Source organism: Micrasema longulum, unplaced genomic scaffold, assembly GCF_059751315.1.
Source record: "Micrasema longulum isolate JH-2025_06_02 unplaced genomic scaffold, ASM5975131v1 h1tg001716l, whole genome shotgun sequence".
NCBI lineage: Eukaryota > Metazoa > Arthropoda > Insecta > Trichoptera > Brachycentridae > Micrasema > Micrasema longulum.
The window spans coordinates 9579-111958 of NW_028278894.1; the positions used below are offsets into that span (position 1 = coordinate 9579).

Consider the following 102380-nt stretch of genomic DNA (forward strand, 5'->3'; position numbering starts at 1 on the left):
GGCTGGTTTAGATGGCCACTTTACACACTGTGTAACATTTACCAATTTGCCTATGTTTGAACATCCATGTTTCTTTAATTCTTCCATTTGTTGATTTTAGTGAAGTAAAAGAACTGAAACCTTTATTGTTGTGAAGAAATTCATCTGACTGAATTATTTTACACACTAGGCAACGCCTGAAAACAATTTTTAAATTTTTTAACTTCTTCTTGGACCAGTTGGTTTCATTACAATATTTGAGTTTGTCCAAATGTTTGTAGACAAAACACTGGATTTCACCCCCCTTGGGAGTCATTAAGATTAACAAACTACAACAGGGATGGAGAATACCTTAAATAAGGGAATATGGAAGTCTAGGCATTTACAGGGCTTATGACCTGTCATTGGCTGGTTTAAGTGGCCAATTTACACATTGTGTAACATTCTGACCATATTTGAACATTCATATTTTTAATTGATTTCAAAAATTTGTACAAACTCAAATATTGTTGATCTATATGTTTAATTGATTTTAAACATTTAATGCCATTGTGGGATGTTTTTGTATTATTTATGTGATAGTGTATTGGTAATATTTATTGCAAAAAACAAAAAAATATGTTATACTTATTAGTATTAAAATAACAACCTAAAAAATCTCTTTCACACGTGTTTTCACATTCGATTCCTACTTGATTTATTTGTTTGTAAAAAAAAATCACTCGGACCAAAGCATGGGTTGACGGATACAAAGTGGCGGGAACTGATTGTGCATAGGAGATATTTGGCAAGGTGCTAATCTCATTTGTAACAGTTTGTTCGGTAGACGGAAGCGGTGCGATGTCTGATTATAGAGATTCCTAGCGTGGTAGTCTGGGCTGCAAGGCTGGTGCTCGTGACTTCTGGCCGCGTGGTGTTTGGACACGCTCATTCTGAACACCACAGTTGAAATTGACATTTTGCAATGGGATTATATTGGGGGTTAACTGGAAATGATTCATTCGAATAAAAATAATCGAATGCATTCGATTACTAAATACGATATTGATTTGCGAGTGCGAATTATAATGATTGACAAGGATTAGATTCGAAATATTTATTACTAGACGTTACACACTATATCACCGTATAATTAGAACTCGTCAATCTGTACTCTTCGACATTCCTAACTCAATGACTAACTATATGCTGACATACACAAATATAACACCAGACAACAACAACACTATCATATTGAAAAACCAAAGACAAACACAGGACTGTCAAAAATACTACATAATGGACTTAAACACTACAACGACTTACCTTACTACTTGAAAACTTTTACTGGAGACAAATTTAAAATCAATCTGAAAAAGCACATGATGACTGAACCAACTAGACAGACGAGACATAAAATGACTTGACAATATTAAATTTCTAATGTAACGCTAACGAGTTTTTTAAAATTGTAAATAAATAATTTAAAAAAAAATGAAAAATAGCACTCTTCGAAGAATACAGATTATTTATAATGACAGTTTTAGTGACATCGACATAAAACAGTACAGGTAGAGAACAGCTCCCCAGGGAGTTGAATCCAGTTCTTGTCTACAAAAATTTTGGACAAACTCAAAATATTGTTGCTAAAGTGATTTAAAAACATTTTTGAAAAAAAAAGACCAGAGAACCCAAAATTCCAAGATTTTCATGGGGCCAAATCCTACACATTTTGAATTCAAGCCATTGCACAACTATGTATATTAATTTCCCGATCACATATGTGACCCTTGTTATTAGATTTAAATGTAGCATAATTTCTTCGTGCTTCAATGCATTTTTTTCACTGAACCCTAATCAGCGCCTGGTGGAGCATAGGGCACTCGGTTGGAAATGTATCTGCGGTGTATTTCGATCATGTTCTACAGGAAATATCCCATCCGTAATCACTGCACGTGTCCCATTCAAGGAAATGCTTCGTTGTTAGAAAAACACATGAACCAGTAGGGTTATATTTTAGTGAACTTTAAAATTCCATGACTGATTAAGGCTGTGAGTAACTCGATAAACTTGAACGACTTCAGAATACATGCATAAGGTACATTTTTGGTCTTAGGAAATATGACCACATTTCTGATTATCGTAGGCAACTGAAATGGCTCAAAATTAGACAGCGGAGAGACTATCACTCCCTCTCACTTCTGTTCAATGTACTTTATAGTCCTAACGCTCCTATATACCGGCGTGAAAAATTTCAACGCTTATCAGTTCATGGTTTACCTCTTCGTTCTAATTCTCAAGGCACTCTCTTAATACCCATCCACAATTCCTCTTTCTTCTCTAACTTATATAGTGTCCATGCGGCTCGACTGTGGAATCATCTCCCATCCACCATCAAAGATGTAACTACATTATCTCTGTTTAAATCACGTCTGAAGAAACATCTCCTTTCTCTTCCTTAATCTCTCCTCCTTTCCTTTTTCCTCTTTTTTCCTTTTTCCCATTGAGTAATAGTGTTGATTTAAGTTAATTTATAATCAAATACGTTTATTTCTATTTGTGTATATCTACGGCTTTTTAATCTTTTTTTTTCTATTAAATATGTTCTGTAACTTGAATTAAAAAAATTAAACTTTTATTTTATTGGTTGGCTGGAAGAAATTGCCATTTGGCAACAAGCCCGCCATTGTACAACTAACATTATGTACAAAAAGTTGAATAAATAAATAAATATTATTTTTTTCCCAAAAAACTTGAAACAAACAAACTCGCTTTACTTTCGGCAAAGAACTGCGGTTTATAAGTTAATCTGTTTTTTTGTCGTAGTGCCGATGTAGCACAACTTTTTTAGACAGTGGTTTTAGCAGTAGCTTTAGACACGATTGTCCTATGTCCCATTCATGGGCATTCTCCCCTAATGACGAAATCCTGAAAATCCCGACGAAACCGGTAGATAAAGAAAAGTCAGTAAACGGTCATATACAATTATTGATTAACATTTCATCAAATGTTTGACCACAAAGTTAATGCTTCAAATATGATGATATTATATGGTTATTTATACATTCAAAACCAGTTTGATGCATTTAAATTTTAAGCCTGGTAAATTTGTAATTTGCACCGGGATACGCGTATTTAATTAGGCATTTTGTCCGTTAAAAGTTATAAGTTAACATAAATATATCAGCAGTGGGCAATTAGATTCGGCACTTGTCCGCGGTTCGCGGTCCGATCGGCGACGGCTCTTAGCATTTCAGCGCTCATTACGTTCCCCTGATGAATGTAGCATATTTATATTATGTTATGATAAATACTTATACACTAGGTATATAATATAATGTCACGATATATTGCTGGTTAGCTTCACACGCCTACAGCAATTATGAAAACGGAAATCAGTAGTCCGCTTGCTTGAAGCTTAAAATTACGCATAACTTTCCGGCTAATTAATCCTGTAGTCTAGTACAAAGCACGAAAAGTAAGGAAATCATAGGATTTTGCCATTTCAAAGGGCTCTTTTTCGAAATCGTGTCATTTACTTTGCATTTACTCCGCACGTGACTTCTCAAGTTCTTGTCGAAGAGTTCTGCTGATTGATGAGTTGGCTTCTCGGAAACCGGAAATTCACCACAACACTTTACCACTGGTTTATTCGAAAGAACCTGTGACGTAGTTCAAGTTAGTTCATTTTTATTATTTTTGAGAAACTTCATCCTATAATAAAATGCTCTAATTTTTACCGCGTTTAAGAAAAGATTTTTCATTTACAATTTCCCGTAGCACTGAACTTCCGTATTCGCATTCTTACATAAATTATTTTAAGAAAGATGGCGGTTTTTTATTTTTTATATTTCGTATTTACATTATGTATTTTTATACTTTGTATATTAGTATACCTTTGTATTTTTTACACTTTAACAGACCGAGAGGTTCCATAATTTATTACAGGGTTGAATTTCAGCAAAGCACACCCAGCAGCTCAATCACAAATAACTATCGACGTGCTTAAAAACATGCTAAGCATTTGAGCGATAACAATGAACAATAAATGAACATGCTTAAGTTATCGCAGTCATAAGTCAACGCGTGTGTCGGTTTGTTTTTTGTTTTCCTTGTAAAAAAAACAGTTCATTGGCAAAAAATCGGCGTTTACTATAAAAATAATACAATATATTGCATTTGCAAAATAGTAAGGAGTATCTAATACAAAAAAGTTAAAATTAAATTACAATTACTATGGCGACTGCTTTTCTTGGCATTTGGCTTGCCAACCGTCGCGTCGGCTTAATGCAATAAATAGTATGATAAATAATAAATAAATAAAAATAGCAGTTTTGGAATATTTTCTATATTTACACCGGTGGATTTCAAATATGTGATTGCGCAGCAGGATTATACGTCGCGAAACGTAAATATTTTGATATTTAATATTAGGTGTTCGAATACGATAAATAACCATCGTAAGAAATTCTTATCAAGTCGCTTATTAGCACGTCGGTAGTTATTTGTGATTGAGCTACTGGCTTGTAAATGGTTTATTTTAGTCTTCATCGGGAATGGTGGAAATCGAAACCAGAACCTTCCATGTGTGAGTCAAACATTATAGCCATTACACCATGGCGGACGCCTTGATATTACATTAATTAAAAACAAACAATTTCAAATGAATTTTATCAAGTAGCGGCGGTAGCGGAAAATTAATAAAAAAAATTTGGAAAGCTGTCATCACATGACAGATGACTCTTCCGACGGTACCACCAAGCGGCAATATGTGGAACTATTTAGGTACAAGCTACCAACTTAATTACAAATTAGGTACATACATTCTTCGTTTCTCCTTTGCTGTAGACCAGAGGTTAGAAACCATTTTACTAAAAATAATTCAAAATGGGTTCACCCACAACCCACAACCACTAATACATTAAGCCTGATGAAAGGTGAGAAAGTGATACGATTTCACCGTTTAATTTCTTTTGGCTAAATTTTTAATTTTTAAATTTTGCCAAAAACATGCTTTATATTTTCTACCAAAATATTATTCTTAAAAAAAAAACATTGTTTCATAAAAAGGGGTTAACTAAAAATATTTTTAAAAATTTGAACTATAATGAGGAATATTATTAATATTTAAAGCATTAACTTTATTTATTTAGTTATTAACGGACATTGTCCATGAATACAATTTATAGGGTTTAAATATTACAATAAAATAATAGTTTAAAACATTGAAAAAATAAGAAAAACATTGACAAACATAAAGGACATCAAGACAAGATCTGTACAAGAACACAACAGGAAATAATAACAATATATTCCTCTAAAGTAAATTACTACGTACCAAAAAGTAAAACAACTTTGGCTAAGAGACATTTCTTTGTGGTAGGTCCAAGAATTTTTAATTTACGAGATCAGGTAACAAAGGAATCTGAGTCATTTAAAAAAATTCAAATCTGGTTTGAGTAACTGGTTTGCTCGAACGGGAATGGATTTCTGCGATCAAATGTGGACTAACTGGTAAATGATTAATATGTATTTATAAATGTAAAATGTAATAATGTATAAAGTATCAATGATGTGTATAAACTTAATATATATACATACATATATATATATGTATGTATATAATATAATATAAATATGTATGTGCGAATATATATGTATATATGTGTGTGAATGTATGGTTATGAATGCATTACAAGTGCCCCGACTCAACACGGATTTTCTAGCGAGTCGGAGCAAGTTCACAGACATGGGTTGTTCCTGATTGTGTCGCTATAAACTGTGTCTCTGTCCTTAACAAATGTATGTATAATGTAATTAGTAAATAAATAAATTTATTTAGTGGTCGTTTAAATCGTTGTAAACTTAAACCAAAAAAGTCCAAATTTTGCCTTGAGTTAACAATACGACAAAGACGGGTCATTGGAGAATTAAGGCCATAGTTTGTATTATGCTGATCGATGAACAGTACTTCATTGTTTCTCGACCTACGAATCGGAATATTGAATTTTACTTGTCCCAGTAATGATGGAACATCGATTATACCATTTAGTATGCCGAACACATACAGGTGTTCTTTAAAGCCTGTCACATCCGAAACCACGATGATCAGTATACATATTAGCACATTAAAATATTTTTTTAGAACTAATAAAATTTACAAAAATAAAATAACCGGTTGCTTACTTTGCTGGCCACGCCCCCCTCGCTTCTCATTTGTTGGACTGATTTAATGTGATTTATGCGATTGACATAGAATAGAAAACAGACTATACACGACACCTCGCCGTGCATACAGTTGAACTGTAGATAGGAGGTGGGTCTGGAGCTGCTATTTGACCGGCTATCAGGTGATAGCTTTCTTCAGGCTGAGGCTTCAGTTTTCTTCTTCAGAAGGGCAGGCGGTGACATCGAAGGCGGAGAGGGCGTAGATATAATAAAAACGCAGTCTTGGTTTATACACTATACACAATTTATTCATGAAAAAAGCAGAGATTCTATTAAGAAATTTGTACCGTTCCGCAGTCGGGCACGGTACGAGACAGCATACATAGGCCGCAAGGGAGAGCGAGAAGGGGTCGGACTTTCCCGGCTTACGCCGTAGCACGCTCTCCTATTGGCTGGACAATTTCATATATTATTTTTACACTTATGCTTATAAGATCTAATAACTCCCTCGAGATGAGTTTTACATATAAAAGGAGTATGTAGGCCTCTTCCCCGTATCTTATTTAATGTACAAATGATACAGGGAAAGGTCCTACATACTAAGAAAAAGGGTGACATGAGTTATAAGAGGATTTGACAGGGTCTGATTCCCCGCAATCTGATACAAATATGTGGCTAGGGTCTCGATATTCTAACTTCTGCCCCTGCGAGTGACATAATTAACCGTCTTTATTTAAGGGTCAGCTAGTTAGATTACAAATCGAGACTCCTAGCCGAAAATAAACAGGAAAACATGACATACAAATATTGACATAGAAACACTGGCACCGCACACTCTCGTCCGAGCGCCATTCGTCGCCCTAGCGGCCACTCGGGAAGCTTCAGTCGCGGCCGGAGGTTCGACCGCCTCTCCGTGGTCATTCCCACCATTTTCCCCGTGCAGCTACCATCTTCGCCTGGGCGCCCGCAAAAGGGCCGCTCGGCTTGGTGTCGGTGCCTAATGTTTGGCGCTCGTTCGCCGCGTCACAGGCCGCGTTGTACGTTCCCTCACCGCACGCGCGGCGATGTCCGATACACAGACCACGGAGGCATATTCAAGAAGAAGGCGAACAGTTAAGTAAATGTTATTAAATATTTGTATTTAACCAGTTACCGACTTTTCTATGTCTACCGGTTTTGAGACGTACCCGTCTCTTAGTCAGGACACCAATCAAACCAAGATGCGAAACCCACTATACACCTTTACGGTGCACTATACACCTTCACGGTGCACTATACACCTTTAAAATGCATGTCGTAATGGTTTTATATTTTTGTGCAAGAACTATGGTGAAGGTGTATCGTGTGTTTCGCATGTTGGTTTAATTGGTTTTAGACATAGAAAAGTCGGTAAGTAGTTATATACAAATATTTAATGACATTTAGTATAATGAGGAATCTCAGTGTTTTTTTTTATTTGTTAATAAACTATTAAACTAAGCCAAAAAAATTAAAATATTTTATGCTATGATTTTTTAAAGATTTGTGTTTCTGAAATAACTGTAACGTGTGACGTCAGAGGTTGTTCTTCGACAATTCTTCCGATTGGTTCATTTACGGTGACCAAACCGGATATCCTTCAAAGCTCTCATATCATTGGATGGTTCATATGAACCAATGACGTCTCTCAAAGTAGTGCATTTTTATTAAAATATTTTTTTTTTCGTACATTTTTAAGAAATTTTACAATACAATTTAATGCTGTAATTTTTACTGCGCGCAAAAAAACATTTTTCGTTTCTAATTTGCAGTAGGGCTGAAGTTCCCTATTAAAGGCATAATTGAGCCTAGAACAAAATTTGTTTGATTTTCAAAAGAAGTCGCGGGTATAAGCATAGGAAGAAAATTTGCTATGCTAGGGGGGGGTAGTCTGAATTTGAATATCTGAACAAATGCCCCCGCCTTAACCCTGATCTCCGGTGATGAGTAGCTATTACACATTGCGTCTAATAACTATATTATCCTTATAAATTTAATAAGCATTGGGTTAGGATTTTCAGTATTCCTTCATTACACATTTACGTATCGACTGAAATATTTTTTTATTAAGTAATAAGTACTTATTAGGCACAAAAAATCAATTTATCGGAAATCGGGGATAAATTATAAATATCATCAAAAGTATACTCACAGTATACCAATAACACCTGGCGTTACACGTCCACTACATGTCCAGTCACATAGTCCAGTACTAGCTACTTAGTAGCTCGCGGGAAGTCGGCGCGGGTGCACGTTTCGCCCGAGTCGTTAGCGATACCTGATAGTTTTTTCATGTTTTCAGCCGTTAGATTTGAAATATTATCATATTTGAATGAAAGTATGACTAATTAAAGCCATTCCTTATAAATATTCCATTTTACCCATTTTAAATTTCTTATTTTTTAATGTGTAGTGACTACACAGCACCGTAACGCGCGGGTGTTTTAGGACAGTAAGGGAAAGGTTAAACAAACAAAACCTCCCAAACGGAACAAAAATAGAGCAATCTTGGGAGGAGGGTAGCTACGATTTCGCCTACGCTGCTATATTTTTTTATTTATTTCTGGAAACAGTTTCACGAAGCAATTTAATTTATGAATAAATAATATCCTCACTAGTTATTATTTAGAGTTGTGTTAGTTTATCGATGTTATATATAAATGTGTAAAATATATTTATAATAACTTAAGTTTTTCACGAGTGGACCACCCCTGCCAAGACAGCACAAGGGATGCCGCCTCGTATCTCCCTTCCTTTCTTTTCCTCCCCACGCCTCTCCCTATCTCTCTCCCGACCGAAGCAAGGTTGGGACAAGACAGGGACTAAATTAGCCAAAGAAACGCGCACAGCGGATGTGCAAAATATTATTAGGTACGCCGAAAACTTGAGTGAGAATTCCAGTTAATTTTTAATGAATTTACAGGCATTTTCACGACGACATTCGAATGCAAAAACCATGAAGTTTTGTCTTTGTATTTTACCGATAGAAGAAGTAAAATGTTCGCTGTCCCCAATACGGAAATATCGCATACTACGAATACCGATAAAAATATATGAAATGGATTTAGAATAATTAATTGTATTTTCAAAATCAATATGGATATTGTGGAGAAATGTTTTCATACGTAATGTAAACAATAAATTTACTAGTATCGTTGCTAGAAAAATGCGACGTGTTTGGCCTTGGTTGTTGTGACGTCAAGAGTCGTGATATTGTTCTGATCAAATTTCAATAAATAGGCCAGGAATAAATAAACATGATTCGTCACGTAAATCAAAATTACAAATTCAAAAGTATTTTTTATGCTACTAATAATTGGCAATTTTTTTTTACTGAACGGTATTTCATAGACCTTTATTACTTTAAAAATGTTTTTAAAAAAGTGATATTTCCCTGTTGTATATTCCCTGTTACAAAAAAACGGAATAAGATTCACTGATGTTCGTCAATATAGTCAACTCGTTTTATATACAATGTTTTTAGTTTGTCCCAATGTTTGTAAACAAAATACTAGATTTCACCCCCTGGGGTGATATTCCAAACGCTCTCGCAGCCGTAAAGAACACTCTTATCTCGCGTACTTAAATACGGCCACGAGAGTGGTTCAGAATAGCACCGCTGGGTGGTATTTCAAACGCAATTGCAAATTGTATTATTGATTGATTTGGTGTTTATTTTGTAGAACTCTATATTTAAACTTGTAGTGTTTGATTTCTAATATTATAAGCTATTGCAAATACTTACAATGAGTTATCTTCACACGCTACAGCGTTTAGAATACCAGCCATAAAGAATTGTTAAGATTAACAAATAGCAACACAGTTAGAGAACATTTTCGAGGAGGAATATGGAAGTCTAGGCATTTACAGGACTTATGACCTATCATTGGCTGGTTCGGGTGGCCACGTGAGTGTTGCAGTGTGTAAAGTGGGCACTTAAACCAGCCAATGATAGGACTTTTTTTTACACTTAAATTTCTCCATCTCTGTAATTGTTTGTTAATATATTTTATAAATTTTTGTGTTCCATTTTTAAAGTCGATTATTTCAATTTTAAAATCGATAATTCAGTTATTTTAAATATTCACTCACTCTAAATAACAAGAGACAAAGCAAGCCAATTTGTATAATCTTAATACTATGTCTTATATTTCTTGGTTTATATTAAAACCTCGCTATTGTTCCCTTGAATTTATTTGTCAAAATTGTCAAAATGTATGTATTATTATTTATGTTATGATTTTTGGACTGCAAGTTTTATTTACTGATATAAATGTATTTAACAAAAGTTTTTTTTCTGATAGTACTTATTTTCATCTATGTCTAGTTTAATTGTGTGTTAATCATTACAAATATCTATAATTTTATGTTATTCTTGTATATTTTCATGTTTGTGTGCCTTTTGTTTTTCTTTGTCCTTTCTGTATAAAAAGCATAAGCTTAATAAAATATTTATTAATACGTGTAATTTTTCTTGGCCCATGCTTTTTTGTAAAAGACCCTAAAAAGGGGGAAAAAAATATCTTAATATTGCATATTTAAAAAAAAAAAAAAACTTACATTTGAACCAATTTTAGAAATACCTCAAAAGGTAATGCAGTAATTTCTGTGATAATTTTCGATTGCCTTCTTTGCGTTACGCACGTGATTTATCGTCATCACCATTCCCTTTCCGCACCTAATGGCGCATAGGGCACTGCATTGGTACACCAATCACAGCGTATCTTGATTATTTTTGCAACATGAAGGTATGATGATCAGTCTCATATGAAATAGCCTGGTGTGAAAACACCCCTTTAAATTAATATTTCATATCAACCATGTCGGGAACCGAACCAGATTTATAGGTTTGGTAAAAATACACGGAACCGAAAAATAATTTATCCTAGATACAGAGTAGGTACCCTATCAATGTATCTACATCTACCAATCACCAATCACATCATACGAACATAATTTATTTCATACAAAAATACTCAACTTTTTGTCTGAAAAATTCGACAAAATATATAGGGGAATTCTAATAAGAAGCTAACTTAGAAATCTCCACCAAAAACGGAAAATGAGTTGTTGATGCCAAAATAAACTATACATAAAAACCTTACTACCAAAATAATAGCGTAATTCAAAACAGTCTCTAAATCTTGCAAAAACAGATTTCAATTGTACTACTTGACACCGTAAACTTTTGGCATTCTCCATTGAGTTGGTGAAGCATAATTAGAAATCTCACAATTCCTTTTTCAAAGTTTTTCGCAAATATCTCAGTAAATCCTTTAATGGAGATTTCATACATCTTCGAACCTGAAGATAAATTTTATCAGACGTTATGTAAATTAATGTTAAAATTATAAGCTAACGCGTTTTTGTATAAAACGTTGTTTACGGTTTGCATAAATTACCTTACCTACCTGTTCATTACATGTATATTAGAGTGGGCTGATGATGTATGAAGTTTTTTTTTTTTTTGGACACCAAAGTGAAAGGGGTCTAAAAAGTTGCATTTTAAATCACATTGAAAGTAAAAATTATTTTGTACTTCTTTTGGCCCTCAACCGAGGTTTGAAGTTTATCAGGGTCTGAACATTTTGTAATTTATCTATATTGATATTTTTTTTTTTTTGTTAGTAAAGATATAACTTAATCTCATTACAAATTCGAACACGTTTTACAACTACCGAAATGCAAAAAGTTTACACTCAGTGGAACTGATTCCGTTTAGCGCCTGACTAATATTGATGAAAACAATGGCTCATTAAAACAATGCTACCAATTTATCACAAAACAAAATGAAACTTACGCCTTTAGATGCTTATTTAATAAGGTTTAATGCACATTATAAAATTTAATTGTACTGATTTTCTTACCTAAATACGAAATGACAGCCGGTTTAGCGCAAAAAATCGACTTTTTCGAAAACTTCAAGCTCTGGTTGAGGGCCAAAGGTAGTATCGAATATTTTTTTTGAAATTTTTTGCATTCCAAGTAATCCAAAAGGCAACTTTTCAGACCCCTTTCATTTCAAAATTCGGAAAAAATAGTATCGGCCCACCCTAATGTATATATTTGTTTGTGTGAAATTACAAACAGTAATTGACTTTTGTTATTTTATCAAACAAATATGACGTTATTTTTTTGAACGACAAACGCCGACGGGAAGCCAATGTAAATAAATAAATAGTTTTATCCATTAATTATTACAGATTAATTAAAAAACCTTCAACATTTCTAACACAAGAATTTTTTGAATGATTTATTTAACATATTACAACAAAGATAAAGAACATTTAAGAGAAGGTAATATAGAAGTCATCTACAGGGCTTATGACCTGTCAATGGCTGGTTTAAGTGGCCACTTTACGCACTGTGTAACATTCACCATTCTGCCCATATTTGAACATCTATATTACTTCAATTCTTTCATCTGTTGATGTTTGTGAAGTTAAAGAGCTGAAACCTTTATTTATGCGGGTGAGATTCATCTAATTGAACTATTTCACCTACATACTAGGCAACGCCTGAAAATATTATCTTTTCAATTTATATACTTCTTCATGGACCAGATAATTTATCAACAATATTTTGAGTTTGTCCAAATTTTCGTAAACAAGGACTGGATTCAACTCCCTGGGGAGCTGTTAGACTTCTATACTTCTAGACTTCTTGCTAGACTTCTATATTACCTTCTCTTAAATATTCTTTATCTTTGTTGTAATGTGTTAATATAAACAGCTCCCCAGGGATTTGAATCCAGTCCTTGTTTACAAAAATTTGGACAAACTCGAAATATTGTTGATTTATTTAAGATCCGAAAGAAATGTAAATCGACCAGGCATAATATTAATAAACGCTGTTTTATATTAAATATTTTATTTCACAATATATTTATGTAGAATTTATTGAGACACAAATCCCAACTCAATGGAACCGAAGTCCTGTGTTGAGTTGAGACATTAGATATTTTAATTTATCCCAATTTTTCGTATTTCATTATATTTTTCTTGTTTTGTAGTAGTAGGTACCTACTAAGACAGGTAGTCTAGAATATTCTCCGTCGGAGAATTGATTCGCCTGCCATGAGTCGACGTGAAGATCAATTTTATAATCCATCGATTTTCTCACTCAACGTGCACCTATTATAATGCTCTGGTATAATATTTATTACCTGCAGGACTTGTTAAACCCGCCCAAAACTTCCAACATGGCGACCCCGTTGGCGCGTCGGCGAGTGGGCGTGGCGTTACCTCTTCATATTTCGAAACGACCACTTAATCGGAAAGGAAAACGGATAATTTTAATTTGAAAGATATAAAATTTTCAGCAAAACATACTTTTTCGGATACCTAAGTTGCTTAATGTGCTTCCCTATAAAGTTAACTGATAACAAACAATAGTTTTAATAATAAATAAGAATCTGACCGAAACAAATGAGCAAATATGAAATTAAATAAAATATTTTTGTTACATGTCAAAATTCAAATAAAATTTTGTATCCTTGCAGTTCTTCTTAAAATAGCTTTCCCTAGTGAGGAGAAATCGAATAAATTAATTTTGTAGATATAAAACATATGCAGTACCTACCTAAGTATGAGTGATAATACAAATTAAAAAATACATATGGCTTCTTTGCAAGAGAAATATATTATTTCTACAGATGCAATTTTACAAGGAGTGACTTTTAAACACAAAAAAAAAAAAATCTAAACGAATGTTTTTTTTTTACCAAGGATCATTAATTAATTAATTTATCTTGAATCAATATAATCCCTTCCCAGCGATGTGTAGCTAGTTCACATTCCATCTAATAGCTTTAATATCTCTATAAACAGAACTTGTTCTTGGTTGAGATTTTCGGTATTTCTCAGTTATACATTTACGTATCGTTGAAAATATATTTTCATTAAATAATCAATACTTATTAGTAACAGAAAAAGTATTTTATCACAGATCAAGGATTGAATCACTAATACAATAGAAAGTTTAACATTGCGTCGCATGTTGCGGAGTACGTAGTAAAAGACTAATCCTAATATATAATTGTCTCACGCACTCTTTACGTTTCACTTTTGATAATTCAGGTATATTCGAAAGCGAGATAGACAATTTTATGCGTCACACGGGTGAACATCAAAATTGCCTGTACCTACTTCTGCCAGACGTCAGTTAGTAGCTCTTTAAATTTCGTTCAGGGTGGTTCTTTCGCCCGCGCTGCGAGCATCAGTTAATGATTTTGTCATGTTTTTAGCAATAAGATAAAAAATATTATCATTTTTAACTTCAACTTTAAATACTTTAAGCAATTGCCAATGAATATTACATTTTTCCGATTAAAAATCTTTATTTTTTTGGCACACAAGGGTGCAGTTAAGATCAATAGTAAAAAAGTAGGTTCCTCTAAATTTCATTTTTAGAGATAATAGGTTCGTTGTTCTTGCAAAGAAGCAATTCGTAGTAGGTAGGTATAATATATTTTTTTAAAGTGTGTTAAATGCAAGTAAATGTAAAAGGTCGGTAATTGTTGTTTGTAATTATTGTGAATTATAATTTGCCAACAGATTAATTTACTCGACGTTTGGAGATCGTTAAGTTGTGACAAATGAATCGAGCAGCTACCAGCAGGTTTCTAATTAATGGGGAGTAAACAGAGGTATCTTCGACGGTCTTAAAAAAACTATTTCTCTTTTCGAAAATGTGTATACCTACTTGTATAAAAATTGATGTTTTTGTGTCAGCTGCCTGCAATTAAAGATGTTACAATAAAAAAATGTTTCTGCGGTGTGGAAACCGGGATAACGAAACGTCGATTTTGTCGATTTAAGTTTGGCATAATAAATCCGACGTGCAGTTGTTTTTTTCGTACAGTATCGGGAAGCGTTTGTGAGAGAGTGACAGAAAAACTATATTTTAACACCCGTTCATCACACCGCTCTGCGCTGCATATGCTCGAATATTGCAAAAATGATCAGAAAGCACATAAACATCTACAAAATCTAAGTAAGTTGTAAAAACAAAATCTGAAATTGTGGATTTGTGTGCTCCCCTGGCGGATAGAATATAGTAGGTATATGGGGTAAAATTTTATTTTATTTGGGATTTTTACAGCTATTACATAAACAAAATAATTAGAAAAATCTTAACAATACTAAAGCCAATTAAAAAAATCCACTGTAAATATAATGACAATATATGAAAAGATGTTTAGTAATTGTATTTGTGTGACGTTTGTATTCATGTGTATGTGAATGTGTGTATGCGTGAATGAATGAGGGAGAGGATACATGTGCGTGTGGGAATGAATGAGGGAGAGGGTGCGTGTGTGTGGGTGCGTAAGTATGAAAAAAATAATTGTTTTAAACTTGTAAATTGTATTAAAAATGGTACAATAAAGAGCTTAATAAAAAGTTAGAAACCTTTTTGTTAAAATTCAAATGACGAAATGATATAAATTGTATTTTTTTTTTAGAGTATGTTAAATTTCAAAACCGTATTCTAAAAAAAAAAAAGCATTTTATTTCAAAATTTAACTGATATACATCGAATGAATAATGTGCGACGAGTCCTATACAATACAGTAGGTAACCACAAAATGCAGTAAATACGAAATAATGACAACAATAAAATAAGGTTTGACAATACGCGAACGTTGATTCAAAACGAACACACAAATGCATATTATATGCACCTACATAATATATAAATAAGAATAACATATAAGTTTAATAGAAATTATTCGAATTATAAAGAATAATATGATGGTAGGTATACCGCCGCGCTCCACAAAGAGCCATAAAGGTGCCGAGATGTATTTTGAAAACAGAAACTGAGATTTGTTTTCAAAATAAAATCGTAAACTATCGCGCATTCAAATAAAGAACATATTTGCTTTGTGATTTTATTCAAACCGTGAGTAGGTACCAGGGGCGAATCGTCTATATAAGCGATTATGCGCAGCTTACAATTATATTTGTCTGTCAATAATATAATGTTTTATAGTAGTTTTCACTATGGAAAAAAATATATGTGTTTATTATAAATTGACTGTTCCATTAACACCACTTGGGGACCCGGGGATCACCTCTTGGGGACATTCTTGTGAAACAAACATTAAATATGTACAAAATGTTCAAAATGCATTTGTCAAATTGATTGCACCCAATTATGTATACAATCAAAGAAACAATACTCCATACATGTATAATAAATTAAATGTTTTACCAGTTAAGGGTATTTTATGGAGCAAAATTATTATCCAACAGGTGTTCAGCTCGATATATAAAAATAAATTAGAACACAGCTATCTAACAAGATTTATATCTGTTGATGGCCTAGTTGTACCAAAATTTAAAAATAAATATGAACAACGTACGTTGGATTATATTGTTTCAAAAATATTTAATATGTTGCCACTTGACATGAAAACGTGTCATAATAAAAATAAAATTATGTTTTTATTACGTAAGTTGTTAGTAGACAGAACGTTCCTATATTGATTTATTATTTATGTAAAACATTTTTTATCTCTCATTGAATACATTTTTGTTATTTTCTTAGGTTAACCTTTTCTTTTATTTCTTTCTTATTTTATTAACATTGTTTAGATCTTAATTTTAATTGGTAGGAACTTTTAATTTTCTTATTACTTTTATTTTTTCTGTAGATATGAATTGAAATTTTCGATTGACTCTGTTTTATGTTTTATCTTGTTTTGATTACATTTATGAGCACACACTATTTATATACATATGTTTATATTTTTTTCCTATATTTGAAATATATTCAGGTAAATTGCTATTCTTTAATTTTAATTGTATTATTTTACTCTATTTTCTAACTTATAAAAAAAATATTCCTTTAAGCTATTTTTTTCTGGTTTTGTTGAGTTTTTTTCTTCTTAATAATATTTTTCAAAGCCTCAAAAACAAAATTATATATGTTCATTATTTTATACGTATACAGTATTATGTCTGTACTCTTTTTATTTAATTATTAATTAAAACTAATGTCTGAGCACCCGATGACAAACTATTATTGAATAATATATTGAGTTTTTTTTTCAGACTGACGATGTCGGTCACGACAAAACCCGGTCACTGGTAAAAAATTTATATTTTTTTAAAAAATAAAAGTGGAATAAAGCTATAAAGTATTTTTATTATTATATTATTGAATAGTTTATCGGGACAAAATATATTTTAATACTTCGTTTTCTTTATAATGTATTAATATTGTAATAATGTGTATATTTTATTGAATAAAGACTCCATGAAAAAAAAATTAACGTCTTCCTCAAAAAATAAACATAAACATCGATAAGCGCACCCAGCGCCCAGCTCGGCCCCCCCGGGGGGAAAGAAACTGACTGATTACTTCAGCTTATTTCTTCATACAAAATTAATATTGTATTTCAACATCTCAAAAGCCAGTTGTTGTTTTTTCCTCCTTAAATAAGCTGGCAAATTATAGATATTATTTGAAGCTTCTCTATTTGGAGAATAGCATTTGGATTTTAAGTAAATTACATTTTGAAACATATTTTTTTTTTCTTTCAACTTTTGCATAGGTATATTATGTATTGTAGTAAAATAATGGAGCATCGACCTATTTTACATATATCTCGAAGTTATTAATTGTTGTTTGAGTTTAATATGTAATAATTATTTTAATTCAAAATAAGTAGGTATTCCGTCTACTGTTGTCAGCAGCTGCTGAAGCGGAGAGATGATGTTGTATTCACACAAATTGTAGGTATATACCTACATGCAGTAACAAGTTATAAAAAAAATTAGCTTACCTATAAAAAGTCACCGTTAGCTACTGGTAGGTACCTACTTAAATATTCATTTTTAGTGTTGAGAAAAAATGCGGTCTGATTTTTGTTAATACAGACGTATTCCCGTATTATCTCCCTGGATTATGGCGCTAGAGTGGTGATTTTTTTACATGCTATAGATATTTATCATTGCCATTGACGGGTCCTTATGGTTTTATTATTTTTTTGATAAACTGTTTCTCATGGGAGCGAGGACCATCCGAATAAAGCTCCCAGTTTTATCTGTCGTCTTCGGACGCACGGTATAAAAACAATTCTAAAAAGCGGAAAAGTACTGACAGAAAAGTTCATCCTAATTTTAAACCAAAAATCGGTTTGGTTTTGAGGTGCGAAAAACTTCGATTTTGTCATTTTTAGTTAGGCATAATCAGTCCGACGTGCAGTTGTATTTTTTGTACAATTTTGGGGAGGCATCTACGAGAGAGTGACAGAAAAACTATGAACAAATACCGGTTTTCTGTTGCTTTTTTAATTATCTGGAATAAAAAAAATTGTCGAGATAATCAAGGTTTTGCGTACCTAGGTTCCTATGTATAAATATAATATTCTCATTACCCAAATGAGGCCAATCGAATAGACACCAAATTTTATGATCTTTTTTAAAAATTAATATTCGCGTTCTTATGATTTACGAGACTAACCAGTTGTAAATAATTATTAGAATATGGGATCAAGTTGGGGTAGAGTAGGATTCGAACCATGGACTTTTGATCCGAGAGTCCGAGACACTAGCCAAAGGACCACAACCCGATTCATATTGAGTAAGTGCCTTATGATCTTCTCTGTTCTGCCTAGTACCGGGAGTAGTAGTACTAGGTATTATGTACCAGTAGCATCAAAAGATAATTTTATCTCTATGGCTACGCTTTGGTAAAATTCCTGAAAAAGGAAATCAAGTGGAGATAAGTCAGTTTCATATTGTAGTGGTTGGTGGGTTCGCCTACCTTGCTTGGTTTTAGATTCCTAGCAATATTTAATTGTCCCTGCGGAACTATTCTAAACCGCTCTCGCAGCTAGCACTCGCGTATTTACATTTTATTTATTTTATTTTATTTATTTATATATACGCCCAATGGGCATTTTTATGGACACATTTATACCTAGAAAATTATTATAGCAAAATTAGAAAGACTCAATGGTTTATAGTAGACTTTGTGGAAGTGAAAGCGGGAGAGAGTGTTTATAATTGAATTTGATTCAGTGATCGTTTGAAAGAAGAACTTGTTATCAAAGAAATCAAGACTGGTATGTTTGTTGGCAGACCTAAGAATTCTGGGCATAGGGGAATGAAAACCATAGTTAGTTCTATGGTTATCGGTATGAAAGAGTAAGTTTTGTCTGAGGTTTCTAGTTGGGATTTTTAATTTTTAATTTTATTGAGCTCAGTAGTTCAGGCGCATCAAATAGTGAGTTGAGAATTTTAAATATGACTATAAGGTCGGATTTATTTTGACGGTCTTGAACAGAAGATATATTCAAGGTAGTTTCTAACTCATTATACGTATATATTTACTTACAAAATACGCGAGATAAAAGCTTTTTCTACGACCGCGAGAGCGTTTGGAATATAACCCCTGGACTGGTATCTGACGCGTTAGACTGATCGAACAGGTTATATGATCGAGGTACGCAGGATTTGGTGTTTCGATGTAGGTAATGCCCTATACACTATAGGATGCGGATGTGACCAACCTACTACCTGATCTATTGTAAACCTGTTGGGAATCGAACTCCGTATACTTACTATACCTCAAATACTATCATCATCATGGTATTTTCCGCACCTAGGGGTGCATAGGGCATTGCATTGGTAAACCAAATTCAGCGTATAGAAGGTGAGGTGATCAGTCTTGCCCTTTCGGCAACAGACCAGGGCCTCAATTACAAACGCTTCATCGGTACATACCGAGACGGTATACTTAACTTTCCTACTATCTTTATCTACCCCGGAATGCTCTACCCAACTGTCTATACGTGTTTTCGTTACGTCATCTCAGACATAATATGATAAAATGCAACCAATGAGTGTTGCCGAAACATTACTCCGCGCTTGATGATAAAGTATTTATCTTTTGTATTTCAAATAGGCTTCCGTGATAAAAAGCAGCCACTTAAACCTTGGAAAAGTCCTTGATTAAACATGATTTTTATACTACATTTGACTCTTCCTAAGACGGTACGGTTAACTTTCTGTACTTTCTATCTACCTACGAATAACAAAGCAGGCTTTATCGATGACTTTTAAAAAAAAAAATTTTTCATACTGGCAATATTTTTAGAAAGTCTCAAAGGTCACGAGGTCTTACGCATGCGCTCTAATTACGAGAAGTTTTCAAACCCAACGGCTAGATGCTGTTATATGTTAACGTAATAGCATCTAGCCTTTCGGTTTAAAAACTGACAGTTATGACAGAATTTAATACGACTTCAAAATTGAATTATTTCCCTTATACTACTTCTAGTTCTATAGTTATGTTACCTACCTAGATATCTATTTATGATAATTTCACTTTTAACATATTTCGGTATTAAATTATTGAACACTTATCATGTAGGTACCTATTTAGAGATATGTGTAGGTAATATGTATATTGATATACCTACATACATAGTACATAGATATATTATATTTAAATGTCTCATTAAAGTTAAAGCCATATAAATTCCTTCACCAGAGCATTCAAAATAACGAGTCTAGTAATCCTAAAAACATTAGTTCCTGTCATTCAAATCCACCATTTATGATATTCATTAATAATCATCAGAAAAAATAATTTATCTTTTAAGTAGGTAATATAAATAATGATCGTCGCATGCGGCGTCTGTTTTTGAATCAATGAAATGTCAACACATACTTTTTCTTTAAAACTTTTGACTTTTCATCACCGCTCGCCAAGCAAACGAAATCCCATCAGAATTAATCACTCATCTGAAAACTTTCTCCCTGTCTCTTTCTTTACGCAAACTCCGGCTTGAAGCTGCTCGGCCGCGAAGGAAAACGCGTGGAACTGGTTCGAAACAGCGACTCCTGATTGGTCTGGGGGCCGGCACTGAAAAGGACGGGTGGACGTCTCCGCTCCCTCGCTGGCGGTCATTCGGGTGTCTCGGCAACCAATGGGACAGAACGATTTTAAATGGAAATGGAAAAAAGCGGAACGTATTTGAAGCGTGGAGCGGCGCCGCAGTCGTCCCCTCGCCACGGCCGGGAGAATACAGATCGGGGGGGGTTGAACGCATTTCCTCCATTTAATTTGCATTTGTAAGATCGATCGACCGTTGCAATTTTAAGTGTCAATGGACTCGAGAACTAGATCACGCCAATAAACAACGCATATAATAATAATTATTAACAACAAAACATTTTACATTTACAGTTTTTTTTTTTAAATTTTGATAAAGCAGTGAATCGCATGCGCAGTTTTGTGATTATTAAAATAATGATACTATTTTTAGATAAAAATGTATACCTTCGCTGTTTTAAGAACTAAAATAAGAAAAAAGATTGTTGTGATGTGACAATTATTAGTATTTGTGTTATTGCAGTGTTTTTTGTTTTGTTTTTAGACAATTTTCCAAACTGGAGACTTATAATAGAATGGATACGGGTAACTATTTTTTTTAATGTTTTGGATAAATTATTGCTAAAGCTTAGATCAGCTACATCTACGGTGATAGGAAAAGTCATTATACCTGTACCTGAACGCAACCAGCGCACTAAACTACTAAGTTCGGAGAACACGCGTTTCAGGCCCTATTTATTTATTTATAAATTTATTGCATATGTAAGTATAGTTCACCAAAGAATTTTCAGGTTTTGACGAAAATATGTTGTTTCTACGCATGACTCAACCTATGCATTTGAGACATATTAATTACGCAGCGACGGTCAGTCACTTTCTAGTATTCGGTTGGACCGAGCTGCCTTTTTCCCTAATTTTCCAGCTATTTTACCCTTGAATTTCCAAATTAATTTAAATATTCACTCTAGAGGGGGTACGGGGCTTGCGCGGCCCACAGTACATTCTTAGAAGTCTTGAGAGCGTAATCGCAATATTTTGGATAATTCCATTTCGCCTGTTTTTCTGAGAGAGCTCTTCCAACCTCTATCATGACATGGACGATCTTTTCGTTCTAGTCATGAGAGAACCCCTTCAATACCCATTCACCGCTTTCATTTGTTTGCCTCCTCTTTCACAGAGTACCTAGCATCTGCTCGATTGTGGAATAATCTAGAGAGACGCCCCTTATTTATTTACATTTAAATCAAGTAAGAATTGTCTAAAATATCTATATATTTGAGATTTTCCTTTCTCCTTCCCTTTTTCCCATCTACGCTCCTCTCTTCATAGTATACTGTAGATTTTTAGTTTTTTTTGTTTCGAATTTTGGATAAAATTCTGGATGGAAAAAGATTCTGTATTATTATCTCTAGAATATGTCCATATACCTACTTCTTATTTTCTCACTGAATGGTTTTGGTAGGTAGGAATAAATTGCAATATAAAATGTTTATGTATATAAAGTGTTCAAATAAATAAATAAGTATACAGTAGCCGGCATTAAATGAAGTAGATGGGCTTAAAAAAGAGACTGCCGGCCTAATCGGCAAACTGCGACTTTGTAGAGCATCGTCTTTGTCATAAATAAGTGCAAACAGATACCGATCTTCTGCGACAGAGACGACGCTCAAGAAAATCGGCAGTTTCTTTCTTAAGCCCGAAGTTTTTTTTTTTCTGCCGGGTACTGTACATATATATTCTTCAGCAGGGAATTTATATAACACTAGAGCATTTGAACATGAATACGGAGTGTCCTCTGAGTGTAGTCTGCATCTAATATGGTATGGAATGCTCTCCCAGAAGAAGTGCGAAACTGTAAGAGTGAAGAGGTGGTTTGGAAAAAACTTAAAACCCACCTGTTCAAAAAATCATTTGAATTAATCCGCAATAAATTTTAAACAAAATTATTTAATCACTTTGTAAAGCGCCCTTGGGGTGTAATATTACGAAAATGGCGTTACATTAATTATCCATAACAATACCAAAATAAATTATAAATTGTATTTTTGTATGCTGCGTCGGCGTCCGATGTTTATCGAAAATATAAATATTACGTAGAAGAGAGATTATATATTTTGGAGATAACCTACCCATATAGAACAACGTCTCAAGAGAGACGGGGAAATTCTTTGAGAAGGGATAATGAACGTTTAGGCAAATTACTTTGCTTGTGATCCATCACCACGTTCTCGGGCACTTTTTCTTCATAGGAGCATAGTCATAGAGTAAAATAATTTAAAATGTATTGACACGAAAACTTACCCATACTTACTAAGTTTGTATATTTACCTGTGTACCAGGGCTACACTCAATGATCATATGCATATGCTACCAGAAATTGGAGGATACTCATTTTACCTATTTATAAATGGAATAATTTAAAAATAATTATTAATAAATCTCCCTTTGTTTATTTCATGGTGCCGTGCTATGTTGAAAGTTGGAATAAATCGGCGGATAGGAATTTGACCTTTATTCTTAAAGTAAATCAGACTCATTATCGTCTGATAAAATTTGTCGTTAAAAGCTCTTTCGGTATTTCATCATCTACACGCTGTGCATGAAGGAGAAAGCAGTTTAACTGTCTCGCTTATAACTCCAATGAAATTCATTGAAATGTCAAAAGTCATAACATTGGAATGTCAAAACATGTTGAAAAAATAACAAAAATTTTGTATTATACATTATTTTGCTCTAATTTGTAACTATACACCGCTTAAATGTCACATTGTACGATTTCAACCATTCAATTGAATAACGTCAAAATATGTTTCTCGATTTAATCAATTACGCCATAAACGAAAAGTAATGTGTGTCAATTTTGAGGGTGTAAAGATCTATCCGGCTATCAATTCTGCGCTCTCGAATATTTAGCCATATAAATATTTTAGGGGGTAAGTAGTTCCTTTTTTCGTTTTGTATATTTTCATTAATGAATTCTCTTGAATGTAATATTTACATTTTACATTTTCAATCAGTTTTTCTTTTTTTTATTTACACAAATATTTTTACTCTGGGGGACTCCTCGAACCTTTGATCTACGAATCCACGACAATAGCCGCGGGACCACAACCTGATTCAACGTTATGCATTTCGAAAAAAAGGAAATATCTTCAATAATGTTAACAGTAATATTATTTTTCACTATTCTGATTTTTATGGATAACTTACATAGAGCCATTTTTGTATTATAATTTACATTTTCAATTGGTTATTTATTCGTATACTAGGGTATCCTTAATAATGTTATATTATTCTATATATATTAAGTCTTTTGCAGCCTAATCACCGTGGCCAACATCCACAAAAATAACAGCGGAAAAATGCTGAATACTAGATACTACCATCACGCGATTTACCCGCAGGGGTAGACAGACGGGGTGAACCGCCACACACGTCTATCCTTACATACATTCTTAGCTTCTTCCACATCTTTGTCTTACATGCCCTTCAGGTGTATCTGCTTTTGGCATGACCAGACTTGAAATTTCGGTCAATCTGATCATGCCACGTCGTTTTTGGTCATCTTCGTCGTCTCCAGTCGTCTTCGTCCTACGTTACATTTACTGGAGTGGAAAATGTTAATGAACTTTATTTTTTGTCCTCCGGGATTTTACCAAAATATATTTTTTTCTTCTAAAAGATAGACACGTTTTTCAGACTTTACATAAAAACACTTAATATTGTCATTCCTTAAAAAAATGGTGCTATCTCTGGCGAGGAGCATTGTTCAAAGGATTACAGTGGAATATTTCGTTGGCCCTAGACTGGCACAAGAAGCGTGTGACTGATCACCTTACGTTTTTTTTCTTCTTCTTTGTTTCGATTGGTTGATCTGCTATCGGCTAGAGGGAGATTCCTGAGATGCTGAGTTCCTGCTGTTCTTCCATCTCTTTGATAGTCTTTAAGGCAGACGGCGACCAGCTAGGATTTCATGGGTTACAGTAAAGAGGATTCTGGCGCTGTTGATTCTATCGACGTGATCTCTCCAGAATCTTCTCCTTGTTCTGCTCCATCGTACTATGTCTTGGGTATCGCAAGTCCGTCTGATTTCTTGATTCCGGATTCTGACCCTTAAAGTTTTTCCTGCTATTACCCTAAGTACTTTCATCTCTGACGTTCTGAGCAGATTTTTTGTTCTCACCGTATCTGCTCTCGTCTCTACTGCATACGTCATGATTGGTCTGACAAAACGTTTTGTACACACGGACCTAGTTTTCTATCCGCATGTGTTTACGATATTTCTCAAGCATCCAGATATTATACCGCTCATTCATGTAACAAATTATCTAGATACGCTGTCGATCCAGTGTCTTTATAAGGATTGTTTTAGTTCTTTACATTCATCATAATGTTTCAAAGTGACGTTTTATAATCCAGCCTATATTATTGATATTATAAAATGCCACCAAGTAGGAATAATGCCATAAGCGAACGGCCGCAAACAAGTGATTGTTACTTGGTCACACCGCCGCGCCATCGCCACCAACACGTGATCGTAAACTTGAAATATGTACAGTATTAATAATTCCATAAAGCGTAACTTATTCATTCTTCTTTCAATCTACTCATGTTTGTTGTAGGTCTGCTACTCACAAATACTTTCATCGGTTCACAGCCTACCCCAGGCCCGGCCGAGACAAATGCAAAAATATTAAGAGTCCTATACAGGGTGTTCTTTAAATCCTGTCACATCCGAAACCACGATGATCAGTATGGGCAAGAAGACATATGTGCATATTGAAAAATATTTAAACAAAGAATTTTTTTTTAATAAAATATTTCAAAAACAAATGGTTGCTTACTTCTGCAGGGGAGAAGTGAGGGGAGCGCGGCGAAGTATCAGACTCCCCCCTCCCTCCTCCTCGTTTATCCCCTGCAGACCGTTTATAACATTTATCTTCAATTTTATCCACAAAGTAAAATTAAGCTTTCTGTATGAGATCAGAATATTTATACATTTTTTTCTTCTGAACATGTTCAATTGTAGGTTACCGACGAACATACTTTAAATATTCATGCAAATAAACTCATTTTCGTACACAAATATCGGTTTTTCTTTATATACAGTCGAAGATAACTCTGTTAGCTTCCCATTGAATCGGGGCCCAGTACCCTTTTCTTAATTTTGTCGATAATGCTTGTCTCGGCCTTACATAGTTCACGGATCTCCACATTTGTGCTCCTATCATACATCGTTTTACTACACATTCGCCTGAGAGATCACATTTCGACAGTATGCAACCTGCTTTCATAATTATTTTTCTAATTCCATACTTAGCTCCCATACATTAGGGTCGGCACCAGAAGTCCATTGTGAACTGCCAGTTTTGCCTCCTGCGACAAACATTTGTTTTCCTAGGTGGTTTCAGTGCACAGCTCTCCCTCTTCAAGTAACATTGCAACCAATAAATATTAAAAACGGGCTTAGTTCGACTGAGGTATACATATTTTAATAGAGATAATGCTTTATAGGACGATAGAATTCAAAGCTGTAATGTCGCGCCTTTTTACGCCACTTCACATTTACTGACTACAAGTTGAGTTCCGAACTTAAATTGAATTGAATAAAAGACGGGTGCTTAGTGCTGCATCTAATGTAAATACGAGTATATATATCAATGTGCGAGGAATACATTTTAAAATTTTAGTTGATTTTAACTGATTTATTTTTACACCAAAAATATATATTGAATCGTCTTGTTATATGTGTACAGTGTGTACACAATTTTTTTTATATACCTTTTTATTTTAAATTTTATTTTTTAACTCTAACGGATTATAACATTCATTTAACAAAAATAATACATACATTTTTTATTCTTTCTCTGTTGTTCAAAATAATATTTTGTACATCTTTTGAAATGTTTGTCTGAGTTTTTTGTTTTGTTTTGTCTGGTAGTTTATTGTATAATTTCAGTCCCTGGTTTATTAGTCTCTACTGTCTTTGTTTTGTTTTAGAAAGTTGTGTATAATATTTTTCTGATATGAAATTATTAACATATAAACAAAGAATATTTTACAATACAACGATATTTGTTCATAAAATTATAAACTCTAATAAAAAAACAGAATTTTGGAAAAAAAATGATCGGAACCAGCATGAACACGATCACAATACTAGAGAAAATAACAAAATTAGACTTCCATTTAGGAAAAAGGCAAAGTCACAAAATTAAATTTTATTTAAAGCAGTTAAAAAGTATTACGAAATGGAAAAAAATATTTATGAAGAAAAAAACATATCAAAATTTAAAATAATGGTCAAGACATATGTGATAAACAATTTATAAATTAAATATATTTGCAATGTTATTATTAGAACACACATAACAATATGTATGATTTGTGTGCCCTACTTTAAGATTTAAATAAATAAATATTCTCGTATTGTGTCCACGTTTACAACAGTTTTTACATGTTTTAGTTCTTTGTCTACAATAACATCAGTGGGTTATTTATGGATAAATTTAAATGATTCTTGTTGAAAGAGTTCAGTTATATTTAATTGCTTAGTTTGTTCAAAAAGTTCTCTAGTTGCTTTTAGATAGGGAAGGTCATATACTAACTTTAATATTTTATTTTGTTGTCTTTGTAGTCTGTTTATGTAATTTTGATATCCTGTTCCCCATAGTTGTTGCATCTAACATATTTTAGTTTTTACATAGGCTTCATACATTAGATTTTTTTCCGTTTTTGGAACAAAATTTTTGTTTTTTAAAAAAAGACTCGATGATGTCGCCACTTTGCTAATTAAATTGCTGATATGAATTTTCCATGTCAATTGTCTATTTATATAAATAATAAATTGGTTTCTAATTTAAATACATTTGTAAGAAATCTCAACTAAAAGAAGGTAGCTTTTTTAGTCGGGTAACCATAGTTTCAAGGTTTATTACATTTCCGTCTATTAATACCTATATATATATATATATAGTTTAATAATCGCTCCGTATTGCGTAAGAAAAAGAATAAATACCGTAATTTCAGATTTCTAATTCGATGTTCCTCTTGCATCTATAGTTAAAACTATAACATAAGTATTATAAATTTAATGTTCGCCGAAAATATAATTTCCACCGAAAATGTTTTAAATGACCACATCAAAGGGAAATAATTCTTTTGACACATCTTAGCGATCGCCAAACGGTACTATAAAATAATAAACGACCCTAACACATCATATTGAACATTTCAAAGTTAACGTGTTCACAGAGGAGCCTTCATGATTCCATTAAAACACTTAATTCCTTGAAATTGTTACGTACGCGCTTCGTATTTAGACAATCCTAAAATAATTCATTTAATTATTTATTATTACTCTATCGGCACTGGTGATACATAGGGCACTGCATTGAAATTCTAACCGCAACGTGTAGCGATCATTTGTAATAAGGTACATGTACATAACTTTTTTTCACAAGTGCTATTTCCCTATTTTTTATGGTGCACTCTCTTAGTACCTATCCACAATTCCTCTTTCTTCTCTAACTCATATAGTGCCCATGCGGTTCGACTGTGGAATCATCTCCCATCCACCATCAAAGATGTTACTACATTATATCCGTTTAAACCACGTCTGAAGAAACATCTCCTTTCTCTTCCTTAATCCCTCCTCCTTTCCTCTTTCCTCTTTTTTCCTTTTTCCTATGAAGTTATAATAAGAGTTCGTATTTTTAGTTTGAATCCAGGATAGTGCATGTTTTTTATAAGAAGGAAAATTTTGAAAGTTTGTAGTCACTAAAATATCAGTAAAAAAAGAATTTAAAAAAATTGGACCTATAAAATATGCATGTCTCTGTGCGAGCCTCAATTTACAATGTAGTATTTCTAACACACGATTCCTTCTTTGACTTGATCTATTTGAATTATTTGTAAATAAATTTTGGTTCTTAAATATATATTTTAAACATTGAAAACAATATACTTATTTGTCTTAGGTCTAAAAGTTTAGCTTCTTGGAACAATTGGAAAGAGGGATAAGTGTGATTTTTGTGAAGCATTATTTTTAATATAAATTTTTGAACAGTTTCTAATGGTTTAATATGATTGTTGTAAGTTCTCCCCCATCCAATTATTCCATAGGAAAGCGAGTAGCGCTTTATTTTCTAAGTGTTGTTACAGAGCATAAATTTAAATAAAAAACTGTCTCGGCAAGAGAGAGTATCACTTATCGAAAATTCTGTTAGGTACAATGAGTTTTGAGGATCTGTTTTTTCCTCATTGGTAATCGTAGTTTTTTATTTTTAGTTTCATTATGTGCACCTATCAAAGGTACACTTTTTCTTCTTTATGTTTCCACATCCGCTCCTAAGTTGACCACGTAGACATCCCTCGTCATTCCCGGCCCTTAGTTCCGCTGAATAATGCCGATAGATCGTCATCGACAGCCTTTAAGGACGACGGGAGTCCGCGGGTGTGAAGAAGAGGCAATTTGGGTTAAGGTTCTTCTGAGGCAAGAAGCAGCACGTGTCCAAGCCAGGTCCTCCACCTTACCTCAAAACCCCTGTTATAGGAAACTGCTGCGTCTGTTCTAGAAGTTATAGAATCACCATATGCCTAATATTCTCCTCAAGCACTACTCTGAAAACTCCGAAGATTGGTGTTTTGAGTTCTGATAAGCCACACATTGTATTAATTTTGTGTACCTGGGTAATGCAAAAATTGTCAAGCCCCCTAGGGCTTATAAACAAATTAATAAATAATTCAGAATACGGAAACATTTTGAGGAACAGTGTTCCCGTCCATTTCACTGTTTGCCCTTTAGTATTTGCTAACACTCAGTGCGCAGCTACCGTCAAAGCTGCTTCAAGAGTCCCTAGACCACACAGAATCAGCCGTTAGTCTCTCCATCTCCTCAAAAGATCAGCTTTCAACGCACCGCCATCGGAAACACAACTATTGATAATGGACTCTTTTGAAGATTATATTTGGGGATTTGTGGTTGCTTAGTGAGGATTAGGTAGGCAAATCGATTTAAATAAGGAACGTTTGCTAGGGTTTCCACAATCTCGACCTACGGTTACCTCCTTTCCGGTAAATCTTATTTTTGGAAAAACATCAAAGGATGTTCAGTATTTTAAAATCATGCCTTCAACGTGCTTCTCTATACGAGATCACTATCATTATACTTTATATATTTTTTTACTCAATGCAAAGCAATATCAAGCCTGCCTTTAATAGAAACATCCACCCACCGATAGAAGACCAGATCACGAAACAACATTTATGTCGGACCTGAAAAATCAACGAAGTTTGGAACCAGATCCTTGTATCCCATAGCACATAGCTTTCAACCAGTTTAATCAATTATAATTTTTTTATCATAAAAATGTCTGCCTTAAAACAGGTTGTACCTAGTTAGGCAGACTAAACATAATCCAGAGAAATCTATTTCCTAAGTATGTATGTAGTAGATAAAGAAATTGTATTTTTTTGTTAATAAACTATGATTATTATTATTATTAATTTCCACGAAGATTTAAAGTACATATTTAAGAAAAGGATGGGGGAATATAAAAAAGAATAAATATAAAAAAATAATAAATAATATTACTTTTGTTCATCCAGATAAAGTTAATTGTGTTAATTGTTTATATTACGTAATTTATGATACTTTTTTTACCTTATAAAAGTCAATTTATTTATTTACACTCTTTATCAAAATACAATTCCATATTCACTTTGCCCAGCTAACAAGGGTACATACCCACAATATACAATTGCATAGTTATTTTTGTTATTTCTCTAAAACACATATATCGTAAATTTTATTTTGTTTTACCTACCTGTATGCCTAGTGAGAATAGACAGTGCCCAATATGTTTGTTTATACTTTGATTTTACTTTAATTTGACTTGATTTTACTTTTTGCTTATTTGTCTATTTTTTACCTTCTTTACTGTTTTGCAAACATATTATAATAACACTATGCTTTACAATAAACGCCGATTTATTTGGCACTGAATTGAACTGAAATACCTCAAGATTAAGTCAATATTGTTAAATGTTTTTCCCTAAAATAGTTTTTCCCAAAATTCCTAGGGAATATTATAAAAAAATACGCTAAATTTGTTTCGTAAAAGTGAATAATTCCATTATTTAAATATTTTATTTTTCCTGAACTAGCGAAGTAAACAGGGTTATTGTTGACTGTCTATAAAATAAAATCAATATTGTGTTTATTAGTATGAAAATTTCAAGAATCTTCGTCGGTAACCTATAATTGAACATGTTTAGAAAAAAATATGCATACACATTCTATTTTTCAAACAGAAAACTTAATTTTACTTTGTAGATAAAATTTAAGATAAATGTTGACTTTCAGTTGTAATACGGGCTCCTCAGAGACTTTGTGAATATGTAAATATTTTTTTTAGCATGTTCAATTACAGGTTACCGACGAAGATGCTTTAAATTTTCATACGAATATGCACATTTTCGTACGTAAATACCGATTTTATTTTTTATCGTCTCGATATGTCCCGATGAAGATTTCATTTGTTATTGCGGCCCAGCGTAAATTTTAACCAACCTTCTATACAGATACACTGCAACCGGGATACAAATGCAGACATACGGATATTTTCTTATTTATTTATTTATTAATGAAATCATATAGTCTTTATATAAAACAAGGTACAAAAGAACAATTAAAAAAAGTAAGACCAATTACAGATTTCACACTAATTTATTATGAATGCAGGAGGAGAGGGGAAAAATAATTGAATTCTAAAAAAGTAAACATATAAATATTAAATAAAAAGTACATAAAAAGAAGAAGACATTGTATAGCTACTCTACTTTCCTCCCTCTCTCTCTGCTTCCGTGAACATTTAAATTTATTTGTAAAAATTCACAACCAACAACAATTTATTAGATGCAGGTAGTAGATGTAAGTAAGTATAAATTAAGAGTTGAAATTAAAAGTTAAAATTAAAATCAAAAGTAAAAGTAAAAATTAAAATGAAAAGTTCAAATTAAAATTAAGTTAAAACTTTAAATTAAAAGTTAAAATTAAGAATTAAAATTAAAAAGTTAAAATTGAAAGATAAAATTAAAAATCATATTAAAAGTTAAAAGTCAAGCAGGAGATAAATTTAAAATGTCTTTAACAGATCAGATAAAAATATGGTATTTACAATGTAATATGTCGATGTCACTAAAACTGTCATTATATGTAGTCTGTATTCTTCGTAGAGTGCTTTTTTTTTAATAATTAGTCATTGAGTTAGGAATGTCGAAGAGTACAGATTGACGAGTTCTACGGACAGGGACTTGATATGAAATACCTCTAACAATTTCTGGGCTATCAATTACGTTATAAACAATTTTGTATAGAAAGCTCGTAGAGAAAATATAGAGATGATGATATTAAATAAAAAGCACTGGTTGAAATGTTTATTTTATTTTAATATTTTTTCCGGTTTAAACTGAAGTGGCAACCCTAGCGGAAGGTCTTTCTCGAACTCTCCACCGGCAAAGGTAGGGCCAATGTTTAAACAACATTTGTTTTAGGAATTCGAACAAACAGTAGTCTCGGGCTGGTACTCCAGCGTGGCCGTTCCTGCGACAATATTTGCTGCTAATGACCATTTGCTTATACACAATACACATGTCAACCAGGCCTCTGGCTTCTGACTTCGTGTCGCCTTTCATCGTCCGAACGGCTGGAGGCATTTTATTGGTGTTGACGCTTCAATCATCACGTCTGCGTCTGCGTGATTGATGCTTACAAATGAGCGTAATGTTTTTTTACATTAGCTAGGTTACCTAGATATTCCGATTATTGCTCTTCAGTATCACAATCTACAATTTTAGCAAAAATTATGTTTTCATATGGGGAAATTTTTAACTCTTATAAGATGTTCCCTAATCATACGATACGCGTGGTACCAATAGTAGGAGAGCTTTCTGAAGAAGAACATTACCGCGGATAATGTTTTAGATTTGATTTTTAAAATAATTTTTGCTGTCTTCTGGAAAAGGTTAAATTAAATGGTCTGGCGGTAATACACGCCGACCGACAAAATATTTATAAATAAATTCTTAATCAATAAAACTTAGAAAGAATTAGACTACCTCATTCAATTTTTAATTTCAGAACTTATAAAATTAAATTATCAAATTATTAATTTAAAAAATATTGTACTGTCAGCGACACGATATTCCAATATCCTTATTGTACAAATCTATTAATGTTTTATCCGATAGAGCTTTATCATAGGTTTTTATACTAGTTTCTCAGCATGCGTCTCTATCTGAATATAGAAATAAATTGGAGCATGTATATAATACTCGGTTCACTAGTGTAGATGGACTAGCTCTCCCTAAATTCAATAATAAATACGGGAAAAGAACACTAGAGTACAATATACCAAAAATATAAAATATGCTCCCATTAAATATAAAAACATAAAAAAACTTATCAGGCTCAAGAGAAAGACGTATGCCGAAAATCTGGCTTTTAGAACGTGGGTTTTTATATTGATTTTTTTTGTGTTTTTCTTTTTTATTTGGACAAATTTTAATTTTTTTACGTGTAACATATTTTTGGTGCACATAGGAATAGATATTTTATTTTATTTTTTCCACAGTAATAAGAGTTTTCAAATATAGAATTTAAGAGATAAGATTATGTAAATATATAAGAACTTAACTATTAGCACCTGCTGACGAACTGCATTTTATGCACTTTAGTAGGACTTGATAATTTGTATTTTAATTTGTATTTTAATTTTTGTATGTTTTTGATAAATAAATCAAATAAATTACTAGACTACATGACTGTTAAAAATAATAATAATAAACATATGTACTATTTATTCTTAAATTCATACGATAAAAACCTAAGACTTTTATCGGAGAAATGTCAATTGAGTTCCACACTGAATAGTTATTAAAAGAGACTTCGGCACTTTAACTTCAAAACATTAAAAACCAGGAAAAAGGTAAATGGCTAGTTGTATTTAAATAAGATTGTTAATGGTAAATTGGAAAGTTCAAGCTCAGTTGTTTGAGTAATATAAAAATTTGTGTTCCTAATGGTCATCATACCTTACGGAATTAAAAAACATTATTCGTAGATTCGCGTAAGAATAGTGTGTCCTTCAATCCAATGTCAAGGATGTGCAAATTGTACAACAGCATTGAAAACGAAGACATTGACATTTTTTACACTAGATTTTTTAGGTTTAAGAAGTATATACAAGATGCGTTTTGATATTAATATATTTATTTCTACAATAATTTTTTTTTATATCTTACATTGCTAGTTTTATTTCGATGCTTATTTTATTGGTATTTTTTTATTGTATTTATTGGTTTTAATACAATAAGTACTTTTTAATACCAGGGAATCTATATAAAAGTAGTGAATAACAAAGTGAATACGGAGCATCCTTTGGTTAGGATAGTTTCCATCTAACATGGCTTAGCCTGTTCTAAGATGGAGTTTTTTTAATATTAAAACATGTTTATTATATATTACAAAAATGAACAATGCCTATGTTTTGTCGCGGCCAGGTTATACTCCGGGTCCTAGTTCTAACCGAATTTGACACCTTAACAAATAATGTCTCGACTGTGTGCAAATAATCACAAACGTTGCTAAAATAGTGAATGATAAAATGAATACGGAGCGTCCGCGTCATCTGGTTGGGACAGTCTCCATCTAACATGGCGCGGCCTGTTCTAAGATGGAGTTTTTTTAAATATTAAAACATGTTTAATACATATTACAAAAATTGATAGTGCCTATGTTTCGTCGTGGCCAGGTTATACTCCGGGTTCTAATTCTAACTGAATTTGACACCTTAACAAATAATGTCTCGACTGTGTGCAAATAATCACAAACGTTGCTAATGCTCCATCTCTCACGGGCTGTGTTTACTTTGTCTTTCGTTCCTAAGTCAATAATTACGCTCTAATACTGTCTCTGCTGGTACTAATCGGATACCAAAATGAATCAATATCACTATTTTACTATATCCAAATCTTTATAGACAAGTACTAGATTTGATGCATGGGATCTCTCTCCCAGCTGGAGGTTGACAACGATGTTGTGTTTCGATGGGTCTTTATTAAATATTTAATAAACAGAGTAACATAGAGAGTAACTGCGTAAATGTTTCATTTGAGTCAATGAGCACTGAACTGGACTATATGCTGGAATTGACTGTAACTAAGGGTGTTAATATTGTCCAGTGTTCATTTTACTTTCTAGTAGGATATTCAGCTAGTGTACTATATCCGTGGCTGTCAGCGATTTTGATATCCGCTCGTGTCAGCAGTTTGTCATTAGTTATTTGACTGTTTTGATTATCAGTTGTTTACTCACGGGAAACATAATATGATTAAATTTTTGCACTAAACTTAAGACGATAATAGGTCATAATCAACGGCAGCGTACCTCGCAATTTTTTTGTTACATAATGGTAAGATAATCAGTCTAACGCATCAAGTGCCAGTCCAGGAACTATGAAATATTGCAGTCACAGGCGGCTCTTGCCAAAAAATATTTGCGTTACATTTTTTTAAAATTATTTTTTTTACTGTTTTATGTATAATAATGGCATAATACAATAAGTCTAGCTAACTTACTAAAGTAACTCGTAAATACACTTTTTGTGATAAAGACAATGCATGTAGTCTACTGCCAGAATGCAGCATAATCGTACTATGGAGAGTTTTATTGCCTACTGCAGTGCCATTTAGAATACGATGGTGTTGATTGTGTTTTTCGTAAGCAACGAGGCAAAGCTTTCTTTCGTGATCTTCTAAGCCGGAATTAAAAATCTTGTTGGTATTTATGTAAATAAATATTTAATGACATTTGTAGAAAATTAAATTATTTCACCACTTTTGTTTACATTTAGCATTTGGGTATAATGCCGAATAATAAAATAAACAAAAAAATGTCTTGTTGTCTCCATTGGCCGCCGATATTTTTTTTCTAATTTTCTATAGACATTTTGATCCGAGCATTAAAAATATATTCATGCATGTTGTTTGAACGGTTTTTGGTATAAAACCGTTATTTTTATTAAAATATTATAAACGTATCTAATTTAACACTTACCCAAACAATATATCATCTCTGCTGACAACTTTATACTTTCCCTGACTATATTATATGAATTATTCTTATCAATATTCCGCCGACGCTGTACTGATTTATGTGTATCGCCTTCTACTCTAAAGCATTGTATTTCGCTATATACTATAAAGCATAATCTTGGTCAAACCACGGTTTCACCACATATCGTATTTTCAAATAAATTTAGAGTTAAAGCTCGTGCAAAATAAAATATGCACGCTGACGATTGATATCTTTTGGCGCTAGCATCGAACAAAACATACAATTTAAAATGACAGTGAATCGATGTTGAAATGAACTCCCTGTTTATTTGTACTACCTGCTTATTTTTACGATCAATTAATATATTATTATTAATATTTAAAGCATTAACTTTGAAGTCAAACATTTTACTAAGTGTTTTTAAATATTTGTATATAACCACTTACCGACTTTTCTATGTCTACCGGTTTCGAGACGTACCCGTCTTAATTTATAATATAACTTATCTTACGTTTTGTTTTGTACACCATTTCGTGAAAAAGGCCGAAATTATATTGTTATGGTATTTGTTACAATCAATATAGTGTAAATTTTCCGCACACCAAGTTTTGTAAAATTCCCATCGAAAATAAACGTAAAAGGGGCATTTTTCAATAAAAAAATATAAAAGCGCCATCTATGCATAATTAGTTTCATATTTTCGTTTAGAACCACCTTAATAACATCGATTTGAATTATACGCTCTTCACACAAGTCGTCGAAAGATAAGTTCCATAATCATGTAATTAACACAGCTTTTTTCGAAGTCAAACCGTGTAGAGTGTAGAGCATCGTGCACGAGACTATTTCCATGGTATGCAAACGCGCTGACCATTTGACGACGAGGCGGAAGAGGTTTTACTTTTCATGTATACACAGCTCTCTTAGTACAATGGAGACAATAGAAAGGTATGCATAGAGAGGCAGACAGAATTTTTTAAAATTCCTTTCATGGTAACGGGTAATTCATGAGCCTAATAATTTGTTTTCTAAGCGCTACCGAAAGCATATTTCTGTCAGGCCCTTGGATAAATATAATGAGTAAATAATAAATATTGATTCCTGAAGGCCTTAGGCCTACCCATCCTGCCCATGGCCTCGGGCCCCCCACGGCCCGCCAGCTAATGGATTTAAACTTAAACTCCTTGAATTATTGCGGAGTGTTTACCTTGCACTCTGGTTCACATCCTCTCGCCAGTCCATTATCTCGAACCTCGCTACTGATGCTGCAGCGGGGGAGGAGATGCGAGATCAAAACGGCACACTTACGACAGAAAGAGAAATGAAGGTTTAACTCATTACGGTAGAGATTATGGAAGTCTGGTCGCTTTACATACTGTGAAATATTCTCCATTCCGCCGATGTTTGAACTGTTTTTCTAAACCCAAACGCGGTAAATTACGTTAGAATGCAAAAGGGTATTTTCACAAATTGGAAATAACGTTGAAAACATGTAAATTAAATATTAGGAGCGACTTTTTACGATTCCAATATTTTTCAAGTGTAATTAAATATCCGATAACTTTATTGGTGAGGGTAGATCAAACGACTGAATTTTTTCACCTACTAGGCAACGCCTGAAAACATTTGACATTTTTTTAACTTTTTCTAGGACCAGTTGGTTTAATCAACAATATTTTGAGTTTGTCCAAATGTTCGTAGACGAAGACTGGATTTCACCCCTTAGAGAGTTATTAAGATTAACTCATTACAACAGAGATGGAAAATATTTTGGTGTTTATATATTATTATAAAAACTCCTTCATTTATCGACTCCCGCCCTCGAAACTTTTAGGGAAAAGACATAATTCAAATAACATTTAAATGGCAAAACTGTGTAGACAATATTTTGAAATCTTCAATTTGTAATTTTTACGCAAAAAAAAAGTTTTATGCAAATCGTCAATTTCATAGGTTAGGACCTAATATTTGGGTACGTTTAGTAAATCAGAGAAATTGACTCTTTCGACACATTCTGTTTAGGTATAAATTTATATTATATTAAACATAGTATGTATTATTGTGTCAAAGTGAAGAAAGCTGAACGAAGCGAGTTAATTGTGTCTCGGGTCACGTCGAGAGGAGACGAGACGAGACGACGCGAGGCGAGGCGTCGCTCGGGTCAGAAGCTGATAAGACTTCGTATCTTCTGATCCATGGCCTTCTAACCTCTAACCTTACATCCAGAGCCGACCATCTAATGGTTATTAATATTTAAAATGCCTCTATTTTCCTGTTCATTTAATTTTCGGCATAATATACGTTATCGGTGTTTTTAACATAATGGTTTAGATTGAAGATGCACAGGGTTATTTTGCAAACAGGTTTTAATTCATTATTAAAATCAGCTCAGCTCATTTATTTAATTAAATTAATTGATTTAATTTTAATTTCAATTTGGTTGTAGTCCCGCGGCTAGTGTCTCGGACTTACGGTCCAAAGGTCCGTAATTCGAAACCCACTCTACCCCATCTTAATTCCCACTTTCTAATATATTTACAACTCGTTGCAAATGGCCCTCAAAATTAAATACTTGGGTAAATCATAAGAACGCAAATCTCACTATTGGAAAATGAGAATCAAGTTGTGTTGCTCCTATATAAAGCATGTGGTATCCACAAACAGCTTCCAGGCCTTTTGCCGCATTCTATTTATAAAATAGTCGGCCTCTTGGCGTAATGGTCAGCGCGTTTGCTTACCATGCAAGAGGTGTCGGGTTCGATTCCCGACATGGTTGATAAGAAATATTTATTTAAAGGGTGTTTTCACACTAGCATATTTCATAGTCCCTGAAGCGTAAGACTGATCATCTTATCTTCATGTAACAAAATTATCAAGATACGCTGCGATTGGTGTACCAATGCAGTGCCCTATGCACCATTAGATGCGGAAAGGGAATGATGAAGAGATTAAAAATACTATCACTTTGACTTCAACTGTCAATATTTGAACAAAGAATAGCCTATGAATACATTTCTGCGTTTGAAAATCTATCATTTTTGCATGTGTAATGACTTCACAGCACCGTACCGCCCGGATGTTTTTGGGACAGTAAGGAAAGGTCAAATTAGCAAGACTGCATACTCCCCGTTAGCATTATAATTCATTTGAATTGACAACGCTAATGCGAATTATAATAATTAGTGGTAGCGCGTCGGCGCGGTTATTTTACTGTATTATTTTTTTTACATTTATAATTATTCCTAAATGCGATACGCATAAAAACGATTTGTAAAGTAAAATATCTCTACGCCATCCGCCCTCTAACCTCCTGGTACGTCAATGGTCCATACAATCAAATGAGATAAGGAGGGTACGTATAATTATAAATGTATCAATCATATTATTTATGACATTGTTTCATATCCCGGCAATCAGACGCTTGGTGAATAAATTTTATGCAAAACGTGCAGAACATCAAATTTATTGATTTTTAAAATTTGTGGATTATTTGCAGCACAGCTAATAAATTAATTTATTGGTCTAGTTTTTAAACGATTATTAAAGACATAATAATTTAACCTAGAATTTAAGAAAAATTCCACTAAAATTGCAAAGTTTAAAATGCTTGTATTTCTTCTTAATAAACAAATTTTAAACGTTTTTGTCAGTTATTATTTTTATATTGCAAATTGTACAAATATTTTGTCTTTTTATGGGTGCTAACGTACCTAAGATTACTCTTAATGTTAAGAAGCGTAATCTGCCGGTCGAAACGTAATTATATTTTAAGTTACATAAAACTTTTTGGCATATTTTTTATCAGTAATACGTCAGAAAATCATTGTTTTATCTAATTTTATGTGTTTTAAATTGGCAAGTTCTCATTATTTCCTTAGTTTTTATCAGACTACTGCCTTAAATTATATTTATCTAATGTGGAAGTTCAGTGCTACGGGAAATTGGATTTAAAAAATGTTTTACTCGCGCGGTAAAAGATATGGCATTAAATTGTACCGTGAAATCTTATGAAAATGTATATAATTTATTTTTTAAAATAAAAACGAACTGCTTTGAGCGACGTCACAAGTTCTTCCTAATCAACCGGTGATTGTGTTGCTATAGAGTTCAGGTTTACAGGAAGCCAATTCACCAATAAGCAGAACTCACCTAAGAGAACTTGTTACGTCAGACGCGGAGTAATTTAATTTAATATCATAACGCTGATCCTACGATACATAGAATTATTAAAAAAAATTTTGGCTTGGCTTCCTTATTTTACGAGTAAGGACTTTAGCTTCTATGAACAGTAAATCCGATGATTGGGTAGGATATTTTAATATTATTTTTAATACAGTTTTTAGGTGATCGTAGGTGGTCTATAGATGAATTCAAAAAAAGAATCTATTAAAATTGAAAAAACTGATCTTGGTTATTTTGGAAGATTATTTACTAATACATAGAAGTACAACTTTAAGCGATCCATGGAAAGAGCCATCCTTGGTATAAGCCTAAAAGACAAAATAAGAAATGAAAAAATTAGGAACAGAACCAGAATAACGGATATCATGGATCGCGTCACAGGACTAAAGTGGCAATGAGCAGGACATGTCGCGAGACAAGACCCCTCAAGATGGACCCCTAAAATTTTAAGTCGGAGACCTTGGGAGAATAAGCGAGGCGTCGGAAGACCTCAAAAAAGATGGTCCAGCGACATAGCTGATGTAGGTGGTGAAAATTAGCTGCTAGTAGCAATCGACTGAGAAAAATGGAAGGATATGTATGAGGCCTATATCCAGCAGTGGAGGACAGAAGGCTGAAGAAGAAAAAAACTCTTAGATTGCCTTCACGTAATAAATATGAGTAATGTGTATCAATGCCGTGCTCTATGCACCATTAGGTACGGATAATGAAAATGTGGTGATGCATTTTCACTACTAACCTGTGTTATTTTTTTGTATATACGCCTAATGGGCACTTTTAAGGAAATATTTATTCATAGTAAATTATTATAAATGAAAGTAGAAAGACACAATGGTATATAGTAGACTTGGTGGGAGTGGAAGCGGGAGAGAGGTGTTTATAATTGAATTTGATTCAGTGGTCGTATGAAAGAAGACAATTTGTTATCAAAGAAATCAAGACTGGTATGTTATTTAGCAGACCTAAGAATTCTGGGCATAGGGGAATGAAAACCTTAGTTAGTTCTATGGGTATCGGTATGGAAGAGTAAGTTTTGTCTGAGGTTTCTAGTTGTGATATTTCATTTTATTGAGCTCAGTAGTTCAGGCGCATCAAAGAGTGAATTGAGAATTTTAAATAGGACTAGAAGGTCCGATTTATTTTGACGGTCTTGAAAAAAATATATATTTAAGTTAGTTTCTAACTCATTATGCGTATATTGGTATTTGGATAAGCCCAACCTCCAGCATATCTTTCTTAAAAATCGATGTTGAACTGACTCAATATTTTGTATGTGAACATCATAATATGGAGACCAGATAACAGAGGAATACTCTAGGTGCGGGTGAACTAGGGAACAGAAGAGCTTTTTGAGGATATTGATATTTTTAAAGTCAGTTGTGCTTCTGTTGATAAATCCAAGGAGTTTTTTTTATTTATTTATAACATGTTAAATATGAATTGTAAAAGAAAGTTTAGTGTCAAGTATAATACCTAAATCTCGTACACTATACACAGATGATAATATTTCATTGTTCAGTGAGTAGTCGTAAATGATTGAATTTTCAAGACGAAAAATCTCATAATCTTGCACTTACTTAAGTTGAGATAGATTATTGAATGAGCACCAGGTTCTAAAAGATAGTAAATCATATTGTAATAGTGAACAATCGGAAGGGTTATTTATTTTAAAGAAACAAACAGTGGACAATGATATAGTACATTTAAAAATACAGTTTAAAGACAGACCAGCAAAGTTTCTAAATAAGAATCATACATATTATTAAATTGTGTTACAACAAAAGGGTGTGTTTATGTGTATTTGTATGAGAGTAAGTGTAGATATGTGTTTATGTGTATTAGTGTAGGAGTAAGTGTTCAGATGTGTGTAAGTGTGAGCATCATTAAATAGTAAGTGGGATCGTATCGCAGCCAGAAATAAGGAGTCTTAATTTATTTTTTTTAAATTAAGGGGCATGTAAAATATATCTATAGATGTAAAAAAGCATTATAGTGAGAGCAAGAATAATAGAGGAAAGAGTGTTGTGCAGAGTTAGTGCTACAGACTGGCAGATGGAAAAAATACTTATTTCTTGTCACGCGAAAGGGGAATTTGAGATTAATTTCGGAAAGTAGGTTAAAAGAGTCTACTTTATAATTTAATAATTTATGTAAATAGCATAATTTAGATACAGTGCGTTTATTTTCAAGGGTAAAAAATCCATTTTGTTTGGCAGATTGGCCGTAAGTACTGAGCGTTTTATTGTTTTTATAATCTAGGTATTTAAAAAAATTTCGTTATGTAGATAATGCATAATAGAACCACTGGTCTCCATCCAACCTACGACAGATTCATTGTTTTGTCTAAGATCAAACCAGTCTCCTGAAGTTTCATTGAATACAGACGTTGACGGTCTGAACATGATTGATTATTTTTAGTTTATTTATATAATAATTATCGCCACATAAAGTCATGCGTCGCGAACTTACAAATAGTTTGTGGATGGTTGACTAGTAATCAATGAACTCGCATAGACATACATTGTTTTATCATATTGAGAAAGAAATTAATACTAAGTAGGGAGTTTAATGGTTTTTTTAATCGAACTAAGAAAATAATATTTTCTTCAATATATCGTATTATTATGATTTTTAAGTTTTGTAATTTTGAAATGCCACCCGTGACGTCACGAGTTGTCGTCAGTGAGTTGTGCTGACATTTAAAGGTTAAACTCCGTAGCTGTCAAAATACACCAAGCGTTGAAAAAAATGGCTACCCGGAAACCGGAAATCTATCACAACATGTAACAATGCCATAATTGGTTATTGTTCGTAAGAACCTATGACGTTTTGAAGTACTCAATTTTTTTATTTTTTTTCATACATTTTAATGTTCTAGTTTTTACCGCTTGTATTTTTTTTTATTTATTTCCAATTCCCCGTAGCACTGGACTTCCTGATTTGCTTATATTTAACTAATTATAAATACTTTACAATTGTCCTTTTTTTTAAAGGAATAACCCGCTAAGCCTCTATTTTGAGGCTTGTCAGCAGCTGGGATAGACTGGATATGGAAGGAGGTGATGAAAATACACCACATCACCCAGACCAATTAAGAAAAAAATCTTTCTTTGATTTTTTCTTGCAACTGGCGGGAATCGAACCCGCGACGCCAGTTTCACAGTTGGCCGTCTAACCAACTGCGCCACGGCGCCTGTCTTTATATAATTGAATTGACAATGTATTTCTCACTGGGAAAACCCGTACCGAGGAAGACATTTTACAATTTTAGTTTAACATGTTATATATATTTCTGCCGGCCTCGTGGTGTAATGGTCAGCGCGTTTGCCTACCATGCAAGAGGTCTTGGGTTCGATTCCCGACATGGTTGATATGAAATATTTCGTAGTCACTGGACTGGTGCCTGAAGCGTAAGATTGATCATCTTACCTTAAAAAATGATCAAGATACGCTGCGATTGGTGTACCAATGCAGTGCCCTATACACCATTAGGTGCGGAAAGGGAATGGTGATGATGGTATATTTTTTACTCAATGAATTTTTTTAGCTAATAGCATTTTATTTATTGAGTTGGCGTTATTTTGTATTTATCCATATGATAATTTTAACATTAAAATCAAACACTGTTTTAAGTCTATCGTTTTTTTTTTTTTAAATAAAAAAAACGGTTAGTTGTTTCGCCTTTTTAGGGCATTTGTAAACGATTTTAAGAAGCCTTAAAATTTTTTATTTTATTTTACTGCAGTCTTTCTAAATTATTTTAACAATATTTTTCAATTGAATGAATGTGTAATATGTACTTGTCTATCAGCAATGAGTAATTTCAACCCTACAGGGTAAAAAATAGAGAATCAAATTATACGACTAAGTTACTTGAAAATATACGAAAAAAATATGTTAATAATAACGAGCTGCTTCGATCGACGTCACTAGTTTTTTTTTAATCAACCAACGATAAGAGAGTTGTGGAAGATTTTCGGTTCAATTGCCGTTAAGAGACGAATCTAGGAAGAATAACGCTGTTTAATTTCAGAAATACAAAACTTTGAAAAATTCTAGCGCGGATAATACGATACATAAAAATTTTAAAAAAATATTTTTGGCTTAGTTTAATAGTATATTAACAATAAAATAAAAAAAACACTAAACTTCCTCATTAAGTATTATATTAAATATTGGTTAAAAAGTACCATTAAATTATTTTTTTATGTATCCATACATTTCTACTTTTATCGTTTGAGTCTCTCTACATTATCGTTTGAGTCTCCAGTATCAAAATACACACGGTATGTCTGTGCTCTAATCTCATAAATATATGACCCCTGACTCTCACTTTCAAGGTTTAGAATGACATTAATTTCTTGCCATGTATTTCTGTAAACCAATTTATTGACCGGCAGAATATTATACAACATAAAGAATAAAGTCACAAATTAAATATTATTATTTTTCAAATACCATACTGTAAGAAAAATAAAAAAATATATACATATTGTAAAGTGTCCTCAACACATCATTGTTTTATATTTTTTTAAATAATTTAATTTTAAAAAATCAGTTCAACAAGTCATTTTTATCATTTTAACTGTTCTCTACCTAGTTGGAGTATATTGTGTCTACAGACAGCCTCCAGGTCTCTCTGTCCCAGGTTCGCGTCCTGTAGTGGCGACTAACAGTCAGGACTTCCGAGTCGTCGATAACTTGATGCTTTGTAAAGAAGGCAAACGTGGTTAAGGCTCTCGGGAGGCATCCGCAGTATATGGCCAAGCCAGCTGTATCGTCCCTGCTTGATATCAGTTGTCTCCGGAAGTTGCCGAGTCCGTTCCCTTATTTATTTATTCCTCACGAAAATAAACCACCGAACACTCAAAATTATTCTTAGACACCTATTCTCAAAACTGAGTATTTTGCAGTTTTAGGCTCTAGTGAGATACCACAATTCGCAGTCATAGAATATAATAGGTGGTATGCAGGCGTTTTACAGGCGTCATTTAGTTTTCACTGAGTAATTATCCGATCCCCAGACAGTATTTGTATTGAAAAATGCAGCGCTTGCTTTTTCTGGCCTCGTTCCCAGTTATTTTTTTAACTTGCCATTTTTTAGTAAATATATAAAATATCTTATGGAAATAAAATTTTGGTGTTTTGAAAATAATATACTAACCAAGGCGTTTTCATTGATATTTTTAATAAAATCATTAACTTTGGAGTTTTATGTATAAAAAAAAGATAATATAAATATAATCAAATTTAAATAGGCACAAACGAATTCAATAAATGTCAATTCGCTATAATTTTAACGTGCCGTTTCGATTAAGATGATATGTGTAAAATCACGCGGCTGATTTGTTTATTTGGAAATTCTTGTAGTAATGAACAGACTTTAGTTCCATAATCTAGGGAAAAAATACGATTTGTATGAAGAAAAGTCAGTCCGCCTTTCCTTTTAATAACTAATTTACCTATGCAGAAATAAAAATAAACAATATAAACATTTAATGTAAAAATTTGTCAAGAACGCATGTTTTAAAATTGGTCATAAATACTTTTAATTTTTTGGTTTTTCATAACTATATGAAAATATTTCCAATTATTTCTAAAAGTATAAATTATGCACAATCTATTTTAAGCAGATATTTGAAAAATGGGTTAAGGGGATCCCTAACAAAATCGGCGACCCCCGGAATGCCGATGTTTGATATATTAGAAGCTTCGAGAACGTTTTCACGCGTCTTTCAAGATGTCAAAGGGGGTGGAAAAGGTCTCAACCCCTCTTAATTCAGCTGGCAAATTCTGGCCCAGCTGTCATGGACGTTCATTAAAGACAATTAATTTTAATTTATTGTATTCCAATGGATGTTTACGTCACCTTTCAAACTAAGCGAGTTCAGCGTCTATTATTAGACTGCATTCCATTTTTAAAACGAAAGTATTCTGCATACTTATTAAGAAACAATATATGAAATAGATTATTTTCACGAATCGGGAATAACGTTGAAAGTGTATTAATTATTTTCAGCCAATTTTTACGATTCTAATGATATAACTATCAATGTTTAAAAAATATGTTTTCGGGATCATAAACGAGCAAATACAAAACGGCTAGCAGTTGGCGTAACGTCATTTTGACGTCACACGCCATGTCCGCCAAGTGCGCTTCCAAAAAGCATTGCGTATAAGTATATCGCGGTAACGTAATACGTGCCGTTTTTTAAAAAAATAAATGTAGATTTAGGTGACTTGTAAGAAGGGCGTCTTAGTTAAGAAGTTTAAAAAATTAAAATAGTAAAAATGTAATTCGATGTTATTAAATTTATAAAAATTCTGTAATAGGTATTTATATACTCTTGTAACTGAATTAAAATCTTCGGCCCCCGGGGAAATTAAATACAAAAAAAATGTCTCTCGCGGTAAAAATTAGAGCATTAAATTATACGGCAAAGTTTTTTGAAAATGTACGAATAAAATATTTTAATAAAACCGAACTACTCTTAACGACGTCACTAGTTCATATGAATCAAAAAATTATTGATAAGAGGATTGTGGAAGATAACCGGTTTACTTACCGTCAACGTATCGACAGAACTGACCCAGAAGAAGCGGAAGAGAACTTGAGACGTCATACGGAGTAATTTCAGAAATACTAAACTAAAAAATTCATAGCGTTGATAATAAGATATTTTTTTTAAAATTTGACTTAGTTTAATAGTCTATTAACAAACAAACTTTTTTTAAATACCACTGAACTTCCTCATAGATACAAGTAAACACAGTTGTTGCTACCATTCGTGTTTACAATATGGTCATGAGGAAAAACGACCATATCTGAAAGAGGTAGTAAAAATAGTGAAATAAGATTAAATTAAAATCGCTATAAATAAATAAATTTAGAAATTTTAAAAGAGAAAATCGTTTATTGTCAAAAAAACATTGCTCTTTTGTATGAGGGAGACCCACGGTATTTAAAGCTGTCTCATTTGTAGGTAACTCAAAATACGCATATTTTATTTTATTTATTATAGAAAAAGCACAACCATTACAAAAAATATAATATTTACTGATATTACAAAATTATTTATTTATTTATATATACGCCCAATATGCTTTTTTAAGGACATATTTATGCATAGAAAATTATTATAAAAGAAAGTAGAAAGACACAATGGTAGGTATATAGTAGACTTGGTGGGAGTGGAAGTGGGAGAGAGGTGTTTATAATTGGCTTCGATTTAGTGATCGTATGAAACAAGACAACTCGTTATCATTATACGCCGATAATTAGTCTCTTTTTTGGAAAGTTACAGTAATAACATTTACTATATGTATACTATATGTATACTATATGTATATGTATATGTATATACTATATGTATACTACATCTAAATAGAATTTTTTTAAAACATGTACTTTTTATGAAATTTATGATTTAAAAAAAATTAAAAAATGTACTACTCTATATAATATTAAATACAATGTCAAAAAATCATACTTGCGTAGTACTCTATTTCACTTCACTTGCAAAATAATAATAGTTAAATAAACAAAAACTAATTTTAGAAAATTTATATTTAATGTCACATGGAAACAAAAATAAAACTTTACCATCATAATTTTTTGCCTATTTCGAAATAATTATAACAATATTTTTAAAGTCTAAATACCGATTCGTTCATTACATAACACGAAATTGTATATTAATTTTATTTAAATAACACAAGTTTAAAAATAATAATTTTTCTTGCTTTTTTCCAAAAGAATTGTTTAAATTGTACATAGAAATAAATCAAAGTGGTTTGGAAAACATTTGCACTGATCTAACGGTTTGATATGATTTTTGTGGGTACAAAGGTGGTTTTACAGTGAAATATCAATAAAATATTTATATTTCTTAGTCCATTTTTTATCGTTTTTAACATAAAAATGCAGAAATTATCGCAATAAGATCTTTTATTAGTGATTAAAACACAAAAGTTCACTTTCGTCCAAGTTTTTCGTTTATGCTGAAATGAAAATCTGAAGTCCACTTTGTTTTAACGCAAAAACATCAGTAGTGCTAGATACGCTATTTAAATAATATGTAGTTTTATTATCGAAATAATCATTATTTTACATTGGAAGCTCTTTATGTATTGAAATTACCTCATTTGGTTCAAAAGTTATCATGATTTAAATATCGCACAATCACACAATCATTTTGTCTAAACATTTTGTTCAATGTGACTTTAGTGGTTTGTCCTCCATGGCACAGATTTTTTTGAAATACCTACCTTGTACCGGTATCTATTGACATACTTAAATTACTTAGTAATCTTAATCACCCTTTAACATCAAGAAGGAGCTCATTTTTTGTACTGTAATCAAAATAGGCCGCGATGTACACTTAGCCTTTTTTTCTCGGGGCCAGTGATAACAGCTACAATACTGTGAATACAAGAAGTATCTAAATAAAGTATAGAATGAACCACAAATCACCCACCCGACCGCCGCGCTGCGACAAATTAACACGTTCTTGTTTTTTGACTTCATTTTTATTTGAAACGACTTCCCAGAATGTTCTGGAAAGTCAGTTTTGCATATGTGCCGATAACGTTTTTTTATTTAAAAAAATATTTCGGCACCGGAAGACGTAAAAGCTTTATTTTGTTTTTAAAACTCGTGAATCATGATTCATGATTGTAAAAATCTTATCTTTATGGTACTGGAGATGGTAGATGGCAAAATAAGATATGTCATCTTCTTTATATATATATATAATTCCTTAATATGTAAAAAAGAAGTTGGGATCATAAATGTTTTATTCATCGATCTACCAGGGTTGCATTAGAGGAGAATGCATTTACATAAAAATGGAAAGATGTTGTTTTTTTGGGTATAAAAAAGTTTGTTTTTGAATGTTTACAAACAGCATTTGTTTTTTGTGGATCTAAATAAGATTGTTTCATCAAATTTCTCATAATTTCTACCTATTTTTTTGTTTTTACTGGATTTTTGGTTAAACTTAAATAATATAAAATTCAATACATTTTTAATAATCGTATTCTTACATAAGTACACCCCTCTGTTGGTGAGAAGACCAGCGTTTGACGTTTGCAAAAATATTTATTTTGTGTTTTGGAATGACGAATGGACGAAATTCTGAAAAATCCCGTGCGAATGGCAATGGCGAACAGTGACTTTCTTTATAGGCAAGGCATATTGTTTTTCATAATTTGTACCCTGCCTGTACATACATATAAGTAATAAAATATATACACCGCTTCTTTTCTGTGATTTAGTATGTATTCAACATCATCTCTCTGCCTCAGCTGCTGACAACAGAAGACAAAATACCTAAGTACTTATTTTTAATATAAATAATTATCACCAATAATCCACCAATTAAACTTAAACAACAATTAATATCTTCGCGATATATGTGCAAAAGGTAAATTTTCCATAATTTTAATACAATAAATATATGCAAAAGTTCAAAAAAGTACCATGACATTCCACTGATTACACTAAGATGCAAATCCCACTATACACCTTCACCATAGTAGTTTCACTTCAATATAAAATCAACGCGCTGATAGGACACATGCTATTAGTATTTAACACTAACAAGCACTGATTGTAATATAAACATGTTTAATCTTGTAGGAACAATAATTCGGGAAAAAGGAAGTGAGGAAGGGAGAAATAAGAATTTACGACGAATAGGGTGACCGTTACAATAGAACATCGTATAATGGGCTATATTGAAAAGTTATTTGATTATTAATTAAAAGTAACATTATTTTTCAAAGGCTTCTTAATAAAAAATATTCTCATTTTACTTACATCTAAGCCATTATTGTAAGTATGTAAGATTTGAGGATATTTTTAATTAAAATCAGTTCACGTTGGTGTTAGCTTTTAATAGCATGCGTGCTAACAGCAGGTTGGTTTTATATTTTCGTGCAAATAATTAACGAAAAATGGAAGTCTAGACATCAATAGGGCTTTGACCTATCGTACTTTTTCTCTAATTTCAAAATTAATGGAAGAGAAAAAGCAAAAAATGCAATTCCACTCTGTTGCAATTCGCAGAAAAGTTGTAAATTTGTAAACCTCGAGTAAAGCGCGCCATCCGCCGGTAAATGGTGAGAAATATCACCATACAGACGAAGGATTCAAAAACGAAGGAAGATAAAAGGATTCAGAAGTGGGCGGATTACAACACGCGCCGCCCAGCATGGACGTGACCGGGAGGGCGGGGACATAGAGTAACACGGGCGTACTATAGTAATAATGATCCAACTCGTCTTGGGAAAATTCAGAATTCTGGATATGGGATGAGGAAGGGCAAAAAATCACGGCATAAAAATATATAAAAAGGATGCTCCTGACAAGAAAAAAAAATTTCGGCTTATTCGGATGATTCTAAAGAGCTCAAAATCGGGTACGAGTATACTAGTAGAAGTGGATAAAAAAACTTTAATATTTCGCCTTTAGAAAAACAAAAGGCAAAATATTTTTATGTTAGCCACTTAATTTTTTTTTTAATACACATTTCTGTTACATTTCATATAACAAAAAATCTGGCGTAGGTATCTTTCGTGTCAGCCCTGGGTAAATTTTGCATTGGCTGTGACCCTTCTTCTTTATAAACATATAATTCTTCTTCTTCTCTGTCGTTCCTCAGTTCTGAGGGTCGTGATCATTGGTGCTCTCATCAGTCATTCCATTGACAAAGCGTCTACATTCTTCGCGGCTCTGCGCCCTCTCCACAGCTCCATATAGGGTCGCCCATGAGGTTGTTTTCACCTGGTCGATCCGTCGAGCTGCAGCTCTGTTCTGCTTCTTCGTCTTCTTTATGCTGCCAACGTATTCTGCAGTTCTTCGATCACATAGCTAGACGCGACGCAGAAAATCTGGAGAAAATAATAAAACATATAATTATGTTGACTGTAAAAATAGTATTTATCTTTAAATATTAAGTATGTAGATTAATTAAACGATGAAAATCAGTCAATTGATTATTTTTCACAAAACTAATAAAACTTGTGAATTTAGTGGACTTGTAGCACTGCACTGTTGTTCTGTGTGCTTCATATAGAAATTCGTGTTCCTTAGTTTGTTTATTACGCGCAAAGACGAGAAGCATTTTGGATCCGAATTCCTGCGTCATGAAGCGACGCGTGACGCCTTGCGAATCAATTGCGAAAACAATCTAAATAAGACCAAAAGTAGTTGGCATTCACACTCTGCTAGGACTTATTACTGAGTACCTACTTGGCCATTTATACGCCAACACTTTTTACCAAATATTTCCATGTCCAACACTTTAAAAACTCCCATAATGTTAACCTAGCCAGACCGAAGGGGGGAATTGGATCCCCCATGGACCGATTTTAATTCGATAACTCAAGTATTATTAAAGCCACTTGCCCTATATTTTTTGCAATCGTGAAAATAAGACAAAGAAGCGTTTTCCTTTGTTTTTTTTTAAATTTTCAAATCGTTTAATATTAAAACAAAAAAAGACGTAAATAATTCAAGGGTCGATTTCACTTTATGTACATGAGCATTCGGCAAACTAACAAAAATGAATCAAATACACGAATGAGTAAAATACATGTACGTGAAAACATGAATAAAGTATTGCACGATCATAAACACTTCCAACTTTTTATTCTCGTGTCGCTATATACGAGTAAAAATTAGGCGCTGGGGTCGTTTGGTCCCCCGTTCGGATCATGTGAATTACCGGTACCAATAAGGGCAGGTATGAAGGTCATAAAAACGTTAATAAGATATTGTTGTAAATTGAATATTACAACCAGAATTATCTTCTTTAAAAAAAAAAAAATACAATTCTATAAAAAAGGTTTCAACTAAAATATTTCAATAAATATATTTTTCAAAGTATTACCGACGGCATAATTTTACGTAGAAATAAAGGAAAATGTCAAAAAAATGCATGTGATTTAAAATGCTTGTATTTCTTTTCAAAAACAAAAATGAAGGTTTTACTTCGGCCACTTTCATATTTAATTCATTATCTTTAAATTTTTAAACAAATTTTAGTTCAATACTTATTCTTTATTGAAATACCTAATACCTAAGTTTAGTCTAAATTTGAAATGGCGTAATCTGCCGGTCTTAAAGTAATTACATTTTTGTTACATAAAACTTTTAAGTATATTTTTTAACAGAAATACCTTTAAAAGTTATTGTTTTTACCTAATTTACGTTTTTTTATTATCGCGTGATTAAAAAAAACATTCGTTTTAAAATGGCAAACTCGTACAATTTCCTCATTTTACGTGCGTTTAACCAGACTACAGCCTTAAAGGAAAGTAATTTAAATGACCCACGTCCAGATTAAGTTGTTTTGGGTTTATTATAAAAAAAGTAATTTACCTCGTTTTTATTGCACTTCAAAGTAGGTACCTACTATTTTTAATTATGTAAGTAAAACTTCCATCCACCGGGCGATTTAAAGAAAGTTCATCGCAATTTGTTACTAGCTAAACCGACTAGAAACATAAGATGAAGATCAACATATTAATTGATTCAGTGTTTTTATATTTTTTCGTAAAATGCTTTTCTTAAACAAGTAAGTTGTCAAAAGTTGTACGTAGTGAAAACTATCCGTCGGCCTCTAGTAAGAGAGATGTTTTGGAAGAAGCTTGACCACGGCGCTAGTGTTAAAATGAGAGATGTTCCTATCGTCAGAATGTTGTTTCCTATTTTCAATGATTTAATTAGATTTACTCAGTTGTCATTGGAGGTACATTTTTTTTTTGTTGCGGAGATTACATTGTTAAAAATAAAACATACATGAATTTAATAGCATATCCCCTTATGGAAATAAAACGTCGAGAATTAAAAAAATTAGCTATTATCCATAATATACCTAGATTTTTTTAGGGCATTATTTGTCAATATTTTACGAAAATATTCAAGTTCAATAAAGCAGAAGTATCATAATTTATTTATTTATTTATTTGACAGACTAATGCAGTCCATTCTAACGATGGTTTATACAATTTCTTATAATAAATACAGGCACTAATAAAATAAAATACAACTGAATAAAATTAAAGCTAGGAAAAAAAAAATACTATCTCAAGACAAGATCCGGTCTATCTTAGTGAATTTTTAAATTTATAAAGACTTACACCAAAAAAGTCCAGATCTTGTCTTGAGTTTACAATATGACACAATCGTGACATTGATGCATGCAAGCCATAGTTTGTGCAGTGTTGATCGAGGAACAGCACATTATTATTTCTCAACCGGCGGATCGGAACATTGAATGCTACTTGTTCCAGTAACGATGGTACATCAATTAAGCCATTTAGCAAATTAAACAAAAATATGGAGTCAATGTTATTTCTACGTTTTTTGTAGACTTGAGATTTTTAACATTGACTCCATTTCTCCGTAAGTGTAGTCTCCCCTCTCGAGACCAATCATCCATAATACTTTTCTTAGCAAACGATGTTGCACCGATTCGATATGATTTATCCGGCCTACATAGAAGAGTATACTTACACACATTATTGCCAATATTTAGAAGAATACTCACTTCTTCAATAAACATAACTCATAAAAAGCGACAGTTATTATAAAATATTTAATTAAATAAAAAAACAATGTGGAGTGATATTCAAATAATCAAAATTTATTTATTCTTACAAAATATTCAATTAACAATTGTTTTCCAAGGAACTGGAAATGTTTTTTTTTTACATTCGAATTAACGTACCTGTATCCGCAGCAATTATTCCTTGAAGCTTATAATACAAAGGTTGGGTAAAGGTTTTCTTTTACAAAGTCAGTTGTAATACGTACTACAACCTTTCTACTACCTCTTTTCAAAATGTTCAGTCTCTATCTATTTTATTTTATTTAAAGTCATATCTTACTTTAAAAAAAACTGTTTTGAAAACTGTAAAACTTCTCTAAACGAGAACATTTTGTATAATTTATATTTAAAGCACTACTTTTGTGTTAATTCATTATAATAAAATAAATAAGTTAAGTTGAGTTAAAATATGGTAAATTTAGTTCAAATAAATTATGTATACCTTGATATTCTCGAACTCTCACTTTTGGGTCTTCGCGGACGACAACAAAATTCTCGAAATAATTCAAACTTTACCAGACTGTTTTCTTCTTCAATCAGACATTAACTCTTTTAACTAATGGTGTATAGTTAATAGATTAGAAATAAATATTTAAAAATGCAAAATAATGACATTTCATAGAACAAAACAACAGATTTCCTTAGAGTACCTATTAGAAAACTCCAAAATTAATGTAGTTAAGTCCATCAGAGATTTAGAAGTTGTTTTGGACTATAAACTGACATAGAACGAGCATATAGATAATACAGTAAATAAATCACTGAAATTACTTGGCTTCATTAACAGAATATCCTTTGATTTTATTAATGTTCGTACAATCAAAACTCTTTATTGCTCAACTAGAATATGACTCCGTGGTCTGGTCTCCATTATATGTAAATCGCATAAATCACATTGAATCAGTCCAACATCGCATGCTTCGAAAAGTAGGGTAGATGCTTGGAATAGAAAAAGGTATTTCTAGTCTTCAAAAACGTAGTTGATTCCATGTATATGTTCGGCATACTAAATGGTATAATCGATGTTCTATATAAAAATTCCTTATTCCGACTCGTAGGTTGAGAAACAATGAAGTACTGTTCATCAATTCGCATAGAACAAACTATGGCCTTAATTCTCCAATGACCCGTTTTTGTCGTATTTTTAACTCAAGACAAGATCTGGAATTTTTGGTTTAAGTTTACAACGGTTTAAACGAGCACTTATTAAATAGTCCAGATCTTATATTATTTATTGTTTCAGCATTTACTTTGTGGAAAAACATTTTGAATTTATTTAAAATAAAACACTTTGTAAATTTACCACACAAGAGTTTAATACAGTCGTGTTTTAATGTATTAAACTCTTGTGTGGTAAATTTACAAAGTGTTTTATTTTAAATAAAAAATACAAATAAGTCCAGATATTGTTTTGATGTCCCTTATGTTTGTCACTACTTCATTTCTTTTTTTAAAATGTTTTTAAATTTTCTTTTATTATAACATTAAAACCCATTAAATTGGATAAATAGACAATGCCCGCTAATAAATAAATAAATAAATAAAGAAGCTTGTGTAGCTTTGAAACCTATCGGTAGAAAATAAAAGTGGTTAAAAACAAAGTTGATTTATATTTATTTTATTTTACGTACAGTTTACTTTATTCGAAATGTAGCAACGTAACTTTTGTTTAAAAATGTGTAAATATGTTTTGTGTAAATAAAAATATGTATGTATTATATATTAAAAACCTAGATGAAAATTTAGCCATTAAAAACTTCGGACCTATGGCCCGTGAACAAACCGTGTCGATTTATCCGGATTCGTAACAGATTTTTTTCACTTGATTAATTTACATTTATAATATAATTCGGCCATATAATTGGCTTGTCATTAGCGTGTACTGACCTGGTTCGTCCTTCAAGCGCCGTTAGCAGGCAACGTGGCGTGTCTCTTCACCTGACCACGGCTGGCTTACTACAGGCAGAGGGACGATAGACGGTATATCGGAGGGAAGCTTGCCAATCTTGTACGCACTGTGCTGCACGAACACCACCTAGCCAACGAAGACCCTGGCATTGAAAACAAGCGACTGCTTGTCAAGGCATAATAACAAAAAAAAGTAAAAACAAAATGTTTTTAAATTCTGTTTTCTGCTAATTACGTACCCGCATGCTTGCAAATTAATAATGTGATGATCTAGATTTGTTTTATACATCAACAATTAAATAAAGTCACCTATTCTGAAAAAAAAAAATTGTGAACTCAATGGAACGATTTATAAATTATTTATTAGTTAAAGGCCCGATACACAAAACTGCCGGCCGCCGACGCTGAATTTTCACAATCACACATCCCGTCTCACATATTTTTTTTAATTTACAGTGAATGCATTTCCTCCACATACCCTAAACCATTTTAAAGACCGTGGGTCTTCTTATTGGTTTCGCTCAAAATAAAAATCAATGTTTTTTGTCAATAAACGAGTTACTCTCTAAAATGTTCAATTTCATAACCTGCGATTTTAATTTCAATTTTCTGCTTTTATTGTCCCTTTCACTACGATTTTGGCAAATCATATGGGGGCTTATGTCGAACATTATCATTATCATTGTAAGTAATTATGTATGTACTCGTATGTTCATTATTATATTTTGTACCTTTTACATTATTTTTATATAACTTTTTTTCTTTTCTAATTCTTTAAATTTATCTTGTTCCTATTTATTTTGTTTTTATTACTGTATGTAAATATATGTATTTTTATTTTATTTGCAACTTCTAAGTGCCTAACTTTTCTTAATTGTTAATTTTTTTTCATTTTGATACCGATAATGTACTTAATCAATAGTTTACACCACTGTGGAAAATTTATATTGACTGTTTTCACAATTTTCATTTATATATATTCTTATTTTCTGTATACAATATATGTAAACACTGTTGTTTTTTTCCTAAATAAAAATTAATAAATCAAACATCATTCTTCCTTATGACCATATTACAAACACGAATCGTAGCAAAAGTTTTGTTTACTTGTACTTAATTCAGTTACAAAAGACTGTTATCACTATGGTTATGCGTATTTTTAAAATCAATTTTAACCGACGTGCATTCCTCTGAACTGACAAATAAATTAATTTATTGATATAATTATTTCAGAACGCCGCCGGCCGTGCGTCTAAACTCCAATATAATTTTTATGGAGTCAGGTGGCTCTAGCGTTCCGAAATATTCCCAAAGTTTGATTGAATTACACTTTACAGATTAATATTATAATTTCATTATTCGTTTATGCTAACCAATCATTTTGATTATTCAACAAAGTCGGATATAATTTAACTTCGCCGTCGTATTAAATTAGATTCTCGCTATAAAATTAAACGTGGCAACAAAAAATGTGTATATTACGACCAAAATCTTTTTTCAGTATTTGTTTGTAAATTTGTATAAACTACTTTGTTATACGTTGACCGTTCTCGAAGTTACTTCTTCATCATCAGGACTTATACTTATGATAATAAGGATGGAACCTCGAAACCTCGAAAAAATATTTTTTTATTACAAACAAAAAATTATTTATTTATTCATTTTACTGAAACAAACAGTCAACAATGATATAATATCATAAAAAAGATACTGTTTAAAGAGACACCAGCGAAGTTTCTAAATAAAAATCATATATATTAAATTGTGGTACCACAAAGGGGTGAGTTTGTGCGTATTTGTATGAGAGTAAGTGTAGAGGTGCGTTTGAGTGTATTTGTGTGGGAGTAAGTGTTCGTGTGCGGAAGCATAAGCATCATTATATAGCAAGTGGGAGCGTATCGCAGCCAGAAAAAATGCGTCTTAATTTATGTTTGAACTATAAAAAACTATTTTTAATGAAAAGTACTTTTTCTTAATGTTCAACTTCTTATTTTAATATGTATTGTTGACAATATTTTGAGTATGTCGAAATATTTGCAGATTAATATTGGAATTTAACCCTCTTAAGATGTTTCCTTAAAATAAATATGTATTTTTGTTTAGCTGCTAAAAAAATGTTTTTTTTTAATGCCAAAATGGCGGACCGAAAATCGGCGGGAATGAAAGAATCGATGATAATAAAGTTTGGGTAAGTTAAAATAATTAGCATGTGAATGCGCTTTTTCTTATAACCGTTTCCGTGCGTCGCGCCGCCGGCGTCGGTGGCGGGAAGACCGGGTAAAACCGTCTCCAGGACAAGACGCGTATCCCGCTTTGGGCGCTCACGCGAGCGGAACGCCAGCACATGTGGCGACACGCATCGGTAACCCACAAAGCCGAGAGATGACTAATGACGCGATCTCTGTACCAGACTGCAGACTCCATTGTCACGAGGAAGTGACAGAATGTCTTCTAATTGTATTCGAAATGAAACCTATAAGCTTGAAATGTAATAAGTTAGATACGTACTTCAGAAATTATATGATACACTGTGCTTGTGAGTGTTTTTAAAAAGCTCTCTCCGAGAAAGTGCAAATCTTGAAATACTATCATCATTTCGCAGTGGTGCATACGGCACTGCATTGGAACTTCAATTGTAACGTATCTAGATCATTTTCGTAACATTTATTTATTAAAAGCATACAAAAATTAACGCATGAATTATAGTAATAAAAATACTTTATAGTTTTATTCTACTTTTGTGTATAATTAAAATGCAGTTCCACTAACAAATGTCAGTAGAAACACTCAATATTTCAACATATAAATTATCAAGTCCCACTAAACTGCATAAAATGCAGTTCGTCCGCAGGTGCTTATAGTTAAGTTCTAATATATATACATAATTTTATCTCTTAAATTATAAAAACATATAAAAACTCTTATTACTATGGAAAAAAGAAAAATATGTACATCGAAAATAAAAAAATGTCCAAATAAAAGAGAAAACACAAAAACTTTAATACATAATAACACGTTATAAAAGCCAGATTCTCAGCAGACGTCTTTCTCTTGGGCGGGATAATTTTTATTTATTTTTTATATTTAATGGGAGCATCCTGGCCTGTTGTGGTGCAAAAAATGATTAAAAAATGTTTAAATGTTTAAAAAAATATAATTTTCTAGAACAGAGATTGAAAACATTTTTGAAAAAGGAAAATAGAAGTGAAGGCATTTATAAGACTTGAACTGTTATTGGCTGGTCTACAAGGATTTAGATATAACTGCTGAAAATATTGTTTTTCTGTCTATGGTCTGCCTATTTTGCTTATAAAATAAATTCCACTTATTTCTATTTTTAGCCATATTATTTTTTTATTAGGTGCGTACAAATGATTTAAAATATATAATTACTTATACCCACAGTAGGTGTAGGGTCTATTAGCAATAAGCCTGCCAATTTTCATGTTTATTTTTCAAAGTTTTTGGATTCAATAATATGAATTTTCCTTCTTATGTTAGAAGGTAATAATATAATGAAATACATTAAGTTGGGACATTTATTGTACAGCGCCCTTGAGGCGATTTTTACAAAAATGGCCCTTCATAAAATATCCACAATAATATTATTAATTTTATATCACTATGATAAGTCGCGAATTTAGGAAATAATGTAAAATATTAACAATGTTTTGAGTATGAGTATGTATAAATGTTTGCAGACAGGCTGGACTTCCTCCCTAGGAAGTTATTTAGAACTAAATTTGTTTCAACAGAAAGGAAAAACATTTTGAGAAGGGAATATGGAAGCCTAGGCATTTACGGGGCTTATTACCTGTCATTGGTTGGTTTAAGTGGCCACTTTACACACTGTGTAACATTCACCTTTTTTTGTTAAAACATCCACATTTCCTCAACTCTTCCATCTGTTGACTTTTGTGAAGTAAAAGAGCTGAAACCTTTATCATGTGGATGAGATTCATCCGGCTGAGCCATTTCACCTACTAGTCAACGCCTGAAAACAATTTTACAATTTGTATACTTCTTCTTTACCAGGTGGTTAATTCAACAATGGTTTGAGCATGTCCAAATGTTTGCAGACAGGCTGGATTTCCTCCCTAGGGAGTTATTTAAAACTAAATTTGTTGCAACTGAGAGGTAAAACATTTTGATAAGGAAATATGGAAGTCTAGGCATTTACAGGACTTATGGCCTGTCTGTAGATTTCCTTATTACCTTCTTAAAATGTTTTCCCTTTATTTACAAATTTCGTTTTAAATAAAAATATATTCAGTCTTAGGAAATATGCAAACTAATCTGATTATTTATTTATTTATTTATGTATTTAAACGCCTTGTAGGTTTTTACATGTTGTACATACATATAAAGACAGATGTATATTTTACACGGAAGTAGCAAAAAAAAATATGAAAAAAAACATCTTTACATATGAGTATAAAATATATGCGTTTACTATACATATTGCAGTGAAAAGAACAGAAGTGCAGTTTTTCGTATAAGTTATATAAATATAAGTATTAAGTTAAATATTAAAATAATCTAAAAATTAGAAGAAGTTAGAAAAATATTTTTTTAGAATACAGATGTAAGTCAATAAACGGTACATAATTGAAATAACTATAGAATTATTTACGTATTTCAATTTGAACATAGTAAATTGATACACTGTATTTTAAAATTCAAATGTGTTATATTAAATATATCTATATCATATGCGTATTCATTTGCAAACGCATGAATTCTCCTTATTGGCGAGTGTGCAATGTAGTTTGTTTTAGATACATTTACATAGAATAGTTTATTAAATCGGGTAACCCGGCTCAGATTATCGTAGACAACCGAAATTATCTAAACTATCACACCCTCTTACTTCTGTTCATTATGATGTATAGTCCTAATTAGAGATGATTCATTCAAATGAAAATAATTTAATGCATTATTTACTTCATTTTAGGTTCTGTAAAATTTATATTTTATAAGTGTACAGTGTAAATTAATGTTGATAAATAATAAAATTAAAGATTTTGATAAGTCTTTAATAATATTGATTCCTGATTATGAATTTCATTGCAGAAGCGCCTGAGATAATCCAAATAATCCTCTCACGTCAGGGTTGAAAATATCTGACATATTTGTTGGAGTTATGGCCCCTTAAAAAATAGGATTAGGGGGTCTGTGGTGTCGGCTTCGTCTGTTAGTGCAGCGTCTATTGGCGGTGTCATTTCGTATGTCAAACTCGCGACCCGGCGGCATAGAAAATGTGACGCCACGCCCACTGTACAAAAGCCCGTTTGTTCCGACAGTTCCCCTGTTACAAAACAGGGAAATAAAACCATATTTGTGGTAATTACGAGGGTGACAAGTTCTATATAGGTTTTCTGTGTTCCTGGTATTTAATGTATATCTAATATGAAGTTTTGTAATAAAATGATATAAGAAAGTCCTTTGTTGAAAGCATGAAACACTAGCATTGCGTACAATTTCAACACTTAGTGGTCCCTTGTAAAACTTTGTAAAATATCCTACAAAAGCACTGATATGTATTTTCAAAAAGTGCATTAAGCACTGCATTGGAAAAATGCTCCTGTGTATTTCAATCATGTGTTACAAAAAAGTAAGGTGAGCAGTCCTATGCTTTAGGTGGCAATCCAGGGACAGCGAAATATTGCAGTCCAAAAGTACTTTATAAAAAAATAATTTACTTTATAAACAAATATTTTACCTTATAAACAAATATTTTACGTTGACTCTCCGAGGAATTTAACTTAGGACCTCAAGCATGGTAGGCGAATTCACCAACCACTACGACACGGACTTTTTTCCCCTCGTTTACCATTTTCAGGAATATTACCTGTGTCCCGATTAGTGGGAAGTTAACAGAGTTTCCTTTTATGGTCTATAAATTGAAATCGATCTCGTTAAACGGAAGTGATAATATTTATTTAGAAAAAATGAAATGCATTTGTCAGTTACATGTAGTAGAATATGTTTTTAATAATGAATCATAAAAAAATCGCATTTTCGTACAGAAAATTCGATTTTACTTTTTTAGATTTAGAGAAGAATAGGACAAGTTATCTTTTTCAATTGTCTGTTAACTTCGCATTGTAATCAAGACCCTGAGAGTAGCCATTGATTCGAAAACACTCGTCCAGGATTCTAGTTCTGTTTCACACACAAAATTGTATTCTCTATACATACCACTTATTAATAAAAAAAGTACAAAGCCTTTCTTGAAAAGGCCTTCAACCAGGTAAATTTCCGAAATGTTTGCTGTTTTTCACTAAGTTAAAAAAAATATTATGCTTTATTTTATTGGGAATATAAACAGATGAACAGGTTTCAATATTTATACTAAAGTGAATGTTTTTCGTGTAAAAATGAATATATTTCATTTGACTTACTAGGGGTGATATTGCAAACGCTCTCGCGGCCGTAGAAAAAGGTTTTATCTTGTGTCTTTAAGTACAAAATACGCGAGATAAAAGTGCCATCTAATCAAAGATGTATTCATATTTATGTCAATTTAACCATATAAAGCAAAAAGCAACCAAATATCCACTCACAACACCAACATGCAAATACCAATATATATTTTCACCTTTACCATCACCGTAGTATACAAAATTTTTACGAAAAAATACATTAATTGCATGCAGAGTAAAAGGGGATGCAAACACCACCATGTCCGAACATGCACTAAAATTGGGTTAGTAATATTTTTTAATGCTTTTTCAATGTAAGTGGTTAAATACAAATATTTAATAACATTAATTAAGTTCATATATTTTATACATAGATTTTAACTGGAAATTGGCCTTGCGCTTTGTATTTTTTTTAAATTATTTTTATTTGTTTATTTTTCCATACATATATTTAAAAAATATACTTACATCATCTATACTTAATCTTTACTATACATCTATACTCACATTCCATACATATATTTTAAAAATGTACTTACATAAAATACATCTTAAAATTAAGCTATTGAACGAGGTGTAAACTTACTCCAAAGTACAATATATTTTTTAATAACAACACTTCGATGTGAAATATTTTTAAATAATGTAAATGGAGATTAGATTTATATTCATCCATTCGTTCTGTAAGTGAAAAACGAGCCGCAATCTTGCTCCTGTCTATTTCTTTAAATTTATTGTAAGCAATAAAAAGTACAGTACTACGGGAATTGAATATAAAAATGTTTTCTTACGCGCCGTAAAAAATAAAGCATTTAATTGTCCGGCGATTTGAATAAAAACAAACCACTTTGATCGACGTCACTAGGTCTTCCAAATCAACCAATGATATAGAGTTGTGATAGATTTCTGGTTTACAGAAAGCCAACTGACAAATCAGCAGAACTCATTGAGAAGAAAAGAAAAAGAACTTGAAATGTCACGTGCGTAGTAATTTCAAAATAATGAAATTTAAAAAAATCATAGTATAAATATAAATAAGTAAATAAATAATGAAAATCGTAAGATAAATAAATTATTATTTTTTTTATTTTAGTTTAGTTTTATAGTCTAATCACAAATAATAAAAAAAAATACTGAATTTCTTCATTGGAAACGCAGAATTAGAACCCTAACCTTCTATGCACTGTGTAGCTGCATTTTTTTTGGTATATGTTCAGTTGCGAAATAATAATGTGCTGTTCCTCGATCAACACAGCACAAACTATGGCTTGCATGCACCAATGTCCCGATTGTGTCGTATTGTAAACTCAAGACAAGATCTGGACTTTTTTGATTTGAGTCTTTATAGATTTAATAATTCACTAAGATAGACCGGATCTTGTCTTGAGGTAGTAATTTGTTTTTTTTTGTCCTAGCTTTAATTTTATTTAGTTGTATTTTATTTTATTAGTGCCTGTAATATTTATTTTGTAAGAAATTGTATTTACCATCGTTAGAATGAACTGCATAAGTCCGTCAAATAAATAAATAAATAATATATTCATTTATTGTACAGCGTGCTTGGGGTGATTTAAACTAAAAACTAAACCATAAACATGATATATAATAATTAATTAAATTCAATAACACCATTTTGCATGTAAGTTACTTTGCCACCGCTGCCTAAGATAAAAAAAGCTATTAAAAATAATCCCAGTAATCTCTCAAGCTGTTCTGCAGCTCATGTCGTATGCTGTTTTTTACACTCGTTTTACAATAATATCTTTCCTTTAAGGAAACACAACACTGAATGTCTTGTGATCGCCGCCCTCAGTTCCTTAATTAATATTTTACCGTTTTTTTGTCATTTTTGTTTCACGGGAAGACGATATGATCATTCGTTTTTAACATGTCGGAAATGTAATATGGTATTTTTATCAAGAAAGTTTTGAGTATACTATAATTTCAAATGTTCAAGACAAGTATTATCTGAGAGAGCTCATCCAACCTCTTTCACAACACGGACTATCTCTTCGTTCTAGTAACGACAGAACCCTTTTAATACCCTGTCATCGCTCTAATTTTCTTGCCTCCTCTTTCACAGTAGTAACGGCTCGATTGTGGAATAATCTACCCACTAATATTAGAGACGCCCCTTCTTTATTTACATTTAAGTCAAGATATAAATGTCAGTATCTAAATATTTAAATTGTTCCTTTATCCTTTTTCTTTTCTACCCATCCCCTCTCCTCTCTTCATAGTATAGTGTTAATAACTTTTATATATTTATTTATTTTTGTTAATATTTGCTTTTAATTTTTGTACAAAATTGTAAGATTCAATATGTCCATGTATTTATAATTTTCTCAAACTAAACGGTTTGGGTAGGTAGGAAGAAATTGCCTTAAGGCAATATGCCCGCCCTTATATGTATATATATTGTATATGTATATAAAGTGTCAAATAATAATAATAACAAGTGAAAGGATTTTACATATTATTTTTTAAAGCTAGGCTAACAGAGACCCTTAGGGATTAGCAAAAATATGATAATGGTATGTTATCTGCCCTTAACATAGACTATTTAAGATTTTTTAATATAATATTCTGTCTGGGTTCATATATGCAATAATACTATTATAGGGAGGTGTTGTTAAGGCCCAAAACACAAACTAGCCGTCGCCGACGCTAGGTATTTTACGTAATCACACAATCCTACATCCCGCCTTATATAAATTATTTTAAAAAATACAATTTAAACCGGCGTTTGTCCATCTCAAAGTATTTCTCCAAACAGGCAAATAGATGAATATAATGTTCAAATTATTTCAGGACGCCGCCGCCGGCCATGTTTCAAAACTCCAATATAAATTTTTCGAGTAATATTTAAGTTTTATTGTTTTAGAGTGAAAAATAATTTGCTTGGAAGTGGTTTTAATGCATTTTTAACTTGATTTCTCTGGAAAATATTTTTTAGCAAAATTTCCGTAACAGGCGCACGGAACATGGCAAGAATGGCATTTTGGGTTGTTTTCGTGTAAGTTCCTGTCTTAATTTTTAATAGAAAATTTGAAATTTCGATTTGATATTTCAATCATTACCTTAGATAGAATTAACTTAGATAAATTAGATAGAATAGAATTAACAGTTCAATCATCAGTAATATTGCTTCTGATTGAATGATGCCAAGTGATAATTCTAATATACGACCCTTAAGGTGACCCGACTTTTCTTCATACAAACGTAGTCCCGTATTTTCTCCCTGGGTTATGGTACCAAAGCAATATTTTTTTTACACACTATAGATATTTATCATTGGCGTGTCTCTATCGTTTTGCTTTTTTGATAAAGTGTTTCTCGATTCTTGATACAGATATAAAAACCATGTTCAAGTATATATTCATCAGATTTGTCTGGCAAAAGGGCACGACGTACTGCTTCGAATTCAGAGTAAGAGTAAGCGTATAAAAAGTAAGTCCTTTTCCTCTACTACGATAATTGTTGTTCGATAATTTTTAGAACCAGATTTTAAATTCGCGTTACATGATGCGTCATCTCTTTATAATTATACTTAAAGGGGGAGGCATCTGCGAGAGAGTGACAGAAAGGAAATATTTAAATACCTATTGGTCAAAATTATTACGTGCCGCCTTTCCTTTCAACACTCAACGTTTTTAAAATTTTGAACGTCATAACTTTTTTGTTCCTTCAACATCACAGCTAGATGAATACTGTGTTGATAAGGTAAAGGGGGTAAAGTCAACGAATATAGTACAGTATATGAGTATATTCGTTGACTTAACTCCCTTTACCTTATCAACATTAATGTACCTCGCCGTAACTTGCGTACCAATCCTGTCTTTGCAGTGGAAAATTATAAAACTAACATCGGATTCTTTTTCCCTCTGCCAAGGATCCTCAGAACAGTGAACGAAATCTCACTAAACAGTACTGTCGATGTGTTCCTATAGCAAGGGCAGGCATTTAAGAAGCAAGCGGTGTTGTTCTCTCCTGACTCGCAATGTCACACTTGCTATTTCCGCCTAGATTATGCTATATACCTCATACCTTTGTTAATAATACACTTTGTTAATTTAAATATATTTTAAAAATGTTTCGTTTAAGTATTACTCATTGGTGCCAATCTATTAGGGCTTACTTAAGCCTGTTGATTGGCTTAGAAAAAAAAACACAGAATAGGTTCCAATAATAATACTGTAGTGAATGTTTTTAGTGTAAAAATGAATATATTACATTTAACTTAACAGAAGTCTTTTATTCGCATGCACCGACTTGCAAATCAATACAGTGATGATTTAGATTTATTTTATTCCACGCCGCTGATGATCAAGTCCTGTGTTTTGAAAAATAATTAACAATTAAAAGTTCAAAGAATGATTAGTTCTTCACTTTTGTTTTAACTCTTTACTCATGTGTGTATAATTATTTTTAAAATGTATTATTATTGTTTAGTATTAATATTTATATAAACCATGAAATAAACTTTTCAACTTTCCATTTAAAGCACTTTCTTTCTTTTTTCTTATCTTTCTTTCTTCTCTTCCTCTTTTTTAAAACTGCTATTTTCATAAATTTACCTTTCTTTTATATAGGTAAATATTTGTATTTGTTACAGATGTGATATTTCTTTTTTTATATTTAAATACTATTTACCATTGCATACTTTTCTCGATGTTTATATTCTTTTTTAATATTGCGCTATTTTTTGTTGTATTTTTTTCATTGGTTTTATTGTAATTATGTGAAAGGTTCATTAAACTGTAAATAAATAAATAAAAGTTTTGTTGTATAGGTTGCGTGTATTCAAATGAAAGATTTTCTTACATATTATAGGGAATTTATTACTATTTTCTATAGTTTATATTACTTATGCTATAACAGATGTTCGAATATGATAGTAGCGCTGATCGGATAAATTCTGGCTTGTCTCGTTTCCGTTTTGTAGCGGTTGGAGGGACGTTACGTTATTGCTTGTGGGCATTTGTAAAATCATAGCTAGAGTAGATATACATCTCCTATTATGTGCATCTTACACAATCTAGAACGGGTAGATGCAATGTATTTTTTTGTGTAATAAATAATTAGTTTTTAAAAATTACCAGTAATATAAATATACGTGTACGCGTAAATAATTAGGACAATTTGTGAGACTTAAGTGAAATCGCACATCATTTTTCATTGCCAAAGTCACGCCTAAAAAAAGGCAGAACACGAGAGAGAATACAGGAGAATTCGCAAATTGCTTCGAGCGTTTTCTCGGACATTCTGGTAATTTGTAGACCGTCCGCGCGACAAATAGCGTGCGCGCGAAGCCCGACAACCGACAGCCGACAATTGTCAATTCTGACAACTAACATATCGCTACAACAATGAACTAAATAAAAAGCTTAAAACATTTTACTAAAGGATTATGTTACCTACCCATTAAGACGAGAAAATTGAACTATCGATTTACCGGTGTAAATTGATCATTATCATCATCATACCCGTCCGCACCTAACGGTGCATAGGGTACTGTATTAGTACCTACACTAAATGCAGCGTATATCAATCATCTGTTACCTGAAGGTAAGATGCAAGTCCAGGAACTAGAAATATTCCAGTGTAGAACTACCTTTCTTAAGCGGCCTCCATGGAGTAGTGGTTAAGGCCCTTGATAAACGCACGGAAAGTTCCAAGTTCGATTCCCGGTTAAAACACAAAAAAAAATATCTAGCCTGGGTGTTCGGCCTCCTGGCGTATTGTGATACAATACAAATAATAACATTTTGCGACAGAGATGAAGAACATTTTATTGAAAGGAATATATAAGTCTAAGAATCTACATGGCTTATGACCTGTCATTGGCTGGTTTAAGTGGCCACAATTCCCTAACGGGTTTCAAAAAATTATAAATTAATAAAAAATATAATTATAGAGTGTTGTAATAGATTTCCGGTTGACGGGTAGCCAACCCAGCAGTCATCAGAACTCACCGAGGAGAACTTATGACGTCACAGGAGGATTACTTTCAAAATCAATACGCTGATAATATTATACAATACATTTTTTTTAAATGTTTTTTTTTATTTTGGCTGTGTTTGAAAGTCTATTTACAATTTATTTATTTTTTAATACTGAACTTCCTTATTCGATTAATTTTATATATTCATATTAGTTACAAATTCAAATATGTATTACTTACTCATAATTCTTTAAAAAAATATATATTAAAATTAAAAAGAAATGCTTACTGAAAATAAATCATATTTTCGTAATATCAGTATATGTTAATTTGGTTTTTCCTTTATTTTTCTTTATTTTTCTTTTCATGGTCATTTCATACCTCATACCATATATATATATATGTGCTATACAGTTTTTAATAATTGAAAAAGGAATGGCCCACGCTCAGACGCTGTAGTCTTTGTGGGCATTTTTTCTAATTCATGTTATAGCTTAATTTTAAGATGCATTTTTCTAAGGTGTATTTTTGTAATTATATTTCTATGTAAATAATATATGTATGGAAAAATAAACAAATGAAAAATTAGCTGGAAGTGTACCAAGTAGGTATTTTAATGTATAACTTTTATAAAAATGTAAGTTATTACCCAATCACAATGGAATGTCATCAAGAACTATCTCTAAAACTAAGTAACAAAAAAATGATAATATATTACAACAGAGATAAAGAGCATTTAATACTGATAACTCCCAAGGGGGTTGAATCCATTTCTTGTTTACAAAAATTTGGATAGACTCAAATCATTGTTGAAAAAATAAAGTGTGCTAGTAGAGCAAAATGTATGACATACTAAAAATATATACATATATTTTTTTTTTGTAGCTGCAAATTATTTGTACCTTGCTTGTGTTATGTGCAAGGTTTTATCGAATATATTTTCTATTAAGGTTATATTCCGTTGACTTTAACATTTTTTTTATTAGAACTAGAATTTAATTATTTTCAACGCATTTGAACTTGGTAGGTACTTTACAATTTTAAATTTTAATTTTGCCCTGCAATAGGGAAATATCACGTTTTTTAGATATAATTTTAAAGTAATAAGAGTCTATGAAATACTGTTGGGTAAAAAAAAAAAATGACTAATTATTTGTGGCAAAAAACATATTTTTAAATTTATTAATTTTTAATTCCCGCGAAAACAATAATTGCATTGACCTCGCCCCTAATACGTCACGATTCATGTTAATTTTGAAATTTGTTCGTAACCGTTTAAATTGTTATAGAACACCGTAACAATCATCAATGCCAAACATGCCGCGTTTTAGAAGGACATATTTTTTATAATTTATTTTTTAAAGTTATCTATGAAAACATTTCTCCACAATATCCATATTGATTTCGAAAATACAATTATTTTTTCTAAATCCATTACATATATTTTTATAATTTCCTTATTATACGCAAGAATTAAGAATAAAGTGAAATAAAAAATAAAATAAATAGGTGTATGTACCTAGGATTAATAATAATAATAATAATCATAGTTTATTAACAAAAATTACAATTTTTTATCTACTACATACATACTTATGTTATAGATTTCTCTGGATTATGTCCAGTCTGCCTAACTAGGTACAACCTGTTTTAAGGCAGACATTTTTATGCAAAAATAAACAATAACATGACCACCTACTAGTTTATTTATTATAAAGTTATACTATATATATACCATTTATTATTTTAGAATGTTTTTTAGTAAGTTTTCCGATTTTTCTCTACCCAAATCTAGGAACCATTATATTACAAATTTATTTAATTGAATTCGGGTCATGGTTTTGTGATGTTCGGGTAACATATTCAATATTTTGGGGCCCGGAAACCTAAAATTTCTTTGCCCGAATTCAGAGTTTGTGGTAGACCCCATGACCCATGATTATTTCGACTTTCGCTATTATAATTACGTAAAGAGATATACCGTATCCCGTATCCATATGGATACATATGAGTCATATAGTTGATTATTTGTGAAGTGTATCTCTAATAAATACACCCGGGTGACATTAGTCCCCGTCGCTTAACAAACTATGAAAGTAACTCAAACTGATCGCGGAACTGACACAAATCGGCCGCCAACGCCACAACTTATCTTTGAAACTATTTCTACAACACTTGACTGGTCAATAAAAATGTTTTCATATAATTGTTCCCCCATTCGATGTCGGCTTTTGATGTTAATTTAGTGATAATTATAATGTAAAAGTGGAATAAAAAATTAAGTTAAAGAAATTTATTTATTTATTTTACCGTTTTATAATGAACAGGGGTTAATTATAATAATAAAAATAGGCAAATACGACTATACACGTAGTTTTATTATTATAATTAAAATGCAGAAAAACTCAATCTAGTACAGAGGTTATTGGTTTTAGGTTCCGACTAGTTAGGCAATTTCTGTGTTCAGGAAGGGCGTTCTTTTTTTATTTGAAAACTTATTGATTAACCCCAAATTATTACATTCATTTTACAAAAACAATGAATATTTGTTTTTATTCATACTCTTATTCCATATTTTTTACATCTTTTAAAAAAATTGTCTGAGTCAAATAGGGGGGAAGGTTTTCACGGTCACTGTTATCAATATGTTTCTTTTTTGGGTGATACCGTGTGTGTTGGATTTGTTCCGACGTTTCGGCTACCATTGCAGGAGCCATCTTCGGGGTTAACTGAGTGTTTTATAGAAAAAAGTGTGTGTTTAAGTACTAGTAATTTTCTTTGAGTCTTTTGTTTAGTTTTGTCTGGGAGATTATTGTATAATTTTAGTCCCTGATTTATGAGTCTCGATTGTCCTTGTCTTGTTTTGGAATGTTGTAGTGATATTGTTCTAATATTCTTGTATTATGTCCATGTTTTTTTTTTCAAGTAGGAGTTTTTTGTCTACAATAATATCAGTGGATAACTTGGGGTATAAAAAGAAAAAGAAAAATATCAAGAAAAAAAATTATATATACATTATACATGTATGTATGTCAGCATACAAAAGATAAAAAAAGTCGGTACATTATGAATATACAATAATTAGTTAACACCAGATCATTAGCAGAAGTAGCTTTTGCAAGACAATTCGTTAATCATTACTATAGAACATCATAAAATATTTATAAAGAGATGATTTGAATTCAGAGAGAGTTGAGTTAAAAATGTTGATATGAGAGGTACATTAATTTCTTTGTCTGTGTATACGCGGTATAGGTGAGTGACAAAGTGGTATAGGTGTTTACTAGTAGGTTTATATTTTGTTATTTCTTTAAAATAAATTAATTTGTAAATGATAATTACGTATTGAAATGTAATTGCCTAGCTTGGAACGGGGTATGTTAGCTTGGCAAAGACAAAAATATGCAAATATAATAAAAAGTATAAATAAATAAATGTCACTCTAGTGCGTAGATATGTGTACCGTGGCGTACGTGTCCCTTGGTGCATATAGATGTACCTACCTAAAACTTGGAAGTAGGAAATAAAAAATTAGGAACCTTTCGGCTTGTAAAATGATTCGTTTGAAGCTAACACATGTTTTGAACTACACGGTGGACATTTTGCTCTGGCCAGTGATGTATTTAATTATGTGACAACATTTCCTCCCGAAGTTTCACATCTGATTCTCGCTTTAGTAAATCTTTCTTGGCCCATCTGTTATTCGCGGGAACCCGCTGCGCTGAGGAAAATTTATTTCTTAAATTTATAACGTGCGAAGCGATACGATTCTTTTATTAACGTTTTACTTGTTCAAGTTTATTTTACAGGTTTAAAATGTAAAAATATTACGCTGGTTTGTTACGAAAACATGCTTAAACGTGTGTTTTATAATGATGTTCCCGATGTACAAACCTCGGCACGGGTAACCCCAGTGAGGGCACATTTTTTTTTACTATTAATCATTGTTTATAATGGAAATAAAAATGAATAAATAAAAATATAAAGGTATTAGAAGCAAACTTAGTAATCTCCATTGAAGGAGTTACTGAGATATTTGCAAAAAACTTTCATAAAATAATGAGGAACTTCAGCCCTACGGGTAATTTGATACAAAAAATATTTTCTTGCGCGCGGTAAAAACTAGAGCATTAAATGGTAATGCAAAGTTTCTTGAAAATGTACGGAAAAAAATATTTTGATAAAAACGCACTACTTTGAATGACGTCACTGGTTCATGTGGATCAACCTATGATCTGAGAGCTATGGAAGATTTCCGGTCTGCTTGTCGCTTCTAGACAATGGAAATGAACCTCTGACATTACACGCGGAGTTATTTCAGAAATACAAAACTTTAAAAAATCGTGGCGCTGATAATACGACATATAAAAATTGAAAAAAAAAAAAAATTATTTCGTTTAATAGTTTATTAACAAACAATTTTTTTTTTTAAAAACCACTGAACTTCCTCATAGTGAGATTTCTAATTATGCTTTATTAACTCAATGGAGAATGTTAAGTTTGCGGTGTGCGTATATTTTTGTACGAAAATATTTATATTAATTTGTTTTTTTTTAAACATGTTCAATTAAAGGTTACCAAAGAAGGTACTTTAGTCTTTTATTATATACATAAACACATTTTCGTACAGGAAGTTTTATTTTATTTTGTAGCTAATTGAAGATAGGTCTTATTGATATTTAGAGCATTTACTTTGTGGTCAAATATTTTACTAAGTGTTATTAAATATTTGTCTATAACCACTTACCGACTTTTCTTTGTCTACCGGTTTCGAGACACCAATTAAACCAACAAGCAAAATCTACTATACACCATCACCATAGTTGTTGCACAAATATATAAAACCAACATGCAATGCATTTTAATAAGCTACCGTTGCATGCACTAATTAGGCGATAAGGACAAAAAATGATTTATATTGCGGAGCAATAGCTGAAAAAAAGAGGAGAATAACTAATAATGACATTACAATAGAACATTGTATATTGAAAGGTTGTTTGATTATTGATCAAAGAAACATGATTTTTTTAAGCTTTCCTGTATAGTGGGTTTTGCATGTTGGTTCAATTGGTGTCCTGAAAAAGAGACGGGTACGTCTCGAAACCGGTAGACATAGAAAAGTTGGTATGTGGTTGTATACAAATATTTAATAACATTTTAAAGATAACTTTGTTAACTTTTGTATGGCTGTAATGTCACACTAGTCGACATAAGACACAAGACTTGATATACGAGTTCTCTCTTCTTTTTAGAAGATGAAATCTATTTTTTGTAGTCTTCAAACGGACATACTCACACCGCATTCGGAAAGCAAAATTTGTATAACTACGTTATACGTTAATATAAAAAATATTTATCCTTGCTACGCGCAGAATGAATCTCCGCTAATTCAGCAACACATCTGTGTAAGAGAGAGCATGAAGATAGAACTCATAACAAGGAAGACAGAGACGCTGTTCTGTGGCGGGTGTTGTGTAAAACAGATGCAGTCTTCAGTCGGTTGATGACAGTGATGGGGGACGCAGGAGCGGAATATGAGCGGCGTATTGTTGATTTTTAATTTATTTTGCTATAACAGGGCTAAATTATATGTTTATTTGCATTAATTATGGAAAAGGAATTATTAAACAGTATGTGTCCATGTTTTTTTTCCAAATGTCTGAACTTGAGAATATTCCGTCTTTTACTAGTGGTAACACGACGTTACATCACATCAACTTTTATTTACCACAGTCTTTTAAGAGTTGACTTCGCATTGTAATTGGATCACATTACACCATTTGTTATTACAAATGATCTAAATACGCTGTATTCGTTGTTCTGGTACAGTTCCCCAAGCTCCACCAGGTACGGAAAAGGATATGATGACTTTAACGTTAATATTTTTATTTGTCAAATTGAATTTTATTTCAGATAAAAAACGCAAGCATTTATTTTCCTTGTGGTCTATTTATGACCCACGAAATGATTTAAGTTTCGAGGATAAAGTCTAGTATTCCATTGGCTATCTCAATAATTTATAGAAACGGCCGGCTGTCATGTCGGAACATAATTTTACGATGTTTCTCTCAGACTTAATGATGCGTAACATTTATTGAGATCCGAAATCACAAAAATTTGATTAATTATCGCTTTCAAAATCACGCTAATGGCACAAATTTGTAAAATTATTTTACCGCAGTCCTAACTCATTTTTTGATTCGCAAAGCGGGATACACACGAAGACAATATAAAAGATAGGACAATATTGTCTTGAGCCACCTTCGTGGACAGCTAAGACCGCGCAGTAGCTCAATCACAAATAACTATCGACGTGTTTAAAAACATGATAAGCCTTTGAGCGATCACAGTGAACAATAATAAACATTTTACTAAATGTTATTAAATATTTGTATATAACCACTTACCGACTTTTCTATGTTTACCGGTTGCGAGACGTACCCGTCTCTTTGTCAGGACACCAATTAAACCAAAATTTTTTTTGTTGTTTTAATTTATTTTTTTTGATTTTGCATGTTGGTTTGCGTGTTGGTTTAATTGGTGTCGTGACGAAGAGACGGGTACGTCTCGAAACCGGTAGGCATAGAAAAGTCGGTAAGTAGTTATTTACAAATATTTAATAACATTTAGTAAAATCTTGGACCACAAAGTTAATACTTTAAATACAATAATGAACATGCTTAAGTTATCGCAGTCATAAGTCAACGCGTGTGTAATCTCTAAGTCAGCGCTCGTGTCGATTAGTTTTTTTTTCCTCATAAATAAATACCGTTCATTGGCGAAAAATTGGCGTTTACTATAAAAAATAATACTACATATTGCATTTGCAAAATAGTAAGGAAAATTTAAAATAAAACAAAAAAATGAAAATTTAATATGTATTTTATTGCTATGTTATTATTATTTATTTCTTAAATATTACCTACCTCTTAAGTATATTAAAAAAAAAAACAAAAAATTATAATAACAAAAAATATAAATATATATAAAAAAAAAATATTGAAATAAACGGCACTTAGTGCCTTTTACATATTAGTTACAAATACAATTAAATATACATACATGTAAGCATAATTATAAATAATACAGAGCATTTAAAACAATGTTATTAATTAACAAATTTAGAAAGTCTAAAAAAGATCAACTTTATAAAAAAATAAAATATTACCAATTATATAATTATCGATAAAAAATTATAATTTGGTATTCGAAATACTTTAAACTAGTTTAAAAAAACTAAGAAAACAATTTTGAATAACATTAAATGATAAAAATAAAGAAATTTACATGTATCATTATTTAAAACTAATACTTAGGTAAATATTATTTATTTATGAATAAAAATATATAATGATGTAAGAAAAAAATTATGAAGAGAAATATTTTGTACTAATAAATAAATTCAAGAAAAGAAACGAAAAAAGAAATAAAAACACTAATAGAGAAGTTTAAACTATTTTTAACAATAGTAACAAATAGTTATCTAGAACTATTACCAATTAAATACAGGAGAAGAGCCATTTTATATGTACTAAATTTCATTTGAAATGAGTCACCAGTCATATAATACATATACAGTTTAAATACAAATGCATAAGGGCTGGCATATTGCCTTAAAGCAATTTCTTCCTACCTACCCAAACCGATTAATTTGAAAAATCAGTAGTATATGAACAATTTGTTGATATATAATATTATAACATTTTCATTATATAACAGAATACTGATACACAAATATGTTTTTTCTGAAATAAAAATTGCCTAAATATTTACACTATACTATGAAAAGAGGCAAGGAAGGGGAAGGAGAAAGGAAAAACTAAAATATTCAGGAAGTGACATTTCATTCGTGATTTGAATGAAAATAAAGAAGGGGACTCTGACACTAGTAGGTAGATTATTTCATAATCGAGCAGATGATTGATTGACAATCTCCACCACGGAGAGGCACCACAAAAAGAAGAAGACTCGAATTGCAGCAAAGGCTTCTCAAATATAGGAAATGATTCAAATGTCCAAGACAATGGGAAAATTAATGAGTTATCGCGGCGGAAATATGCAGGATGTAAAGAATTTGATATATCTCTAAATTGGCTGTAAGATCAGCTGGCATATCTTTATTCTAGTCCCAAAATAGTCGAATGTGTCTTCATAAATTAGGTACGTCGTATATTTATACCGCGGGGCAAACGGGCGGGGCTCACCAGTCACCACTGTCACCACTGTCACCACTGTCACCGGTCGCCGTTACTGTACATACCCCCCTCATTGTCGCTGACCTACCAATCCATGGAGATCTTGTTAGTCAAATATGTTCCAAGGCTAATAAGAAAGCTCAAAACATGTTACGATTAATAACGTTATAAAGAAGAAAATATAGATGCCTTGTCATTTACAGGGCTTATGACCTGTCATTAGCTGGTTTTTATATTATTTCAACACTTTATATACATACACAGTTTATATATAAAATATTAGGGCGGGCATATTGCCTTAAGGCAATTTCTTCCTACCTTCTCAATCCGTTCGTGTTGATAAAATAAGTAGGTAGTACATTAACATATTGTAGAGTGTACGAGTATATTAGAATATTTTAATTATGAAAGAAAAAAATTATGTTTTTGTTTTTTTTATCAACAAAAATGAACTAAATATCTATACTTTACTATGAAGAGAGGAAGGGGTAAAAGTTGAAAGGAACGAAGGAGGTGAAAGAAAATAATAAAATATTCAGATAGTGTAGATTAAAGTGGCTACTTTACATCTGTATTTCTTCAATTCGTCGATGTGTTGATTTTTTTAAAGTAAAAGAGCGGAAACCTTTATTGATTATTATTATTATTATAGTTGGATTTTAGTCGTAGTTCGATTATTTTTATTAGCTTATTTTATACTTAATCTTCAAATAGGGCACAAATAAACATAATTTATAACTACGTAATATAAAAAATATTTACAAACTGTTTAACGCATGTTTAAATCTTAACCTTTTTTAAATATAAATATAATACACAATTTTACAATGGCGGAATTACAAATTTTCATGTCTCGACTTGTAAGAAAATTCCGTTTTAAGTCGGGACTCGTGTGTACTAAAATGGATACATTTACCTTAAAACATGTATTCGTCTCGCTTCTTAATTTAACTCACTATTGTATAGAAAAGTGTTGCAGCTGGAGTACCAATTCAATGTCCTATGCACCACTGGGTGTGGATGGGTTATTAATCGAAATGTTCAAAATGGATTCATTTTTTTACCTAATTTGATTTTAACTCTTAAAATACTGTGGCAAATAATACCTTTGCGCGCGGTGATGTAACATCGTGTTACCTTAAGCAAAAGACGAAATATTCTAAAGTTCAGAGAATTTAAAAAAAAACATGGAGACATGCTATTTAATAATTCCTTTTCCATAATTTATGCAAATATACAAATAATTTAGCCCTGTAATTGTAAAATAAATTAAAAATCAAAAATACGCCGCTCATTTTACATACGCGCTTCCCCCATCACTGTCACTAACCGACTGAATCTGTCTCACACAAAACACTGGCCCCAGAACAACGTCTCTGTCTTCCTTGTTATGAGCTCTATCTTCGTGCTCTCTCTTTTACAGATTTATTGCTGTATTGGCGGAATTCATTATTCGCGTAGCAAAGATGAATATTTTTTGTATTAAAATCTAGCATATTTATACAAATTTTACTTCCAAATCCGGTGTGAAAATGGCCATTTGAGGATTACAAAAATACAACTTCATCATTCAAAAAAATAAGAGAGATATATCAAGTCTTGTATCGTGTGAAATCATAGCCACCCAAAAGTTAAAACACTTTAATCCTGATTTCTTTGAAATTTTCAGTAAAATTAAAAGGATATTTTAAATGACATTATATTAGTCGTTTCAGATATCCTCGAGCCGATATCAAAGCCCGACATCTGACCCGAAGTTCACACTCATCCAGACATTAGACATATTAAAGACAAACGAGAAAAAAAGTAGCAAAACATGAAGTTTCTTGTGACAACATTCTTTGGGTGTAGAGTTCCCCTGCTTAAAGAATTAATTTCCCGACAGTTTGGAGATGGATGACTGTTTTTGTAGTGCCGCCTGCGCCTGTTCGTTCTGTTCAAGGGATAGTTTCTACAAACCTAGTTTCTGATTTTTTTTCAATTAATAAAATATAAAAAAAGAAGAAACAAAAAATTATCGTACTTATTGTGTTTAAACATTTATTTAAAAACCCGTACGGATTACATTCCTTTGACAAATAATAATAATATTCCGCAACAGCGCAGCGGCTTGTTTCTTGGCTTATCTGCACAGTACTCTTGATATTATACAACAAAATTATGGAAATAATCTGTGTTAAAAAAATTGCAGGTATGTTGAAAAGTTTCTAAAATATAAATGAATATTTGGAAGATGTAATAGAATAATGTAATATATACAAAATATTATTTTTTTTATTTATTTTTATTTAAATCTTAAAGTAGGGCACACATATCATACATATTGTTATGTGTGTTCTAATAATAACATTGCAAATATATTTAATTTAAAAATTGTTTATCACATATGTCTTGACCATTATTTTAAATTTTGATATGTTTTTTTCTTCATAAATATTTTTTTCCATTTCGTAATACTTTTTAATTGCTTTAAATAAAATTGAATTTTGTGACTTTGCCTTTTTCCTAAATGGAAGTCTAATTTTGTTCTTTTCTCTAGTATTGTGATCGTGTTCATGCTGGTTCCGATCAATTTTTTTCCAAAATTCTGTTTTTTTATTAGAGTTTATAATTTTATGAACAAATATCATTGTATTGTAAAATATTCTTTGTTTATATGTTAATAATTTCATTTCATTTACCATCGACTTTACCCTCGTATATCTGTTTTTTTTCGAAATGATTCTAAAGGCTTTATTTTGTAATACAGTTAGTTTATCTATGTTTTCTTTGTTTGATAAAAATAAAATGCTACTACAGTAGTTAACGTGTGGTTCAATAATTGCTTTGTAAATAGTTTTGCAGGAGTCCTTATCAATAAATCTTCTGATCCTTCCCAAAATTGATATTCTTTTTGCAATCTTATTTATTACCATCTTAGCGTTTTGGTGAAATGTAAGTTTTGAATCCAACATTACACCTAAATATTTAATTTCAGTGACTTCATTAAGTTTTTCATTTTCTATTACAATTGATGGTGTAATTTCTATTCTTTTGTTTCCTATATTCATATATTTAGTTTTGTTAACATATTAAATATAATTTATGTAAGCAATATACATCACAATCTTGTGTGATGTTTTCACTCTTTGTGTTTTTGTAAACTTTTTCATTTATTTATTTTATTTTTATTTCTGAAATGAATTTTTATTCTATTTTTTTTATTTAGTTTTGGTTAGACTGTAAGAAATTGCAAGTGGCAATAAGTCCGCAATTTATCTGTGTATATTTTTGTTATTATTTTAGTATGTATGGCATTGTATATTACGGTTAATAAAGATTTATTATTATTATTATTTGTTGTACAGTCAACCCTCCTATAACGGGATTAATTCATACTGCGTTATATGGAAACCGGACTATAGGAAACCCTGACTGGATAACAATCAGATTATTCGTACCGCGTTATATACAAAACATGCAAAGCTAATTTTAGAAATAATTAAATTTCAAATAAATCAGGCCGATTTGTTTTGCATTACATATATATATCTATATTTAAAATTCCATTCTAAATATCTCAAAGTCCAAGTTTCGAAGGATACCTACATTTAATAAGTAAAATTGTTAACAATGTTAGTTAATGACGCCCTTCAGCAGAACTTTGTGAAAAGCCTTAGTTAAATCCATAAACCACAAGAATTAAAAAAAAAAAATATTTCAATTAACACTTATTTATTTTTTTATTATTTTTATTTATGCTTCATTAAGTTAGTTCATAACATCTTAAGAACTTATATAAACTTTAAATAACTTTACTTTTTTTTTTTTCTTTTATAAAGTTTATATTTGAAGCATTAACTTTGTGGTTATTTATTTTATTTTATTAATTTTTTTTTCATTTATGTCTGACCACTCGATGAAAAACTTTTATTTATTTATTTCGAACACAAACAGATGTACAGGTTAAATTAATATAAATATAATTTATGCATAAAAACAGTAGGACCTGCCACCCAATAACATATATTCATTTAATTGTAATAAAATAAAGCGACGACGGTTTAAACCATATAAAAAAATAAACCAAAATAAAAGAAATATGGACAAAACAAGGAGATAGTGGGAATGGAAACTAAGAAATTAATTAGGAGTGGTGAAAGATAAATGAAGGAAAACAGGTGTGGGAAATTGCATTTGATTTGATGACGAGAAATAAAAAAAAATAAAAAAACAAAACGTCTATTCTGTTATTCTTAATCAAGCCTATTAGTTCTCTTCTGTACCTATTTTATGGAGTGTTAAATATATCTTGACTATTAAAATTATTGTTAAATGTTTCACATATATGAGAGATAGAAGAATGTTTCCGATGATAGTTTTGATGTTGGAAATAAAAAAAATATCAGGCAGTCTAGTTGGTCTGGACGGGACACGGTAAGCAAGTACATTAATTAGTGCTGGGGAATCAAACTTGTTATTTAAAATTTTGTAAAACGGGATCTGATCGAAGATATCTCTTCTGTTAATGAACCAAGATAATTAATTTTTAAAGAAACTATTTGATTTGGAAAATGCAAATGAAATTTGTATTCTACTTGTTTCGAGATTTTTTTATCAATATTCCATTCATAAACCGGGGACCAGATAGCAGCGCAATATTAGAGTATATACATCTTAAGAGTGCAATATTATTTGATAGTTATCGGGACAATCGGGACATGTTTAATCTTTTATATATATTTATAGTTGGACAATTCATACAGCGCCATTTTTGTGAAAATCACCTCAAGGGCGCTGTACAACAAATAAATATCCCAGCACGTCTTGCAGCTATAGAGCGCATGAATGGTTGGGATTCTAGTTCCTTGTTTCTAATTGAGATCAACTAAAAATTAAAATAAACAGGAGCTAGGAGCTAGATTACAGCACGTATCGCAGCTGCTAAGCGCATGGACGAGTGGAATTCTAGCAAGATAAAATTAATGATATCAATAAATTTGCAAAAAATAAACGTAAACATAGAGCATAGTAGTAAATTTGTCAAATCTTCACGCCAAGAAGTAAACAATAAAAAACTATATAAATAAATCACTGTTTCAACTTTATGGTTAACAAAAGGATATAGATGTCCGAAGAGAAGCTTTTGTAGACAGTAGGTAGATACCGTCGCCGTGTGGCCGACTGGCTGCTTGATAATTTCTGGAAACGCACATGTGTAGTTACTGAGGGACTTTGCCTATTGTTCCAACGACTTAGTGTCAATTTTGGTCTGTATTATTGTCCGTGTATTTATGTAAAATAATATTGTGGTAAGATGCGTATTTTCTTGAATAAAGACAAAAAAAAATAAGTCAGTTCTAAAATTTTATATTGTTTGTTAATTAAGCGTTAAATTTGATTATTTTCCATCTCCCACTCGATTTTCTTTTTTGAAATTTTTACCTGAAAGTAGCCACCGAGTCAAAAATACTCGTTCAGGGTTCTTATTATATTTCATACAGAACTGTATTCCTCATTCTCCTGGACACAGACAATACATAAAATAATCGGCATTAATGTAATAAACGTTGCTGAAAAATAGCATTAGCTTTTAAAAACTTGGCCCTAGTGTGTTAGCGGAGTACGCGTCCCCAAAGCGTCCTTTGATATTTTCAAAATTCTTAATTTGACACTATGCAGCGGCGCGGCCTATTAAAAAATAGAGTTCGCTTTGAAATAATATTTTAATGATTTTTCAAGAATTTCTTAGTAAACGTTTAATGTTTTGAAGGGTTAAATGTTTTTATTATATATTAGACGGATAAAAAAACAGCTTATCTATAAACATATCATAATTTATTTTTTATTCTCATGCGTATATTTTTAATTCTTAGTATTAATTAATACAAATTTAAAGTTATTTTCCTTAACGGTTTTTTTATCCTCGTGAGTCGATGGATACAAACTTCATTTTCTTATGGAATGAAAAGGATCTTGACCAGATGGTACATCTCTGGCACTGCGTAAATATTTATTTTCTTTTATTTATTTGGGTAACCAACAGCTATAATTATTATATATATATAACAAAACAAATAAGCCAATTACGGGTTTTCACAAGTAGCATCACAGTAAGTTAAAAAAGATTCTCGAACATAAAATGAATAGTAATTAAATGTAAATTCAAAAGAAAAGAAAAAATACTACGAATTATTTCGAAAGCAAACGCCGTACGTCATTAAGATTATTTGCAAATAAATCTATGTTAAATGATTTATTTATTACATTAAAATTATTAAAAGTTCGCCATAAATATGAATTTTGCCTATAATTAGATGAAACAAGAGGTATGTGAAAAAGAGGGTTATTTCTTAAAACTTTGGAAGGAACAATGATAGAAAGTTTGCATAGTATTCCAACTGTATTTTCCTCTGTGGATTAATGTTCATATAATATATAGATAAATATTTGTGCGGATGTTGGGCTATCAGGAGCTTGCCGGTGTAGAGGGCCTTAATTACCCGCGACAGTGGATTGTTTCTCGGCTCTACAGTACTACTTGTGTCGTGCTTATTTATTTTATTATTTTTGTTGGTATATAGGTGCATGTATATATGTGTATGTATATCTTTATATATAATTCCTCTGTACGTGTCATGTCACCTTACTCCTTAGGAGGAGCGGCTTAACCAATTTACGTGCGGTTTTCAGAGAAACATAGATCTTTACGCTGTGCGTGTTCGTAGATAAAATCTTTAATCGAATATGTAAAAAATAAGTTCGGAGCATAAATGTTTAATTCATCGATCTACCAGAGTTGCATTCGAGGAGAATGCATTTACAATAAAAATGGAAAGATGTTGTTTTTTTATGTATAAAAAAAAATTGTTTTTGAATGTTTACAAACAGCATTTGTTTTTAGTCCATCAGATTCTTTTCTTGAATTCCTTATAATTTCTACCCATTTGTTTCTTTTTATTGGAATTTTGGTAGCTCTAAAATAATATTGAATTCAATACATTTAAAAAAATCGTATTCCTACATAAGTACACCCCTTTGTTGGTGAGACGACCGGAGCTTGGCGTTTGCAAAAAGAATGCAATATTTGAAAACATATTTATTTTATGTTTGGGAATTCAACCATAAACAAGTACCTAGGTACCTACTGAAAAGAAATATTTTAATATTATCAATTTTAAGTTTTGGAATTCAATCACAAACAAGTAGTTAGGTACCTGCTTATCAATGAAAAGTCTTTTTCCAAGCTAATAGCAGGGCAGCCAACTTTCGGGCAGGACAACGTCTGACGGGTCCGCTAGTGTATGTATTTATTATTTGGATACCAACCGTGATAACTAAGAGCATAATGTAAATGAATGCCTCGATTCGGATTGTGCCCAGTGAGATATTTAAATAGAAAAGAGAAGAAAATTAGCTAGAGTGTCATCAAGGAGAGTCTGAATTAATTTAAAAAATAAATTATTATTAATGTTAGTAAAGAGTATTATTTAGTTTAGGAATAAATAGTTGTTATTTTTTTCCTGAGCTACCTAATTAAATGCATTACATTTTGTGATCGTGGTCCCGTGATGTCACCCGGATCAAGACGTCATGTTCTGAAACCGTTCGACATATTGAATTTATTTAAGTGCTTTTACCTAAAATAAATACGAGTGCGTAGTTATATTAATTTTATGAAAATATTTATTTTTATTTTTTAGTACGTACGTATTAGGAAATGTTGATATATATTTAGGTTAGGGGGGGTCAAAAACAGCAATTTTTCGATGATCGAATTCAAACAGGACTTAAAACTTGCATATTGGCATGCTTATCAAGGACAAAATACTGAAAAAAATCCTGCTTTGCACAAATTGTGGTGCCAAGGACCAAAAATGACAAATAACGTAATATCTTAATTTTTTGCTAAAAATATAAAGGTAACTTTTTAAAACTTTTAATATCATTTAAGTACTTCATTTGAGTTTCCCGATGATAGAAAAATGATTAAAGGTAGATTTTGTCTTTTCTAACAAAAGGTTCAACATGCAGTTGTCTTTTTCGCACAGGCCAATTTAGTAAATGAGGTCTAGAATTCCAACCGTCCATACGCTCAGTAGCTGCAAGACTTGTTGTAATCTAACTTCTATTTTTATAAATTTGTTTTTTTTTTCAAATATCACTAAATCTCTAAACTTTATTGTCAAATAAGATAGATTTCTTATTGTCTATGCGCTCTGTAGCTGCAAGACGTGCTCTAATCTAGCTCCTGTATATCATAATTGGAGACGAGGAACAAGAATCCCAACCGTCCATGCGCTCTGTAGCTGCAAGACGTGGTTGGATATTTATTTATTGTACAGCGCCCTTGAGGTGATTTTCTCAAAAACAGCGCTATATAAATTATCCAAATATATATATAGTATCGGAGAGGCATCTGCAAGATAGTGACAGGAAAACAATGTTCAAATACCTATTTATCAAAGTTCCCTGTCACCGCATATGCTCACAATTTATGCAATCCAAAACACAAAAATAATCATGTATTTACGTAAATATCTGATTTTCACTAAATACAATAGTTGATATTAAACTTTAAATTGTGTTCATTTAATATATGTACGAGTACCTATGTACTCAAATCTAGCAATAGCAAAGCATTGCCGGGTTCAGCTCGTACAATATATTTTTAGACTTAGACGATCTTCCTTGACATTTAGTGGGACTGTCTCATTAGTCTTATTACAATTAGTTGACTGAGTATAATTTTGAATGGCGACTTTGTATTGTCATAATAGTACAAACTTACAGTTACAATTGATTACAGCAATTTAATCAGTATACACATAATAATAATATTAAATTATGACATCCAGAATCAGAGTCAACTTGGCCAAGTATTTTAAGGTAACCATGATTCTGTCAACAATGGGACACGTCTTTAGAATAAAGGCGATAATTTATAACGTTGTTTTTTTCATTGTCATATTTGCAGACAAGTGCTATATTTCATCGCCTAGCGAGTCCATCAAGATTGATATATATTTTAATAGAGAAATCAAAATCACATAAACAGACTACAAAGACAACAAAATAAAATATTAAAGTTGTTATATTATCTAACAACAACTTAAGAACTCTTTAAACAAACTAAATAATTAAATGAAACCGAACTTTCTCTACTAGACTCCTAAAAATTTATTCATAAATTAGCCACTAGTATAATTGTAGACGAAGCACCAAAACTTGAAAAAAATTGCAGAACAATATCGTATACAACTTTGTAAAACGAGACAAGGAGAGTCGAGACTAAAAAACCATGGACTGAAACTATACAATAAACTACCAGACAAAACTAAACAAAAGACTCAGACAACTTTCACAAAAAATGTTAAAAATATTATCATTAAGAGTAGAATATAAATTTTTTCAAAAAGAAAAAATATATTGTTAGATGCACGGAATCCGTAAGGGTTTAAAATAAAATTTCAATTGAAAAAAATAGTTTTTTTTTTAAATAGGAAATACATATGGAAGTCTGGGCTAAGTCTATTTTGACGAGTTTCTGAAACAAGTTGGTAATTTAAAATTTTCGAAAAGTGAGAAATCTGCATAACTGGCATCAATTAATCTGTATTTAAAAAGTAAATGAAAATATTTCATATTTAAATTTATTTCAACAGAGAGGGAAAAAGTTTTCGAGAAGAAATTTGGAAGTCTAGGCATTTACAGGGCTTATGACCTATTGGCTGGTTTAAGTGGCCACTTTACACACTGTGTAACATTCACCATTCTGCCCATGTTTGAACATCCACATTTCCTCAACTCTTCCATCTGTTGACTTTTGTGAAGTGAAAGAGCTGAAACCTTTATCCCTAGGGAGGAAATCCAGCCAGTCTGCAAGCATTTGGACATAATCAAACATTGTTGAAAATATTTCAGATTATATTTTGTAAATACAAAAAAGAACACTTTATAATATTAAACTTGCTGTTTTATTTCAATTGTTAATTTGGGATGAGCTAACGCCTAAAGTACAATATCTCAACTAGTATAATGTTAGTTACCAATTTGTTCCAGAAACCTGACGAATTACTAGCTTTTCCCCGCGGCTTCGCTCGCGTGATATTAGGGAAAAATTAATTCGTTTTGTCGTTTAGCAATAAGAAGTTTTTCTATGGAATGATTTATTTCTTCGGGATGAACAGTATACTGTATCGATTTTTGGTCCTCCAACTATCGCTTTATAAAAAAACTTTTATCCGTTAGTTTATGGCGACTTAGCATCATTGTTTTAATATTAATTCATTTTTTCACCAAAAATTTTCCCGGTGTAGTTATATTTTTTCAATGAAAAGTAGCCTGTAATATTTCTTAGCTCTGTGGCTATCCCCATGCAAAAAATCACGTTGATCGGTTGCTCCGTTGCGACTCGAATAAAACGCAAACCGACAAACCCACTTTCGCATTTTTGTATTGTTAGTATTTCATTTATTATTCATGAGTATTTCATGTTTTTTTAAGCCAATCGACATGCTTACGAAAGCCTCTATAGATTGGCATTAAAATACAGGTACAGTCTGTCAATAAAGAGTAGAAAACAAGGGAGGGCGCCACTGTTGTTTAAATGGCAATACTAAAAATAGAACACATGCTGGAAATGTAAAGCTGAGTATCCTGCAATTTTGTAAAATATTAATTAAACAAAAATATTTTTTCATTGCAATATAGATAGGTACCCACTGATCTCAAAATAAAATGAAATACAATAAATAACATACAAACATCACTTAATAGTAAAATATTTTTATTATCGAAACATACAGTAAAGATAGAATTGTTAATGTTTTTTAACACAAGTTGGTAGAAAAAAAAAATAACATGTAACTTTAAATATAATATAAGGTGGTTTCATGTAGACGGTGACATTCCTCGTGTTTTAAAGATTTGTACAGAATACAAACGGGCAGACCGACGGACACTCTTCTTTATAATATATATATATATATATATATAGATAAAAAAACATATTTAAATCTTATTGAGAATCAGATTCAGAAACTAAAAACTCAACACCCAAAAATGGATCTTCTTCTATAAAACTGAGTTCAGCTTCATCTTCCGCGTCGCAGGTGTCGCTGTCATCGTTATCTACTTGAATTATCAAGTCATCAATATTTCCATACAAGGTGTTTTATCCTCATAATACTTTTTTTTTATTTTTATTTTTTATTTTTTTTTAGTAACTATTTTTTTTTTATAGAGTCTTTATTCAATACAATATACACATTGTTACAATATTAATACATTATAAAGAAAACAATGTATTAAAACATATTTGTCCCGATAAACTATTCAATAATATTTCATTTAAATTATTTCGACTAGTCTGTAGATGCCCATTAGAGGGTGAAAGCGCTAATTGGTCAAAATAAATAAGTGGAAGTGTACCAAGTATTTTTTAAAATTAATAACTTATGTGGAAATATAAGTTATTACATCATTATTTAATAATAGTTTGTCATCAGGTGCTCAGACATTAGTTTTAATTAATAATCAAATAAAAGAGTACAGACATAATACTGTACACGTATAAAATAATGAACATATATTATTTTATTTTTGATGCTCTGAAAAATATTATTAAGAAGAAAAAACTCAACAAAACCAGATAAGAATGGTTTAAAGAAAAAACAATTTTTAAGTAAAAAATGTAAAATAATACCATTAAAATTAAAGAATAGCCAAACGGCTAGTAAATAAGTAAATACTTAAATATATTTTATATATAGGAAAAAGGATATAAACACACATATAAATAGTGTGTGCTCATAAAGGTAATCAAAACAAGATAAAAAATAAAACAAAGTAAATTGAAAATTTCAATTCATGGCACAGAACATTGCGCAATTTCCAAAAAAATATTAATGTTACAACTTACTGGGTACTTGTGCTTAATGCTACTACTATATTTGCTTCTAAAAAAGGTTCTCAATCTCTAGTGATATATCTTCCAGAATGATTTTATTTGCATTAATATATATATTTTTTAATTTTCAGATGGGCAAGTTCAGCAGTACGGGGAGGTGAACCAGCTGGGAGGGGTGTTCGTCAACGGGCGCCCCCTCCCTAACGGGGTCCGCCTGCGTATTGTGGAGCTCGCCCAGCTCGGGATCCGACCCTGCGACATCTCCCGCCAGCTGCGAGTGTCCCACGGCTGCGTGTCCAAGATCCTGGCGCGCTACCACGAGACGGGCAGCATCCTACCCGGAGCGATCGGGGGATCGAAGCCCAGGGTCACAACCCCGAAAGTGGTGTCATACATCAAGGAGTTGAAGCAGAAGGATCCCGGGATATTCGCCTGGGAGATAAGAGACAGATTGCTCTCTGACGGAATTTGTGACAAATATAACGTGCCGTCCGTCAGCTCGATTTCGAGGATACTGAGAAATAAAATCGGTTCAATCGGCGCTCCGCCGGCGCACACGCATCTCTACACTCCCTTATACCCCGGTCCTTTGTATTACAGTCACCAGGGTGGCAAAGCCCCTCCGTCGCCGCCAGGACCGCCGTGCTGGGCCCCGCCCCAGCGGCCCGCGCCCCCGCCTCACCACCCGCCCTATAACTACTACATGTACCTCCAGGGGGCGCCGCCCCCTCCGCCGGGCCCCCTCTGACGCTAGGCGTGGATGTGGTGCACATCTGACTTTCAGTATTCAAAGAGACAAATGTTATACTTGTGAATTAAAATACGTTTTAGTAGATATTTAGACAAGTCAAAACTAATGGCGGCATTACAAGGATCACAAATTAGAATGAGAAATGTAGCTGATTTTGCAAATTTTACTTGCTGTATTATGAAAGAAAAAGTTGACTGTAATAATACAGTCCGCTTTTTACAAAGGTAGAAGTTCGTATATAAGCACATTGACGTATTACAAATAAACACGATATTGCCTTACTAACCGCATCTCATATTTAGCTAATATTACAAATCAATTTGTTGTAGGGACTAACAGCCATTTGTTATAAATTATTGCTATTTTCGCTCCAAATTATCAAAGTTTTTCTTATACTCCAGCGGTATTTTTGGTAGGTTAAAATCGTTAGTAATATATTAACAGGACGTTTTTTAGCATCCTCTGCCAAAAAAATCAATTGATAGTGTAATAACTTCACGTAACCAAAAAATATAATGGTTGTTGAGATTGAGTTTAATATAAAGAAATATGTCAGATCGCTTTTACCCTCAGCCTGTTGCCGGTCGCCGCGTTCCACCTGGCTCCGCCCACTCTTACGTCATGACTAGCACATAGCGACATCTGTTGTGTAGCGAGTGTCACTACTTTCCTACAGATAGTTACGCGGTATTGCAGTATCATCGACGATGTCTGTTCGGTTTTTTCCAGTAACAGCGGAACGCAAGCATTTTCTCATCACACACGACGGCACTTTTCTGCGTAGCCTCACGTCTTATCACGATAAAAGTCATGAAAAACATGAAAACAATTACTTACTAATTAAAATGGCATATTTTACACACTTGTAACTTTTCTATTTGACTATACGACGATGATTATGTACCTATCCATAAACAAACATCATTTAGCTTTGTGTAAAGTTGAAAAAATGCAGATAAAGAAAATAGTAACAGGGGAAATCGACCTATCTTTAATATGATAGATATGCAATGCGTTCTGTACATTCGTGAGGATGAAAAAATTGCACCTTTTTTTAAACGTATTATTTTGATTCAAATTTTTTTCTTCCAGTAACAACGACAAACCTAAGAATTGTAATGTGTCAATTTTAAATGCATTCTTCTTAAAAGTCTTCTATTTTTCCATCCTAATGACTTTGAAGATTGTTCAAGGGAAGGATTAGAATGAAAAGTAATCACCCTGAAATAATATCGAAAAATGGCATATTGTAATAAACATGGTTTAATTTACTGCTTGTGCATCGCAAATCATCAAAACGCAATAAAATACGCTTTATAAGACAGATTTTAGTCCGATGGGTAGTGGTCGCGGATTCCGGATGAGGAGGTCCGAGGAATGGTCCCCACTTTACTACAACTCGTTTCCCATTTTGAAAAGAAAATGGCGTAAATATTTCAATATTTTCCCAGCTCATAAAAACTAATGACCATATTTCCTTTTTGAAAAAAAAATCAATACTGTGCATAAACGCGGATGATTCTAAATCAGAAAACGAATGAGTTATTGTGTCAGAATAATATCTGTACCTCAGGGGAGAAAATGCGGGTGTACATTTTTTGCCTTTTTTGAATTTTAAAATGCAGAAATTGTCGTATAAGGCGTAAAGCACTTGAGTCAACTTTCGTCAAAAAATTATTTTAAAAGATGAAATAAAAACGTGGAATCCGCTATGTTTTAATGTATAAAACATCAGTACCTATACTATTTTAATAAGTACTTTTATTGTCAAAATAATAAATATTGAAAAATCTTTATAGATTGAAATTATCTCATTTGGTTCAAAAGTTATGATATTCTGGACATTGCACAATTACAAAATCTTATTTTCTTAACATTTCGTTCAATACGACTCTCTGGGTTTATCCTTTAAGGTACACATATGAATGTGTTCTTATTAGAATGTTTGGAAAAGTGTCATAGTGGTTTTTTACAATTTTTTTTCCATTTGCGATCAAAATTGAGCGGTGTTCTAAAATTTAGCGTTCGCATACATAATTTTACCAATTTGTGTATTATATACGACACCATATTTTTTAGTTAAAATCTGATCTGTATAATACAATACAGTCATAATTGGTTTATTTTCCGTTTTTCTTCAAACTGTCAAATAAACACAAAAATATTTATTATATTAATTTGTAATAACTACTATTCGATATTTCACCATTTGTATGGTGGTTAGTAGGAAAATAACGTGTCTATTTATTTCTCCGTCATTGTGCATTAAGGATTCGACAATAGACTTCGATAACGTGTGCCTTATTTTTAAAAGAGTGATTAAATTATTTGACCAAATGTTAATTATAGTGTATTTTAATGAAAGTATTTACTAAGATATGTGCCTTGTTGTGATTTTAAACTGTGCTAATTTGAACTATATTGTGATTAATCATAAACACCTCCTTATAGTCTTGTTCTCCTAAGAATGCATTCGGCAGCACAGAATTAAAACAGCCGGAAAATGATGGAAAAACGCAGTGACTGACTTTCGCTGCGTAATGAGGAAGTTTAGTGGTTTTTAAAAATATTATTTGTTGATAGACTATTAAACTAAGACAAATATATATCTTGTGATTTTTAATGTTTTGTATTTCTAAAATAACTCCGCGTGTGACGTCAGAGGTTCTCTTCCGCTTATTCTCGATCATTTCTGCCCGTTGGTCCATTAACGGTAAGCAAACTGGAAATATTCCATAACTCCCTTATAATTGGTAGATTCGTATGAACCAGTGACGTCGTTCAAAGGAGTTCGTTTTCATTAAAACATATTTTTTTAATGTTTTTCGTATTTTTTTTATGAAACTTTGCGGAACAATTTAATGCTGAAATTTTTACCGCGCGCAAAAAAACATTTATTGTATCAAATTTCTCGGAGGTCTGAAGTTCTTCGTTGGTTTTTCTAGGATGAATTAGTATATGACCTCCCCAATCTAACAGCAACTAAAGAACTCTTTAAACAAACTAAGCAATTAAATGTAACTGAACTCCTTAAACTAGAATCCTTAAAATTTATTCATAAATTGGTCACTGATGTAATTGTAGACGAAGAACTAATACTTGAAAAAAATTGTAGTAAACAATTAACATGGACACAATGACACAATACGAGAATATCAGAAAAATGTCATATACAACCTTCTAAAACGAGACAAGGACAGTCGAGACTAATAAACCATGAAATGAAATTATACAATAAACTACCAGAAAAACTAAACAAAAGACTCAGACAACCTTTACAAAAGATGTTAAAAATATTATCACTAACAGTAGAATATGAATTTTAAAAGTAAAAATATATTTTTTAATGTATGTAACCCGTAAGGGTTTATCGATGAAATAAAAAAATAAAAAAATAGATGGAGTCATGCGCCACTGCGCTTCATTACATCATTACATCAAAACCTGGACATTCTTAGGAGAACTAGACTATATTTTCCTCAAACCTTTTTGACTTGTGACAAAATTGACGATAATTTCACGAATTTAAAATCCCACAAATCAAATTATGTATAAGTGTTTGCCTACTAGTAAATGATGAAATGTATTTACAAAGTAGACAGAGTATGTTGTATTTCCAATTGCCCATGTCAACGAGAAGCATTAATTAAATTAATTAATTTTAATACCTACGAAATGTGCCAAGATTTTACTGTGGGTATAAATTTAATTAATGCTTAATAAGTAATTTCATGGCCTTGCGCGTGGGTGGGTGTTTTAATGTTGTGCCTAAACCTAATCAATAGATATAAAATATGACGCTGGCCCTACCCCTCGGATCTCACTTTGAAAGAAGGAATTGACATATTATAATTATACGAACAGAAAGAACATACATATATATATATATATATACGAGGTTTGTTCGGAAAATAAGGGGATTTTTTTAAATTTCGCGGGTTAGGAGAGTCTGATTGTCAATTTTTTATTATGTTGCTATTCATGCCCCTGAAGTATGCTAAACATTTCAGCTGTATTCATTATTTACTTTGTCAGTGGCAGCCGCTAAGGTTAAACGTGTTCGACGTAACATTATTTTTGGTACGTGTATTTTATACATACACAAATCTGGATTTCTCCCAAGGGGGAGTAGGTATATATTTTTTTTATTAATATCCCTACAGAGATGAGGGATGAGATGATTACTAGTACTTAATTTAACTCGGAAGAGTCTTAAATACATAAAATAAAGTAATTATTAATTAAAAATACTTAACTTCAATATCAATACATAGATGGCGCTCCAACACGCTTGTGAATGGTTTCTCATTTAATAACATATATACAAAAATCAAAAATGTTACCTGTGTCGATATTCGCTAATAAGCGGAATGGGGAATGTTGTAGTACGTAAAGTGGCCACTTAACCCAGCCAATGACAAGTCATAAGCCCTGTAAACGCTCGAATATCCATAATCCTGAATTTGAAAAAATTCTACCTCATCTCTGTAGGGATATTAATAAAATAAAAAAAAATATGTGTTCGACGTACTTGACAATCTTGTCTAGCGATTCAGAATGCCTCCACTGGGACGTTTAAGCCTTAGTTTCGACGTCATATCCATAAACCCATGTTTCGTCACCTGTTATAACACGTTTTAGTTAGTCTGCATCGTCGTTGACTTCATTCAGTGACACCTGAGCAACTTCCATTCGCCGCTGTTTTTGTATGAAATTCAAAAATTTTGCAACAATTTTTGCTGCCACGCGTTTCATACCCAAAACCTTAAAAAAAACATGGCTTGAGCCAATCAATATACCAACATCATCAGCTACTTCTCTGTTTGTGATTCGGCAATGGTTCAAAACCATTTCATTCACTCTTTCCACGTTTTCATCGTTTGTTGATGTGCTAGGGCGTCGGGGCCGTTCGTCATGTACAACGTCTTCACGGCCATCTTGGAAACGCTTATACCACTCGTAAACTCTTATTTTACTCATAGCAGACTCACCATTGGCCTTTTTTTACATTTCACAAACTTTGTTACACTTTATTTAATTTTTTACACAAAATTTGATACAAATTCTTTTATCCGTTTTTTTTTTAACAAATAAAAATCGCCGAGATCATAAAAACACGTCTAACCTTAGCGGCCGCCACAGACAAAGTAAACAATGACATCTCTCATTTATCGCACCGAGAGTGTTCAATATTTTGGAAGAGCGTATTAAGCTCTCAAGGACAAAAACTATTTTCAAGAAAGGAGTAAGGACTGGATTTTCCTTAATGGGAGGGATTTGAGTAGGAAACTCCTTGATGATTATTAAAATTAAGATTTGTTGCAACAGAGAGGGAAAACATTTTTGAGAGGGGAATATGGGACTCTAGGCATTTACAAGCCTATGACCTGTAATTTGCTAGTTTGAGTGGCCACTTTACACACTGTGTAATATTCACCATTCTGCCTATGTTTGAACATCCACATTTCCTCAACTCTTCCATCTGCTGACTTTTGTGAAGTAAAAGAGCTGAAACCTTTATCATGTGGGTGAGATTCATCCGGCTGAACCAATTCACCTAGTAGGCAACGCCTGAAAACAATTTTTATACTTCTTATTTTACCAGGTAGTTAATTCAACAATGTTTTCAGTATGTCCAAATGCTTGCAGACTGGCTGGATTTTATCCCTAGGGAGGTGTTGATATTTAAATTTGTTGCAACAGAGAGGGAAAACATCTTTGAGAAGGGAATATCCGAATGTTTGAGTTTACTGTTTACCATATTGATATGCCATTTTTTTTAAATATTTTTTTATGTTTCTGATCCTATATTTGTGGTGATATACTCATGTGTCTGTGTCAACTAATTGCTAGTCCCATCTCAGCACAGGACTTTTAGTCCCATGGAGTTGGGACTTATGTCTCAAATAATGTACAATAAACTTATGTATGTAAATAAATTAATTAATTAATACAGCTGAAAATTTTCGCATACTTTCCCTAAAATAAAATTTGACTAAATTAACATTTTAGCATATTTGCATATTAGCATATTTGAAATAAAATATTTAAGAAACTGCACACACCTCGTATATATATATATACAGATATGTATTCATCATTATCATTCCCTTTCCGCACCCATTGTGCATAGGACGCTGCATTTTCAAACCAAATACTGCGAATTTCGATCGAAGGTAAGATGATCAGTCGTCTGCAGTCCAGGTGCCAGGCCTAGAAAAATGAAATATTGCAGTTTAAATAACCTTTATAATCATTATTTCACGTTCACCCTCTCAGGATTAACCCAGGGCCTCAAGAATGGTAGGCTAACGCGCTAACCACTACACAACGAGGCGGACCACTCTACTCGATTTCCTTGTTCAGGATTTTTGCATGAGAGCAGCCATCTTGTTTAAAACACTCGTCCAGGCTTCTGATACTTTTTTAAACACAGAACTGTGTTCTTTATCGACCTGGACACAAACTAGTAATATATGTATTACTCGAACAAAATTTTAAAAAAATATATTATTTGCAATGAAAATCAATGTAATTTGAAATTAGATAGTAGCCATTTGAACATTTATTCAAGTGATAAAAAATAAATGCTTTGAAAATGCAATACGGAAGACTTGACGAGCATTCGTTGGTTTATTTTTGTGATCACTTTATACACTGTATCATTCACCATTCTGCCTTTGATTATATCACATTTTATTTTCATGAAATAAAAAAAATATTCACTCTCCAGACATTTTTTTCAAAAACATTATCCATACCTCTTGGATATCTTTTAATATTGTCTATAAACATTTTATCAATATAAAAAGTAAAATCTTTTTTAACGTTTTTAAGTATACATTTTTTCAATGCATGATAATGACAACACAAAATAAATTATTGGTGGCACATATTATAATTTATAAATGTATGCATTGTTTTTAAACATTTCACCTCTAAGATGTTTTCTTTATAGTAAATAAGTTGTAATGTAAGTGTGTAAATACTATTTATAATTGTTTATTTTAAGGCTGTTTGTTTATTTTCCCACATAAAATATTAATGTGTGTTTGTACAAAGAATTAAAGTTGTATTTGTTGAAATAAAAATATTTTTAATATTTACTTTCCTGTTTATTTGTATTTTTCCTTAAAAATCAATTGAAGAGTGTTTTTTATGCCAATTGCGACGCCATTCAATTATCATTATTATTAGTATGGATAACTTTTATAGCGCCATAATCGTAATAAAATACCTCAAGGGCGCTATACAAAATGATTCTGGGTATAGATGAATAAATTTAATTTAATTGGTAGACCTGCATAGATACCATAACAATAATCGACTCTAGACTCTTCAAACGCATTTATTTGCGGCATTAACCGCCAAATTTTTGCGTATGCATTTAATTTGTCTCAGCTATAGAAGCAAGAACTTATCATTCTACTAATTTGAGCGTCAAGAGAAAGGTCAGGATTAAGGAAGACTCCCAGTAGTTAAACGGTGGATAAAGCGGTACTCCCTACATCGGGTAGTGCCGTATCCTGAATAAAATTCTGTCGTCTGGCTGAAGCCACCATTCCATGAAATATTACACTAACCATATTAATTTATTCCAGTAAAAACAAATTAAGTTAAGAATTTTAATTTTACATCAGCCTGCTTCTCTATCTCGAATGATAAAGTTCAGTCCTAGAGAAAATTAAATTAAAAAAATGTTTTCTTATACGCAATAAAAATTAAAGCAATTAATTGTACGGAGAAATTTCTTGAAAATGTATGAAAAAATTAACTAATTTGAACTACGTCATAAGTTGGCTCGGATAAACAAATAAAGAATGAGACATTCGTTTTAAAATACCCTAACAAGGCGAAACAATTGTCACGATATTTTTGTTGTTATATTTGTAAAAATAAAATAAAGTGTTCAGTAGACTCAAATCAGTGTTTGATTTCTAATATAATAAGTTTAAATATGGAGTTCTACAAAATAAACACCAAATCAATCAACAATTACACGTATACGCAAAAGTTAATTTAGTCCTAGGTTTCTGGGTGGTATGTTTAATAATAATAATATTTGACTGATTTATATAGCTTTATTTTTGTGAATCACCTGAAGGGCAACAATTGTATACGTAAACTTACATTCTAATTAAGCAAAGGTGACATTATATTTTCTGATTTAAAATGAAGGGTATGATAAAGTAAAGAAATGAGATTTTAGTAGGGATCTGAACTGGTCTGGGACTGTCAATGATTCGTAAGTTTAAAGGCAATCGGTTTCAGGCAGAGGAACGGCAACGGCAAAAACACGATCTCCGAATCTAGTGTTTGGGGAGCGACAAGTTTTCCTCTGCCTGAATCAAATGCTGACCTTAGATAAGATTTTCTTTAAAATGTATTTTCCCGAATATGTAGGTCCGATAGGTATCTTGGAGCCATTTCATGAAGAGATTTGAATACTGTCCAGCAAAGCTTGTATTTTTTTATCCCTGGACTTTTTAACCAGTGCAAATCTTGTAGATGTTGTAAAACGTGAGAATATTGTTTTACTCCCGTAAAAAGCCTTGCTGCTGCATTGAAAACAGATTAAAGTTTATCAGTTTGATATTTTGGGAGATTTGCGTATATTCCATCGCAGTAATCTAAACGCGAAACGACATAAGCATTCACAAGAGCTTTAGTTGCGTCTATAGAAATATTTTTCTTTGCGGATTTGATTTAAACTTAATATCATTTATATATTTATTTTGTTCATCAACGCCCAAAGGGCATTTACAAAAAATAAAAATGAAATACATGCTAACATACTAAATACCTATTCACAAAATGCTTATTTTAACATCAAACTACATAATAATAATTGTCTTCAAAGTGCTCATTGTAATTGCCCAATACTGGATAGGACAGACAATGTCAAATACTTAGGAGTTATTATTGATATAAATTTAAAGTGGAAACAGCAGATTGAAAATGTTACTAATAAACTTAAGAAATTAACGTATTTATTCAAAACAATTCGAAATATAATTAATGTACAGGAACTTTTAAAGATTTATTTTGCATTGTGCCAATCAATTTTGGAGTACGGTATAATCGGTTGGGGTGGTGCGAGTGACACAGTTTTAAATAGTGTATTGGTTGCACAAAAATCCATCATTAAAATAATACTCAGAGTCCCGATACAGACATCTACTGAAGAAATATTCCATAAATCACAACTTATGACACCAAAACAATTATACGCTAAAACAATACTCACTTATAGATTCAAACACTACTCTTACTCAAATGAAAGACATAACCCCCACAATACATCACATACAAATAATATAATCACTAGATCCTCAACACATAAACAACTTAAACAAATACAAACTAATACCACTTTCAGACAAAGGGATTTTGAGTATTATTCAATGAAAATCTATAACCTACTTCCACTATCTATTAAAGCAATTAGTAATGAGAAAATGTTTAAAAAGGCTATAAAAAAATGGATAGTGGAGCTAGGTAGAAGTAAAATGGATTGTCTCATTCGCCCATACCAATGCTGAATCAACTGCTCCACAACTGTATGGCTTATGTTAGGTTTTTGTTGTTTTCATTGTGTGTTTTGTAATATAAATAATATAGATGTATATAAATACCTTGTTTTTAAAACTGTCTGAATATTTGTTAATTATGTTTGTTTTTTAAGTGAGTCTTCTTTGTTTATTCTCAAATGTAATAAAAAAAAACTAAATTGTTAAGTGTCCTCGGCACGGGAAACCCCAGTGAGGTCACATTATTTTTATTATTAATTTATAGTTTGTAAGCGAAAAATATGAATAAATAAAAAATAAAAAATAAAAATAAACACAGAATATACTGAAAATATATGTAAAATTAAATAATAATCGGTAAACAATACAATTTTAATAAAAACTAAAAAACTATTGGTTAAAACTTTATTTAAATATTGTTACATCAATAATCGATGTCAACAGTTAAGAACGACAAAAAACAGGTTCATATTATGAGAATTTATGGGGGTGAAAGAATATTAAAGTTGACCGCCGCGCAGGGTGCTCCTAAGGTCCTCGTCTTAAGGACACTTTTTATAGTGGGTACTGAAATCTGAGTTGGTCGAAACAAGGATATTAAGAAGCCGATACATATTATTTATAACACAATAACTTCAGCATGGTCTTGTTGATCCTTTGTAAAACCGCTCTGAAACAGAGGAGAACTTAATATATATTTTTTTATTGTTTTTTTTCTTACGTTCCAGGACTAATCCAGGAACATGAAATATTTTTTTTATTTTTTTTTTTATTATTTTTTTTTTTTTTTACTTTATCAAAATACAATTCCATATTCACTTTGCCCAGCTAACAAGGGTACATACCCCGTTCCAAGCTAGGCAATTACATTTTAATATATTATAATACTTAACAAATTAATATAGAGCACAGACAAACAAAATATAAACTTATTCGGATACACATTTTGATTCATATACATACAGACATACACATATATACACACATGTATATATAAATATACACATATATACACATGTACATACACACACACGTACATACACCCATGCGCATACACATACATACATTCATAAAAACATAGACAATTTATTTATGCGAAACTTCATTTATTTATATATTTGACGGACTTATGCAGTCCATTCTATTGCAGTGTAGAATCATATTTCTAATCAATAATTCATGCCGACCTTCTCTGGAATCGAACCCGAAGCACATCAATATGGTTAACGACAAACTCAATCATTTAGTTTACATTCAATAAAAAAGAAAGAAAAAAAAGAGTCATATTTTCGACAAATTGTCAAGGAGTTTCCCACTTAAATCCCTCCCGCCAAGGAAAGTCCAGTCCGTAACTCCAAAAATATCCTTAAATTGATATTCATGTATGGCTCTATATGAATTATCCATAAAATTAATGAGAGGGAAATATCACATACTACGAATACCGATAAAAATATATGAAATGGATTTAAAATAATTAATTGCATTTTAAAATAAATATGGATGTTGTGAAGAAATGTTTTCATAAATAAATGTAAAAAAGAAATTCAATAAAAATACGTTCGTAGTAAAACGCGACGTGTTTGGCCTTGGTTGCTGTGACGTCAAGATTCGTGATATTATTCTACACAAATTTCGACAGCCACTTACAAATAAACATGAATCGCGACGTATTAGGGTGTGGCCAATGTGATATGCCCGTTTTTGCGGGAATTCAAAATTACAAATTTATAAGTATTTTTTATGCTACTAATAATTGGCATAATTTTTTTATTTAGTAGACAGTATTTCATAGACCTTTATTAATTTTAAAATGTAAAAAAAGTCATATTTCCCTATTTTTCTTTTGTAGTACACATTTTTTACACAGTATCTACAGGTAAACGTCGTTTTACGCTGGAGTTCCGTCCCGAGAGACACCGGCGTAAAAGGAACACAAATATAATCGAAGATATTGTTGTATCCGTGTCAAAATTTTAAGAACAATCTAACATATTTATTTAATAATTCTTGGTAACAAAAGTCTACGATGTATGCAAGAAAAGCGGTTTGCTTATGAATGTTGATAAATCGAAAGTGATGGTTTTTGAAAGGGATGAAAATCTAAGTAAATGTGAGATCAGTGTGACCGGAGATATTCTGAATCAGGTAGAAGAGTTTGTGTATCTGGGAAGTATGTTCGCTAGAGATGTAAAGACGGAGAAAGATATTAAAAGGAGGGTGAGTGCCGGGAACAGGGTGAACGGTGCACTGAAATCTACTTTGGCAAACAAATGTTTATCGCAGGAGGCTAAACTAGCAGTTCACAATAGAGTTCTAGTGCCAACTCTTGTGTATGGGAGCGAAGTATGCAATTGGAAAAATGATGATGAAAGTAGGTTAAATGCTGTTGAAATGCTATCCCTCAGGCGAATGTGTGGCAAAACGATGTATGCACAAATGTCGAGATCCGTGTACTGTGGAAAACTGAGATATGCATTATCGACAGAATCAAGAAAGGGATGCTGCGTTGGTTTGGACATGTAGAGCGAATGGATAACGAAAGAACGGCTAAAAGGATCTACGATGCGAATGTCGATGGATGCAGAAAACGAGGAAAGCCGAGAAAGACATGGCACGATCAAGTCCATCAAATACTTGAAGATGAACATGTCAAAAGTAGGAATAATCGGCGTGCGGGCATGAGAAGATGTATGAATGTAGAGGAAACGAGGTCTGTATGCAAAGATAGAGTGATATGGCGTACTATCCTCTCTGCCTACCTCTACGTGGAAACGGCGTGATGGTTTGTTTGTTTGTTTATTTCTCCCACAATTTTAATTTATTAATTTTTTTTTTAAGTTTTGAAAAAGCTATCTTTATTCTAGGCCTATGCCTATACTATCATAAAAATTTGAAATCAACATTTGAAAATATTTGAAATATATAAAGACTGTTGACTTAATACATTCTGGCAGTATAGCCTCGATATATTATTTTTTGCTTGAAAATAAACTGTAGCAGCCCAGTGAGTGCACGGAGGCGAATATCTCCCGGAGCCGGCCCTGCAAATCAGATGTTTTAAGACAAACAAGCCGCAGATCATTAATTATTACGAGACGCTCACGCCCCCTCCGGCAGGGCACCGCGGGTCCCACGTGTTCCCGGTCTCCCCCCTTCGCCAGTAGCTGCGACCTGACCTTAAATGACCGACATTTTGACTTCTTTTCGCAAAAAATACCTTTGAAGTCCAGAAATAATAATTCATCGCTGAAATATTATTCTGGCAATTCCGAATGTAAAACAATTTCGCGTACGGTGTCAGTATCAGTTTGTTTTTTTTTTTTTAGCCAATCAACAGGCTTAAGAAAGCCCTAATAGAATGGCATTAATGAGTAATACTTAATCTGAACATTCTTAAAATCTATTAAAATCAACAAAAGGTATGTATATAGCATAATCTAGGCGGAAATACAACAACACCGCTTGCTTCATAAATGCCTGCCCTTGCTGTAGGAACACATCGACAGTACCGTTTAGTGAGATTTCTTTCACTGTTCTGAGGATCCTTGGCAGAGGGGAAAAGAATCCGATGTTAGTTTTATAATTACCCACAACAAAAACAGTATTGGTACGCAAGTTACGGCGAGGTACATTAAGGTTTATCTGAGCAATATATCATGGGCATCTATACAGTTAGATATTAATTTGTGCAAGAATATCAAACCAGCCAAAATCCTTCTGAATTCTGAATACTGTTGCATCAAGTACACTGCACTTGTCAAACTAACTAGTTCTTTGTTCGATATATTATTGTTGTATTTTTTGTTGTCGGCCTCGTGGTATAA

At 31.9% G+C, this 102380-nt stretch overlaps 1 protein-coding gene across 1 annotated transcript; it reads left to right on the top strand.

Annotated features, from left to right (window-relative positions):
• The first annotated feature begins 21157 nt into the window (after positions 1 to 21157).
• LOC148274231 (paired box protein Pax-1-like) lies at positions 21158 to 90803 on the top strand. The gene is made up of 2 exons (XM_088237413.1): positions 21158 to 21579; positions 88404 to 90803. Exons 1-2 carry the CDS (start codon positions 21570 to 21572, stop codon positions 89018 to 89020), a joined length of 627 nt encoding a protein of 208 aa, XP_088093539.1. The 5' UTR covers positions 21158 to 21569; the 3' UTR covers positions 89021 to 90803.
• The last annotated feature ends 11577 nt before the right edge of the window (positions 90804 to 102380 follow it).